We start from the raw sequence: 144179 nt of genomic DNA, 5'->3' as shown, positions 1-144179 counted from the left end.
AAAGTGGCAGCATTTATAGGTGGTAAAAGGATAAAATGGATGTATATGATGTTAACATGTTAATTGTTGTATTTATGGTGGAAAGTGACTTATAGGGTGCAAAGTGACTCTAATATGGTGAAAAGTGACTTACATAGATGATTAGAACCAAAATGTGGAACAAAATTAACTTGTATGAAAGTGGAACTAAGAGGTGGTTAAAAGGATGTCAAATTGGATGTATAACATGTTAACATGTAATTATAGAAATAGATTGTGGAAAGTGACTCATATAAGGTGCAAAATGACTCTAATATGGTGAAAAGTGACTTACATGGTTAATTAGAACCAAAATGTGGACCAAAATTAACTTGTATGAATGTGGCACTAAGAGGTGGTAAAAGATTTCTAATTGCATGTACATGATGTTAACATGTTAATTGTACCAATATATGATGGCAAGTGACTCTTATAAGGTTCAAAGTGACTCTAATATGGTGAGAAGTCACTTACATGATTAATAAGAGCCAAAATGTGGCCCAAAATTAACTTGTAGGAAAGGGGTACCAAGAGGTGGTTAAAGGATGTCTAATTGCATGTACATGATGTTAACATGTTAATTGTATCTATATGGTGAAAGTGACTCTTATAGGGTGCAAAGTGACCCTAATATGGTGAAAAGTGACTACATGGTTGATTAGAGACAAAATGTGGAACAAAATTAACTTGTATGAAAGTGACATTAATTGTAATATCCCATATATTTTCAAATATTATTATATTATTTGGAATTGTTTATGTGATTTTATGTAAATTTTTGGTGAATTATCTGAAAAGTAGAATAGATATTGAATGTTATATGTGACATTATTTGAATATTTGAATTTTTATATGTCCAGAATAAATATAGATAATTGTGGTATTTTTCTGGTAATTTTTGGAGTGTTATATGATTTTATAATGATTTATGAATTATTAATTATTTTCAGAATAATTATAAAATTATTTTATAAAGCCGGAATCTTCCAAACTTCAACCGTTTTGCGTTTTTACAACCCGAAACTCTTCCGAAAACTCCTTCCTAACCTAATCTGGTAATTCCGGACATTTTCCGTGTTTGACTTTTTCGATCCGGATTACGGTTTGACCCGTGCGCGGCCCGGCGCAATATTTTCGATACGATAGTTATTTCGGTAATCAATAAAACCCGTAATCTCGAAAGACGGGATATTTTACGTTATGTTCGTATATGGTGTTTTATAAAAAGCCCGGTTTTGATAATTATCCAATTTTGGTATTGAATCGGATCGTTATTGCAGTTACTTAGCGGCTAAGCAACTAATTTAATGATCCAAAATGATCCAAAACGATCCAGAACGATCCAATATTCCATATATATAAATAGCCTATTTTTTTATTTCGTTTATTCCGTTTCATTTGCAACCAGTTAAAACACCGTAAATACAGAGAAAAACCCGAGAAAACCAATACGTTCCCGAGAATCAAACACACGAACGAAGGCGTTATCGAACTCCGATTCGGGCGTGCAGCATATCAAAACGAAGCTCTCGAAATCTTCTAGCTGAATCAATCATCAGTTTCCTTCCAGAAATCACAGTAATTTTCTTATTTAATTATTTATATTCGAATTATTTGATAATTAAATTATGAATTTTTGTTCTTGATGTTGTTGATGTGATTTGATGCTTCCATGTTGAAGAGCATGTTTTTCTGGTCAATTTGGTATTATATGTCAAAAATAGAGTTCAATATCATATAGAAATTAAGGTTTTAATTTCTGAAAATTTCTTGAATATGTGTTCTTGGTGTTCTTGGAGAATTCCAAGAATCAAAGTCAATTTTGAAGGTGTTATTGAACACCAAATCACAAGTATGAATAACCAAAATGAATCACAGATGATTCTCTATCATTTATATCATCAAATCGTTCTAACAGTTGTTAAATTTGAAAATCGGTTTTAGGGTTCATGATTCGAAATTGGGGTTTTGAATTCTGATGATTGTTTGATTGTTTTGATGTTATAAGTAGTTTTATATGATGAATTCTAGTCGAATTATGTACAAAATTGTAGTGTTTGAATTCGGGAATGATACAGTCGAGTTTTGCCGGAAAACTCGAAGAAACCACCGGCGTTAATGGTGGTTTCCGCCGGAGTTGTCGATCTTTGGATCGTTTGTGAAGATGATTCTTATGTTTGTGTTGCTGATACGACTGTGAATCATTTCTGTATTGAAAAGAATTGCAAAATCGGGACACAGAAGGGTGAACGGCGTTCGCCGGAACCCGGAAGACTCGCCGGAATCTGCGGATTTCCGGCTTGTTCTTGGGTTTCTTGACGACCCGGTTCGACCCGTTTTTAACCCAATTTCCGACCCGATTTCAATCCATTTTTCCCCAAACCAATTTCCATAAGTCTGTTTCTGTAATTTTCTGTTTTAAAATAATTCAAAAATCCTATTTTAATTTCTGAAAATTTATTTTTATTTTGAAATTCATTAATTTAATTCTGAAAATTTATTTTAATTCAAAAATAAATCAAATTATTTAGTTAATTAATTTTAGTGATAATTAATTATTTAATTAGTCAATTAATTTAAATATTAGTTGGTTAATTAATTTAATTAGTTATTAATTAATTTTAATTGATTATTTAATTAGATTTAATTATTTAAAATTGATTTAAAAATTCTGAAAAATAGTTTCGAGCTTTAAAATATTATTTTAAATTATTTTCCAAACTCGATAATTTTTACAAAATTATTTTGAGTGTTCGAGCCTTATTATTTAATTATTAAATGATTCGGAGACCCGTTTTATTCCGAAAAATGTTCAAAAATTCATAATAAATCAACCGTTTGTCCGTTTAATACGAAACGAACGCGTACAGATTCAGAAAAATATTGCGCTTTTAATAAAAATACTTTTGAGACCTAATTTCTTTTGTATTGCAATGTCATTTGATTTGTGTATCAGTTTAAGTCGGTATTTGTCGGTAGATGCTAATAATGACCTAAATTTTATTCTGAACGCACTGAGATGTATCTCTTAATGATTGACTTATGTTATGAAATATGTGAGTACGTGTTATAAATACCATGATTACGTGATACGTGATATACATGTTGTCTGTTACAGTTTTAAAATGCCATGCTAGTTATAAACGATCGGGTAGATGTCAAGACGTATAGTTACGTCGATTGAGTTTAGTTCTGTCAATTAAGATAGTCCTTTTGTTTATAGAATCAAGTAGCAAGGAGTGCATCAAGTGTTAGACGAAGATAGTAGCCATCAGTTAGAAGCAGAGTTAAAGTAAAAGGTTATTGAGCATATCAGGCAAGTACATTAACCTCACTTATCCTTCAAGTGACGTTTATTTCGATTCATATTATGCAAGTATCCCTGACTTCACTTATTGTTCAAGTGACGTTTATTTTGAATTATATTATGCAAGTACCTATATCTTCATTTATCATTCAATCGATATTGACTCTGAACTTTATTCTTTCAATTTCTCTACTATTCTAAGTTCAGAATAGTTAAATATTTTTACATTTCGCTATAACTTACTCTATACAGTGAAGCTTTGAATTGAGACTAGCGAATAACTAATTGTTCTGGTTATTTCGCCATTGGTTGTTGAGAAAACTCCGGACCATGAGAAATGGGGAGTTATGTGGTTAAGGATGTCATTTGATTCGACTCCTTTGACGGAAAATGGTTTTATGGGTTGGATGGTTGCGTAAGAGGCCGTGGCGGCGGTCCAGTGTGAGCTATGTGTTATACAGGATATAACACCTTGCTAGGCCAATATGTGCCTTGGGTACCTTTTGTTTAGTTGGATATGCTTCGGCATACCGGTGTTGCTCCGCGGCTGATCACCGGCGGCAACACACCGTCGTTCGAGGATTCCAATCCCAAAACATAATATATTGCAAATGTTGTTTATTATCAAATTTATATCAGTTTTGATACTGCTCAATTATTGTAGTTGGTTTTGTTCATCAGATATACTGTTGTTATTCCAAATCATAAGCTATTTACTACTTGCTGAGCATTTCTTTCGCTCATACTTGTTTCTTATCTTGATTCTTTCAGCTAGGCCAGAGCAAGCTTAAGTTCCAGTTGACCAGGTATGTGTTTGTAAATAGTTGGTGTGTTTCCAGGTAGACTGTTTGGGACTTGGATAGTCTAGAGGTTTGTAATAAAATTTGAATAATTGTAAAACTAATTAGACTATGGTTTGTAATAACACTTGATTTGTAGTAGTGCCTGTTCCATACTATAACCTGTGATCGATCCAGTGCAGGTAAAGGGGTCGTATTTATTTATTATTCCGCTGTGATTATTTTATTTTAGTTTATTGGCGAGTGACCCCCAAATCTAGACCCCGGGTTTGGAGGGCGTCACAGGTTGGTATCAGAGCTACAGGTTATGGTCACTGAAACAGGCGTAGGATTGTCATAGATGAGTCATAGGAAGATCACATAAGATAGGCGCGTGTATTTAGCTTTTATAGGATTAAATTTAGGATATTGGGCTGGGTTATAGTTAAGTTGTTAGGTTTCCTGTTTTGCGTTTAGCTTTAGGCCTTGTGTCATTGCCCTGTTATTTTGTTGGTTTAGTTAAGATTTTAAGTAAGGATTTAAAGGTTTGGATAATTCGGAGTAAATTTTCTTTATGTTATTATTCTCGAGATAATAAGCAGGATTATGTGATAATCATGTCGCTTGTGTTAATATGGTAGCAAGTTTATGATATTTTGAGAAGAGATAGTGTTTGCGAACTTTAATATGCTAAGGAATTGCTACATATTTGACACAATGCTTGACAGATATTATATATTGCTTGTTTCTTACCAGAATAATGGCAAAGAGAAGGAATAATTCAGGAGAGGGTAGTACCGAGAGCCGTACAGATCCAGCGATTATCCAGATGTTGGGACTGATGCAGCAGCAGATTACATCTTACGCAGCAGCAACAGCAGCAGCGAGCAGCACCATCTGTAGTGACTTTTAAGCAGTTTCAAGCAGTGAAGCCACCTGAGTTCAAGGGAAGTGCTGATCCTGTGGAAGCCAATGCATGGCTCAAGGAAATGGAAAAGGCTTTTGAATTGGTCGGAGCAGGAACTGAGCAGAAGACCAAGTTTGCAAGCTACTTTTTGAAGGGTGAGGCGAACTATTGGTGGGAATCCACGCGAGCATTGGAAGGAGGTGAGTTTATAACTTGGGAGAGATTCACAGAGTTGTTCCTGGAGAAATATTTCCCGAGGTATATGAAGAATCAAATGGAGATTAAGTTCTTGAATCTGACCCAGGGTGATCTTACGTGGCTGAGTACGAGGCTAAGTTTACTGAGTTAGCAAGGTTCGTGCCAGACCAGGTTGATACAGATGAAAAGAAAGCCAGAAGATTTGAACAGGGATTGAAGTTTTGGATTCAGAACAGAGTGGCCATGTTTGAGTTGACTTCATATGTGGCAATGGTTCAGAAGGCAATGGTGATTGAGAGTAGGAGTGATATGTCTCAGAAAGGAAATGATGGGAAGAAAAGGAAAATGGAAACCTCAGAGGGAGGTCAGCAGTCAAGTAATTTTCAGGGCCATTTCAACAAAAGGCCAGGATTTCAGGGTAATAGGAATGTGGGATTCAAGAGACCACAATCAGGAAATGGAGGACAAGGCAACCGTTTTCAGAATTCAAATCAACAGAGACCCAATCGTCCACCTGCATCAGAGTGCAAATTTTGTGGTAGAAGGCATTTTGGGATTTGTAAGGCTAATGTGTTGTGTTATAAGTGCAATCAGAAGGGACACTATGCTAATGAGTGTCGAAGTCAGCTACAGCTCAGAGATCAGGGACAGTGTGCTTTAAATGTGGAAAGATGGGGCATATTGCCAGGGACTGCCAGACAATTGAACCAACTGCTAATGTGCCAAGGATTGAAGGACCACCAACAAAGGACCAGCCAAAGGCTAGGACATTCAATATGACTATGAAGGATGCTGTTCAGAGTTCAGACGTGGTGGCAGGTACGCTTCCAGTCAACTCCATAGATGCTAAAGTTTTATTTGATTCTGGAGCTACAAGATCATTTATTTCTCAAAGTTTTGTCGATAAACTGCATTGTGAAGTTAATTGTTAGAACAAGCATTAATGATAGAGTTAGCTAATAAGGATCAAGTTTCCGTCGACCGAGTGTGCCCGAAGTGCGATATTAAGATAGGAGGACATCATTTCTATGCCGACTTAATACCTTTTAAGTTGGGAGAATTTGATGTTATTTTAGGAATGGATTGGTTTGTCCGAAAATAACGCCAGATTGATTGTAAGAATAGGAAAGTGAGACTTCAGCCTTGGATAATAAGAGAAGGTGATAGTCCGAGGAAATAAGCAAGAGAAGAAGGTCTTAACGATCGCTCCAGTGAACTAAGTTATTGCGTCAGAATTGCGAAGCATATTTGGCCCATGTGATAGACACCAGCAAGGAAGTTCCAGCACTAGAAGCGATTCCAGTTGTCAACGAATTTTCAGATGTTTTCCAGACGATCTACCAGGATTACCTCCCGACAGAGAAATTGAGTTTGCAATTGATCTAGCACCCGGAACAGAACCAGTTTCTAAAGCTCCGTACCGGATGGCACCAGTGGAAATGAAAGAATTGGCAACTCAGCTGCAAGATCTTTTAGAGAAAGGAGTGATAAGACCCAGTGTATCCCCATGGGGCGCACCAGTACTGTTTGTCAAAGAAGAAGGACGGAAGTATGCGATTGTGTAGCGACTATCGAGAACTGAATAAGCTAACCATTAAGAACAAGTATCCGTTACCAAGGATCGATGATTTGTTTGACCAATTGAGAGGCGCTGTATGGTTTTCTAAGATTGATTTTAAGATCCGGATATCATCAGCTAAGATCAAGCCTGAAGACATTCCGAAGACCGCATTTAGAACCAGATATGGGCATTATGAGTTTCTAGTGATGGCAATTTGGATTAACCAACGCACCAGCAGCTTTCATGGATCTAATGAATCGAGTATTTAAGAAGTATTTGGATAAATTCGTGATCGTGTTTATAGACGACATTTGATCTATTCCAAAACAGAAGAGAGCATGTAGAGCAGTTTGAGGATAGTTCTGGAGATACTGCGACAATGAGAAGTTATACGCAAAGTTTTCCAAGTGTGAATTTTGGTTAAAAGAAGTACGATTTCTTGGGCACGTGATTAGCAATAAAGGAGTGGAAGTGGATCCAGCAAAGATTGAAGCCATAATCAACTGGGAGAGGCCAAAAACACCAACGGAAGTAAGAAGTTTCATGGGATTGGCAGGTTACTACAGAAGATTTGTGCAAGATTTTGCAAAGATAGCTACGCCATTGACAAAGCTCACCAGGAAGAATCAGAAATTTGAATGGGATGAGAAATGCGAAGAAAGTTTCCAGGAATTAAAGAATAGATTAGTATCTTCTCCAGTGCTAGTCTTGCCAGATGATCAAGGAAATTTTGTAATTTATAGTGACGCATCGTACAAAGGACTTGGGATGTGTTTTGATGCAGCATGACAAGGTGATAGCCTACGCTTCAAGACAATTTGAAACCACATGAAGAAAAGTATCCAACGCATGATCTGGAATTGGCAGCTATAGTATTTGCATTGAAGATTTGGAGGCATTATCTTTATGGGGAAAAGTGCGAGATCTACACGGACCACAAGAGTTTGAAGTATATCTTTACCCAGAAGGAATTGAACATGAGGCAGAGGAGATGGCTAGAACTAATCAAGGATTACGACTGTACTATTAACTATCATCCAGGCAAAGCAAATGTGGTGGCCGACGCTCTGAGCAGAAAAGAAAGGTTAAACATGATAATTTCATCAGAAGAATTGATCAGGGAATTTGAGAAGCTGGAAATAGAGGTTAGTATTCCAAGTATGTCTACAGAGGTGTTGTGTGCAATGTCTTTTTCAACCAGAATTATTAGAGAAAATAAGAAGATGTCAGGAAGAAGTGATGAGCCATGAACGAGACAGTTTGACAGGAGAAGAAATAGGGAGTCAAAAGGATGATAAAGGGATATTAAGATTTTCTTCCAGAATATGGATACCCAATGTAGCCGAGCTGAAAGATGAAATTCTTCGAGACGCTCACAACTCTAGATATTCAATTCATCCCGGGAGTACGAAGATGTATAGAGACTTAAGAGAAAACTTTTGGTGGCCAAGCATGAAAAAGGAAATTGCAGAATGGGTAAGTAAGTGTTACACTTGCCAGCGAGTCAAAGCGGAACATCAAAGGCCCAGTGGACTGATACAACCATTGGACATTCCAGAATGGAAATGGGAGCATATAGCGATGGATTTCGTAGTTGGATTACCAAGGACCAGGGCGAATCATGATGCTATTTGGGTTATTATCGACAGATTGACGAAGTCGGCGCATTTTCTTCCTATCAACGAGAGATTCTCAATGGATAAATTGGTACGGCTATATCTTAAAGAAATTGTGACAAGACACGGAGTTCCAGTATCCATAGTTTCAGACCGAGATCCTCGATTTAACTCAAGATTTTGGAGAAGTTTTCAAGATTGTCTCGGAACGAAGCTGAACATGAGTACCGCGTATCATCCGCAGACAGACGGTCAAAGTGAAAGAACGATTCAGACTATTGAAGATATGCTAAGGGTATGTGCACTAGATTTTGAAGGTAGTTGGGACGAGCATTTGCCATTAGTTGAATTCTCCTACAACAACAGCTATCATGCCAGTATTGGAATGCCACCTTACGAAGCTTTGTACGGTAGAAGATGCAGATCTCCAATATGTTGGGAAGAAGTTGGTGAAAGAAAGATTTTGGGTCCAGAATTGATCCAACAGACGAAGGAGAAAATAGAACTCATTCGAAAAGACTAACAGCAGCTCAAGATCGTCAACGCAAATATGCTGATCCTACCAGAAAAGATATGGAATTTGAAGTTGGTGAAGCAGTGCTATTAAAGGTCTCACCTTGGAAAGGTTATCAAGATTTGGGAAGAAAGGAAAGCTGAGTCCGCGTTATGTTGGCCCTTTGAGATTTTGAAGCGTGTGGAAAGGTTGCTTACGAGTTAGCGTTACCCCCTCACATGCAGCATATTCACAACGTGTTCCACGTGTCAATGTTGAAGCATTATTTGCCTGATTCGAACCATGTGATAGAATACGAGCCAATCGAGATCCAACCAGATTTATCTTTTGTAGAGCAACCAGTGCAGATTTTAGATAAGAAAGAAAGAGTACTTAGGAATAAGTCTGTATCTTTAGTGCGAGTCTTGTGGAGGAATCCCAAGGTTGAAGAGTCGACTTGGGAGTTGGAAAGCGAAATGCAATCCAAGTATCCTCATTTGTTTTCCTAGGCTGATTCTGAGGACAGAATCCTGTTAAGGGGGGTAGATTGTAATATCCCATATATTTTCAAATATTATTATTATTATTTGGAATTGTTTATGTGATTTTATGTAAATTTTTGGTGAATTATCTGAAAAGTAGAATAGATATCTGAATGTTATATGTGACATTATTTGAATATTTGAATTTTTATATGTCCAGAAATAAAATATAGATAATTGTGGTATTTTTCTGGTAATTTTTGGAGTGTTATATGATTTTATAAGGATTTATGAATTATTAATTATTTTCAGAATAATTATAAAATTATTTTATAAAGCCGGGAATCTTCCAACTTCAACCGTTTTTGCGTTTTACAACCCGAAACTCTTCCGAAAACTCCTTCCTAACCTAATCTGGTAATTCCGGACATTTTCCGTGTTTTGACTTTTTCGATCCGGATTACGGTTTGACCCGTGCGCGGCCCGACGCAATATTTTCGATACGATAGTTATTTCGGTAATCAATAAAAACCCGTATTTTCGAGAGACGGGATATTTTTATATTATTCTCGTATATATATTTTATAAAAAGCTCGGTTTTGATAATTATCCAATTTTGGTATTGAATCGGATCGTTATTGCAGTTACTTAGCGGCTAAGCAACTAATTTAATGATCCAAAATGATCCAAAACGATCCAGAACGATCCAATATTCCATATATATAAATAGCCTATTTTTTTTATTTCGTTTATTCCGTTTATTCATTTGCAACCAGTTAAAACACCGTAAATACAGAGAAAAACCCGAGAAAACCAATACGTTCCCGAGAATCAAACACACGAACGAAGGCGTTATCGAACTCCGATTCGGGCGTGCAGCATATCAAAACGAAGCTCTCGAAATCTTCTAGCTGAATCAATCATCAGTTTCCTTCCAGAAATCACAGTAATTTTCTTATTTAATTATTTATATTCGAATTATTTGATAATTAAATTATGAATTTTGTTCTTGATGTTGTTGATGTGATTTGATGCTTCCATGTTGAAGAGCATGTTTTTCTGGTCAATTTGGTATATTATATGTCAAAAATAGAGTTCATATCATATAGAAATTAAGGTTTTAATTTCTGAAAATTTCTTGAATATGTGTTCTTGGTGTTCTTGGAGAATTCCAAGAATCAAAGTCAATTTTGAAGGTGTTATTGAACACCAAATCACAAGTATGAATAACCAAAATGAATCACAGATGATTCTCTATCATTTTATATCATCAAATCGTTCTAACAGTTGTTAAATTTGAAAATCGGTTTTAGGGTTCATGATTCGAAATTGGGGTTTTGAATTCTGATGATTGTTTGATTGTTTTGATGTTATAAGTAGTTTTATATGATGAATTCTAGTCGAATTATGTACAAAATTGTAGTGTTTGAATTCGGGAATGATACAGTCGAGTTTTGCCGGAAAACTCGAAGAAACCACCGGCGTTAATGGTGGTTTCCGCCGGAGTTGTCGATCTTTGGATCGTTTGTGAAGATGATTCTTATGTTTGTGTTGCTGATACGACTGTGAATCATTTCTGTATTGAAAAGAATTGCAAAATCGGGACACAGAAGGGTGAACGGCGTTCGCCGGAACCCGGAAGACTCGCCGGAATCTGCGGATTTCCGGCTTGTTCTTGGGTTCTTGACGACCCGGTTCGACCCGTTTTTAACCCAATTTCCGACCCGATTTCAATCCATTTTTCCCCAAACCAATTTCCATAAGTCTGTTTCTGTAATTTTCTGTTTTAAAATAATTCAAAAATCCTATTTTAATTTCTGAAAATTTATTTTTATTTTGAAATTCATTAATTTAATTCTGAAAATTTATTTTAATTCAAAAATAAATCAAAATTATTTAGTTAATTAATTTTAGTTGATAATTAATTATTTAATTAGTCAATTAATTTAAATATTAGTTTGGTTAATTAATTTAATTAGTTATTAATTAATTTTAATTGATTATTTAATTAGATTTAATTATTTAAAATTGATTTAAAAATTCTGAAAAATAGTTTCGAGCTTTAAAATATTATTTTAAATTATTTTCCAAACTCGATAATTTTTACAAAATTATTTTTGAGTGTTCGAGCCTTATTATTTAATTATTAAATGATTCGGAGACCCGTTTTATTCCGAAAAATGTTCAAAAATTCATAATAAATCAACCGTTTGTCCGTTTAATACGAAACGAACGCGTACAGATTCAGAAAAATATTGCGCTTTTAATAAAAATACTTTTGAGACCTAATTTCTTTTGTATTGCAATGTCATTTGATTTGTGTATCAGTTTAAGTCGGTATTTGGTCGGTAGATGCTAATAATGACCTAAATTTTATTCTGAACGCACTGAGATGTATCTCTTAATGATCTGACTTATGTATTATATGAAATATGTGAGTACGTGTTATACGAATACCATGATTACGTGATACGTGATATACATGTTGTCTGTTACAGTTTTAAAATGCCATGCTAGTTATAAACGATCGGGTAGATGTCAAGACGTATAGTTACGTCGATTGAGTTTAGTTCTGTCAATTAAGATAGTCCTTTTGTTTATAGAATCAAGTAGCAAGGAGTGCAATCAAGTGTTAGACGAAGATAGTAGCCATCAGTTAGAAGCAGAGTTAAAGTAAAAGGTTATTGAGCATATCAGGCAAGTACATTAACCTCACTTATCCTTCAAGTGACGTTATTTCGATTCATATTATGCAAGTATCCCTGACTTCACTTATTGTTCAAGTGACGTTTATTTGAATTATATTATGCAAGTACCTATATCTTCATTTATCATTCAATCGATATTGACTCTGAACTTTATTCTTTCAATTTCTCTACTATTCTAAGTTCAGAATAGTTAAATATTTTTACATTTCGCTATAACTTACTCTATACAGTGAAGCTTTGAATTGAGACTAGTGAATAACTAATTGTTCTGGTTATTTCGCCATTGGTTGTTGAGAAAACTCCGGACCATGAGAAATGGGGAGTTATGTGGTTAAGGATGTCATTTGATTCGACTCCTTTGACGGAAAATGGTTTTATGGGTTGGATGGTTGCGTAAGAGGCCGTGGCGGCGGTCCAGTGTGAGCTATGTGTTATACAGGATATAACACCTTGCTAGGCCGATATGTGCCTTGGGTACCTTTTGTTTAGTTGGATATGCTTCGGCATACCGGTGTTGCTCCGCGGCTGATCACCGGCGGCAACACACCGTCGTTCGAGGATTCCAATCCCAAAACATAATATATTGCAAATGTTGTTTATTATCAAATTTATATCAGTTTTGATACTGCTCAATTATTGTAGTTGGTTTTGTTCATCAGATATACTGTTGTTATTCCAAATCATATATTATTTACTGCTTGCTGAGCATTTCTTTCGCTCATACTTGTTTCTTATCTTGATTCTTTCAGCTAGGCCAGAGCAAGTTTAAGTTCCAAGTTTGACCAGAAGTCGAGTGCTTGTAAATAGTGGTGTGTATTCCAGGTAGACTGTTTTGGGATGCTTGGATAGTATAGAGGTTTGTAATAAAATTTGAATAATCTGTAAAACTAATTAGACTCATGGTTTGTAATAACAGTTGGTTTGTATTAGTGCCTGTTCCATACTATAACCTGTGATCGATCCAGTGCAGGTAAAGGGGTCGTATTTATTTTATTATTCCGCTGTGATTATTTTATTTTAGTTTATTGGCGAGTGACCCCCAAATCTAGACCCCGGGTTTGGAGGGCGTCACACTCTACATCTACAGTTGATATGGAAATTGACTTTTATTTCTTGCTAAACCAAGAAACTAATCTACCTCCAAGAAATTGGCAGCTTCCAATCTAGCAACTGGTGCAAATGTTTCATCATAATCAATTCCCTCCTATTGAGAATATCCTTTTGCAACCAGCCTTGCTTTATTTCTTGTAATTATGCCATCACTATCGGTTTTGTTTCTGAACACCCATTTTGTACCAACAACTTATCTGTTGTTTGGTCTTGGTACTAGGGTCCATACTTTATTTATTTCAAATTCATTTAACTCTTCCTGCATTGCTTGCACCCTAATCAACATCTCGAAGAGTTTCTTCCACTTTCTTTGGTTCAGCCTGAGAAAGGAAAGAATGATAGAGACATTCATTTGATGTTGTTGTTCTAGTTTTAATACCTGCTTCAGGATCTCCAATAATCAAGTGAGGTGTATGTGCTTTAGTCCATTTCCTTGCAGATGGAAGGTGATCTCTAGAACTGGATGCTCCCCCATGATCCATGCTATCTCCATCAATATTTTCTGATGCTCCCCCTGAAATTATGCTCTCTGAGTTGGATTCTTCAGAATTTGAGTTTCCAGAATAATCAAAACTTGGCCCATCAGAACTTGATGAATCAGAATTTGAGTTTCCTGAATTATCAGAACTTGGCCCATCAGAACTTAATGAATCAGAACTTGAAGAGCCTGTTCTAGGTTCTTATGCTTCTTGAGATGTGGTTGGATCTTCAATATGCTCCCCCTACACAAGTGCATTTTCCTTTGGCGTAGTCACCACAGTTTCAATAACATCAGAGTTTAACACATCAGAGTTTGTAGCATCAGGATTTAGACTATCAGAATTTACATAATCAGAATTTTAAACTTCATTGACAAATCTCAGCTGATCATGATCATTAAAATATTCAAGTCCAGTAATCTTTTATCATCAAAAGAGACATTGATAGATTCCATGACAACCCTTGTTCTTAAATTGTAGACTCTGAAGGCTTTTGTGGAAAGTGGATATCCAACAAAAATTCCTTCATCAGCTTTTAGATCAAATTTGGATAGCTGTTCAGGATGAGTCTTAAGAACAAAACACTTGCATCCAAATACATGAAAGTACTTCAGATTTGGCTTCTTTTTCTTCACCATCTCATATGGTGTCTTTCCATGCTTGTTGATAAGTGTTACATTCTGAGTAAAACAAGCAGTCTACACAGCTTCAGCCCAAAAGTAGGTTGGTAACTTTGCTTCATCAAGCATAGTTCTTGCAGCTTCAATAAGAGTTCTATTCTTTCTTTCAACAACTCCATTTTGTTGTGGAGTTCCAGGAGAAGAGAATTCCTGCTTTATTCCATGGTCTTTGCAGAACTCTTCCATAATCATATTCTTGAACTCAGTGCCATTATCACTTCTTATGATTTTCATAGAGTCTTTGACCAATTTATCCAGTTGTTTGACATGATCAATCAATATAGATGCAGTTTCACTTTTTGTGTGCGAGAAATACACCCATGTGTATCTGGTAAACTCATCTACTATTACCATAGCATATTTCTTCTTTGCAATAGACATGACATTCACCAGACCAAATAGATCAACATGTAGTAGGTGATAAGGCTCAAGAATAGAAGATTCAGTCTTGCTCTTGAATGAAGATTTTCTTTGTTTTGCCTTTTGACATGACTCACAAAGGCCATCAGGAGCAAATACTGATTTTGGCAGTCCTCTCATAAGATCATTCTTGACTAGTTCATTTATATTTTTAAAATTTAAATGAGAGAGTTTCTTGTGCCAATCCCAGCTTTCTTCAATTGATGCTCTGCTTAACAGACAGATTGCAGAACCATCAGAACTTGTTAAAAGCTTGGCTTCATAAATGTTACCATGCCTGTATCCCTTTAGAACAACTTTGCCTGTAGATTTACTTACAACTTCACAGTGTTCTTCAAAGAAATCCACATGACAACCTCTATCACAGATTTGACTAACACTTAGCAAATTATGTTTAAGTCTTGAGACTAGAGCTACTTTTTCAATGATGACATTCCCAAGATTGATATTGCCATATCCCAGAGTTTTTCCCATGTTGCCATCTCCATAAAGACCCTCCTAGGTCAGCCTTCTCCACAAAGTCTGATAGCAGGGCTTTATTTCCAGTCATATGTCCTGAACATCCACTGTCCAGAACTTGGATGTTTTTCCTGTTGCCCTGCAATCACAAAGACCACTAATGATTAGTTTAAAGACCTAGACTTGCTTGGATCCTTTGGCCTTATTAAGTTTGTTAACATTTACAGTGGATTTAACATCAAAGTTTATGTTAACATTTTTCTTATCAGAATTTACAGTATCAGATTTTGCATCAGAACTTACACTAGAAGGAATAATGCTAACTTTCTTTAAATAAGGTTTTATTTGATAATAATCATAGTACAAACTATGATATTCCTTACAAGTATAAATGGAATGACATAAACTACCACAATGAAAACAAGGATTTTATGGTTTAAAACTAACAGACTGACTCTTAACTCCTGATTTAGGAGGTAAAAAGTTGATATCCCTATTCTTCCTGCAAAAAGAAGCAAGATGATTAGAGTTTCCACAGTTATAGCATTTCTTTCTAGGAGCATTAGGAACAGGGTTATAATTATTTCTTTTATTCGCACCTTCATTTCCATTCCTATTTTTCCTAGGTGGGTTGACCTTGTTTACATTCTTAATCTCTTTCAGCTTATACTTAAGCTGCTTCTTTGTCATTAAGCCTATGTTAACTTCAGCTGTTTTATCTTGTTTTAATTTATTAGAAGTTGACTCTGCCTTAACTTCTGTCTCAATATCTTTCATCTTTTCAGAATCAGACTTTACAGTTTTAGCTACAAACTTAACAAGATTTACCTTTGGCTTATTAGTCTGTTTAACAATAATTGGCTTAATTAGTTCAGTTCCTATTTCACTTTTATCATCTCCATAACCTAAGCCCTCTTTCCAGTTTCCACTACTTAGCAAATTCTGAGTTATTCTGCCAGAGTTAGTTCAAGTCCTGATAATCTTTCTTTCCTTTTCTAACTCAGTTTTTAGAGATTGATTCAATTTTAACACTTCATCTCTAATATAAAAAGCATCATCTCTTTCTTTCTGAGTTTGATGGAACATAACTAACTCTTTTTCTAAATAATCATTCCTTTTCTGAAAGGCCAAATTTTCGAAAGTTAACCTATCACATGTTAAAGTATGATCTCTATAGCTAATGAATATGGTTTTAAGATAAGATCTCAACTTAGTCATATCATCAGTTTGAAAAGCATAAGTTGTTTGAGGTACCTTTAACTCAGCAGCATCAGAACTGCTATCAGCATTTGCCATCAAGGCATAGTTCACCTCATCTTCAGAATCTGAAGTGTCTATCCAGTTTTTCTTCTTTGTGACAAGTGCCTTGCCTTTGTCACCTTTTCCTTTCTTGCAATCAGGATATATGTGTCCTTTCTAACCATAATTGTAGAATTTAACATTTGAGTAATCTCCTCTGTCAGACTTTCCTGCTTTGCCTTCAGATTTTTTGAATCCCTTCTTAACAGAACTTCCACTTTTCCCGGAAAACTTCTTTCCCCTTCTGAATTTCCTATAGGCTATCTTTGTGATACCCTTCACCATAAGAGCACACAATTTTATCATCTCTTCATCAGCATCCACCTCAGATAGACTTTCAGTTTCTGAATCCTCATCATTATCAGAACTTGATGACTCAGTATCAGACTTTATAATGAGAGCCTTTCCTTTGCCTTTCTTTGAGACAGACACTTTGGGGGATTCCTCCTCAGCCTTAAGAGCAACTGTTCTTGACTTTCTTCCATGCCTCTTGCTTTTTTGTTCCATCTCAAGTTCATGAGTTTTAAGCATACCATAAATTTCATCAAGAGTAGTTTCATCAAGAGCATAGTTGTCTCTTATAGAAGTTGCCTTCAAATCCCAACTTTCAGGAAGAGCTAAAAGGAATTTAAGATTAGAATCTTCAAGATCATATTCCTTATCCACCAGTGACAGATCATTCAAGAATTTGAAAAATCTGTCATATAAATCAGTTAATGACTCATCAGGTTTTGAGTCAAAGTTTTCATACTCTTGAGTGAGTATAGTCCTCATCTTCTTCTTAATTGCATCAGTTCCCTGGCATCTTGTCTCCAAGGCATACCATATCTCCTTTGCAGTCTTGCAGTTAATTACCCTGTTTGACATGACATTATCAATGGCACTATACAGCAAATGCCTTACCTTTGCATCCTTGGCAATAGATGAGATATCTTCAGCTATATATTCACTTTTCTCCTTTGGCACAGTCTTTGCTGGCTGATCTGCAACTACAATAGAGAGCTTGGTTGGCTTATGTGGTCCTTCATTAATTCTGTCAAGGTATTCTGGATTTGTAGCTTCCAGAAACATAGTCATCCTCACCATCCATATGGAATACTCAGAAGGTCTCAGTATGGGAACCCTAATAGTCTCATATCGACTATGGATTTGAGTCTTTGGAGTTTTTTCAGTTTTGGTGGGCTTGGTTGGAGTTTGTTCTTCTTCAGACATGATTATTTTGGATCTTTACTGTATATGTGTTAACAAATTGGCTCTGATACCACTTGTTAGGTCACACACAATGTAGAAGGGGGTTGAATATAGTGTATACTACAATCAAATCGAATTAAGAACACAAGTATGAAATACAGAATAATCTTATTAATAAAACAGTATTACAATGGAACCGTTCTCTCTCAGTGATGAACAAATATCACGAGAGCTGCTAGGGTTATAATGAATAATATTCTCGATTACAATAACACATCTAGTGTAAACCCTATGATGTGTTTATATACCACACAGTTACAAGATAATCTTCTAATTGATATCGAATATAAGTCTGCATCCTAAAATATATCAATTAGTTATCTTTTCCTCCAGGTCTTCTATTCTTCATAGAATTCTTCTCCATGCATATCTCTTCTTGTGTTTGTCTTAATCTTCTTTCCTTCAATCAGCCGCCTTCCTTATCTGAAAGTCTTTTTAAGTCCTGATATTATCTCCTGATGAATATCTTCTGATATCTTAAGTTCTGATAACTTAAGTTCTGATATCTTAAGTTCTGACTTCAGTATAAGTACTGATTTCCAGTTAAGTCCTGATTTGTTCTGTTAGTCAAGATCTGAAAACTAAACCCAAATCATTATTAGACATGACATCACAAATATATCTAAGATTTTTTCCTGATCATTTTAGTATATTATATGTTGAATTTGGAGTTCAATAACATATAGAAAATTGAGATTGATTTTCGGATTAATAAAATTAGGGTTTTTAGAACTTTGAATGTTCTTAATTGATTTTAGGAACTTTTAAATTAGTTAACCTGGGTTTGATTGAGTTATAACGGTAGATAGATCATTTTAAAACAATTCGATTCATATATAAAGTTTGTGTATTGGAAGCCCGAATCGTGTGGCCGGATTTCGACCTTTTTGCCGGCGTTAATGGAAATTTAGCCAGAATTTGGGATTTCGGGGAAGGTTGTTGGTGATTACGGCTGAAACGGGGTGTCTGGGAAGCCGTGAATGTTTTGAGGTCAAATCACGGGTTGAACGGGGTGTTTGAACCCCGACCGGCACTCACCGGAGTCCATCAAGGTCACCGGATTCTGGGATTAAACCCAGATTATGTCCGGTGTTCTTGAGGACCCAGATGGTTCTTGGGAAACCCAGTTTTGACCCGCTAATAACCCGATTTTAATCCGAAAATTCCCAATTCTCAATTTCATAAACTGTTTCTGCAATTCTTTTTTAGAATTAATTCAAAATCTTTTATTTTAGTTCCTAAAATTATTTTAATTCCAAATTTAATTTGGTTAATTATTTAATAATTAACCGAATTATTTTTAAATTCCAAAAATTACTTTCTTTTATTATTTCTAAAAATCCAGATTTGTTTTATTTATTCATAATTTATTTTAATTGATTATTTATGAATTTAATTAATTGATTAATTCATTTAACCTATTAATTTTATTTATAAATAGTTAAATAAAGTATATTTATTTATAATTAAGCCAAATAATTCCAAACAATTATTTTTGAGCTTTTAAAAAATATATTTAATTATTTAAAAATCCATTAATATTATTATTAATTTATTCATTCTTATTTTATTCATAATAAATAGACCATTCGTCCCTTTATACAAAACGAACGCTATCTAGACTCGGAAAAATATTCCACTTTCATTAAAAATACTTTCGAGACCCAAATCCTTTTATCCTTTTATTTCGAAAGGTTGCTTGTTTTGCAAGGTAATTCTCAGTCGCCTATTTACCAAAATGACGTATTCTGACCCGATTTCAATTCTAAAAGTACTGAGTCGACTGTTTTGACGAAACGAGTTATGTGTGAAATGAATTATCTGAAACGTGAGTTATGTGTTTACGTGCTATGTGAATTACATGTGTATGTGAGTCAGAATTCTTGTGTTTGACTGCTTTAATTATGTGCGGGTTATCGTATGGGTAGACGATAGGGTTTTGACGCGTAGTTCGTCGAGTAATTATCATGCAGATGATTAAAATATTATTTTTAATTATAGATTTGGATCGGTAGAAACGATCGGGACCAACTGGCATGGATTAAGAGTACAGTAGAGCAGTAATGCATATCTGGCTTCTAGAAATCGCAGGAGCAACATATCAGTGAAATGTTGGAATAAAAGATGGTGATGCCCTGAGATGTAAGAATGAGAAATTGTATTACTGTGAGTGTGCTTAACTACTAAAAATCAAAGGCAAGTTTTTTTTGCTATTCTAATTCCAGAATAGTTCAGTATTTTACATATCAAACTGCTTATGATTATGCAAGTATTCTTCTATATTCCCACTTCAGAATAGATAACCGTTTTACTTGTCGCTGAAGTAAATGATTCTTTTTATGCAAGTACTCATCTGCTATTCTATATCCAGAATGGTTAAGTATTTTTACTTATCTAATTATCGGATTTATAAAAGTTTATACTTTGAGAAAAAAAATGATTTTGTTGCGAGTATTCCAATTCAAGTGAATGGGGGAATAAAATTATTTAGGAAGTTGATTGATTCGACTCCTTTTCAATAAAAAGGTTTTAGGATTGGATCGTTACTGGTTACAGTGTAAGTGATCGAGACATCGGTATTGATATCTAATTTGATATGACATCAAAATGAGTATTGATATCAAAACTGAGATTTTTGGACTAGTGTAAGTTCTATTGTATAAAGCTTTATATATATATATTAGTTGAGTTATTATGTTTGGTCCTAGTATACTTCTTTTCGAAGTTATACTAGCGGGTTAAGTTTTGAGTTTGGGAATTATTGAAAAGAGTTTTAAAAGAAAGAGAAAAAATTATTTGTGGAAATTTGTGTATCTTGTTTTTAGAACTATAACCCGAAAAGATCTTGGTGTAGTGTTGGGGTCGCAAATGTTATATTTCAACTGTTGGAATTTATTTATTGATTTAACAGGTTAATTTTAATTAAGGTTTCATCGTGACGACCAAATCCTCTGTTGGCTAGAAAGATTTTGATCGCTTCAAGTCATGCAACAAGAGCAAATATCTCATCAAAATCTATTCCTTCTTATTGAGAATAGCCCTTAGCAACCAATCTAGCTTTGTTCCTGACAACTATGCCATTTTCATCCATCTTATTTTTGAATACCCATTTGGTGTCAATAGGATTTTTGCGTTTAGGCTTGGGTACCAGTTTCCAAACTTATTCCTTTCAAATTGGTTTATCTCCTCCTGCATAGCTAACACCCAATCAGGATCCAACAAAGCTTCTTATACCTTTTTAGGTTCTTCCTGAGACAGAAAACTGTTGTAGAGACATTCTTCTTGAGTTGATTTCCTTATTTGTACTCTTGAAGATCCATCACCAATAATTAGTTCAAATGGGAGATCTCTAGTCCATTTTCTTTGTAGAGGTAGATTAGCTCTAGATGAAGAGGCCTCAAAGTTGTCTTGATGTGTGGCTGAGTTTTGATTAAAAAACCCCCCTAGGTTTGTGGATCTTTGACTTGAAGTTGGGGTCCTTACTGTATGTGATCTAAATTGACTTTCAACTCCTATTGATGGCTCAATGAATGTTGAATTTTGTCTTTCAACGGATGATGCAGCTGGTCTTTCAACGGATGATGCACCTTGTCTTTCGAAGGATGATGAGTTATGCACTTTATTTGTTGTTGATTTTTCTGCAATCTCCATAGAAATTATTTTTTGATCACTATCATCATCACTTTCATCACAATACATCTCAACATTGTAAAATTTGAGGCTTTCATGGAAACCTCCATCTTTCAGTCCTTCAATATTCTTATCATCAAACACAACATGTACAGATTCCATAATAATGTTGGTTCTAAGATTGTAGACCCTATATGCTTTTCCCACAGCATATCCAACAAATATCCCTTCATCGGCTTTGGCATCAAACTTTCCATGTTGCTCAGTTTGATTCCTTAGAATATAGCATTTGCATCCAAAGACATGTAGAAAGTTAAGTGTTGGTTTCATGTTCTTGAATAATTGATAGGGAGTCATGCATTTTGCTTGATTGACCAAAGAAATATTCTAAGTGTAGCATGCAGTATTTACAGCTTCAGCCCAAAAGTAAGTTGGTAACTTTGATTCTTCTAGCACTGTCCTTACAGCTTCAATAAGAGATTTTTTCTTCCTTTCCATCACTCCATTTAGTTGTGGAGTCCTTGCTGCTGAAAATTCATGCATGATCCCATTTTCTTCATAAAACAACCTCATAACAGAATTTTTGAACTCAGTTCCATTGTCACTCCTGATTCTTCTAACTTTGAGATCAGGATGATTGTTGACTTATCTTATATGATTGATAATAATTTCACTAGCTTTATCTTTAGTTTTTAGAAAATATGTCCAAGTAAACTTTGAGAAATGATCAATAATCACTAGGCAATATCTTTTCTTTGAGACTGACAACACATTGACTGGTCCAAACAAATCCATATGCAGAAGTTGTAGATGTTATTCAATTGTAGATTCAAGATTCTTCTTGAATGATGCCTTGATATGCTTTCCCTTTTGACAGGTATCACACAGTCCATCCTTTGAGAACTCAACTTGAGGAATGCCTCTAACAAGATCTTTCTTGACTAATTCATTCATAGTCTTGAAGTTCAGATGGGACATCTTCTTGTGCCATAGACAACTTTCATCTTGACTTGCTTTGCTGAAAAGACAAGTAATAGAATTTGCACTTGATGAGTTGAAGTCAGCTAAATACACATTTCCTTTTCACACTTCAGTAAGAACCACTTTATTGTTCTTCTTGTTTATAACAACACAGGCTTCAGAATTTAATATTACTGAGTTTCCCTTATCACATAGCTGGCTGACACTCCAGAGATTGTTCTTGAGTCCATCCACAAGAGCAACTTCTTCAATGATGACATTGTCTTTTGATATCAAGCCATATCCCACACTATACACTTTGTTGTCATCTCCAAAAGTAATACTAGGGCCAGCTCTCTCCTTAAACTCAGTGAGCAGGATATAATCTCTAGTCATGTGCCTTGAGCAACCATTATCCAGATATCAGATATTCTTTCTGTTTCCCTGCACACAACAAAATTAAATGAAAAGACAATGATCCACACTATACATTTACCCTTCTTTTTAGGTTTCTTAAGCTTTTCCTCATTTAACTTAGGTGACTGAAATTCAACCTTAGTCATTAGAGTAGGGATTTAAAAACCATTCATCACAGCAGAGTTATCATGCACAGGCTGGTTAGCATAAAATGGCATACTTTGTGCAAACATGTTATTTCAGTAAGGCATGCTAAATGGCATTTGAGGCATATTAAATGCAGTATTGTAGGGATTTTGTGCAAATGGCATATTAGCAAATTCTGAATTCAGATTATGTGCATGTATAAAAAGCATGACATTCAAAGGAAATGTAGGCATGTTGGGAAATGAGGGAGGTGCAGACATGGATGCAGGAAAAACAGATTTATAATTAAAGACAAGTGATTAACACTACCACACTTAACACAGATTTTTCTAGGAGCATATTTGTCAGGTGTGTAGTTGTTGTTTGTTAATCCCACTTTTCTATTCCTATTGTTTTTCCTTTTTGAGTCTGCTTTAACCTCAATTTTCTCCAATATATCATTCAATTCCTTAATTGACAGATGTCCTACATTAGCTCTCTTATTTTCCTTGACTTGACTTGTTTCTCCTGTAACAAATTTCTTGGAAACTGATCCATATTTTTCATTTAATTTAGCTAACTTGATTTTGTTAACTGGATTTCTTTCACTCGCGGATGTGGTTCTGTCTTTCGACGGATAAATCTTTTTCTCGTTCGACGGATAATCTTCATTATCCGTTGAATCCACATCCGTTGAAAGTCCTTTTACCAAACTATGATCCAGTTTCTCTAAACTCTTTTTCCAGGCTTCCTCACATAATGACTCTATACCTTGAACTTTAATAATTTGAGTATGGACATCTCTAGATGATTTCCAAGCCTTAATTACCTCATGTTCTCGTTCAAGTTGTTTTCTTAAAATCTCCTCTTTCTTTTAGTATTCAGTCAGTTCTTCCTTAGCAATTCTACACTCTAATTTCAGTTTCTCAAACTCAATAAATTGAGTTTGTAACACAACATTTCTCTCACTTAAAAACATATTATTATCTTTAATTCTTGTGATCTCTTTGGTGAGTGATTAAAAGTGTAACCCACAAATGATATAACTTTATGGACATGTGATTTATAGCATCATTACACTCATCTTTATAAAAAGTGCTAGGTTAGTGGTGATTACCTGACTGCTTCAAGAACTGACTTCTACTTCATCTGATTTGGCCATCAGGGCTAGGTTGACATAGTTGGTTTCTTCATCTTCATCTATCCCATCAGCAGCCCAATCATTTTCCTAAGACAAGAAAGCCATTTCCTTTTGTTTGAGCAGTTCGAAGTACTTCTTTTTTAGAATCCACAGGCTCAAACTTCTTTTTCTCAGAATCAGGCTTTCTGCATTCACTGGAAAAATGACCACTCAAGACACATTTGAAACATTTGAATTTAGATTTATCCACCATGTTTTTATTTGGCTTGGTTACTCCAAAATTCTTTTTGAATTTGAGCTTGGCAAACCTTCTTGACAGGAAGGCTAGATGTTCATCTATATCTTCCATTTCATCTTGACTAAGATGATCTTTATGCTCAGCTACTAGCCCCGTTCCTTTGCCTTCACACACCCTAGAGTTTGGTGTAGATTCCACAGCTTCAACCTTCATCTCTTTCCCTCTCTCTTGCTCAGCTACCAGTGCTACAGATCCTCCCTTCTTCCTTCCTTTCTCTATTTGCTCATCTTGTTCTAACTTAAGTTCATAAGTTTTTAGAAGAGTTATTTTCACTTTGTATCCCTTCGATTTTTGCATAATGCGGATTGGGTCAAGAACTTTAATTATATGCAATATACATCACTTAGGTTTCTATACTCTTACACTAACCACTCTTTAGCCAATTTTCTGTTAATTTTGACCGTTAAGTTTCAGTTGACTCGGGGTAAAACGGAAAAAATTACATATAAAATATTTAAATAAAACATTAATAAATTTAAAATATTGGAAAAATAGTAAAAAATATAATTATTTAAAAAAAAATTAAATCAAGTGTTAAACCGATTTAAGCCTTTTTTAAAATAATAATAATATATTTTTAGTTTTTTGATTTAATTATTTCATCTTTAAAATATTCAAGTTAAATAATATGTTTTGATATATTTAAATTTATTACGCATATTATAAAAAATTTATATAGATACTCGCACCATAAAAAATAACTATATTTTTTACAAATTATTTTGTAGGTTTTTCGAATTTTTAATATATTTTTTAAATATTTTATACTTAATATCTCCATTTTACCCCTAGTCAAACGTTACTTAATGGTCAAAATTAACAAAAATCGGCCGAAGGATGGTCATTATAAGGGTATTAAAACCTAAGGGATGCATATTGCATATAATTAAAGTTCTTGACTCAAGGTGAAAATAACTCTTTTTAGAATCCCATACATTCTCTCTAAGGTGAACTCCTTGTAATCTTGTGAATTTCTGAGAGAGATAGTCATAGGCTTCCATTCCTTTGGTATAGATCTACGGAACTTCAGGTTTGAATCTTTTGTCCGATAGACCCTTCCATCCAGTTTCAATGCATTCGGTAGTTTTTGAAATCTACTAAATATGTCACTTAAGGATTCACTGTATTCATAATGAAAGTGCTCATACTGCTGGATTAAAAGTTGCATCTTGTTTTCCCTCACTTTTTCAGTTCCATCACATATGATTTGATTCGTATCCCAAATTTTCTTAGCAGTTTTTTAATTGATGACATTGTCAAACATATATCTATCAAGACCATTTAATAAAATATTAATAGACTTTTTATCTTTATGTACTTGCTCAATGTCTTCATATGTCCATTCTGCTTGTGGCTTTCGAACAGTTTGCTCATTTCCTACAGCACCATAAGCATCTGTAGCAGCTCTTCGAGGAATATGAGGGTCGTTCTCAATGCAATCGACATACCTTTCATCTTGAGAGAGAAGATGCAGGTGCATTTTCACCTTCTAATGGTGATAATTGTCTTTATCCAAGAACAAGATCTTTAATCTAAAATCCTTCATGCCCATGTTGTTAGTTGCTTTAATCTTTAAACTCTTAGTATGTCAAGAGCTTGCTCTGATACCAATTGTTATTCCCAAAGAATTTAACATCTAGAATTACAGAAGGGGGGTTGAATATAATTCTTGATTTCATTTTGATTTTAAGAACTTCTCACAAATATAAATATATCAGTGTTTGAATATGCAAAAGTGCGGAATGAAATATAGATGATTAAAACACAAAGTAATTAAACATAAGGATTAAGAACTTTCTGGTGGATTGAACTTACCCATCATATATAATATTGATGAGAACTCTGTGATGCAAAAATGCACACAGCTGCTTAAAAGTATGATACACTTATAATAGAGTAATTCTTAACGGATACAGCTTTTTCTATTTCTCAGTTCTTGCTTGCATTGCTTTCAACTTGCTACTCTTGGTTTATATATGACCAAGTTACATGATAAAAGATAAACTAATAAGACAAAAGTGTCTTAGTCTAATTACATGCTGCTCAATTTCTCCATCCAACATCTTTGTATTTCTTCAAGTTAGCAAGGAAGTGGAAATGTTTCTTTGTTCTCTAAAACCTGTTAATAGGCTGCCACATTCCATTTGCATACAAACAACCCATTTGACTGTCAAGTCACTATCAACTGCTTTTTGAATTTGATCATCCGTTGAAACTCTGTTATATCATCCATTGAGACGTTGTTGGATCATCCGTTGAGAGTCTGGTTGATCATCCAGTTGAAACCTTGTGGAACATCCGTTGAGAATATCTTCATAGCAGTTAACTCTATTTCACTTATGCAAGATTACAAGGCATCTAATATTTATAATTAGCAAACCTATTTTTCATATCAATTCAGTAGTCAACATGACTTAGGATATCTTACAACTTCTAGTTCTCTAAGGCATTACAATATGCAGGAATGTGCTACTAAAACTTATTTAAACATAAGTTACTCTTTCAACGGATGATAGAGTACATTATTCGTTGAAAACTACAATCATACTTAATCAAATCTACTAAGGTGTTTTTGTAGCATATCATCAAGTCTACAATATATTTCTAACATAATGCATGACGTATTTTTATTTGTGGACCTATATTAATACATGTGAGATCTGATGTTACGTGTCTATTTGAGAATTTTTGACTGATATTACCAATAGACCGGTGTTAACAATATTAATGACAAAATGATATTATCCGTCAACGCTGACCTTTTTTTTCCTAATGCAAGTTAGGCTCCATCTATCTATTATTATATATATAATAGACCAACTTGGGAGTTTGTGAGATATTTTATTCATGTTAAAATTACTATTTTGCCCCCATATTTTTTTAGCTAATGATATTGTATTTAATTCGTATGTACTGATTATATCTAATTTATGTACATGTATTAATTAGTCATTATTACATATAATCATTACAATTTCATTATTTGCATTAACAATTTAGTACTTTATACTAATTTTACATTTATCTCATTATAATTTTAACACCAATTGATAATATAATGTTTGAAATTTATAATTTTGAGGGATAAATTCATTACATTGATTATATTCACGGAAAACAATGTTATTAAAGTTGGTAGACTTGAGCATAGAAAATATAAAATAATTTTTAATTGTAGAGGTAATGGAGATTATTATAGGAATATCGGTCGACCAAAACTAAACATAAATAGAGACGGGCTGGAGTTTTTGTAAATCGCAAATTGATTATGACAACGATTGTTAATCGTAGGGTGAAGGAATTTATCAATAAATTTAGAACGAATACACACATGAATCAATATGAAGAGTCATTTATAAAATAATTTACAGGATTTGTGAGACATTTTATACATGTTAAAATTACTTTATTACCCTATATTATTATATATTAATTTCATTTTATTTAATGCGTATGTATTAATTGAATTATCGGCGATTTGACAGCAAAAGCAATAAAAAAATTCAATGTATAATATTATTTCCAACGCCGCAGGATATGACTGATTAACTAATGTTGCAAAGTTTAACGTCGGCTCAGTAGAACCATATAAACCGACACCCAGAACTCCCATTAAGAGAAAATCGGAACCCCAGAATACACATGCAAATCATTATAAAGAGTAATTTATAAAATAATCAGAATTTGTGTATCCTGAAAAGTAAATAATAAAACAGATAATATGCATGCATGTAATAATATATATACATATAATTTGTCTGTCATTCTTCATTTTGAATTATTATATTTAGAATTTAAACAAAAATAAACTCATGTCAATGTAATAAATATCAAAATTTCATGTTTAAAAGAAGAATTAAATAAAGGGGATCATTAATATTATAAAATATTATTATGTCAAGATATTGATCATACAACTAATTTAACACTAACTCATTTATCGTAAATATGCAGATATATCTAATATTTTAGAAAAAATAATAATTATTATAGAATTTGCCTTGTAACTAGTTGGGTTATTTTTTCTTGATATGCTCTCAACAATGATCTAATTTGGTAAAATTCAATTTATATCTTTTACTCTCTCTGTCCCATTGGGTTATTTACATTGGGGGGCGGGAAATCAGCACGTATTTTAAGACTTCTGTAAAACATGGTTCCTTAAATAATTTTAAATATTTTTTTCTTTTGAATAAAAATATAATGCTTAAACTTTTATACAGAAAAAGAAAATTTAAAAAATAAATTATAAAACTATATTTTATTTTATAGTAGCATGCGTGGAGAAAGTAACTAATGAAATTGGGTTTATTCTTTAAAGCCAAAAAAATCACCCCTCGAGTAAACTTAAGATTTAGTGGCAGAGTGAAGAAGATGCGGAAATTTATAATGATCAAGGTATGTTACTACGCAGTTCAAAAGATTACTCAGGTCATCAATAATCTTTTCACAAAAACTTAAAATGATTTTCCGTAGCGATTGGGAGATTGAGAAAGCCTAAGAATCTTTCCACAAAAACTGCTTCCATGAAAAACAGATAACTTCGATCTCCTTAATGCGCATTCATGTAATCTACTTGATTAAATAATGCCTGCATTTAGAAATAATAATAACAATAATGCTATTTGCAATGTGCATAATGGTGGTGTTTGGGAGCACTCTCCCGCTAACTTAAATGGGGTTAAATGGACTTTTTAGAATACTGAAACTATTGGGGCAAAAAATGAAAATGACATTTTCACTTCACAAATAGCATTAAGTTGAATGTTGAATGTTGGGGGTTAGTTACATTCAAGTTTCATCATTTTCCATTTGGATCATTTGTAATTATATTATCTTTAATTTATCTTTCTTTTAAATTTTCGAGAGTATTATATATTCACAATTTTATTTCGAGAATGAATGCTGTTTTTATAGACTAATTATATTAAACATTCAACATATTATATATTTCATAATTATTTAATGTTAATATTAATAAAATTTTATTTATATCTAATAATTTATTTAAAATATACAAATTAAGAGTAATTAATACCTAGTATTTAGGTTTGGGAAATTGAATTTTTGTAGATGATTAACGGGGAATTAATCTCTAGAATCGAGGATTTTCGGATACAAAGGTCATCCATTAATCAATTACCTATTATTTACAAACCATATCAAATTGTTATATTAAATTTTTTAATATTTTTTAAAAAATTATAATTTATAAGTTATGATCTACCACGTTATCAACTTATAAGTAAATTATACATGTAATTATCCAAACACATAAATAACCTATAAGTTAATATGTTCATATACACTTTTTAACTTTAAGCCATAAGTTACATTTTTTATGGAACCCAAACAGGCCCAATGTCTTGCGTACAATTTACATATATTCTTGTTCATTTGTCAACTATTTTAGAGGAAATAGAATGAAAAATAAAAAAAAATCTCAAAAAAAAAAATTTGTCCAATAATATGTGAGAAATATATGATGTGATGTTTTCGAAGGAATGAGTTTAACTCGGGTGTTTATGATGTAATTGAATTCAACAGTTGTAATAGAATGTGTTACGCCCAGATTCTGTCGGGTGGAATTACAGGCTTCGACCTCCGTGAAACTGCCTTCGGCTATGACCTGAAAGAGAAGAGAATGCGAGGGATTGTCCCTCCGATTCACCTCCGGTGTGAGAATAAGAATCTGGTTGTAAAGTGGGTAAAGAAATACAAGAAAGTGGAGTGTTTGAGAGAATGAGTGTATATTTTTATTCCTTACTTTCTAAGGGGTTTTATACCCAATTTACCATTAATGCTCGTTCGTTACTCATTATTGATGAGTAGGAGTGAAAAGGGGGCATTATGCATCTCCTATTTCAATGGTTGGGAGGAAATATGGGTTTTTGCCTATGGCACTCTGTGGGCCTTCGGCCCTTGGGCCTGGTGGTCCTTCGGCCCAGTAGCATAACTGTCATATGGGCCTCGATCTTCGTTCATACATGTGGAAAGTTTGTGGAAACTTGTTGGTGCATTAATGTGATAGTTGTTGGCATGTCGTTTCATGGCTCAATCTCAGCCATTGAATCTCAACCATTTCAATCTGGGACGTCCATTTCAAAGCCCCCCAAACGTCGCCCCTTTTGGCACCTAAACTCATTTTTGGGCACCTATATAAGAGTCACAATGTATTTCATTTTGCTTTTATCATTTTTCGGTATCCAAACACAAATAACAGTAATTCTTGTCGAGTTCTCGAATCACGGATAGCAACAACTCCACATTACCAAATCATCCCATCTCAGTCAAAGAACACTTTAAATCAGTAAGTCTCTTTTTCCAGTTTTGTGCGTTTTGCACTTCCATGCAAGTTTAACAGTGTTGTTGTTTTTGCATGTAAGTCCAGAGGCTCTTTCCTGGGCTTTGTACGTGTTTTGGTTTATGGGATGTTTGCTGGGTAGTTAATAGGAGTTTTTTGGGTTTTTGTTTGTTTTAGGGGCGCCCAACGGGTTTAAAGATGGCATACGAGGTGTTCTTCAGTCAATAACTCTCTTCGAGGGGTTCTTGGCTGTAGAACATCCTTCGGGAGCCGACCCAGGGTGTAGATATTTGTTCTGGAGTTTAAAGATAGAAGGAGAAGGGTCTCTGGGGGCAAGAACTTCCTTCAGAAAACTTGTCTATTAGAAGATCCTTCGGGAGCTGACTCTAGGCCTTTCTTTGTTCGCTCGGTTCTAGGACATGTACTTGGTCCTTCGTCCTTTTTATTTTTCTTTGTGGTTTAATCCGAGTACATAGACTAATATCTCTCTGTTTCCAAATACAGGGACATGGACCGAGCGAATCCTCTGGCTGGAACTTGGGACCCGAGGTCGAACAGTTTGGCCGGGACATCTTCTATCCGTCCAGAGAGGATGGGGCAAGATCTCTACGGTTCCACGGTGAAATACCCGACGGCGAACAACCGATCGGAGTTGTCGAAGGAGCGGGTAGGTCAGATGTACTCTAACTTCTTCGTTCCCCGAGGCTTCTTCTGGGTTTATGCTGCCAAGGAGAATGGACGAATTTATGATACCCTGCCGAAAGGTTACGGAGACTGCGTAGTCGGGGTTTCGGAGGCGGCGTTCAAATACGACTTCAGAGTACCGGCGCTGAAGATTCTGAGGCATCTCTTCAGCCAGATAGGGATTGCCTTAGGACAGATGGACCTCAACGGGTTTATCCACATCAACTTTTTCCAGAATAGGTGCCATCACGCCGGAATTACTCCCTGCACTCGGCTATTCTGGTATCACTATGATTTCCGGAAGAATCCGAAGAGCCCGGGTTTCTACACCATCACTTGTCGGGCTGGCCGAGCGGACTGGATGGCCACCAACTCTAGCAACAAGACCACACATACTCACTGGTGCTTCATGAATGGGCCTAAGCTGGCCGAGATGTCAGTCTGGAGTGATGTGAATGCTTTGTTGCTCCTCATGCGAAATTTGACGGATGAGGAGAAGGACAATTATGCGGCTTTGGTTGATATCCGCGTGAGCAAGCTTGGTCCCGAAGAATTTCGGGATAGAGACTGGCTCCCGAGTTTGTGGGGTGGGGGTAACAAACTCTTCCTTCATCTGTTTCCTTTCCCTTGTAGTTTTATACTTTTATCAGTTGTATGGTTGCTTTTCTTCATTCATTCTTCATCTTATTGCTTCTGTCTCTCTTATTTACTTGGTATACTGTAGACTGACTTTTCTCTTGTCTATCAATTTTCAGTGACTTTAAGAGAGGCCCTGATTGAGAGAAAAAAGGCCAGGGCGGCCGAGAAGAGGGCTGCAGAGGAGGCAACGAGGGAGAAGGCTGCTATGAAGAAAGCTACTTCGAACCCCTATGAGGAGACGAAGGAGAGGAACATATCTGAGAGGGTTTCACCGCTTCGCCGGGTCCCGACTGTTTCAGAGGGCGGCGAGGGGGATGAGTTGGAGTTTATGGGGGAAGGAGCCCCTCACAAAAGGAACCGAAGCCATGATGGGGTCGTTCAGACATACCTCCCTGGGTGGGACGTTCTAACATCCGACCACACTGTTTAATAGACTAGGCAGTCAACAAAGGAGGTGGCCTCAGACCTATGTCACAGCCTTCATCTCTCTGACGATCTTCCTGCCTTTACATCGGCATCTCCGACCGAATCTTGTAGTGAGCTTTTGTCCTTTCTATCCCTGGTACGTAGTTAATTTGCATTTATTCATCTTTATCTTTCTGTCGGTTTCTCTTCTTTCATTTGACACTTTTGCCTTGTGTATTTTTTGCAGGCTACTCCTATGGCTGCGACCGTGGAGGACAAAGTTAGGGACATAGAGACTCGGATGGCCGAGGTGAGGGAGCTGGAGAGGAGGGCCACGACTGGCCGAGGTGGAACTCGAAAGGGTGAAGACCCAGAACGAGGCGCTGGACGGTTAGGCCATGGTGTTGAAGGGTGACAAGACAAGGATGGAAGGGGACCTTAACAGGGCGAATAGGAGGATCGCTCACTGAAATGTTCAGCGGAAGAAGTCCCAAAAGGAGCTTCGGAAGATGAAGAAGCAGCTGGACAGGATGGAGGAGTGCTGCTTCCAGTTTGGCACTGATTATGTCCTGGAGAAGGCTCATGGCCTTAACTGGGATTATAAGCAGTTGCTGGACGATAGCCTGGAGGATCCCATCGGCTGGCCGGTGGATTGAAGCCCCTCATGTCTCCTCCAGTGAAGACAAAGAGCTCTCGAATGAAGACCTTCAGTCTTAGGTTTTCAGTCCCGAGGTGTTTGATATGACTGAAGATGATCTTGTGGCGAAGTTTGCTGTTGGTGTTTCCATGGTCATACCCAACTCTTGCAGCTGCTTCGTTCGTTCATCTTTTTTAAATATAAATTTGTTTTTTTGTAATCGATACTCCTTCCTTCGAGCTTTTGTAATTTAACTAGCCTTCGGGCTTTTATATTTTAATGCATCTTTCATCTTTCGTCAATATTTTTTTATTGCATCAGTAAATTTCTGCATTTTATTACATCTTCAGCTTAATCTTTCGCCTTAGTGAATTTAATAGCAATTTTTTGCCTAATCTTTTTCCTTAATAGCAATTTTATTGCATCTTTGGCTTAATCTTTTCTCTCAGCAATTTTAAGGATTTTTACTCATGGCCTTGCTAGTTCTTATGTCCTTTTTCGGCTCCAAGTGTCAAAGGCTGAGGTCTAACTTCGAAGAGAACCTCGGGTTGTTGACACTACGAAGGGCTTCTGTTGTGCGAAGGAACAAGGATGGTGGTCGTCTTCGGATTGCCCCTTGACCAGCGCTCCTTCGTTCAACATTGGTGCTTGTAAAAAGTAGCTGATATATTAAGCCAAGAAGAGGAAGGGTTGGTCTTCTTTGGTATCGCCACTAGACAAGACCTTCATCGCTCTTTAGATATAACAAATATATGCATGATTTGAGGATGAAGGGTTCTGTCTTCTTTGGGATCACCCCTAGAGAGGGTTTCCTTCGGTCTTCTTTAACATCATTTTTATGAACTATAAAGGAAGGACGAAGGAGAAAGTCTTATCTTAGGATTGCCCCTAAAGATTCTTCATTCGTCCTTACCATGTGTTCATTGTAAATTTGATAATAGTTGTGGAAGGAAGGATGTTTGATTTTCATGAGATTACCCCTAGATTTTTATCCATTCATCCTTTTTCTCATAAGCAAACCAACTTGTTGGCCGAAGGGTTTATCTTCTTCGGGATCGCCCCTAGATAATATTACTTCGGCCACTCAGTTTGTATTTAATAAAAGAAATATGTGACAAAGAAGTGCATTTTCATTCATTATTAAATTTTTACACTTTTCACATGGAACTCAAAGAGAAGTACAAATTGACTTTAAAGGAAATTTCTTACTGATAAAATTTCCAAAAACGACTAACGTGCCATGTGTTTTCGATTGCTTTGTCGGTTAGTGTTTCTAGTTTGTATGTTCCTGGATGGACAACTTCGATCATCTTGTACGGTCCTTCCCATTCGGCTGGAGCTTCCCTTGTTTTGCTGGCATGGAAGCAGCCAGCTCTCTTAGGACTATGTCTCCTACTCTGAATGACCTCTTCTTGATGCCGGAGTCATAGTGTTGGGCTTTCTGTAGAAAATATTTCATGTTCCTTTGGTGGGCAGCCTCTCTTTCTTCTTCCAATAAGTCCATGTTCGCCAATAGTCCGAAGTTATTAATTTCCACGTTGTAGACCTCAGTTCGGTACGACTTCAAGCCTACTTTGACTAGAATTAGGGCTTCTATCCCGTAAGCCATCCTGAAAGGAGTTTCCCCTGTTGAAGACCTAGGGGTTGTTCGGTAAGCCCACAAGATCCAAAGGAGCTCTTCAGACCACCTTCCTTTAGCTTCGCCCAGGCTCTTCTTTATTCCTTGAAAGATTATTTTTTTTTTCGCTTCCATTGCCCCATTCCCTTGTGGGTGGGCGACTGAGCTGAATCTCTGTTCGATCCGGAAGTGGTGCAGAAACTTTCAAAACTTGTTCCCGACAAATTGAGTTCCATTATCAGAGATGCAGATCTTTGGAATCCCAAATCGGAGGATAATCTTCTCCAGGAAGAACTTCTTAGCTGCTTCCTCGGTTATAGCTGATAATGGTCAGGCTTCGACGTATTTGGTCATGTAGTCGATGACAATTATGCAGTATTTTGCTTGTTTTGTGCTTGTTGGGAGAATTACAATTATGTCAACAGCCCACATGGCAAACGTAATATGGATGAGAACTGAAGTCATTTCTTCAGGGGGTTGCTTCGGAACCGTGGTGAACAACTGACATTGTACACACTTCTTGGCATATTCACTGACATCACCTTTCAAAGTGGGCCAAAAGAACCCTTGACAAAGGATTTTAAATGCGAGTGAACGACCAGCCAAATGTTCTCCGTACATTCCATCGTGTACTGCTTCAAGAGCTTGATGTTGTTCTTCGGTATTTAAGCATCTGAGGAGGGGGTGGCTGACAGACCGGTGATACATTCTTCCATTAATGATAGTCTAGCTCGATGCCCGGTATTTTACATTTAGTGCTTCCTTTCTGTCTGGAGGTAGGATACCTTTCTCTAGAAAGTTTCTTAATGGGGTCATCCAATCGGCCCCTTGGTGAATTTTCATACATTCCTTCTTCTCTATCGAAGATGTCTTGGCTTCGGTGAGGTAGATAGAACCAGTTAGGCTCTGAGTCTCAGCTGAAGTTATCCTGGAGAGGGCATCTGCCCGTCCATTGTTCTCCCTGCCAATTTGACTTAGTTCAAAAGTTTCAAAAGAAAAGGAAACATCTTTTACCTTGGAGGCATAAGCTTTCGTCCGAGGATCCCTTTGGTCGTATTCTCCTGAGAAGTGCTTTACCACCAACATAGAATCGCTGAAGGCCCTCAGGTGCTTCGCCTCAAAGATTCGGGCCAACTCCATTCCTGCAAGGAGTGCTTCGTACTCTGCTTTATTATTTATCAGACGAAAGTCAAATCTTATAGCCTGGCATATCTCGAACCCTTCGGGGCTGAAAAGTGTTAAGCCGGCCCCACATTTTTTCCCAGCGACCGATCCGTCTACAAAGAGTTTCCATTTCCCGGGGGTCCGAATAAGTTGTTCATTCGGGTTGAGAACCTACGACCCCAAAAATGTGCATTTGACCACAAAGTCAGTCGAGGTTTGGGCCTTAATCACCATTTTGGGGACATATTCAAGATCGAACTCCCCAAGTTTGATGGACCAGGCTACCACTCTTCCCGAAGCTTCGGGCCTTTTCAAAATATTCTTTAAAGGTTGACAGGTGACAACTTAAATCGTTCGGCTTTGGAAGTTGTGTCGCAATTTTTGGGAGGCCACAACCAACCTATATGCGAATTTTTCGGCGTTGGGGTATCTCGTTTCTACATTCTTTAGGACATGAGACACATAGAACACTGGGTGTTGATTAACTTCATGATTTTTCATAAGGACCGCCCCTAGCATTCTGTCAGACACAACCAGGTAAAGCTGAAGCATTTCCTTCGGATCAGGCCTCATTAAGAGTGGTGCCTTAGTGAGGTATTCTTTCACTTCTTCGAATACATTTTGACATTCAGGCCCCTACTCAAAATTCTTTCACTTCTTCGAATACCTTTTGACATTCGAATACCTTGTGACTTTACAATCATCTCGTCCACATATGCTTCTATATTCCGACTGATCTGTTCCTTAAATACTTTGTTCACCATTCGTTGGAATGTGGCACCAGCGTTTTTTAGTCTGAAAGGCATCTTAATATAGGCATTGGACCCTTTCAAAGTTATGAACGCTGTTTTGGGAACATCCTTATCATTCATGGCAATTTGATGATAGCCAGAAAAAGCATTTAAAAAACTAAGTACCTGGTAGCCAGCCGTTGCGTCTATCAATTGATCGATGTTGGGCATGGGGTAGTGTTCCTTTGGGCATGCCTTATTAAGGTCCGTGTAGTTCACATACATCCTCTACTTCCCGTTTGATTTTTTGACGACCACCACGTTGGCTAACCAGTTTGGGTATTCAATTTCCTTAGTGAACTTGGCCTCTAACAGTTTTTCTACTTCGTCCTCTATTACCTTCTGTCGTTCGACTACAAAAGTTCTCTTCTTCTGCTTTACTGGTTTGGCCTCGGGCCGTACGTTCAAGCAGTGCTTAACCGTCTTGGGATCTAAACCAGGCATGTCTTTCGGCCCCCAGGCGAACACATCATGGTATTGTCGAATTACATCGATCACCTTTTCCTTCATATCTGATTCCATATTTTTCCCAATCCAAACCATTTTTCCCAAATGGCCTGCATACAGCTCTACCTCTTCGGTTTTCGCTGCTGGTTTGGCGACCGGACTTGAAAGATCTGCCCAAAACTTTTCCAACTCAATATTCAGTGTTTCTCTGCTTCCAATGAGCTCTACTTCGGCTCTTTTTCTCTTCCCGGTTTCATTCGGTTTCTCATAGTCTTGGTCTTTCTCCAGGTCTTCCAGCATTATAATTCGGGTAGTTTTTTGATCACCTCTCATTTCTCCAACCCCTTTCTCAGTTGGAAACTTGAGCTTGAGGTGAGGTATAGACTCCACTGCTTCGAAGGTTAACAGGAATGGTCTTCCGAAAATGGCATTGTATGGGCTCTAAATCCGAACCACGTAGAACTTCACAGGGGTTTCCACGGTGTATGGTAACTTACCCAGCAGGACGGGAAGAGTGATGGTACCCTCAAACTGTATGGGGTGTCCTCCGAAGGCGTAAAGAGGGGCTGCGTTACAGGGCTCCAACTGCTCTCCATCCAGGTTCATCTTGCAGTAGGTCTTGGGGAACAGTATGTTGGCTAAACTTCCAATGTCCACCATCACCTTCCAAATTTTGTTCTGACCAATTATAGGATTAATGATAAGAGGGTCTTCATGTAGGCGAATGACGTCCTCATAATTCTCAGTGCTGAAAGTCATGGGTATGTGTGTTAGGGATTTGGACATAAAAATGTAACGGAAAAATAAAATTTTCGAATCCCTACCGCAGGATCTATGTATAATGAATGGATAATTACGGAAAATAGATGTTTTACCTTAACAAGCTTTACGTTAATGGAAAGATGGAGGTCTTGAATGATCACCATGTAACCCGTCGCTGTAACTATCTACGCCTTGAAGGTATCCACACGAATGATCGCCCGGAGGATGGGTGTGTACTAGCACATTCTTGAGGCCGCCTTCTTGCTCTCTCCATCTCTCTTCAAGCTGCTAGGGTTTATGTTTCATCAAATAAAATGTGTAACCCTAATTCTATTAGAAAGAGATATTATATAGGCAAGAGTTAATGGGCCTCCAACCCTAAACTGAATTTTAGAGTTATTATTATTATTATTAAATTCGAAATTCTAATTATTGTATTATTAAGTCTCACTTAATCATCCAATAACTTAATTTCAGATTTAATATTAAATTTGAATTTCCTATTTATTTAATTAATTAAGTCACACTTAATTAATAACAGATAATTTGAATTACTTATATTTAATTTAAATTAAATAATCCTCCAATCATTCTTTGTGCGACCCTTTAGGTTATTATTACGTTGGCAACAATTTTAAATCTAATTTAATATCATAAACAATGAGCGGCATCTAGTAATACATCATTGTTACCCAAGTAATAATAATTAAATCGATGATCAATTAAATATTTCGTGAATAATGTACAATGTAACATAATCCCTTTAGCCTTATATTATAGATCAAACTCGAGGCATGCATTGTGTCATTCTCTGTTAACGTTCAATCCTTTTTTCCTTGATCAATGAGTAAACTATTAAACAAATCAGTATTTGAGCACGGCCATGCATTTTATAGTCTTACTCAATCAAGAGGTCAATAATATCACTCCTTTAATAAAGGAGGGTTAAATCCCATCTAGAGCATTCATATTTCTCATACGATTCATAATATACCCAATGTCTACTTTTATTATTACCCAGTCAAGGATAACTTTCAATAGTATCAAAGTATAATAATTCTCGTATAGAAATATAATGATTTCAGGTCAAAGGACCAATACATTATTATCACTGTGAGATTAACTTATGACACTATAAACATGTAGTATCTCACAACGGGTCAATCCAGCACCATGTATTTAATACATGTGCCTGTGTTTTGACTTTAGTATCACCATACCTATGATCAATGAGATGTGATCATCAACCAACAAACACAATAGTCTCAATGTATTTATTATCGTCCCTTAACAATAATACTTGACTAGGGACCTTTATGAATATCAATACTATTCTCAAAATCTCATTTCTAAGTCACGTACTTAGAGATATAGATTTACATATCATATTCCAAGGACATTTATTATTCTAACATCTTATCGCAAAAAATAAAGATATAATAAATTACTAAAGAATAATCCATATAATCATAATTAATAATCCAAATGTTTCATAATATAAACATAATAGTGTTGTCTCTAGGGCACAAACACTAACAATGTGGGGCTTCTCTTGGCTGAAATGATAGAGAATGTATACTTGACGGGCATATTTTTTCTTTGTTGTCTTTCTATCCTTGTCTAGGATGCTGCCCCCATATATGGTTTTTACTTCGCCCCTTATCCTGTCTCTTCGCTCCAGCTCTTCGGCTTCCGCCTCTCCTTGGTTATCCTTCGGTCCCAGTCTATCCATCAGATCTCAGACGAACTGGTTAAGTTCGCCTTCTTTGATCATTCGCCCAATCAGTTTTTTGAGATGGTAGCATCCATCTGTATTATGTCCTTTGTCCCTGTGGTGGTCACAGTATTTGTCGGGGTTCTTCTTATGATTTGGGACCTTCATCTTGGCAGGTCGAATGAACCCCGGCTTAGCCCTTGATCTCATGTAGAATCTTGGAGGTCGGCGCATTCAAAGGGGTGAATACGGCCGAATCTCTATCTCGACGTCGTTCGGCCCCACGATCCGTCTCCTTTCTCTCTTTCTTTCTTCCATCGCTTCGGTCAGATGCAGATCTTGAGCTTTCGTATTTGTCATCTCGCTTGGATCAGTTATCCCTTCGGGATTCCTTATATCCCCCGATACTTTCCATTTTTCGGATGATATGTTCTCGCCCCTCACATATATATCATTTAGGGACTTGGGGGGAAATCGTAAATAGAGGAGCGAAGCTTTTTACCTTTGTAGGGGTCTAGCCCCGCCGTTAAGAAGCCCATTGCTTTGACCTTGTCCGGATTAGTGACCATTCCAGCTTTCTCCTTAAACCAATCCAAATAATCCCCCAACTCTTCATTCGCCCTCTATCTACAGTGGACCAGGGCTTCAATATCCTTCTTCTTCCGACATAAGTGCAAGTAGTACTTCAGGAACTTCCTTTTCAACTGTTCATCTGATCCGATGGACCTGGGTTTAGGGACTTATACCACAGCGAGGCAGATCCCTTCAAATAGGTCTTGAACATTTTACAGAACATTATATCATTATGCCCCATTCCAATCATCAACAACTCATATTTTTCGCAATGGTCCTCGGGATCTCCCTTTCCGTTAAACTCCCTCATCTTGGGGAATTGCCTCTCCTCGCCGGGCGGGGGTCGATATTGTTCGATTTGTTCTGTCACGATCGGCTCTCGGTCGACTCTCCTGTCACCGAACATGGCCTTTTCTAGGCGAGTGATCCTGATTCGGGATCCATCGGGCTCTTTATCCTGAATCAGATGAAAAGGGTTGCTTCATCCTCTTCCTTCGAGGATGCGAATCAGAGTCAGACTCATCTTCTTCGTCATGCACCCTACGGTCCTTCCTGTGCTTAGTCATTCTTTCTGGCTCATCGGCCTGCAGCGCCTCACGCAATGCTTTTTTTTGCAACTCAATTTCCTCTCTCCGGAGTTGTAAGGCTTTCAGTCGTAACACATCTGCCTCTCTTCGCTTCGCGCGGGCCTCCGCCTCCTTCTCTGCTTGGTCATCTTTGGCCTTGCCCTTCTCCGAAGCTACCTTTTCCACTCGGATCTTTAGGAGCAAGGCTTCTTCCTCAGGGGTTAACTTGATGACTCCATCGGCATCCACCAGGGAGGACGCTTGCCCTGCATCATGTGGAGGGAACCCTGGTGGTGGCGAGTGCTCATGAATGTTTGTCATTGTCTCGATATATCGTCCTGTGATTCTCGTATTTCCCACAGACGACGTCAAATGTTACGCCCTGATTCCATCGGGTGGAAGAACAGGCTTCGGCCTCCGTGAAACTACCTTCGGCTATGACCAGAAAGAGAAGAGAATGCGAGGGGTTGTCCCCCGGATTCACATCCGGTGTGAGAATAAGAATCTGGTTGTAAAGTGGGTAAAGAAATACAAGAAAGTGGAGTGTTGGAGAGAATGAGTGTATATGTTTATTCCTTACTTTCCAAGGGGTTTTATACCCAATTTAACATTAATGTTCGTCCGTTACTCATCACTGATGAGGAGGAGTGAAAAGGGGACGTTATGCCTCTTCTATTTCCAATGGTTGGGAAAAGAGAGGGGCATTTGCTTGTGGCAGTCCGTGGGTGGTCCTTCAGCCCAGTAGCATAACTTTCAGATGGGACTTCAGTTCGGTGGGTTTTATTGCGGCCATAGGCAACGGAATGGAATGAATATATGAATGTTTCATTCCATTCTTTTGTCCTAGGTGAACAACCTGAATTTTTAATCCGGCCGAATGGTCATCTAACAGTAGATTTATCTGTTCTCTGTGTGAGGAAGCATAGCTTATTTGACAAGGCTTCCAAATCTAGCCCTATGGACAACGACAACTGTTACGATCTGAACTAATCTTATTCTTATAACACCAACATGTGATTAGTATCTTGGAAAGTCTGTCATGTCATAGTCATTATCAATATGTGATTAGGCTCTAATCCTTAGCGGCATCGACCAGCTGAGGCGGGGCAATTATCTCAAATCTGCCATTCGGCAAAAAGCACTACTTATAATTAAAAAAAAAACATTAAACTGGCATCATCTCTTTCTTGGCTAAATGACCTGAAACATATCAATCAAGTATGTTTTACGATTCTCAGCTTTTCTTGTTGCTAAATATAATAAAAAAATGGCCAGTGGTCACTAACATCTCTTAAAATGCTTCGCCAGAATGATGGCAACAATAAGAATTTGGAAGACCGGGAACGACAAAAGCATCTTTCCCGGCAACAAGATATAAATTATTCTCCTTGTACGGCTGGCTGGATACTATTACTAAGGCAGGTAACTGTTACGCAACTATATTCTTTTATGGAAATGGAAAACAAAAAACGAACATTAGTATTATCTCTAACATAATAAAACAAAAAAAAAACGTATTCTCTGTTCAATTTGTTAAGATTGAGATGATATAGGCACATGATTATTGATCCTTATATTGTTTAGTGTTTGTCTTTACTAGGCTACAACAAGCTCACAAGTCATTTGGTAGTCTATAAATAAAAAAATTAAAAATGCATAAACATTAACCTTCCCTCCAACTAAATTTTATCAGGTATGAATTCCAATTAGTAAACTGGTCTTCTCGATTTACTTTGTGATTATGATGTATGGATTGTGTGTTTGCGCGCGCGCGGGGTCTTTCAATTAATAAATGTGTGTTAATTTATTGTAGTCGGTAATTTATTTATGTGTATATGAGTAGTGAATAATACTAGTTAAATTTAGTGGCAGAGTGAAGATGTGGAAGCTTAAAGTTGCACAAGGGGAAAGCCCATGGCTTCGGACTCTAAACAATCACTCAGGCCGCCAAATTTGGGAGTTTGATCCCAAACTTGGATCTCCTGAAGAACTTGCTGAGATTGAGAAAGTTCGAGAATCTTTTCGTCATAATCGCTCAACCAAAAAACACAGTTCTGATCTCCTCATGCGCCTTCAGGTTGATTTAGCATTTCTATATTTAACTAAGTCTCTGCTTCACAAAAATTAATGAAGTTTCCTTGTGCATTTGATTAATGTTTATATACCAAACTATACCATCATTCAGTAAAATTTTCTGATAGTCCTATCTATTTTTATCTCCATTGACATAGAGCTGTTTCAGAAAATTTATGCGTCTCCCGCCGTCAAGATAAACATAATTCTCAGACTTGTTTATGTTTTTATCATTATAAATTTTAATTTTAATATATTGATGGCATGATTCGAATCTTATAGCTCTTAAAAATTACTAATTTTTTTTTTATATTTTAATAATTCTCAGACTTGCTTATACTTATATATTAGTATATAACTCGTGCGATGCACGGTTATTTTTATCATTATAAATTTTAATTTTAATATGTTGCTGACATGATTTGAATCTTATATCTCTTAAAATTACTAATTTTTTTTTATATTTTAGTATGTTACTACCACGATTCGAACCTTATATCTCTTAAATAAAATTAATTTTTAAGAATAAATCTAAAGGTTCTTATCGAATTGATCTGACGACTCTGAATTGGGTGATCAATAACCAATAACCACCAACGACCAAATTTTTAATGTTTGGTCTTTAATATAACTAGCATAAATCCGTGCGATGCACGGGTTTCCACTACTATTTTAAATTTTTATTTATCAAGTTATATTATATTTTTAAAATATTTATATAAATATATAATGATTATAAATTTATAATAAAAATAATAGAATAACATGTGGTCGTAATTTAGTAGAATAAATAGACTATTTCTACTAGTTTAACAATTTATGTTAAACTAGAATAAATAGACTATTTCTACTAGTTTAACAATTTAGTAGTTTAGCAGATATGTAACACTATTATTTATATCTTTTAATAATAGGATAAGTTGTATTCGTAGTTTAGTAGGATAAATATACTATATTTAGTAGTAGTTTAATAATTTAGTAGTTTATTAGATATATAACACTATTGGTCTATTTTTGTAATAATCAAAATTAGGGAATTATCGTTTAATCAAACCTTTGAACCAAATTATCTTCAAATATATCATAATTCGAAAGTAAATCCAATCCGAAACCGAACTGGTTATCCAAATTGCCAGGTCTAAGGTCTAATTGTAATCATACTTTATCATCATCAACCAACGTTTATCACTCATTTTCTGTAGATAGGAAGAATTAAACTTGGGTAAAATATTAAATGAACCTAATACTTTAAAAATTCAAGACTGATCTAAAACATGCATATAATTGCACTCCTGAAAGACACAGAGTGACTACTAATGTAGGCCTTTAAGCTCATTATATGCACCCATAATATTACTTTTATGTACATAATAATATTATGAATGCATGCTTGTAGGCCTTGACGTGGCTATAGTATTCTGATTCACACCACTTTCGTCTTATTTGCAGTTTGCAAATGAGAATAAAAATAGATTAGTTTTACCCCGAGTCGAGGTAAAGGATACAGAAGATATATCAGAAGATAAAGTAACAGCAACATTAAGAAGAGCTTTGAGTTTTCATTCAACTCTCCAGGCTCATGACGGACACTGGGCAGGCGATAACAGCGGTCCTATGTTTTTTATGCCTGGTCTTGTAAGTTTAAATTCGCTGCCAACTCTTCTTGTCGTTCTTAACTACCTTCTTACACCAGATGATATAATTTCGAAATTCAGTACATCTATATTGTTCAGTTAGTTTTGATGATATGCAGCAATATTTAGTAGTTGCTAATCAATCAGGTTATAACTCTATCAATAACTGGGGCACTGAATGCAATCCTATCAAAAGAACATAAACGTGAGATTTGTCGGTATCTCTACAATCATCAGGCAAGTACACTTGTATGATGAAATTAGACATGTCTATTAATGTTTTACGAGGTAGTTGATATTGTTTGTGTCTAGATGTAATGCTTTTGGCTCCTACTTACCTTATCTCTTTTATTTGAAAAAAGATTTACGATATTATTAGTATTCCTTAATTTCAGAACAGTGATGGTGGCTGGGGTTTACACATTGAAGGTCCAAATACTATGTTTGGTTCTGTTTTGAGCTATGTCAGTTTGAGGCTGCTTGGTGAAGGAGCTAATGACGGGCAAGGGGCAATGGAAAAAGGGCGTCAATGGATTCTGGATCACGGTGGTGCCACTTCAGTCTCATCATGGGGGAAATTATGGCTCTCAGTTGAGCATTACCACTAAATGTTATAGGCTGATTTGCCTTATTTTTCTGCAGCACATATTTTATTTGCTTATATTTTGAGTCATGGTGACAGATTCTGGGTGTCTTTGATTGGTCCGGAAATAATCCTCTGCAACCAGAGATATGGATGCTACCTTATAAACTACCAGCTCACCCAGGTGAATAAAAAAAATAAAATTTGCTTAGTTTATTTTTGGTTTTTTAGCACATAGATCATATGTTCACTTTTCTCTAGAAGAAGTGAAATCTGCTCAAAATTATAATAGAACCTAGAACCCGTTATTTACTATAACAATACAGCCTTGAATTTTGATCTATTGTTTCTATGTCTAGGTCATTGAACATTTTAACAACACTTCTGTAGGCACCTATCTGGCATGAATTTTGATCTATTGCTTTCTTAATTCCATCAAGTATTTTTATGAACTGAATCGCTTTCTTATTTTCAAATAAAAATTTTAAAAGCTACTTATCTAAAGTTGTTTTGTAATTGTTATAAGCTTTAACAAAGAACAATATAACACTTTCCTTTGCAATTAAAGAAACCTCCTTTTGCCCCTGTTCTGCAGGAAGAATGTGGTGCCACTGTCGGATGGTTCTTCTGCCGATGTCATATTTATATGGGAGGAGGTTTGTTGGTCCAATCTCATCAACAGTGTTAGCTTTGAGAAAAGAGATTTTTAATGTCCCTTACCATGAAATAGATTGGAATCAAGCACGCAACTTATGCGCAAAGGTCAGAAAATTCTACTTGAATTCTAGTGTGGCCACCGTAAGTTACTAATATAACCAGGCGCAGTTTCATGTTGCAATTAGCCATGTTACCAGGTTTGCTAATATTTACCATATTAAAAATCAAACCCCTTCAGAAAAACATAATTTATCTGTGCCAGCAGATACTGTTTCACTTTCAGATGAAGATCATAGCTAGGGAGCAGCAATTTTTCCATCTCATTGTACGAATTTGAACTCTTAAGTGACTGCAACAGTTGTATAATTACTTTATTGTTATTTAAGAACATTAGAGAACTAGAATAATAAACGATGGTAATTGAGTAGAACTAGTAGGAGAGAAAAAGAAACTCATAGTGTAATATAGTATAATTTAACGTCAATTAAGTGAGTCATGTTGTACAATCTGCGAATAACTAAGTTATAACAACAATCGTGTTCGTGTGTGTGATTAACAGAGTGGTGTAAACAAACAATGAACGAAACAAAATTAAATAAGGAGACAAGAACGGAAAAAATTAAATAACAGAGTGGTGTTCTCGTTCACCTTTTACTCATTTTGAGAGTATAAATATGCGCCGGAATCCTCTCGGAGAGGAGAAGACGTTCCAATAAATATATATCACTAACACATACTATGTCTCGCTCATATACAGGCTCAAAATGATTCACATCTTAGTCTAAAATACAAAGTTTTTCCAACAAGTCATACTGTTAGAAAGAAATTACAACAAAGCAGAGAAGATACGACTGAGATACAATAAGAGATTCTAGAATTAATACTGAAAGTTAAGGTCGGCTCTGGTCTGCTTATTTCCAGCAAGGTTGGAACATAACTATCTACAAACAGACTTGAGTGGATAAAAATAGTAGTGTATTTCTGCAGGAAGATCTGTTCTATCCACGCCCTTTTATACAGGACATACTTTGGGGAACTCTGCATAAGGTCGTGGAACCATTATTAACACGTTGGCCTGGAAAAAAGTTAAGAGAGAAGTCTCTTCGCACTGTTATGGATCACATACATTATGAGGATGAGAATACTCGGTATATCTGTATAGGGCCTGTTAACAAGGTCAGTTTACTGGTCTTACTTTCCAGAATTTGATAGTCTGTGACAAGTTTGTAATATGAATTTCTAGACTATGTTTGTTACTTGTGACCTCAGCATTAGCTTTTAGCAAAATATGAATACAATGCATAGTTGGTGCTTCAACCTAGTACCTAGTCTCTAAAGTTCTTCTAAAACTATATGTTGTTACCCAGGTGTTAAACATGCTATGCTGTTGGGTTGAAGATCCAAATTCAGAGGCTTTCAGATTACATCTCCCACGACTCTATGATTATCTATGGCTTGCTGAGGATGGCATGAAAATGCAGGTTTTAACCTTGGCTTTTACTTTACATCTCCCACGACTCAATGATTATCTATGACTTTTACCGACTTTAAGCAAGGATTATTTGTTAAGAGTGACAGAATAGATTTTTTGCCATTTGCATCTTAATGTCAGGACACGTGAATCGAACATCTGAATTCATCTAAAAGAGGAAGTTTATATCAAATGTTTGTTTAAGAGGGGAACTGAATAGATGATACCTACCTCGGTAGTGTTTTTAACAACTAACCTACTTTAATTATTAGTTTTTCCAAAAATCTTTTAAATTTGATAACTTAAAATAATAAATATTTTAAATGTTCCATTCCAAATTCAAAAACTGAAACAAAAGCATAATTTATCTCTTTTTTCCTATTTTTTCTTTAGTGAAAGTTTATGTACTTGAGCCTCAAGGAGCCCCAGATAGCGACTAGACAATAGTACAATACAACTGAAGCTAACATATGTTTAGATTTGCCAAGTCGTTAAAGATATAGTGGCGGACTGGTGGTGCTCCAACTTTCAGAGTGCACATAACTAACTAACCTTGTTCGTAGATTCATATCGTTCTGTCGAATAGCTTTAGGCATGTCTACTGTCTTTTTGCAGAGTTATAATGGAAGTCAATTATGGGATACTTCTTTTGCTGTTCAAGCATTTATATCGACTGGACTTACCGAAGAATATGGTTCAACTCTCAGAAAAGCACACATGTATATAAAGAACTCACAGGTGAATTTATTTCTAGACTTCCGACAATTTCACAATATAATACTTTTTGAGTTATTTACATACAAGATATCCCACGTTTAAATTACCTTTGACGTGTCTGTTATGGTCTTCAGGGTGATCTGCCCTGGTTATTTACATGCGAAATATCCACGTTTAAAAACCTTTGACCTGTCTGTTATTGTCTTCAAGGTGGTTGATGACTGCCCTGGTGACCTTAACTTCTGGTATCGTCATATTTCTAAAGGCGCTTGGCCTTTCTCCACTGCAGATCAAGGATGGTCTCTTGCAGATTGCACTGCTGAAGGATTGAAGGTGGTCACCAGTTAAATAGTTATCCTTATATAGTTACATTAGCATAGTTATGACACTACTCATTCAAAATAAACACTACATAGTCTCATTGACAATAATTAGCTAGTTTCCTGAAGCAAGGTTAAATTCGACCGACAGGTATCTCCAGTTTGGCTTTAGGAGTATAACATAGATTAGTAGTGTAGATATGCTTCTTTTTGTAAATAACAAAATTTATCTCTCAGGCTGCGCTTCTACTATCAAAATTGACACCAGAGCTTGTTGGTGAACCACTAGATGCCGGGCGGCTGTACGATGCTGTCAATGTTCTTCTTTCTCTACAGGTGATTAGAGTTCAAACTTACTGGATAATAATCTTACTTATCACATATTAAAGGCTCTATGTAAGCTTTGTTTGGTAATTTATAATAATAAAATAAGTATTGCATCATCTTTCTTTGTTCATGGTCACTTCACGACACATGCCAAATCTGTTGAGTACGGATACTAAAAACATTCATTCAGGGAAAAATAATTAAGAATATCAGGCTAGCCATTCTGGAAAACCAAACTTTGCTAATTATTATACCTATTATCAGAGACGCTATTTTGACTATGTGCTATTTCTCAAAGAAAGTATCTGCACATTTTTTTCTTGCATTGTAAGGGTTCAGCAACTTGTGAACATAATGTTATTATGTTTTCAATTAGTTCACTGTCTACTGAGAGTTTATCTTCTAAGTGTCATTGTCTTAAAACTTTTGCTAACTCCTCATTTTTGTTTAAATATTTTTAATAAACTTTCTGATTAGTGAATTGATTGCTATATATATGCAGAACAGTGGTGGTGGCTATGGAACATATGAACTCATGAGATCTTATAGTTGGATGGAGGTATATCATTATCATTTGCATGGTTTCTGTGTTATCGATACTAAATATTTTACCTCAGTGAGTTAGTATCCGTGTCAGATGGAGAATCCCACACGGATTTGCACCTTCAAAATATAATTTGATTAATAAACATGCATTGGTGCCAAAAAAAAAATTCAATACCAAGCTGGACAGTTGAGCACTTTCAGCCAAGTCTGCATATCGTAGGACGGTCTTCAGATATTCCTCGTGTACTTTAATGTCATGTAGAACTCAGTTGCAACATATTAGGATTACCTAATCTACGAGACCTTTATATAGTCTTATATTAAAATTTTAGTAGACGATCACAAATGTGTGTTTTTTATGTTTTAGGGAATGTTAACTAAAACATCAATAGAAGTTTGAGAACTTTAGAAATATAGTAAGAACATGAAATTTTATTACAGTCAACATAAAATTTATAATATATGTTTGGATTTATATAAAATGTTAATATAAATTAAATACCGAAAATACCTTTATATATATAGGCAAATACTCAAATACAAACTAATATTAAAATATAAATTACAAATCAATAACAACCACATATTTAATCATTCTCTCTCTCCCCATATGCACTATGTATTCATGTATATACTTTCTCCTTGTTTTTAATTTTACTTTTCAAGTTAATCGGTTAATTTTTTTAAAAAATAACTTCACCGTATTTTTCTCCATCTCCCACTCATAATTTGCATAACATATTTGCTATATTTTGGCGATAAATCAGTATATAAGTTTACTTGAATCAGTATGCTCACATCAGTACTATTCCATGCACCGACATATTTTAGTGATTCTCGTAGACATAATTAGTAATTTATCACCAAAATATATTAAATATGATATTAATATTGATTGTTGGAGGATGTAGAAAAATATAATGAAGTTAGATTTTAAAAAAGGTTCATCAATTGACTGGAAAAATTCAATTAAAAATGGAAGGAATTAGGTGAAGTTGTGTGTGGGAGGATATATTTAAATTGAGTGTGGTGCAGTTTGTAGTTTATATTTTAAATTAGTTTATATTGGAGTAAGACTCTCTATATATATTCTAACACCCCTCAAACTCACTGCAACAATTAACATTGAGAGTTTGTCAGCAAGAAACGAAATCGCGAAATAGAGTCAGCCTTTGTAAAAATATCAGTAATATGAAGTGAAGAGGGAACAAAAGGCAATGAGATGGAGCCTTGCAGCAGATGATGGCAAATAAGATTGCAAATTAGATGACAATCAATCTCAATATGTTTATTGCGCTCATGAAATACCGAATTACGTGCAATATGAATTGCACTCTTATCATCACAATATAACAGAGTAGAACTAGGAAGGGTAACACCCAAATCTGTAAGTAAATGACGTAACCAAACAATCTCTTAAGTAGTGGAAGCTATGACCCGATACTCAACTTCTGAAAATAATCTCGAAACAACATCTTGTTCTTATTCTTCCATGAAATAAGAGCATCGCCAAGAAAAATAAAAAATTGTTATCGATTTACGATCCTCGAGATTACCAGCCCAATCAACATCACTATAAGCACGCAACTCTAAAGATGAGTTAAAAGGAAATAGAAGACTCTTAAACTGTGTCCCATGAAGATATCTGAGGATACGAATAAATACAGCTCAATATACGGTAGTAAGAAAAGTGACAAATTGACCAACAATATGAACAACATGTGCAATATCCGGACGAGTAATAGTGAGATAAGCAAGACTACCAACAATCTTGCGATATAAAGCAGGATCTGCTAGGGGAAGATCATCAGATAGAGAATATCTAACATTCATCTCTAAAGAAGTTTTCACAGTCTTGTTATCAGTAAGACGTGCACGGTCAAACAAATCAGTAATGTACTTAGATTGACACAAAAGATACCCCTTTGATGAGCTAGCAACTTCAATTCCCAAAAAGTATTTTAGAAAACCCAAATCTTTCATAGAAAAACAAAGAGCCAACTCATGTTTCAATGACTCAATAATATCACAATCATCGCCAGTAATAATTATATCATCAACATATTAAGACAATAAGATACGACTACCACTCGTAGATTGTACAAAAAAAGCATAATCATGATTACTAGGACGAAAACTAAGTGAATAAAGTATAGTAGAAAACTTCTCAAACCAACAATAAGATGATTGACGAAGACTATAAACAGATTTATGAAGTCTATAGACATAACCTGGTTGATGTGGAAGACCGGGAAGAGGTGTCTACACACTTCCTCGTGAAGATCATCATATAAGAATGCATTCTTAACATCCATCTGACATATTTTTCACTTGCAAGTAGAAGCCACTGCAATCTAAGTACGAACAGTCGTCATATTTGCAACAGGCACAAAAGTCACTTTAAAGTCCAAGTCATACTCTTGAGAGTAACCTTTAGAAACAAGTCGAGCCTTATAACGCTTAACAAATCTATCTGATTTTGTCTTAATTTTATGTACCCAACGACAACCAATTGCATGTTTTTCTGGCGGTAATGGAACTAAATCCCATAATGAGTTTGATGTAAATCAGTAAGTTCCTCGGCCATAGCATTCTGCCATAGAGGATCATGAACAGCCTTTCTATATGATGGAGGCTAAGAAAAATGGTGAACAGAAGTAATGAATGAAGCAACGAATGGAGAATAAAATAAATAAGTAAAATCAGGTAGTTGGGTGGACTAACGTATACAAGTAGACTGCCTAACTGACGAAATTTTGGTAGACGATTGAGTGATAGGAGAATTCAAAATATCTTGTGATGATTGACTGGTTGTGGAATCAGGTGGTGATGTTGGAGTCTGAGATGTAGATGTAGAAGTCGGTGGAGATGTGGGAGTTTGAGATGTAGATGTCTCCGGAACTTAAGTATTAAAATTTGTGGTTGAAACATCCTCAATGTTCGTGTCAAAAGTATCAATACGAATAAGCCATTCCTGTGTCATATGATGTGAACTAGCAGGAACAGAGAAAAACGAAATATACTCCAAAAAGTAAACATGCCGAGAAATATATAATTTTCTAGTAATTGGGTCAAAACAACGATATCCTTTCTGGGTAATACCGTAGCCCAAAAATACACATAAAGAAGACTTAACAAACAATTTACTATGCTCAACTTGAGGTTTGAGAATAAAGTAGGTACAACCAAAGAAACGCAAAGAAACATAATCAGGCACTTCATCATATAATTTCTCAAAAGGAGACAAACCAGAATTTTAAGCAGTTGGAATTCAGTTAATCAGATAAATAGCAATAAGAAATGTTTCACCCCAAAATATACTTGGAATATCAGCCGACAAAAAAATGAGTGAGTTATTTTAACAAGATGACAATGTTTTCTTTCAGCAACACCGGTCCGTTGAGGAGTGTCTGTACATGAGGTTTGATGTATAGTCCCATCAGAAGCAAGCAAGCGACAAAAAGAGTTGGAGCTGTATTCACATCCCAAATCACAATGAAAATATTTAATCACAGCTTTATATTGAGTTTCTATATGAGCTCTAAATTTTTTAAAAATATCCAAAAAAAACAGACATACGTTTCATAAGATAAATACACGTATAACCAGTGAAATTTTTAATAAACGAAACATAATATCTAGATCCTTCTTTTGTGGGTAAAATAAAAAATTTCGCTAATTTATAACTGCTACAATCAGAAATATCATGAGCTTTTAGTTATTCCAAGGCTCCTGTTGAAACTAAAAACTGTTAACGAGATTGAGAAACATGACTTAAACGAGCATGCCATAGGTAGAATTCAGAAGATAAATCACTCAAACGAAAAGAGGATAAATAAATACTAGGAGTTCCCACTACAAATACATTGAGTTCATCCAAAACATAAAGTCCTCCCTGCATATGACCTTTCCCAATTATCTTTTGAGATCTCGGATCCATAACACAACAAGTAGTAGAAGAAAAAGAAACCAAGTAACCAGATTCACATAATTGACTAACCGAAACAAGATTTAACTTGAGATCCGGAATATAACAAATATCAAAGAGAGACACCGTTAGAGTAACTACAGACCAACACCTCGTAACGGCATAAGAATGACATCAGCTGTCATGTTGGATAAACATGAATCATCAGAAAAAGAAACGAAACATGATCAATGAGGAGACATATGATGAGATGCACCTGAATCCATAATCCATAAAGATTGATATTTACTTGAAGTACCATGTTGAAAAAAGACCTGTTGACAATGAGACATATATGTCAAGATATTGCTGAAACTAAACTTAAATCAAATAAAAAACAAAATCGAATCCAAATTCAACACCAAATTCAAACTGTAGCCAAATTTAATTGCCAAACTATATCAAATCCTATCAAAAAACCAAACTCAAAATCAAATCCAAACTCAAAATAACCAATTTCAATCCAAAATCAAATCCAAAACTAATATCAAATCTCAAAAAGATAAACCAATTACTACAAATGTAACATCCCGATAACCGAGTACTACAAAAACCAATCAATCAAATAACCCAAATTAAAAGATCAACAACGATTGAAAGAATGAACTAAAAGTAAATCATAAACTGTTGGAACCTTAAAAAAATTAATTTCTGGAACTCCAAATATGATCTCCATCGTTCAAAATTTAGATACTAATGCAGAGAATATGTGGCTAAAATTTCAGTATGATTTAAAGGTTGAAACTTCGGGAATCGCAAAAAGAAGTTGGCTGATCTAGGCAGAAAATTTCTTGCGGATTTTAAAGAATTTTTTTTTTTGCAACATAACTCTATCTATTTAACGATTCGACTAAACTTCCACGATCATCCCTAATTTTGATATTCAAATCACTCGAAACCTATCACTAATACCATGTTAATTTTAGAGATATAATGCGAATATAAAGCTTTATTACAATCAACATAAAATTTATAATACATATCTAGACTTATATAGATAGTCAATATAAGCTAAATACCGAAAATATTCTAATCTCTACTATATATATTAAATAGACGAAACATTAAAAGTTTGGTAGTCGGTTGGTCGGTCGGTACTTGCTAAAATTACTTAAATACTCCTATTAATTAATATAATAAACTAATTAATAAAATTGAAGTCGATTTCTACTTTTTTTATTAATTTAATTAATATAATAAATACATATATAACAATTGTTTGGCTATACAAAATTTTCCTCCGACGCTAACGCTGCCTCAATCACCTGATCACACTGCCTCAATCACCTGATCAATTCTCTTAGTTCTCCTGTTCTCCGAGTTCATCACTAATTGACATGGTTAATAAAGAACCAAATTAAAAAGCATGTAACTTGAAGGAGAATAAAGCCAGGTAATATATAAGGATCTCATACCCTAGCTTCAGTTGGGACCTAATTATGAATTCTATAAAAATATTTGAACTACAAGATTCCAGAACTAGAATGAAGGAATTTGTGTCAATTGTATACTAAACATATAAACATATATTGTCTTTTACACAATTATCTATAAATTTGTTTTGTCGACAATGAAAAAAAGTTTTTCTATTTTAACTATTAAAAATTAAAATTGAATTTAAAGGTGATGGGTATTCGATACAAATTAGGGATTTTTTTTATCTGCAATACATTATGCATATAATAATTACATATGTGAACTAACTTTCTTTTCCAAGACTACCTAATCAAACAGTAATAATCCTAGAAAGTAAATTTATGGTAATGGTTAATTCAGTTAACGAGATTTTCTAATTACTTTCAACCTCTCAATAAAAATTATTCCCTGCATCTCATTTTAATTGTCAAATTTCCTTTTATAAAAGTCAAATTGACCAATTTTTGACCAAAATTTAAATAATATTCTTATATTATTTTAAAAAACTAAAAGTTATATATTAAAGTAGAACAGTGATGTAATTTTTTTTATTTTGTTTAATTATAAAATATTAATAAATTTCGGTCAAAATTTAGTCAAATTGATTAGGTCAAAGTCAATTTGACTTGGTTTTTTTTATCATAATCATGGCCAAAGCTATAATATGTAAAATAAAAAATTTATGTCCCATACACTTGCATTTATTTAGATTTTAGAAATTTTCTAATATATTATAAAAGTTGACACACTAAAAATTTTGGTTTTCAATAATTTTTTAATAATATGAACAATTTAAATAACTAGCCCATTTTCTTTTTCATTAAAATATAAATTACCTTTTTTCAACTAAAACATCGTTACTTTTTATATTTCTCTTGACTAAAACACTTTATTCATCAAAGTAATATATATTATATTATATTATAATAGATGAACATTAAAAACTTGGTTGGTCGGACGACCAATTCTAATTCTAACTGATTTTGGAATCAACTTACTCTACTAATTTAAATATTAATTCATATTTAAATCTATATTATTTGAATTGATATTTATTTAAGTCAATTTTTTTTAACAATTTTAAATTCTAATTAATATTAAGATCTATATTATTTTAATTAATATTAAGTCAACTTACTATCCTAATATAATTTTAACTAAATTAAATCCTAAAATATTCTTTATTATAACAACCCAGTTAATTAATATTTAATAAACTATAAAATCTATACTATCTATACTATATTATGATGGACGAAACATAAAAAATTTGGTAGTCGGTTAGTCGGTCATTCTAATTATATTTAATATTAAAGTCAACTTCCACTATCAATTTAGATTCTTATTCGTATCGAACTTTATATTATTTTAATCGATGTTCAAGTTAATTTTTTTTACCAATTTAAATTCTAATTCAAATTAAGGTATATATTAATATATCTCGAATTAAGAAAAAATTATAAATATTACTGATTCGACTAAAAAATATACTATTGAACGGGGTTGAAACTGAATAACATAAACAATTCATCCAGGCTAAAAAATATTATATAATTGTTTCAAACTAAAATAAAATCAAAATAAAAATAAAATTTGATGAAGTAAATTAAGAAAATCATATATATTATTAATCTGAGTTAAAATAAATTATACGGGCTTAAAAAATTATATCAAACTAAAAATATTTAGTTGAATTTGGTCGATGTAACATGTTTTAGGTTAAAATACAATAATGTAAACTATTATTGATCCGCGATAAAATAAAATTAATATAAGACGAAGCATAATATGTATCATCTAAACTAAAATTTAACTTTTAATCAATAAAACTATATTGTTCGATCAGTTATATAATATTTTATAAATATCTCTAATTAAAAATAATAAACATATACAAATATTAATATATTAATCATAAAATCACATTATGTAAAAGTTTAAACGAACAAATTCAAGAATTCAACAAAAATAATTTTTTTACATAAAATAAATTAATAAAATTATACAAAGCCCGTGCACGGGGTTTTAAGTTAGTACAATATATATATAGGGGAATGATCAAATACAAACTAAAATTAAAATAGAATAGAAACTAGGAACTAATACAAGACATTAGATCTACCTAATCTAATAGTCCCCCTAAATCACCCCATCAAAAGCTTTTCCCCTCCGTTTTTAATTTAATTTTTCCCGTCAAATCGTAAGTTTTTTTTTTAAATCTAATTTCACTATATTTTTCTACATTGCATACCATATGTGTTATATTTCGAATTAGTTTTCTTAAAAAAATATTTGGTTTCTAGTTTTTATTCTAAATTGGTTTCTATTGGAGTAGCCTCCTATATATATATATATATATATATATATATATTAACATTAACATGTTAAACAGATTTTATGAGATTCACTACAAAAAAAACGGCTAAATACAACCGCCCAAAAAACGGTTGTATTTAGTTAAATACAACCGGATCCGGTTGTATTTAATACAACCGTTTTTTGGCCTGGTAGTAAATGCTCGAGTCATATTTAGTAGACCAGTTGTATTTAGTATAGGAGCGGCTAAATACGACCACTTAAATTCGACCGAAAGCGGTCAAATTTGTTTTTCACCTAAAATTTGAAAATCCCGCCCAAAAAATTGAATTTTTGAAAAAATTTAAAAAGTCCGCCTAAACTATAAATTCGACTGTATACTGTTGAAAACATTGTTCTAAATTCGACCGAATGCGGTCGAATTAACGAGCACCAGATTTAAAAAAAAATCTCACCGGAAAATTTTCAGATTCCGGTGAGCTTCAATCACCGCCATCGTTCATTTACTATTTTCTTTTCAGTGGCTTCTTCTTCACCTCAGTAACTCAAACTTAAATTCCTCTCCATTTCCTCCTTTTTCACTCCATCCACCACCATCTCATTCGGTGACACTTCATTCCCAATTTCCCCCCAAACCACATCCCCCTTAACTTCCTTAACTAAACCCACTATACATCATCCCAAACAACCTATGCCCCTCCTTAACTTCACCCTTCCTCCTATACACCCCACACTTTCCATACGCAGCCAACATCGTATTATTAAACTGAACATCCAAAATCCATCCCACATTTCACCACTCTCGAATGCATCACCTTCGTCGTCCTCAAATCCCCACAATTCCCACACGCATCCAAAATCTTCACAAACAAAAACTCATCCAGAACAACACCCTACTCCATCATCTCACAAAAAAGCTCCAAAACTTCACCCCACCTTTTCTCCCTCGAAACCCTACCAATCATAGCAGGCCAAGTAAACAAATCACTCTCACGCAATTCATCAAATACCTTGCGTGCATCATCAATAAACCCACAATTTACAAACATACCAACCAATTTAGTCTCAATAAACGGATCGACATCACCCAACAAACGCAAACACCCATAAAGCTTACGACCCAACTCAATTGAATTACAACTTCCTGGGTGCCTACAGATGGTACATAGAAGAAATGTTGGTTTGTAGTAATAAACATTTTCCATTTGTGTGTATAATTATTCGTGTATGTGTTTGTTGTGATTTGATGAGGATGAAGAAGGCGTTTGAAGGGTTTGAGAAAAGATGGAGAGCGGGGGAGAGTGGACGGCGGCAACAGGGGAGGTTAGGGCCGTAGGGTTTTAAGTTAGAAAAATATGGTTTTTTAGTTTATTTATAAAATATAATACTCACCGTTGGATTATCTTTTGATACTTAAATTTGGTACGTTGGATCTACATCACGCGGATTGCTGACGTGTCAAGCTAAATACGACCGCAATCTGAATTTAGGAGTGTTAATTTATAAATTCAGTTCATATATTGCGTTTTTTTGTTATGAAAATTAAAATACGGATAAATTTTATAAAAAGTATTGTAATATTAAATTTTTTCTTAAAATATTTTAATTTTATAATTCATTTTAACAACTCATTATTATAATAAAATAATTGAAATTATAATTTTTATCAATTTTATGATAAATTCAATTAAAAGAATGTGCGGTGAAATTTAGAATTATGTTTAATTATACTTTATTTGTTAAAATAAATGATATCTAATGACTAATACTTTTATCTTTTCAAAAAAAAATTATCATATCACTAAAATATCAAGATTTATACATTTTAGTGAATATATTAGAAGTACTGGTCAAACTATTCTTTGACTATTAAAAAGGCAAACCAAATAAATTAATGAATGATCCAACCGTACGGATGTCAAAATCAATATACTTTAGTGATATGACAAAATTTTTAGAAATAAATAAATATATATGGTTTGGTTTTTTACAGTCAACTAGTAATTTGACTCGTACTTCTAACTAGTGTTTAATCCCATATTGATGATTCATAATTTTTAAAAATATTAATGAATGATCCAACCGTACGGATGTCAAGATCTGTATAATTTAGTCATATGACAAAAAATTTAGAAAAAAATAAATATATTTGGTTTGCCTTTTTAATAGTCAAAGAGTAGTTTGACCAGTACTTCTAACTAGTGTTTAATCTCATCTTGATGTTTCGATATTTTTAAAAATATTAATGAATGATCCAACCGTACGGATGTCAAAATCAATATACTTTAGTGATATGACAAATTTTTTTGAAAAAAATAAATATATTTGGTTTGCTTTTTTAACAGTCAACTAGTAATTTGACCCGTACTTCTAACTAGTGTTTAATCCCATATTGATGATTCGATATTTTTAAAAATATTAATGAATGATCCAACCGTACGGATGTCAAGATCTGTATATTTTAGTCATATGACAAAAATTTTAGAAAAAAATAAATATATTTGGTTTGCCTTTTTAATAGTCAAAGAGTAGTTTGACCAGTACTTTTAACTAGTGTTTAATCTCGTATTAATGTTTCGATATTTTTAAAAATATTAATGAATGATCCAACCGTACGGATGTCAAGATCAGTATATTTTAGTGATATGACAAAAATTTTAGAAATAAATAAATATATTTGGTTTGGTTTTTTACAGTCAACTAGTAATTTGACCCCTACTTCTAACGAGTATTTAATCCCATATTGATGATTCATAATTTAATAAAACTATTAATGAATGATCCAACCGTACGGATGTCAAGATCTGTATAATTTAGTCATATGACAAAAAATTTAGAAAAAAATAAATATATTTGGTTTGCCTTTTTAATAGTCAAAGAGTAGTTTGACCCGTACTTCTAACTAGTGTTTAATCTCATATTGATGTTTCGATATTTTTAAAAATATTAATGAATGATCCAACCGTACGGATGTCAAAATCAATATACTTTAGTGATATGACAAATTTGTTTGAAAAAAATAAATATATTTGGTTTGCTTTTTTAACAGTCAACTAGTAATTTGACCTGTACTTCTAACTAGTGTTTAATCCCATATTGATGATTCGATATTTTTAAAATTATTAATGAATGATCCAACCGTACGGATGTCAAGATCTGTATATTTTAGTCATAAGACAAAAATTTTAGAAAAAATTAAATATATTTGGTTTGCCTTTTTAATAGTCAAAGAGTAGTTTGACTAGTACTTCTGACTAGTGTTTAATCTCATATTGATGTTTCGATATTTTTAAAAATATTAATGAATGATTCAACCATACGGATGTCAAGATCAGTATATTTTAGTGATATGAAAAAATGTTTTGAAAAAAATAAATATATCTGGTTTGCTTTTTTAACAGTCAACTAGTAATTTGACCAGTACTTCTAACTAGTGTTTAATCCCATATTGATGATTCGTAATTTTTAAAAATATTAATGAATGATCCAACCGTATAGATGTCAAGATCTAGTATATTTCAGTGATATGACAAAAAATTTAGAAAACAATAAATATATTTGGTTTGCCTTTTTAATAGTCAGAGAGTAGTTTGACGAGTACTCCTAACTAGTGTTTAATCTCATATTAATGTTTCGATATTTTTAAAAATATTAATGAATGATCCAATCGTACGGATGTCAAGATCAGTATATTTTAGTGATATGACAAAAATTTTAGAAAAAAGTAAAAATATTTGATTTGCTTTTTTAACAGTCAACTAGTAATTTGACCCGTACTTCTAACTAGTGTTTAATGTCATATTGATGATTTGTAATTTTTAAAAATATTAATGAATGATCCAACCGTACGGATGTCAAGATCTGTATAGTTTAGTCATATGACAAAAATTTTAGAAAAAAATAAATATATTTGGTTTGTCTTTTTAATAGTCAAAGAGTAGTTTGACCAGTACTTTTAACTAGTGTTTAATCTCATATTAATGTTTCGATATTTTTAAAAATATTAATGAATGATCCAACCGTACGGATGTCAAGATCAGTATATTTTAGTGATATGACAAATTTTTTTGAAAAAAATAAATATATTTGGTTTGTTTTTTTAACAATCAACTAGTAATTTGACCCGTACTTCTAACTAGTGTTTAATCCCAATATTGATGATTCAATATTTTTAAAAATATGAATGAATGATCCAACCATACGGATGTCAAGATCTGTATATTTTAGTGGTATGACAAATATTTTAGAAAAAAATAAATATATTTGGTTTGCCTTTTTAATAGTCAAAGAGTAGTTTGACCGGTACTTCTAACTAGTGTTTAATCTCATATTGATGTTTCGATATTTTTAAAAATATTAATGAATGATCCAACCGTACGGATGTCAAGATTAGTATATTTTAGTGATATGATAAAATATTTTGAAAAAAATAAATATATTTAATTTGCTTTTTTAACAGTCAACTAGTAATTTGTTTAATTTGCTTTTTTAACAGTCAACTAGTAATTTGACCCGTACTTTTAAGTAGTGTTTAATCCCATATTGATGATTCGATATTTTTAAAAATATTAATGAATGACCCTACCGTACGGATGTCAAGATCAGTATATTTTAGTGATATGACAAATTTTTTGAAAAAAAAAATATATTTGGTTTGCTTTTTTAAGATTCAACTAGTAATTTGACCCGTAATTCTAACTAGTGTTTAATCCCATATTGATGAATCGATATTTTTAAAAATATTAATGAATGATCCAACCGTACAGATGTCAAGAACTGTATATTTTAGTGATATGACAAAAATTTTAGAAAAAAATAAATATATTTGGTTTGCCTTTTTAATAGTTAAAGAGTAGTTTGACCAGTAATTTTCCGCCCTTTTTAAAAATAATTTGACCGAAATCGGTTAAATTTAGTACAAAATTCGTTGGCGGGAAAATCCCTCCATTTTTTGGCAAGGCTAAATTCGACCGAATGCGGTTGAATTTAGGAGCACGGCTAAAGTCAACCATGTGGGGTTGCATATAAATATGGTTGTATTTATTCGGTTGTAATTAGTAAGGCTAAATTCAACTGAATGCGGTTGAATTTAGGAGCACGTCTAAAACTCAACCGTATACGGTTGTATAAAAATACGGTTGTATGTATTCGGTTGTAACTAATACTAAATTCGACCGCGTAAATACGATCGAATGCGGTTGTATTTAGCCGCGTCCTTAATTTCAACCGAAAACGGTTGAATTTGATGTCGGTTGTATTTGTGCGGTTGTATTTAGTCTTGTTTTCTTGTAGTGATTTGCAGGTTCCTTAATGAGCAATAGAATCTCCTTATTGTGGGTTTAATGTTGAATGGATATTTCTTCTCTGTTGTTCAACATTGTTGTGTTTGCCAAAGTTATAAAAGTTAAGATTTAAATTTAACATTGTACTTCCATTAATCTGAATTCTGAACTTTTATTTTTCATTTGTCAGCTAATTAACCCTTCTGAGTTATTTGGCGACAACTCCGTTGACTACCCGTAAGATTCGGAACTAGAAAATTATTTATAAGAAAGATTTCATCAAAATTAATACTTATTTATTTTTATTATACTTTTTTATTTTTATTTTTAATTGCAAAGTGCCTTCGCTATGCAGTTATCTTGAATGTACATCAGTGGCAATAGAAGCTTTGTCGACGTTCATGAAATTATATCCCGGGCACCGTCAAGAAGAAATTAAGCTTTGTATAGAAAAGGCTGCTTCATTCATTGAAAAAAAACAAGAATCGGATGGCTCATGGTTTTTCCGCACTTCTTACATTTTGGCCTTCTGCACTTAACATTATCTATAGGCTATATTTTATGCTTGTGTAAGTCCTTCTTTTAAATTCGCTAATTTCATTTATTTCCCTACTAGGTATGGTTCTTGGGCAGTCTGCTTTACCTATGGCACATGGTTCGGTATAAAAGGATTAATAGCTGCAGGTAGGAGCTTCGCTAGTTGCTCTAGCATTCGCAAGGCTTGTGATTTTCTGTTGTCTAAGCAAGTTGCTTCTGGTGGTTGGGGAGAGAGTTACCTTTCCATTTTGAACAAGGTCAAGTATATTAAGTTACACGTTCCTTTGCTACATATCTGAACAATGTCAAGTTGATACTGTATCTAGTCCATCTTTGCTGCTGTTTTTCCAGGAGTGAAGACACAAGCGTGTTCATAAACAGAAATCATTCACATATTAATACAAGAACATACTAAACAGATACACATGCACGCAGCCTAAATTCTCCAAGATTGAGCATAATAAATGTTGTGATATTATTTTGCTTTTGAACTTCGAATAGGGCTTATTTCTCTTTTATTATTCCCTCGTCTGAAATATTACATTTACTTTTGTTGTTGCAGGTGTATACAAATCTTGAGGACAACCGCTCTCACGTAACGAGTACTGGATGGGCTATGCTGGCACTCATAGATGCTGGACAGGTAAATATCAAACTCATTGTACTTGTTAAATTTCAATGCTAAAAAGATTTTTACGAGGACTGGGACCATCAGAAATAGTGAATTATTCTAATTCATGTTATCATTAGTATTGATCATACATATCTCCTGAAAGGATCCGTAGACAAGAAGTTTGTGTAAAGTGTTTTTAACATTCTTTATTGTGTTGGATAAAGATTATGGGTATGCGTAGCCCATGGGGCTTGTGCACACTTGCATTTACATCATCATATATATTAGCATATTACGCTCTTTCGTAGTTTATTTAATTTACACTGCACTGCATTTGGTGGCACACCTATTTTGTCTTGGACAAGACTTGAAACCTGACTGATGGTGCTTAGTATTAAGTTTTTAGTGCATTGTTGTTATATAATTTCACTACGTTAGAAAAACTCGGGTTTTCTTTTTATCAGGCGGAAAGAGACGCTAATCCATTGCACCGTGCAGCAAAATTTATGATTAATTCTCAAATGGATGATGGAGATTTTCCACAAGAGGTCTTATCTTGTCTCCGCTTTCCACTTCTTTGTTTGGCCTCTTACAGGATGATGTAGAACTTTTAATTTAACAGTTACCCAACTGCAAATAGATGTGCTAACACTCTTTTTCATTGTTTGGAATATTCAGCTCATGGGAGTGCTTAACAAGAATTGCATGATCACCTATGCAGCGTACAGAAACATATTCCCTATATGGGCTCTTGGAGAATACAGATGTCGGGTTCTTCGGGGTTGTTAATGAGTTATATTGATGCCTTGTGTAATTATTTTTGTTAATATCTGAAGACAAACTATTATGTTATCTGGTCATGTGTCTTAATGGTGCTCCATGCAGGAGTTATTATGGATTTGTTTCTTCAATTCAATAAAATGTAACTAAAAGTCGATTGGAATTTGAATAAGAAATTCGTTCATGTACCATTTTCATCTCTCCAAGATGTGGAAAGTTGGTTAACTAGCGCTACAAGAAACACAATTAACTTTTTATCCCCAATTCTGTATTAAATGGCCCAAAGTCATTTTCTACCGATAAAAAATAATAGAAAACGATTTTTCTAATGTGTCTCCAAGAGAACACAATAAGCACTAACTCTCATGAGTTTGAAGCATTTTGATTGGTCCTCTAATCATAAATATTGATGGACCCCCTGCATTTATAACAACTCCACCAATTAAAATGCACCAAACTCATGGGAGTTGATGCTTATTGTGTGTTTTTGGGCACACATTAGAAAGACGAATAGAAAATGCTAAGTGAAAAATGTTGGGAAACAAAAATTACCACCACTACTAGAAAATTGGACTAAAAGTGACCGGTTAAAAGTGACCGTCACGAAAAATGACCGTTAGTGGTCAAATATAAAGTCAACTCGCCAAGCCCTTTGACCAAAAAATATTTGTGACCGGACAGTTTCGACCGTAGTTAGAAATGACCGTCAATGGTCGCAAAGTAGAAATAAAGATGACCGATTTTTGTCACTTTTAATGAATGACCGTCACCAGTCACTTCAGTACAAGTGACCTTGTGCAGTCATTTTTGTTGAAACCACCGTTTTTGGTCATATGTAGATTTAAAATTTTGTTAAAATATATATTAATTATATTTTAAAATTATGAAAAATTATAGAAATGTTTAAAGTAAATTCATTATTTTTTTCTTAAACTAAATTTAGACACTATAATTTATTAGAATTTAGATTTTATTCAAAATGCTAATTTTTTTATCAGTATAGTAATATGGAAAAATGTGATAAATATTAAAAAAAAAGTTTTAAAGTTAATCAAATTATTGTTCGACCCGAATTGACATGTGGAATTATTAATAAATATAGTCGGAAGTATGAAGGATGTCTTAGAGACTTAATTTATCTTAGTTTCATCATCAAATATTCTGTAAGTTGTAAACTAAATTTAAATTTTGTACATATATTATCTTGGTATCACAAAAATTATGTATAGTATTATAAATATGTGCATTTAATTGATCATTGAAGAAATTCTCAAAGTAATAATATAACATGTCAAATATTATAAGGTTTAGAGGTTTGATTTACGGGTTAACACTTGTGAGTTACTAAAAATGAAATTTAGACCATCCTAACGTATGGATCTAGAATTTACAAAATCTAAGAAACACGTACAATAATTAGAAAGATATACTAACTCATGACATCTCTATTGCCAAACATATAAATTGAAATTTATATTAAAAGCGACTGCATCCGGTCAAATTGAACAACTTAATGACCAAATATCGTTTTCAGTCATTTTTACAAGACTAAACAACTGGACATGGTCGGTACTAGTTAGTAGAAGCAGCTGAATTTGGTCATATTTTCTGACCAAGCGACCAAATTTAGTCACATATTTCAGTCATTCTTGATGGTATGGTCTGAACTACTGAATGCAGTCACTAATAATTAGATATTATGTTAGTATCATAAAAATTATATATAGTATTATAAATATAATGTTAGATATATTTGTGATGTCATGTCTAATATGATTTGTGTTTAGTTTTCAGATCTTACTTAACATGACAAATCAGTACTTAACTGTAAATTAAGTACTTATACTGAAGTCGGGACTTAAGATATCAGAACTTAAGTTATTAGAACTTAAGTTATCATGAGATATTTATCAGGAGATAATATCAGGACTTAAGGAGGCTTTCAGATAAGGAAGGCGACTGATTGAAATGAAAGAAGATCAAGACAAACATAAGAACAGTTCTTTGTAACAGAGTTTAATGTGTTGAATAAAATCTGTGTTTTGTTACTTGAGTTCTTATATTCGATTTGATTGTAGTAAATACTGTATTCAACCCCCTTATACAGTGTGTGTGACCTAACATATAAACAAGTAATTGATTATTATAGAAATTATCAAAGTAATAATATAACATGTCAAATATTATACCATTCAGGGTTTGGAGTTGAGTAGTTCAATTTAAGGGTTAACACTTCTGAGTTACTAAATTGAAATTTAGACCATCCAAATGTACTGATCTAAAATTTACAAAACTAAGAAATATATACAATAATTAGAAAGATATACAAACTCATAACATCTATATGTCAAATAAATTAATTGAAATTTATATTTAAAGCGACTACATTTGGTCAATTTTAACGATATAAATGACCAAATATTGTGTTTAGTCATTTTTAAGGGAAAAAACAACCGGATATATCACAACAGATATTAGTAGAATCGACTGAATTTGGTCACACCTGTTACACAAGTGACCAAATATGGTCATATTTGTTGCACGTGGATATCTAAAGCGACGAAAGTCGGTAATTTTGTTGGCACGTATTTCATAAAAACGACCATATTTTGTCACATATACTTGCCACGTGGACAGTTATAAGCGACCATTTTCGGTCGCTGTGTACACCAGATTAAAACCTAAAAACCTACTGCTTCTTTTTTTCTATTGGCCTCCTTTTCTTTATTGCTCTCCTCCACCATTTTTCTTCCTCCAAGCAACTGATGTGCAACTTCTATCAAGGTAATAACTCTTTTTTATCATATATTTTTGTGTTAATTGTTTATTATTCCTTAATATGTCTTAATATCATTTGGGGTAGTGAAATTGCATTTACGAAATCAATGTGATTATTTGTTGTTGTTGTTGTAAGTATAATTACGAAATTGGTGTGCTTGGTGACATTTGGATCACTTTTGATATGCATATTAGTCAATTACTTAGCTCACTTTTCATGTTTATTCAACAAATATATGTCCATGAATGTGAAATTAGAATTGTTAATTTACGAAATGAGTATGATGATTCGTTATTGTAAATATCATTGTATTATTATTGTACTTGGTAGCGTTTAACTCGATCGTAATGTGTATTTGTTAATAGTTTGAAAATGAACTCAATTATTTTGAAATTTTAATATAGGATTATAATTGCATAATATGCATGTTTTTTAGATGGCACCTGATCGAAGTTGGATGCAACATTGGCTTGATGAAAGGAATAATGTATCGGATGAATACAAAGCCGGTGTAAAAGAATTCATTGATTTTGCTATCAAGAAAAAAGATTCAAAAGGTAACATAAGATGTCCATGTAATGAGTGTGGAAACCTATTCTTTTTTCAACCAAACACGGAGACCTATCATTTGTATCGATTCGGTATTATAGAATCGTATACAACATGGGATTTGCATGAGGAAAGAAATAGGCCGCGGGTCCAAGCTAGGCCGAGTTCTAGTCATACTGGTTATAGAGATGATGATATGTATGATGCCCACGAAATGCTTAGAGACTTTAGAGAGGCACATGCAGATTTTGAGAATATAGAGGAAGAACCGAATGCAACGGCACGCAAATTTTATGAGATGGTAGACAATGCTTCTGAACAACTTTATCTAAACAATGCCAATATTACAACATTATCATTTTTAAACAAGTTATTGCACTTCAAGAGCAGACATGGTTGTAGTAATAAGGGATTTGATGAGTTGCTTGGACTCATTGGGCCGGTATTGCCTAATGACCACAAACTACCTTCAACGTACTACGATGTCAAAAAGATGACAAGTGCATTGAATATGTGATATGAAAAGATTGATGCTTGTGAGAATGACTGCATGCTATTTTACAAGGAAAATAGCAAAAAGACACATTATGACATATGCAATACAAGCCGATACAAGGTACAGAAAGATCCAAAGAAAAAGAAGATCCCACGAAAGATCCTATAGTACTTTCCTCTTAAGGTTACAACATTTGTTTATGGCTAAGAAGACTGCAGAATATATAAGGTGGCACCACGACAGAGTTGTAGTTGAAGGGGAATTATCTCATCCAGCAGATAGAGATGAATGGAAGCAATTTGATCGTAGATTTCCTGATTTTGCAAGAGAGATGCGGAATGTTAGACTTGGCCTCTCTTCTGACGAATTTGATCCATTTCGTGATCCACACACGAGAGGTTATACGGTGTGGCCTGTGATAGTTGTTGTTTACAATCTTCCACCATCCATGTGCACAAAAGCTCCATTTATGTTTATGCCTCTTCTTATTCCTGGGCCTACTGACCCGACAAAAGATCTTCATGTCTATCTCCGACCATTGATTGATGAATTGAAAATTTTGTGGAGAACAGGGGTAGAAACATATGATAGGTTATCATGTACAAACTTTATGATGAAGGCAGCTTTGATGTGGACAATTAGTGATTTCCGCGCACTTGGCATGCTTAGTGGATGGTCAACTAAAGGTAAATTGGCATGTCATGTATGTGTTGGAGATGTGAAAGGAATACAACTTAAGCATGGTGGTAAACCTAGTTTCTATGGCACTGCTAGATATTTCTTGGAACCAAATGATCCGTTGAGAAGGAGTACTAAGTTTGGGAGTAGAGAGACACGTTCAGTCACAACTCGACATTCAGGATTAATGGCAAGGGCTGTTTGTGAGGATATACAGTTTCCTCCCCCTGGAAAAATGAGTTGGAGAAAGCCTAGAGACTATGGTGTGACACATAATTGGACTCATCGCTCTCCTTTTTTCGAGCTACCATATTGGCAGACACCCAATCTTTGCCACAACATTGATGTCATGCACACGAAGAAAAATATCTTTGATAACATTTTTTACATAATGTTAGGTGATAAAAATAAGACCAAAGATAAAGACAAAGCAAGAGAAGATTGTAAAGAATTAGGTCTACATCGTGATTTATGGATACAAGATGATGGCACAAAGCCAAATGCGTCATATGTGCTTACAATAGAACAAGTTCACAAGTTGTTCAAGTGGATTGAAGAATTGAAACTTCCAGATGGGTATGTTTCAAATATATCAAGGTGTGTAAATTTTGAAAAACACACTGTTCAAGGAATGAAATCATATGATTGTCATATCTTTATGCAAAAATTATTGCCTATTGTTTGTCGTGACTTTCTACCGAAGCATGTGTGTGATGTTCTTACTGAGTTGTCCAACTTCTTTCAAGATTTGTGTGCATCAAATTTGAAATACACTGATTTGGAGAAAATGGAGAAGAACATAGTAAAGATTTTGTCCAAAATTGAAACCATATACATTCCTGGTTTTTTTGATCCAATGGAACATTTGCCCGTGCATTTGGCTACTGAGTGTAAGTTAGATGGCCCGACAAATTTTAGATGGATGTATTTTGTTGAAAGATACTTGCATGGTCTAAACATGAAAGTTAAAAATAAAGCTCGGCCGGAGGGTTCAATGGCCAGACGCTATATTGAGGAGGAAAGTGTACACTTTTGCTCTTTGTATTTTGAAGAAAAGTTTGAAACAGTGCATAACAAGTTGTGCCGTAATAAGGCCCCAAAAAAATTTTGTGATCCCAATTTGTTAGAAGTTTATAGATATCCGACAAAACCTCAGCTGCATACGGGACATAGATTTTTGGGTGATGAAGAAAAAAGGCTTGCTAAGTATTACGTACTCATTAATTCACCAGAAGTTGCCATATATTTGAGGTATGGTTTTTGTAGTCATTATTAGTCATATTTATGGTTCCAAAATTGTTACTTGTATTTGATTACTTAAGACCACCTTTTTTATCTGTTTAATTATTTTTGTTGTAATTTTAGTGAATTTCACAAGCTAGTTTGCAAGCATCATCCGGAATTCAATGATGCTGAAAAAGAAATGTATCAAAAAGAAAGATTCACAAATTGGATGGAAAGAAGGGTACCTCTCAATATACATTTATATATATAAATTCAGATTATTAGTGCACATCAAATTAACATTCTTATTTTATTTTTTGGTACTCATATATTTATTTATATGTTTAAATTTATCTATCATTTGATCAGGTAACAAATAATAGATGGGTCATTAATCCTAAGTTCAAGGATTTAATTAGAGGTCCAATGGCGAATATGGAAACTTATAAAGGGTGTCTTTGTAATGGCTACAAGTTTGATTGTGGAAATATCAATGAACGCACTTCACAAAATTCGGGCGTGGTTGTGATAGGTAAATAATATAATGAATTCAAAAGTCTAAAGTTCATTAATTGCACCTTAAAAATTGTATCTAAGTTTTGCTTACATATAAACATTTTTAGGATCTTCTTACAAAGAGAGCTATGGAAATAGACGGAAGACTACTTGAAGTTCTCAAGTTACACTACCATAATGGCCATGATGTTATCTTATTTAAATGCCATTGGTTTGATCACACAATAGCACATCAAAATGGATGGAAATAGAATTACTACTGTGGATGTTAGATCAAGACTAAATGCCGAAGATTTTTTCATATTAGCTAGCCAAGCCCATCAAGTATGTTATATACCAAGTATTATAAATGCAAAATCACCATGGTACACTGTGCTTACAACAAAGAGTCGACAAATAGATGAAAATGTGGCAAAAAATGCTAATGATCCATCTAGTGACGCCGCTTTTCAAAATGATGTATCAAATGTTTCATCATCACATGTGGATACCGTAGTTATTAATGATCCTTCCAACTATTTCATTGATTTGAGAAATTATGAAAATGATTTCAGTATAGAGGATCATGATGAAGATCAAAATAACAATGAAGACATGACTGTTGATGAGCGAAGTGATAGTGACGATTAATTTCAATATGTAGTATTTTTTTATAAATTATTGTATCAAATTTGGAACTATTGTTTAATTATGAATTAAATTTCAATTTCTATGTGAATTGTGGTTGTTATGTCTTGTAAATAGATAATGAGTGGATGAATTGTGGATATATAAATGTTGTTTGAGTTTTGGAAAGAAAATTCAGTGCAGAGAGCAGTTCCAGTAGCTACTGGACTTATACCAGTGATTTGTTAAAAATGACCGGAGCTGGTCAGATATCGAAATGACCGGAGCTGGTCGAATTTTGACTTTTATAAATACTAAAAAATATTTTATTTTTATTTTCATTCTTATTATTCTACTTCAGTTATATCTTCCCTCTTATAAGCGAACAACGATACACATAGCGGCGACTAGAGTTTCAAGCGACAAACACTAATGTCTACGAACTCCAACCCGAGACCAGCTAAAAAGGTATCGATTGCAACTTACAGACTGATTATCAACTAAAACACTGATAATCGATTTTGTTTTTGATTTCGATTTTAGTTTTGGGTTTAATTGACTTTGATTGCAAACACTGATGTCTTCTATGTCACCAACGCACACATACAGAATTATATAATCGATTTTGTTGGTCTTCTTCTTCGTCTTCATTTGTTATAGATTTTATTCATTTTATTTTTGATATTTTGATAACTGCTCTCTCTCCCCCCTCTCTCTCTTTATATATATATACATAAAGATATTTTATACAGATGTTTTTATTTTTGATATTTTTGATTTGATTTCATTTTATTTTACATATAATTTTGATATTTTCTGTTAGTGGTCTTTATATGTTAAAATTTGCTAAAATTAATTTTTTCTAGATGAAATCTAACATGTTTTGTTTACTTTTCTTCCCAGATTTTGTTGCCAAGTCGATTGTATGGGGCTAGTTTTGACAGAGGAGGTGGGGGCATGGGTCAAACGAAAGCTAAGGGTCAGGTAATAGGAGATGGGAGAAGGGACATAGATATTGGTGGAAGAGGCAGAGAGGATGGTGGAAGGGACAGACAGTATGGTGGAAGGTCCAGCGATACAGTAATACGAGATGGTGGAAGGGGCAGAGGGGATGGTGGAAGGCCCAAGAATACAGTAATATGGGATTTTGGAAGGGGCAAGGGGGATGGTGAAAAGGGGAAGGTTAATGTCATAGGAAATAGAGTTAGGGATAGAGTAGATGATGGGAGGGGCAGATTTTATGTAGGCAGGGGTAGAGTAAATGTTGATGATAGCGATAGCGATAGCGATAGTGATAACGATAGCGATTATGAATGTGAGGGTGAGGGACTTGATGAGAGTGAGAAAGAAATTGAGGGTGAGGAAGAGATTGAAGGTGAGGACAATATGGAGGGTGAGGAAGATACTGAGGGTGGAGATGATATGGAATGTGATCAGGAGACTACTAATGGGAGAGCTACAAGAAGTGTGAGCTATGGTGATTACAAAAAACCACCAATGAAGGGAGAGCCTAAACTTGGAGTGGTGCAATTTGTCGATGACAAAACGTATAACCTATGTTCCTTTTTTTATAAATGTATTACCTATATCTTTACGATAACTTAACATTCATTTATTTATTTTTTGTAGGATCAAATAACCTAGGTACAAAAGGACCCTAAAAGGTATACTTAGAGCAGAATGGACATATGAGATAACCTTTGAAAAAGGACGAGCACGTGAGGCCTTTCTTAACAGATGTGTTAAAAAGTTCAAGGTATGAATACTGATAAGATCATTTTCTCTCCTTAATTTGGGGTTTTACTTTACAGTGTCAGTGAATCATATTATTTATTTTTGGGATATCCTGTTAATATTATTTTTCAAAGAAATTTGGGATGTTAGACGATGCTTAACAAGTTGAATGTTACAATATTGAATTTATTTCTGGAAATAATGTTAGTAAGGGAATGCGTCTAATAACCTTGATTTTCCAGTAACGGAATTCTTGGTCTTTTCTAGTTATGGTTATCTATTTATTATTGTTTCTCTTGTTCTTCAGACTTACTATTACTATCTAGAAGGCTACACAAAGCAAGAGGCAAATTATGTGGTTAGAGAACATTTGAGAACAAATATGAAGCTGAATATATTTACAATGAAGAAGAATTCTAATAAGGAGATGGGAAAAGATCGTAAGGAGGGGAGGCCAGCAGATCGAAAATTGTTCAAGCCCCATTTCCTAGAAGAGGATGCATGGTTTGGTTGCTGTGATTACTGGGAAACAGGAGTTCATAAGAACATGTCAAAGACCAACACAGAGAATTGCAAGCATTTAACATTGTCGCACGCCAGTGGTGCAAAACCATTTGAAGAACGACGTCTTGTAAGTTTCTTTATACTCATAGCATATTAATGTCTTGAAAACTAAATAAATATATTTATCATAAATGGTATATGATTTAACTTGTAAGATTTTTTCACTGCACTGTTTCACTTGTTTACAGGCCAAGGAGAAAGAAACAGGGGAGCTTATGTCTGAATTGGAACTGTTTAATATTGTTTACACAAAGAAGCATGCAGAACTTTTGGAACTTCAGGTTTGTGTAACATAAAATCAATAATGTTAAAATTTCTCTTCATATTCTAGCCACATACATGTTAATTTTTATGATTGTAAATTTTTTATGCGATTACTTAGTGTGTTAATCATTCATAGACATCTCAATCCTCAGTCGATCCTCTTTCTTTAGCTGACGTGATCTGATCACATAATATAGTACTCCAGTAAGACAATAGAAATGAACAAGGCACTAGGGACTATTCCTGTAAGTGAAAAACAATTAAACAAGTCAAAATTAGCTTTTAAACATGTCTTTCAGCAGCAGCCGATGTTCAAAAGTCCATAGAAGGGCAGACAATCTGTAAAAGGAGAAACATTAAAACCTTATAAGCTCCTTTCCAGGTCGAATTGTTACCTTTTGGCTTTGATAACACTGACTTGATTGATTCACGAAGACCTATAAAATTTTAACAGTATGTGTAATTAGTATGATCAAACACTCTTTCAGGACTAGAGGCCAAAGGTCTCTTCTATTTGTTCTACCGTAAATAGACTCATAGACATTATTAATCTTTGACTGTAATAATTTAAACTACCTACAGATGGAGGCGCTGGTATAGGGAAACATATAGTACTAATGTCATTTAGAGTTATTAATCTGACCTGTATCAACATAGCTGTGGTAAAGTCCCAACTATGGCATTTGCAGGCCTGTTGAGTCCAAACTATAACCTATGAATAGTCACCTACCTTTTACAAAATATTTTAACTTATCAACCACAATGAAAAAACTGATATAAAATAGAATATAAATCAATCAATTTCAAAGTATTAATACCAATTAAACCTGGGGGAATATGGATTTGGACCGGGTTTGGTTCATTAATATGGATTTGGACTGGTTTAGGAACCAAAACCATATCTTAACCATATTAAGTAAAATATAGTTTTAATTTGATTTTTTTATATGATTATGGATTTAAATGTAGATAACGAAATATATATCAAATTTTTACAAAAATAAAAGAATGTATTCTAAGTGAGATTTTTCCTAATTTTTTGACCTCAACTTCTGAAATATAAATTACACAATTACGCCATTCCTGGTAACTTTAGAAATATAGGATAGTAAAAAATGACAAACCAAATGAATTCAATTAAATTGCGTAATTTTAGTAAATTCTGAAGTGACAAAAGAAAAAAGAAGTGTCAAAATAAGTATACTGCTATCAAAATATAAGTGTACAATAATACTTAGGTATGCCAATTTTAGAAATGGTAAGTTAAAAACCTCTTCATCATACGTGTAAATCTACTTACATTCTACTTACATCTGCAACTGTAATACACACAGTTAGATAGCCACGAGTTGACTCGGGACATGCTGGATTTAAAACATAAGTAGATGTTTGCAACTTGTTTAAATGACATGCCCTTTCAACTTGTTTAAATTGGTGAATTACAAATTTAAACCGCTTTATTAATTTATTTACTTGTTCATTTATATGAATACAGTTATGCAAATGTATCAGATGATAAAGACTTACTCTATAAGTTATACGTCTTTGACTCTAACCGTGTTCGCGTAATACTAGATTATGTTTGTAATAATTAAAAGCTCGTGACTCTGATTATGTTACTGGATTCTCTCTTTGATACAACTTAGTAGTCACCCTGTTTTCCTGTTGGACTATAATTTTTTAATTTGACCTTCTAAAACTTGCACAATTATAAACTTAAGTATCCAAAGGTATTGAACCTAGTTGTTGAACCCAGAGAGAGGGCTGTTTTTTACATGCCACATTTTGTGTATAAAATGAACAAACTGTAAATGTGCCAACAATCAATGTATTAATGCAAATTGCGAAAACTTCAAATCAAGTTTATACACAATAAATTTCATGGCCTAATTCCTCTATTACAGTTTTGTCCAATACATTCTTGATTCTTCTTATTTATTATATTTTACCCAAGTGACAAATCATATTTTGCAGGCTTCATATCATTTCTTGTATATTATAAAATTTATTTGTTTCCTTATGACTTGCATATTGTAGGAGGCTATGGAGCGTGCTACACAGGAAATGGCTGCACAATATGATCCAGATGAGCCACCTCCGTCTCCGTCTACCCGTAGAAAAAGAAATATTTTAGTCACAATTGAAAGCTCGTATTCCAAAAAAGGGAAGGATATGGATGTACCCATACTATTCAAGAGCTTCTTGGACCCGAGGAGGCAGCCAAAAAGACCAGCTTATCCACTCCAGCCCGCATTCCAGAGCCAGCATACGAAATGATGGGGAGGGCACTGAATGAGGTAACTGATATGGTACAATCCATGGACGGGATATATGAGGTCCCACGAGCCCGCCTAGAAGAGGAGTTGCAAAAATTAGCTGATGATGCTTATCCAAACAAAAACGACCCTTCACAACTGGTCTTATGGAATCAATATTTCAAGATTTCTAAAACTCTGACTGTTTCTCTATTTCAAAGATCGAAAAAAGCTATAGTCGAGGTAATTTTTTAAGCTCTTTGACTTTAAGGAAACAATTATTAATATGTTGCATGTTATACTTGTGTCTGCTTTTGCTAAGATCACACTCATCATCTTAATGCACATTATAGTGACCAGGGCCATCTCCGTTTAAGCTTGCTTATATTTTATACTAGATAGTTTTTATTCACTGTAAGGAGTAGGGACTGATATGTAGTTTTTGGATATAATTTTTTTGAACACTGTTTTAATTTACTTTTTGTTTGTGTTCGTTGTACTTGTTTTTTTATCTTTTTTATTTTAATCATATTATTTTCCTGGATGGTTATGTTGTGCTCCTAATCCTTTAGTTTGTAATATTTGATTAAAATAGGAGGAAGTCCTTAGTTTTGTTCATTACTAATTATCAAATTATATAGGGATATGATGTTAGTCTTTTTATTTCCCAGTGTTTTGGATTTAGCAGAAAAGATGTGTAGTATGTGTGTAGTGTGCTCTAACTAATTCTTTCTTTCTTTTTTCTTATTTTCGTGAAAAAAGCTGCTGACTAATTTACACTAACATTTTCTTTGCGAACCGTGGACCCTGCTTTCCTTTGATTCTTTGTATTGTTTGGTTTGTTTGGTTTATAAAGATGATATATACAATGTGCTATATGTATATCAGGAATTTTGAATGGCTTTTGGAACTATTTTAACTAATCTTTGGTCTGTGCAAGGTAATTAATTAATTACTTGGTCGGGTTTTAGTCCTAATGGTATCACCTGATTCCCAATTGCACGTAATGGTGTCGTATATTTCTATTATTAGTATATTCTTAGAGTAATATATTATGGTAATTAATAGTTTAAATCATAGATTATACATAGCACCAGTCATAAGCTAAGATTATATTGATATGCTAAGAGTCGAATATATGTTTAAATGTTTTTATGAGTCACAAGTCATAAGCATATATGTGTCTACCCAACGTTTGATAAATCAGGAATGGGACAATATCGGCAGATGATTAACATAAATTCGAGAATTAATCGAAATAAAAAATAGAATGTATTGTAATATTAAATTATATTATTATGATTGTATTAGTTATTTAGTAACTTATATAAATTTATTAACCCTATAAAACTACTCCTGGGTTATTACTAGCCAGTTAATGATAAATAGAAATGGTAAAAAAAATTAATTTGATATATTATCAGGAATAAATTCATAACGGTGCTTAAATATCCCTCCTGGCTCCCTCTCACCCTTACATTTGACCGCAATGTTTTAAAAAATTTCGAATTAATTGAGTATAATCTCCGTCACTAGTTCTGTTTTCATGAGTTAGCTTAGACCTGGAAGCATCTAAACTAAATAAACGATATAATAAATATTAACAAACTTACCTTGCTAGAAGGCCCCATAAGTCTGGTTTAACTTTTTTGTTGGTTCATATTATCATATACAGGATCAGCGCGATGATGACCAGATTAATGACCATGCTGATAGGAGAAAATGAAAATGGAAACGGTGGAAATGATGAAAGAAATGTGAATGAACCATATAGCGATCAAGAGGGTAGCTACAACGACGTTCCACTAAGCCCATCGTAGTTATTTCGTTCTAATTATGTCTTGGAACTTGTACTTTGTCTCTCTTTTTGTGGATTTGTAGTAATTCTTTTGGAGTTTCCTGCAGAATGTTCTCCACCTACTATCTAATCTAAGTAACATTTTTAGTACTTCTATCAAGGATTTACGTGGCCTTGTATTACTTTCATCAATGGAATTATGTGGCTTTTATAGTATTTTCCCAAGAATTCTAATCGAAACTATCTACTCTTTAATGTATATTTTTACTTATATTTGCAAATACTTTAAATTCAGGGTAATTTTAAAATATGTGACTGATTTTGGGTAATTATGAAATATGGTATCATTAAGCCTGAATATGAACTATTCAGGGTAATTATGAAATATGTGACTGATTTTGGTAGTAAAAAATTGTCAATTTAACAAGTATTGCAACCATGTTTGGTCACATATAACAAATATTTATGACAGCAAATAGTCATTCTAACATATCTTTTTTGACTGCAGATGGTCGAATTACGTTCTAAACAAGTGACCGAGATCGGTCAACATCTAATGCGAAGGAAGGTAGTCAATTATGTTTTGTGACTGAAACCAGGTCATTCACAGTTATGACTGAAATTCGTCACTTTGGTTCCTTAAGCGGGAAATGAAAATTTAAACTGAAATTTTTGGTTCCTTAAGGGGGGAATGAAAAATTCAAACTATCTGAAATTTCAAAATTTTTGAAAAATATAATGTGACTGCAATTGGTCATAATAGGACTTCACAGAAATGACCGTATTTGGTCATTTGTTTCTCCTAGTTTCGACCGCATGTCTATTTTCGACGACCTTAAAAGTGACCGTGGGGTTTCGGTCACTAATACCATATTTGTGACCGAAATTAGGCAGTCATTTTTATCAGTTTTTCTTATAGTGCACGGTCAATTTGAGCCCTACAGGTTAACGTGAATAGTCACAACGTAATTATGCATATGCCAACATGGAGGGGTAACATGAAGTGAGACTTATCTACGTCAGATGCCTCATTGTTGTCTTCGCTATTTTCACCAGCTTCAACATCAATATTCTCAATATTCTCTCTCGCATTCTCTTCAACCATTGCACTCGACAATGCAATTTTCCCGATCATTTTCATCATTGTAGTCCGTTATACTCTTCCTCATCAACAACCTATAATTTAATTAATAAGAGCTCAAAGAATTGACGATGGACAAACAAAATACTGTTGAAATTAAAAAGATCTTATGCTTGTTAGAAAAACTTACATGTTTGTACTTTTCAAACAAGTTAATCATAATATTTTTAAAAAATGCACAATTTCCTTCGATATTAATTGTGAGAATTGAACTCTACAAGTAATGTAACGACTGGGAATTTTCACGAATTAATTATGCGAGTAAAGTGTAATTATGTGAATTATGTGTTATTATGTGAGAATGATTGTGAAGCGTAGTTGAAAACGCTCAGCGTTGGGCCGTCAGTCAGGACGCGACCCGTTACACGAAGAATGAATATTAGTAAAATGGAAAATTTTATGTTTAAGTATATTTCATTATGATACGTGATATGTGAATCTATGTTAAGGTGCATAATTATGTGATTATATGCTTGTATGATATTATTTGGAATTTTAGGAAATAAGAAGTGTATTAATTGCTATTTATATAGGTTATAAATGCATTTTAATTCTTTAAGAAAAATAGTTTTTAAAATTATTTTTATTTATAAATTTTGAATTTGATTTTGTTAAATTCCTAAAATTCTAAGCTATTTTATGATGTCACTCTTGTAATTTATAGATTTATGGTTTTATTTATAAAATGTATTCTTTGAAATTAATTAGATTAATAATTATGTGATTACCAAGTTGCCTTTACATGCATTTCCACTCACAATATAAGAGAAGGGTAGTTGTGTCATTAACCACCCCACTATTTCATTTCAACTTAACCAAATTACCATATCATCCCTGCATGTATTTTGTGCTAGTAGTGAGAGAATGGTAGGTTGATAATTTTACAATTCCACTAATATAAGCACATGGGAGAATCAAACAAAAGGCTTGTCATTTCTACCACCACTTCGTTCACATCATTTTTCATCTCTCCCCTCATCTTCTTCTCTCTCGGCTCTATCTCCCTCTCTTCTTCTCTCTCTCACCGAGCTCTCTGTCTCTCTCTCTCTCTCTCTCTCCTACATGCAACACCAAAATCTACTTAGAATTTAAAGATCTTGCCATTGATCTTCATTATTTTCAATCCCCTATTCATATATTATTTGCATGAAAGTGTTTAAGGAAGTTTTTGCATCAACATCTCTTGGTTATATCTAAGAAAATATAATTTCTTAGTGTATGACCTTAAGAGAGAGTATAGTACATAAGTTATGTGATTTTCTTGGTTTGTTTTGGAGAGAGGTTCGACTTTTGCTATTAAAAAGGTGGGTTTTGATTTTGATTCAAAGTTTACGAAGGGTTTTGGTTCAAAGATTTGGTTTTTGTTCGAATAAATGAGATTTGCAAAAGGGTTTTAATGTTCGATTGGTTTTGATGATATATTTATAAACCTTTGTTTTTGAGTTGTTTTCCTTGCATGCATGTAAAGTCCTAAGTGTAATCAAGTTATATTTTGTTTGGTTTGGAAAGAAGATGGGTTAAATGATTAGATCATGAGTTTAATTAAGTTGGATTTGTGATTTAGAGTATTGCATGTTGAGTTGATTGATTGCATGTCGATTCTACAAGTTGTTTTGTTGATTAATTGGGTTATTGTTTAATTTGGAAATATAATTTGGTTTATATTAGATATGTGAGTGTATAAGTATGAATAAGTTAAGTTTTGATTATTTAAAGCATGGATTTCATTCGGTTTTCAAAGGAATAAATGATTGGATTTATGCATGTTAAGATTTTGTTCAAAAATAATATTTTGGTTCCGTTTTTGGTTTAAAAGAAATCATTTCAAGAAGTGTTCTTGTTTGGAATGGATTAAAATAGGTTTAAGTTGTAAATGGAACCTTGCATGTCGATATTTGATAAATTGTTTGTGTTTTATTGAAAAATTCGAATGGTATATGGTACTAAAAAGGGTTGATTCAAGTTGTTTGGTCAATTTGAGTTTAGAGTCTAATTATTTGGTTTGTGTAAGATTGATTTGGTGTTTAAAAGATGTTTGGTTAGTTGCATGTCAAGTTAAGTGGTTGCATGTTGATTTCTTGGCTTGGTACCATTTATTTTGGTTCGAATTTGAAAGTTAAAAATGAAGGACTAGTTGTTTGGTTGTCAAGTTATTTAGATCGTGATTGTTTTGTTAAGATAAAGATTTAAGTATACAAGTATATACCCGCTATGTGTTATATGAGTACTCTATGATTATGCTTGAAAATACGAGTTAAGTATATAAGTATATACTACTAAGTGCTATGTGAATATTATGTGATTATACTCGTGTATATAAGTTAAGCTTTAATGCGAGTTGGGATAATCGTTAGACGTTCAGGGAACGTCGAGTGAGAATAAGTATCTAATTAGGGATTATGTTTTGGATTGTAGATTCATATAGCGGAGGCATTCAGGATTGTATATTCAAATAGTGGAGGCATTCAGGCTAGAAAAGGGAAAGGAAACTTAGGTGGCAATAATTCAGCTTTAGTAGTTCAGTTTCAATTTCTGTAAAGTAGGAAAGCGATTTAAGGCAAGTAACTTTGCCTTCTCTTATGAATTGATATTGTTAATGCCATGATAAAGTAGTGATCCTTTTTAATACTTGTGATAAACCTGTTATTGATTTATGAGAAACCCTAATATTGATTCTTGTGATAACTTGTTATTGGATCATGTTCGTCCCGTTTATAACAATTTGATTGATTCATACCCTCTTTCCTTTGTCACCCTATGATCTCGTAAATCCTAATAGAACCTTTATGAATTTCCTTGCGAAATATTTTGATTAACCTGAACTCTTCATTAACTTGAATACCTTTGCCTTGTTGATTAATTCCCTTGTATAACTCGAACTTGATTACTAGTATTGCTTCAATAACTCCCTATATTGACCATTGCTTATAATTTGAATTCCTTGAACTACCTTTGTTTGATAACTATCCTTTATTTACATATCCAAACTTTGTAAGTAGATGTACGCCATGTACTACACTTGATATCAGACACTCCTACCTTTGTTGATTATCGTTATAACTCTTTTTCAATACTTTCTTCCTTATTTGTTGAATCATTTGTACTCATCCTTGATGATCCCGCTTGTGAGAAGATAATTCAATTTCTGATAGGAGTCCCATAACTCCAATCCCCGACTGATAATTTAAATCCTATTATTTAGATACCTTGTAATTTCTCCATGGCATCAGTTTTATAAAAGATAAATGCCTCTTTAACAAAATAATGTTTTCTTGATTTAGTGGATTGGACTCAGACGCAAGTCCATTTCACACCAATTGATAGGCTTAAATGTTGCCTAGGGATCCCATTATATTTGAGAACCCAGCGAGGTTCGGGATTACTTCGCGGCTGATCACCGGTTGTAATCCGTAGCATCCTAAAATGAGGTTTTTGAAGTTGTTTTAATTATAAATGTTTATAACATGATGCCATGATGCCATATATCTTGTCCATGATGCTATTCTGCCTTTATGATATGATTCTCCTGCTATTGAGTTGCGATGAATGTCGGCTCTCACCCTATCTTAATCCTTGATTCTTGAAAGCCCAAACCTTTCTTTATAACTGATAGGGATAAATAAATCCTGATTGTGTAAATTAAATATTATATTAATTATACATGATTTGGGCTGCTAGGCCCAATAAGAAGATGTATGACATTCAGACCAAAAAGGTTAACACATTGATCAGGCCTGATGGACCAGATCAGGCCTGATGGAACGAAGAAGGCCCAAAAACCCTGAATATTAATTAATTTTGTAATTAATTAATAAGGAAAAAACCATCTATTGAGAAGAGTCCCAATAAGGACATAAATCCTTGCAGATTAGCCTCTAAGGGACCTAGAAGGATAAGGAATCAGTTTCCTACTATTTAGGACTCCATAGTCCATTCTAATTCTGAGGCTTGGTTACCAAGTCTCCTATACCAAGTCCAATTCAAGGACCACCAACATCTATATAAGGGGTCTCACCCCACAAATAAGAACTACGTTTTTTGACTTGATCATTGGCAATCAGCATGGTACGTATGCATCTTGTTAAGGCAGATTGAGTCACGAAACACAAGAGCAGTCAAATTGAGCCTCGAAGCTCACATTCCTTAGTAATAAATACAGCAATTATATATCTTAGTTTTTAATCCATAACATTTGGTGCCGTCTGCGGGAAGGCACAACAACAACCAGGGCGAGAACACGGAGAACAATTAGAGCTCTTGAGGAAGGAACACCATCGGGACAACTCAAGTGATTTCGTCAACCGTGGAGGTACCTCCTCATTCAATTTATGCAGTCACCCAAGAAGAAGCCCAGATAGGGGTAACTGAACCTCAGCCACAAGGGACGATTCCCTCGACCATTCAAGGTACAAATCCCCAAGTTCAACAACTACATGCACCTATGAATTCTGGACCCATTGGGTACAAATATTCAACTGTTGTGACTACTAACCCCCCTTATGGGATGCCCCTTTACCCCGAGGTTGGAGGAAGTGGACATGCTGGACGGAGTGAAGCACGAGGGCAATCGCCCCCTACATACGAGGTTTGGCTCCTATCCCTGAGGATCAGGAATTTTCTGGCCCTTACACTGAGAGAGACTCCAAATCTTCGGATATTGAAGTAGCCCCAAGAAGGAGACGTGCTGGCAAAGAGCCGATGGCTGATGGTAGCCAACATCCTAGGAGCACCCAAGGGACGAATCCCCAAGAAGTGCAGGAAAGGATCAGGGCTCACGAGGCTGAGATTCAAAGGCAGAAGCGCGACTTGGAGGCGCACCAGACCACCAGACCCCCTCTACCTCCTAGGGGGAGAAATCCTCCACCTATCATAGACCTGGATGGTCCGATACGGAGAAGGGCTGTTGTCCCAAGTGCTAATCCAAGCAATCTTCTTCTCCTTGGAGATCCTGATGATCCTACCCCACCCTTCACTGAAGAAATAATGAATGCCCATATCTCAAGAAAGTTCAAGATGCCAACTATCAAAGATTATAATGGCACGGGAGATCCCGCTAATCATGTTAGGACATTCTCTAATGCAACTATTGCAGCCCGTGAATGATGCTATTAAGTGTCGGGCTTTTCCTCAAACCCTGTCGGGTATGGCTCAAAGGTGGTATGGTCGTTTGCCCCCAAAATCTATTGGGTCGTTCAGAGAATAAAGTCAGGCTTTTATTAAACAGTTCATCAGTGGGAGAGTGCATGAGAAAAGCTCAGCATCCCTTATGAGCATTGTGTAGGGAGCGAAGGAATCCTTGAGAGACTACCTGAATCGTTTCACAAAGTAAGTGTTAAAAGTCCTTGGCCAAACGCCCCCATGAAAGCATGTTGCAGCTCCAAGATAGGGCAGGGAAGTATGTCAAGGTTGAAGAGAGTATGAGAAAAACAGTCGTGAGCAATGAGCCCGTTGGAGGCAAGATGCGGAAGACCGATCTGGAATACATCTCTAAGGACAAGTATCCTAGAATTGAGTAAAATCCTGACTCAACTCCCAAGAGAGGAGGACTTGGACAAAAATTTACCGAGTATGCTAAGCTGAATGCTCCGAGGAGGTAAATTCTAATGAAAATCGAGAAAGATCGAGATATTCGCTGGCCTAAGCCCTTGAAGGCCGACCCTGCCAAGTTAGATAAAAGCAAGTATTGTAGATTTCACAAGGATGTTGGCCATGACACCGATGAGTGTAGGCAACTGAAAGATGAGATTGAATTCCTTATTAGAAAAGGGAGGTTGAACAAGTACACTGGAGATGGAGGGGATAGGAATAACAATGGAAGAAAGAACTTTGAAGATCATAGGAGGGACCAAGATGATCAGGGGCGGAATCCCCAGCCTAGGGGACCGGTGATAAATACAATCTTCGGAGGACCACGACCCCGAGGGCCTGTGATAAACACAATTTTTGGAGGACCAACTGCTTCTGGGTTATCCAAGAACTCCAGGAAAGCGTATGCCCGAGAAGTTATGCATATTGTTGGGGAAGCCCCAAAGAGGGCCAGGACAGGTTTAACAATGTCTTTTGATGATTCTGATCTGAAGGGTGTGAAATTTCCCCATGACGACCCTTTGGTTATAACCTCGATAATAGGGAACGGCTGTTGGATTTTAATCGCAGCGGAGGCATGGTAAAACACTTTTACACATACAAAATCCAAATAAAAGCATATAAATCGTGGTAAAAACGTAGGGATCGATTACTAACCTTTACTAGCGATCCAAAAGCAACGATCGGAGATCCTTAGCAGCTGCTCCTCAAACGTGAAGCATTCCACCGGTATCCACCAAGAAAACGACGTTAAAGAGGAGGAGGAGGTGGAGAGAATTCGGTTTTCTAAAACTTTTGGGTTAGAATGAAAATAGGGTTTATAATAGTATATTTATAGGCAAAATTTTCAGCTGAAATTTTCCCATAAATATTATTATTATTATCCCATTTATTATTCTCATTAATAATTAAAACACCTTTTAATCATTAATCCTTTTTCTAAACACTTTAGAAATAATTCTCTCTCTTGATTTAATTTCCAAAAATTAAATCCTTTAAATAATAATATTAAGAACTTTTTTTAATTAATTTATAATCAATTAAATCTCATTTAATCAATTATTAAATTTGCCAATTAATTATTTATTTCATAAATAAATAATTATTAGCCATTATTAATTAATTCCTCCACCATTAAATCATTCTCTTTTTATGGTGTGACCCTGTAGGTTCAATATTAAGCCGGTAGTAGAAATAAATAATGATAAAACTATTTTATCATTATTTATATAAATTCTCTAATTTATTAAATATGATTAATTAATTAATCACATTTATTCTACATCGTGAGGGATACTTCTCAGCATATCGCGACTATTCGGATAATATGAATTTACTACTTAGAATACCAAGAACCTATTCAGTGAATAGTTACCGTACAATAAACTCCTTCTACCCTACAATGTCCCGATTAAATACAAGGCATGGATCTCGTGTCAAGCCTATCTAATTTAATCACTTGCTTAGCATTTACTATGCGTAGTTCTATGCAAATTAGAAACTCCTTTCTAATTTCATTTACTCTGGCCAGAGATTCCTGAACTAGCATAAGTGGATCAGCCTTGAACATTCGCTTCCTTCACTGGAAGGGGTAGATCCTCTATTGATCATACACTATCTTCGTGTACAAATTCCTATACCCAGTAGAGCCCTAATAATTGTCCCTGGAGATTAAGAACTAAACCAAAGCATAGTTCAGTGTACACAAGATGACTATGATGACCTCAAGTCTAAGAATACTTGTACAACTATCACTATGTGAACAACGGCTGACACATGAGTGAACTCCATCAGTTGTTCAGCCGTGCGAGTCATGTTCAGTGAACTTATTCTATAATAAGTACCTACATACTAGCTATAGTGTCACCACACAAATGTCTATGAGAACAGACATCCTTCATAATGAAGCAAGCATAGTATGTACCGATCTTTGCGGATTATCAATTACCAGTTAGTAATCCTATGATTAGGAACTATTTAAGTTTAGAGTTATCATCTTTTAGGTCTCACTATTATGATCTCATCATAATCCATAAAAAGCTTTACTCTAAGCTATGGTATATCTTATTTAAACACTTAAATAGATAGAGCCCGTAATAAAAACAAAACAAGTCTTTTATTAATATCAATGAAATCAAAACAGATTACACAGGAAGTTATTCCTAAATCCTAATACATGATTGGACTTAGGACATATTCCTTTCAATCTCCCACTTGTACTAAAGCCAATCACTTTGGTATCTAATACCCATCTTGTCTTTATGACGATCAAAGTGACTTTCATAAAGTAGCTTTGTGAGTGGGTCTGCTATGTTGTTATGTGTGTCAACTCTAATTCAATACAATATAAGAAATGTTACCGCGCTCCCACTAACCCTTTTGTAGACGCATGGTTCATCTACGTTTTTGATAAAATCAAACTCTTTGATTGTCTCATCAAAACGAATGTTCCATCTTTCGAGAAGCTTGCTTTAAACCACATATGGTTCGCAGCAGCTTACCCACTAGGTTTTCTTTTCTCTTGGAAAGAAAACCATCTGGATATTTGCCAGATCTCATAGTCGTAGTAAGCGGCAATCGCAAGCAAAATCCGAACTGATTTTAACAGGGCTACAGGTAAAAGGTTTCATCAAAGTCAAACCATTGCCTTTGTTTGAATCCTTTTGCCACAAGCCTGGCCTTATAGGTCTCCACCTGGCCATCTGCTATAATCTATCTTTTGTATACCGTATACATAGATTCCATTCTGGATTTCATGGCACTATGCCATTTCTCTGAGTCAACACTACTCATAGCCTCATTATAGGTCACAAGGTCGTCATCATCAATGATCGACAACTCATTGTCATTCTCAATGACAAGGCCATATTACCTCTCAGGTTGGCGAGACACTCTCCCTGACCTATGAATGGGCTGTTCCATAAAAGGTTGTTCAGTCAGAACAGGTGTTTCCACTTGATCCGTAGCAGTTTGTGCTTCTTGAACTTCATCAAGTTCAATTTTGCTCCCACTGTTTCCTTCAAGGATAAACTCCTTTTCCAAGAAGGTAGCATGTCTGGAGACAAACACCCGATGATCGATGTAAAAGTAATACCCTAAAGTCTCTTTAGGATAACCCACAAAACTATATTTTACGGATCGATATTCCAGCTTATCTGGGTCAACTTACTTGACATAAGCTGGACATCCCCAAATCTTAACGTGTTTAAGACTCGGTTTCCTTTCTTTCCATATCTCATACGGAGTTTGAGGAACAGATTTGGAAGGCACCTTATTCAGTAAGTATGCTGAGGTTTCCAAGGAATACTGGAAGATTCTCATAGCTCATCATGGACCGAACTATGTCTAACAAAGTTCGATTTCTCCTTTCAGATACCAATCTAGAGGAGTCCACTGGGAGACTATACCATTTAATTTGAGATAATCTAGAAACACTCCTTTAAAGTATTCACCACCTCGATCTGATCGAAGAGTTATAATACTATGTTTGGTTGTTTCTCCACTTCATACTTATACTCTTTGAACTTTTCAAAGGCTTCAGACTTGTGTTTCATCAAACACATATCCGAATCTAGATCTATTATCCATGAAAGTAATGAAGTATGAAAATCCACCCATGGCTTGCTTAGACATTGGTCCACATACATCTGTGTGTACCATTCCTAGCAAATTTGTAGTCCTTTTTCCATGTCTACTAAATGGAGACTGCAGTGCCACAATAAAGTGAGATTTTCATCATCCCTTTTCTTTTATTAGTTTGTTCAATCTGAAGTAAATTATGTCACATATATACAGACCATTATTTAAAGCACCACGTCCATAAAGAATATTATCTCTAAGAATAGAACATTCATTATTCTCAATAATAAATGAAAATCCAGCCAAGTCTAACATGGGAATAATATTCCTCACAATCGAGGGAACAAAATAACAATTATTTAAAACAATAGTCTTGCCCGTAGGCATATGTAAATGAAATGATTCCACATCTACAGCAGCAACTCTTGCTCCATTTCCCATCAGTAGAATCACCTCCTCTTCCTCAAGAGTCCTACTTCTCCTTAGTCCTCGCAACGAATTGCAAATATGAGAACCACAGGCGGTATCTAATACCCAAGTAGAAATTTGGCTTAATGACATATTCACTTCTATCATGAACATACCTGAATCAGAAGCGACAGTCTCACTACCCTTCTTCTTCTTCAATTCCGCAAGGTAAACCTTGCAGTTCCTCTTCCAGTGCCCCACCTTGTTACAGTGAAAGCAAACAACTTTGCTCTTGGGGTCTTCAGCTTTTGGTGGAACCAGCGTTTTCTCACCTACTTTCTTCTTCTTGGAAGGGTTCCTCTTCCTTTTCTTAGGATTAGAACCTTCACCAATTAGAAGAACAGAACTCTTCTTAGGGGGAAAATTCGATTCCGCAGTCTTCAACATGTTGTGGAGTTCAGGCAGGCTGACATCCAACTTATTCATGTGAAAGTTCACAACAAACTGCGAGAACGAACTCGGAAGCGATTGCAAGACCAAGTCTTGGCTCAGCTCCCCATCCATGGCAAAACCAAGTTGTCCAAGACGTTCAATCAAATTGATCATCTTTAGTACATGGTCATTCACAGATGATCCCTCAGACATCCTACAACCGAACAGCTCCTTCGATATCTCATATCGAGCTGTCCTCCCTGCCACATCATACAACTCTTGTAGATGCATGAGGATAGTGTGAGCATCCATATGCTCATGTTGCTTCTGTAGCTCAATGTTAATGGAAGCTAGCATGATGCATTGAGCAACATTTGCATCATCTATCCACCTACGATACACAACATGTTCATCATTATGTGCATCACTAGCAGGTTCAGTAGGCTTAGGTGAGTCAATCACGTATTTCAGCTTCTCAATCCTGAGAACAATTCTCAAGTTTCGAAGCCAGTCATCATAATTAGGACCAGTCAATTTGTGAGCATCCAGTATGCTCCTGAGTGATAGTGCAGAAGATATAATGTATATTGTAAATCTGTAAATGATAAACACATAACAACACTTAGCAAATATTCGATTTCATTTTAAAACACTATATGAATCGGGTCTTTATTCATAAGTGGCTCCCACTAGTTTATCTAATTTATTCAACCCCCTACGTGAAAAATTAAGCAATCATAATGCTAGTGGGAATAGGGATCCTACATTCCATTACACAACCCCGGCTGTGGCACGAAACGCCATGTAATGTTCAATAGGCAGACAACTCTTGTCAATTACATCTAATGTTATTCCCTAATCAAACTTTAGCCTCTTGAATAATTGAGTCACGGCTGTGGCACGGCAAACTCAATATTCTAAGTCAAGTCTAACCCAACATTCCGTATAATTGAATCAGTCCCCAAAGGCCCACGGCTGTGGCACGTAACGACCTTTAGATTCTTATTCAATGTACACATCTCTATGTAATAGACAAGTATTTCTTATTTTGAAATCAAAGCCCTCGGCTGTGGCACGAAACGACAATGATTTAAAAATAAGAACTACTTTCTATCATGTTGGAAGGCTATGACCGACACAAGCCCGTTGTGTCATTGGCCAATTACTACTTGATATTATTTAATTTTAGAGGGATTATATTACAGTTACAATCATAATCATATTATAAAGAGATTCTTCCTTTTAAATTAAATATTTCAAATCAATAATCAATAATCAGATGATTCCCAGATCGGGTGGAGCATTGTCAAGAGGCGTCACTTAATAACCCTTTCTTACAGATAGAAATCTGTTGTTGACAGAATCATCCTTTCTCTCATATCAAAAATTCATATTCAATTACGTGTTTCATAAACACAAGAATCTTATGATTGTATTCATAATATTATTATTAAGGTTATGAAACACTTTCACTATACTAGGTTGTCTAATAAACGCCTTATGTTCATTTAAGTTCACCTAAATCTATCATCGCATGATAAACTAAGCATATATCACATATATAAACATGAATAAACATCAAGGTAGGCATGTTATATCATCTAGCATATTAGTCTAAGCAATATACATCTCTATGTATCACATGAAGCACTTAAAAGCAATTCAAACGATCAAAAACAGCTTTAAAACACTTCTGTTAGCTATAAACAGTTCGAAACAATTTCATAAAATATCATATAATATACCATTAGAAGCGTCTCGAAAATACGAATCCAACAGCACCAAAATTGCCCAAATCTGAGCTAGCACGCGCCCTCACGCGCCGAAACAAGGTCCCCCACGCGCGGCCACGCGCACACGCGCTATCAGGCGCGTGTCAGAACTCCGCCCACGCGCGCCCACGCGCTTACGTGCCCACGCGCTTCACGCGCCCACGCGCTTCACGCGCCCACGCGCTTCACGCGCCCAGAACCCTACGCTGACGTCAGCATCGCGTGTCTTCCACGCGCCGCGCGTGGCACGCCAGCGCGTGAGCCCCACGCGCGCGTGGTCGACGCGCGGTCCTTCGTTCTACTGTGAGTCGCCGCTTTTTTTTTTCTTTCTTGGTCACCGTGCCACCGTACTGTACTCTGTGCCTGTCTTTTCTCCGTGCAGAACAACACATACAGACAAGGAACTAGCAGCAGATACAAACATATATATATATATATACTATATATACATATATTTACTTATTTAATTACGAATTTTAATTACAAGAACTTCAAAAATTCATAATAAAAAATCTATACATCATAAAATTATGAAAAAAGTACCCAGACGATCTACAACACTTGTAGAACCCAGATCAACATTCAAAATTATTCTGAGAAACGATTTCTCATCAGACAAAATTAATCCATGATATAACTTGTAAAAATCATAATTAATTCATACAAGCACATAAAATTCTGAAATTTTTACCACAGATCTATACACATACAACCTATGCTCTGATACCATTGTTGGATTTTAATCGCAGCGGAGGCATGGTAAAACACTTTTACACATACAAAATCCAAATAAAAGCATATAAATCGTGGTAAAAACGTAGGGATCGATTACTAACCTTTAATAGCGATCCAAAAGCAACGATCGGAGATCCTTAGCAGCTGCTCCTCAAACGTGAAGCACTCCACCGGTATCCACCAAGAAAACGACGTTAAGGAGGAGGAGGAGGTGGAGAGAATTCGGTTTTCTAAAACTTTTGGGTTAGAATGAAAATAGGATTTATAATAGTATATTTATAGGCAAAATTTTCAGCTGAAATTTTCCCATAAATATTATTATTATTATCCCATTTATTATTCTCATTAATAATTAAAACACCTTTTTATCATTAATCCTTTTTCTAAACACTTTAGAAATAATTCTCTCTCTTGATTTAATTTCCAAAAATTAAATCCTTTAAATAATAATATTAAGAACTTTTCTTAATTAATTTATAATCAATTAAATCTCATTTAATCAATTATTAAATTTGCCAATTAATTATTTATTTCATAAATAAATAATTATTAGCCATTATTAATCAATTCCTCCACCATTAAATCATTCTCTTTTTATGGTGTAACCCTGTAGGTTCAATATTAAGCCGGTAGTAGAAATAAATAATAATAAAACTATTTTATCATTATTTATATAAATTCTCTAATTTATTAAATATGATTAATTAATTAATCACATTTATTCTACATCGTGAGGGATACTTCTCAGCATATCGCGACTATCCGGATAATATGAATTCACTGCTTAGAATACCAAGAACCTATTCAGTGAATAGTTACCGTACAATAAACTCCTTCTACCCTACAATGTCCCGATTAAATACAAGGCATGGATCTCGTGTCAAGCCTATCTAATTCAATCACTTGCTTAGCATTTACTATGCGTAATTCTATGCAAATTAGAAACTCCTTTCTAATTTCATTTACTCTGGCCAGAGATTCCTGAACTAGCATAAGTGGATCAGCCTTGAACATTCGCTTCCTTCACTGGAAGGGGTAGATCCTCTATTGATCATACACTATCTTCGTGTACAAATTCCTATACCCAGTAGAGCCCTAATAATTGTCCCTGGAGACTAAGAACTAAACCAAAGCATAGTTTAGTGTACACAAGATGACTATGATGACCTCAAGTCTAAGGATACTTGTACAACTATCACTATGTGAACAACTGCTGACACGTGAGTGAACTCCATCAGTTGTTCAGCTGTGCGAGTCATGTTCAGTGAACTTATTCTATAATAAGCACCTACATACTAGCTATAGTGTCACCACACAAATGTCTATGAGAACAGACATCCTTCATAATGAAGCAAACATAGTATGTACCGATCTTTGCGGATTATCAATTACCAGTTAGTAATCCTATGATCAGGAACTATTTAAGTTTAGAGTTATCATCTTTTAGGTCTCACTATTATGATCTCATCATAATCCATAAAAAGCTTTACTCTAAACTATGGTATATCTTATTTAAACACTTAAATAGATAGAGCCCGTAATAAAAACAAAACAAGTCTTTTATTAATATCAATGAAATCAAAACAGATTACACAGGAAGTTATTCCTAAATCCTAATACATGATTGGACTTAGGACATATTCCTTTCAACAGCCCAGTGAGAAGGGTCCTTGTGGATAATGGTGCTTCAGTGGATATCTTGCTCCATGACACCTTTTTGAGGATGGGATATAATGACTCCCAATTGAGCCCAACCGACATGCCATTAAATGGATTTGCGAGAGTGGAGTGCCCCGTAGAAGGGATAATCAAGTTGCCAACAACCATAGGACATGAACCAAGGCAAGCAACTCAGATGTTGGACTTCGTGGTGGTGAAGGCTAGTTGGACTTACAACGCTATCATGGGAAGAACAGGGATACACGCCTTCAAGGCAGTCCCTTCTTCCTACCATTCAGTTATGAAGTTTACCACCCGGGATGGGATCGGAGAAGAGAGAGGAGATCAGAAAATGGCTAGAAGATGTTATGTGGCCTCTTTGAGGGCAGATGGAGTTGGGGGGGGGGCAGGTTCTTCCTATTGAAGATCTGGATATCCGAGAGAATGATGAGAAAAGAGGAAAGTCAACAGAAGACTTAATTTCATTTCATTTAGCCCCCGAAGATCCTGAGAAGGTGACCTTTATTGGAGCCACGCTCGTGGAGCCCCTTAGAGGGAAGTTGGTGAAATTTTTGCAAGAAAATAGTGACGTATTTGCATGGTCAGCAACTGATATGTCTGGCATAGACCTGGAACTGATTACTCACAAGCTGAATGTGGACCCAAATTGAAAGACAGTGAAACAAAAGAAAAGAAGTTTTGCTCCAGAAAGGCAAGAAGCTATAAAACAGGAAGTGGAGAAGCTCTTAGAGGCTGGTTTCATTGAGGAGATTCAATTTCTGGAGTTGTTAGCAAACCCTGTAATGGTGAAGAAGGCCAATGGAAAATGGAGGATGTGTGTGGACTTCACTGATCTAAATGATGCCTGTCTTAAGGACTGTTTCCCGTTACCAAGGATCGATACTTTGATAGATGCCACTGCTGGGCATGAGATGCTGAGCTTCATGAATGGATTTAGTGGATATAATCAGATCAAGATGCATAAGGATGACATTCCAAAGGTATCATTCATCACTGACTTTGATGTTTATTGTTATCTTGTTATGGCATTTGATCTCAAGAATGCAGGAGCCGCCTATCAAATGTTGGTAAATAAAATTTTTAAGGATCTTATTGGCAAGACTATGGAAGTCTATGTTGATGATATGTTAGTCAAGAGTCTAGTAAAGACTGATCATATAACCCATTTGAGAGAAGCTTTCGAGGTCCCGAGGTACCACAAGATGATGTTAAATCCTACGAAGTGTGCTTTCGGAGTAGGATCTGGAAATTTTTTGGAATTGATGGTCTCCAAGAGAGGGATCGAGGCCAACCCCGATAAAATAAAGGCAATCCTGGACATGGAGCCACCAAAAACTGTCAAAGATGTTCAGAAGCTCACAGGAAGGGTTGCTGCGCTGGGACGATTCATCTCCAAGTCAGGAGACAAGTGCCTGTCATTCTTCAAGTCCTTAAAGAAGGTCAAAGATTTTCAATGGGGTGAGGAAAGCCAGAAGGCATTCGAGGAATTAAAGAAATATATGGCCCATGCCCCGTTGTTTGCCAAGCCATCTTTGAATGAAGTCTGATACTTGTACTTGGTCGTTTCAGAGAGTGCCTTGAGCGTTGTGTTGGTTAAGAAGGAACTGAAAATCCAGAAACCCGTATACTATGTCAGCAAGATTCTGCATGGAGCTGAGTTGAATTATTCAACCACTGAGAAGTTTGCTTTAGCTCTGGTAATGGCTTCAAGAAAACTCCGTCCTTATTTTCAGGCTCATCAAATTGAGGTTCTAACAAATCAACCCTTGAGAAATATAATCCTTAAGCAGGAAGATACCATACCTCAGGACAAGGAAGTTGATAAGGGGACAAAGAAAAGGATGATAAGGAGAAAGAATATTGGGTTCTCTATTTTGATGGAGCATCAAAAACAAATTCAAGTGGGGTAGGTTTGGTTTTACAAAGCCCTGATGGGTTCTTGATTGAGTATGCCATGAAGTTTGACTTCCCAACCACAAACAATGAGGCAGAATATGAAGCTCTGATAGCTGGTCTTGGCTTAGCGGGGACACTTAGAGTCAAGAACTTAAAAGTCTATTGAGACTCGAAGCTGGTCATATCCCAGGTGAAGGGAGAGTTTGAGGCAATGGATGATACGATGGCTAAGTATGTCTGCCTAGTAAGGGCCGTAATGACCCAATTCGATGAATGCCATGTTGAGCATATTCCAAGGGAGGAAAATGTTAAGGCAGATGCATTATCAAAGTTTACTTCATCTGAGATAGAGGAAAGTTCAGGAAGTGTGTACTTCCACGTCCTGAAGACACGAATCATTGATGTTTAGCTTGTAGCTCCTATAGGTCTAGGGACATCGTGGATAGATCCCATTAAGACTCATATTCAAACTGGTTAGTTGTCGAACGATGCTACTGAAGCACAAAAATTGGCTGTTCGAGCACTAAGATACTCTTTGATAGATGGAATTCTGTATAAAAGATCTTTCGTGGTTCCCTACTTAAGGTGTCTCAGGCCCGATAAGGCACGCTTGGCTCTTGAAGAAGTACATGAAGGCATATGTGGGCAACATTTGGGGGGCAGGGCCTTAGCTCATAAGATAACCCGTTTAGGCTTCTATTGGCCAGAAATGATGGTTCATGCCAAAGAATATGTGAAAAAGTGTGACCACTGTCAGAAGCACGCACCAGTCGTTAGACAACCCCCCGAGATGCTGACCTCCATCAACTCGCCCATCCCCTTTGCTATGTGGGGAATGGCTATACTGGGGCCTTTCCCCATGGCCATGACACAAAGGAAGTTCCTGATTGTAGCCACTGATTATTTTACTAAGTGGATTGAAGCCAAGCCTTTGGCGAAAATCACAACTAAGAAAGTTGCACAATTCCTGTGGGAAAATATCATGTGCTGGTATGGAATTCCTCGCATCCTAGTCACTGACAATGGAACACAGTTCAACAATGAGGGATTCAAGAAGTATTGTGAGGATTATGAAATTGAGTTGCGATTCACCTCTATGGCTCACCCGCAAGCCAATGGGCAAGCGGAAGTGGCGAATCAAATAATCTTGGATGGACTAAAGAAGAGGATCGAGAAGTCAAGGAATAACTGGGTGGATGAAATACTCCCAATACTATGGGCCTATAGGACTACCTGTAGAGTCACGACTGGAGCAACACTCTTCATGTTAGCATATGGTGCAGAAGCAGTTGTTCCTATAGAGATATCACATTCCTCCCCCAGGATTCAAGCTTTCAATGCTGAGGAAAATGAAGGGCAAAGGTTAGCCCTGGATCTAATTGATAAAGTACGAGATGAGGCACATGCGAAGATAGTGGAATATCAGAAAAAAGCTTCGTTCTACTATAACCTAAGGGTTAAAGAAAGGTTCTTCAAACAAGGCGACTTAGTCTTGAGGAAAGTGGAAGCTTCCGATGTAGGACAGAAAGGGAAACTTGCACCAAATTGGGAAGGGCCATACAAAGTCAAGAGCGTTCAGGGTAGAGGAACCTACAACCTGGAGACTATGGATGGTTTTGAAGTCCCGAGAACTTGGCATGCCCAAAACCTAAAGGTTTACTATGTGTAGAACAATTAAAGTACGATTCTCACTTGTCAGAGTGACAAGTAGGTTTAAAAGCACCTTGAAGCTTTGCTTGCTTAGGATTTTTTATATAGAAGATATGTTTAGATTTTATCAGGGTTGAACCCATTTCATGTAAGGTATCAAGAATACCAAGTTATAATAAAAAGCGTTTGACTTAATCTTAGCCTATTAGATTGATGCATTGTGAAGGATAAAACCAAGTTACAAACTTGAGTTTGAAAACTCAGAAAAATACGATGATACTAGGACAATACAACTGAAAATAATAAAAGTCAATTACAAAGTTCAACATTGTCTAAGAAAGAAGAAATATATAAAACTTAGGCCTTGGAAGGCTCAGACTCTTCGGAACCACTATCCGAAGTCTCCTCGGGCGTCTCTTTAGTCGGTCCCTCGGAAGTCTCTTCGGAAGTCCCCGCAGAGGTTCCCTCGGAATTATCCTCGGATGCTTTGGATACCACAGGAGACGCTGGCTTAGGGGATGCTGGTTTTATAGACTCTTTTACCCCGGCCTTCTTTATAACGGGCTCAGGCTCCTCCTCAGAAGAAGATTCCTCCTCTTCAGAGCTGGATTCAAGCTCCTTCCTTTTTTGGCCTTGGCCTTGACTTCCCGATGGGCCATCCTTAATCAGATCGGCAAGCTTATCTGCAACGCCCCAAAGTGTTGGGACTTTCACAGGGCAGGGGAAAGAAGATTGTTCAAGAACCTCAGGAAATTCTTCCTGGATAGCCTCCACAGCAGCGTCCCAGCCTTCCTTGTAGCTGACTGGATGTAGGAGGGCATCATGCTCCACCATTAAATCCTTGAATTCCTTAGTATCCATCCAGCCATCAAAAGCTTTGTCTTTTTGAGCCTTGAAGATAACATTCTCAGCCCGGGCCGTTTCAAGGCCAGAAGTTGATGAGGCGAGTTGGGCTTCAAGAGCCTCTATCCTCTTGTTGGCCTCCTCCAGCTTCTTGTTTGCATCCTCTATGCCAACTTTCCAAGCCTTGGCTTGGTGAATCGCCCCTTGAAAATGGACGTTCGCCTACAAGAGACAAAGCAAAAGTGAGAAATGAGAAAAATTACGGTAAAATACTATGAATGCCAAAATAAAAAGACGTACCGTCGCCAAAGCCTGAGCTCCGAAAAGCTCGTTAGCCTTCAAGTCCTGTTGAAGGACAAGGTCATGATAGTCAACCGGGGAAATGAATGCATAGACCATTCCTTGGCAAGCGTTGTGTTGCCAACAATCGAATCCTTGCCCCAGATTCCCCAAGCGCGTTGAAAGAAAGCCCCTGGTTTTTGTTTAGTATGTAAAGGTTGGCTGGGGCCTTCCTCGCCTGGTTCCTTCGCCTGGAGTAGGAACTCCGAGAAATGATCCCCGAGGCGCGGGTCTTTGAAGGCCTTCCCAGCACGTTTCATCCTGGTTGTCTCCAGGTCTTTAATCCTTGTAGACTCCTCAATCTTCTCAGCCACTGCAATAAATAAGATAAGTGAGTTGAGAAATTAGAAAAGTAAAAGATGGAAGAAACGAAGACAACTAGAGAAGGAAGGAAACATACTCTTTCTAGGAACGGGAGAAAGGCCACGTTCTACAAGAACGGTCTCCCTGATGAGATCCCAGGAGTGGGAAGTCCCATTATCTTGAGTAAGGAGGTTGAAAGCTCTGGTCTCCTCCTCAGACAAAACTATATCATTAGGACTCCCATATACAGCTAGCCCAAAAGACGAACGAAAGAGGGTGCCCCAATCGCCGCCCTCCCAAAGAATGTACAAAAAATCTTTCTTCCACCCCAAATTATTGTCGGGGATGGACTTCATATTCACTATGTGAGGAACGGTTGGGCGCTGGTTCAAAGAAACCCACCCCGGATTCTTGTCGGGACTATTCTTGAACTGAAAAATCTTTCTAAAAACGGCAACCGAAGTAGGGACGTTGTGCTTGGCGCATTGCGACAAGTAGCACATAATCAACATCCAAGAGTTTGGAGGGAGTTGGCAAGGGCTGATTCCCACATCAGCTAGCAAAACCGGGACAAATGGGTGAAAGGGGAGTCTGATACTTGCCCTTAGAGTGTCCCTGTAGGCACATAGTGCGTCCTTCCTCCATTGACAGGCCCTATCGACCGGACCCGCAAGAACTAGCTTGAAAGGTTCCTTAATTTGGAAGCAAGCACTCAACTTGTCCAGCTCCTTCAGATCCCGCAAGACACTGATGTGGTCGTGCACGTCTAAATATGCATCAGACGGGTACTCATCCCCTCGGGTGTTGATCATATCAATCAAGAAAGTGTACCTTGATCGAATGGGGAATTCATTGGACTTTATGGCCACGTTCATCTTAGCCAAACGAGTCATTTTCTTATCAGCCATTTGAAAAAAGGGGCACATAAGAAGACAACTTTAAACTCAAATTATGCAAAAACAAGCATAAGAAGAAAAAAGGGAAAAGTGTTTACCTGAAGTAATGCTGCTAAAAGAGGCTGGCTTGCTAAATGGAGTCTTTGGGGCTCAAAGAACTCCGACCTACAGTTATTTCTCTAAGATCCTTAATAGAAGAAAAGAGAAGGAAAAGTTAGAAATGAGAAAGTGAGGAGCAATAGACTCTACTCACTCCTTTATATAGGAGAAAAAGTGAAGTTGAAGGGACAAAAAGCCCAGTAAGATTAAAAGCCAAAAAAGAAAGCCCAGAAATGGAACATTCCAGAATATTCCAAGGAATTCCAAAGGAAATAAATAAAAATTCCCGATAATTATAAATAAGGTGTTTTAACATATTAAAGTCCAGATTAATATGGAAGAGGCCCAATAGAAGGCCCAAATCCAATTAGGATTTGGAAAAATAGAAGGTCCCAAATCCAATTAGGATTTGGAAAAATAGAGGCCCAAATCCAATTAGGATTTAGAAGAATATAGGCCCAAGACAGGCCCAAATCAAAGCCCTAAAGAGAGAAGGCCCAAACAAGGCCCAATCCAAATTGAATTAGGAAGAAGCCCAATACAGATCAGGATTGAGGTCGAATTCCAGGTCGTGAATTCTATTCGAATTCTTTCGAACAGGTGCCCAAAAATTATGAGTAAAAAGACCAGGATTGAGGTCGAATTCCAGGTCGTGAATTCTATTCGAATTCTTTCGAACAGGTGCCCAAAAATTATGAGTAAAAAAGACCAGGATTGAGGTCGAATTCCAGGTCGTGAATTCTATTCGAATTCTTTCGAACGGACACCCGAAAATTACGGGTAAAAAAGATCAGGATTGAGGTCGAAAACCAGGATCAGGATTGAGGTCGAATTCCTGAATCAAGCACAATATTTTTTGAGAATAAGCACAGAAATCTTGACTAAAATCCAGGTCGAAGGTTCGACTAGGATCTTGGTCGAAATCCTGGTCGTGAATCCTAGTCGAAACCTTACGACCAGGAAGCAAATAAGCTCATAAATCTCGACTAAAATCCAGGTCGAAGGTTCGACTAGGATCCTGGTCGAAATCCAGGTCGTGAATCATAGTCGAAACCTTACGACCAGGAAACAAATAAGCTCAGAAATCTCGACTAAAATCTAGGTCGAAGGTTCGACCAGGATCCTGGTCAAAATCCAGGTCGTGAATCTTAGTCAAAACCTTATGACCAAGAAGCAAAGAAAGACACAAATTTCGACCAAAATCCAGGTCGAAGATTCGACTAGGATCCTGGTCGAAATCCAGGTAGTGGATCCTAGTCGAAATCCTTCGACTAGGATTGAAAGGCTGGCCCAAATTTCGACTAGGATCCAGGTCGAAATTTCGACTAGGATCCTGGTCGAAAAGGGGCTGAAATTTAAAAATATCTGTGAAAAATTGCAGAAAATTTGGAAAAATCTCGAAAATAAAGGGAAAATTCCTGAAAATACCAGAAAATTCCTAAAAATAGGGAAAAGGTAAGAAAATAAAAAGGAATTTTTTAAACGACCCTGAAGCCGCGTACAAGGCGAATCGTTGTAAATGTGTAGGTCGCTCCACACTTTACGCAAAACGATACCCTGTAAGGGAATGAATGAACTTAACTTTTGCGAAATCTTATACGATTTCCCAAAAGTTGGGGGGCAAATGATATGGATAAATAAATCCTGATTGTGTAAATTAAATATTATATTAATTATACATGATTTGGGCTGCTAGGCCCAATAAGAAGATGTATGACATTCAGACCAAAAAGGTTAACACATTGATCATGCCTGATGGACCAGATCAGGCCTGATGGACCAGATCAGGCCTGATGGAACAAAGAAGGCTCAAAAACCCTGAATATTAATTAATTTCGTAATTAATTAATAAGGGAAAAATCAGCTATTGAGAAGAGTCCCAATAAGGACATAAATCCTTGCAGATTAGCCTTTAAGGGACCTAGAAGGATAAGGAATCAGTTTCCTACTATTTAGGACTCCAAAGTCCATTCTAATTCTGAGGCTTGGCTACCAAGTCTCCTATACCAAGTCCAATTCAAGGACCACCAACATCTATATAAGGGGTCTCACCCCACAAATAAGAACTACGTTTTTTGACTTGATCCTTGGTAATCAACAGGGTACATCGACATCTTGTTAAGGCAGATTGAGTCACAAAGCACAAGAGCAGTCAAATCGAGCCTCGAAGCTCACATTCCTTAGTAATAAATACAACAATTATATATCTTAGTTTTTAATCCATAACAATAACCTTGTATAGCCAAAGATAGAAATCTTCCACCTAGAGATTTAAAAGTAGAATGCCTCAGAGTTTGCTATTGTTACTATTATTGCTTTATAGTACTGCTATGTAGTTACTTGCTGAGCTTTTGGCTGATATATATTTGCTTTGATCTAACCATGGCAGTTAAGAAAGAAGATGGCCATACTTAGGCGTTCAGCTCGCATGAGCAGTTCCTGGCAGTCCCTACCGTGTCGTAGGTTTCTAGATGCCAGAGCTGGTAGCAGTGTGTGAGAGCAAGCGTTGTAGTTGGAAGGATTCTTTAAGTTGGTTCAGATACAGTGGGTTATCTGTCGATTCCACTTCGAAATCGAATAAATTTGAATTCATTAATATTTTGGGTTGTAATATATTATGTTGGTTGGTAGTTGTAATCTTGTCTCAAACTTCATCCTGTTTGGATCATGTTATTGTTTAATCGGGGTTTTGTATATCTGTTGATATTATTAGTTTAATTGTGTGTGAGTCCTCATTTCCAAACCCCGAGATTTAGGTCGTCACAAGTAAGATCTCCAAGACTCAATGACACCTCAATTAAGCTCACCATTTCTTTATCATTGATCTCCCTCTGAAAAGCATCTAGATTATTTTACAAATCGGGCATTACCTTTAAAAGCTTGCCATCCTTTCTAGCATTTAATTGATCTTTACTCCTCTTTTTATCATCTACAACCGTGTTACAATCTTTTCAAACATGTTTGTTAGGTCCAGAGTTCAATTACCAGAGGGGGTGAATGTGATTTAATCAATTTTATCAAACTTTAAGCAACAGAATCAAAACTAAAATGACTAAACATAATATTCGGGGTTAAATTCTTGCATTAAGAAAGATAACCACGAGGGTTTGCTTACAACTCCAAATACAAAAGATTCGAAGCAACAAATATGTAAAAACCGATATTATAAGCTATTAATCTTGGGATCTTTTTATCATTCAAACAAGCTAGAGATCTTATAAAATAACCTATCAAAATATAGATCTAAAACTTGTGAATGTAGATTTGTAAGTCTTTATGGTGTGAGTAAATTTTGCCAACACTTCTTCTTGTAAAAACCTTAAAAGAGTCAAACTAGCTCTCACAAAAAGAAATCTGCAGAGTTTCTTTACTGTATTGTTTGAGAAGACTACTTGTTCCTTTAATAGTATGATGGATATATAGTGATGTGACTTGATTGAGAAGATAGGGACATGTGGCTCACTTTAGTCCATTCATTTGACCTGTAAATCCTCTAAATCGACCAATAAGAGCTACTAATTGACCAAGAAATGATGTAGGAGCTACAAGTCGACTTCATATTCCTCTCTTTATCTTGGAAATCGAACAAGGGTTCCTTTGAAGCTACAGACCGATAATCCATTAGTTGTATTATCTAGAAATTGACCATAGGGACAGCAACAAAGCTACAAGTCGACCAATTATTTTGAATTTTGCTATAAATCAACCTAGGGTACCACTTGGAGCTCCTAGTTGACAGTGAAGTGAACTTAATGCTAGTAATTGACCAATGGTAAGAGAGAGAGAGAGGCTTGATGGTGACTTGACACTACCTAGGTACCTACAAATCGGCCATACACTTCATGGGAAGCTATAAATCAACCAAGGACTCTTCCAAGGCTACAAATCGACCTATTGAAAGTTGCAATTAGTGTCTGTTGTTAGGGAAAAAACACGCACTAATATTCACGCAAGTATACGCGTTCGCAAGTAGTATAAGATATAAATCAGATTCGTTCCCACAGAGACTGGTTTAGGTTAAGTTCAATTTATGCACCTATGCAACAACGTATGATTATCGCTCAATGCTAAGATAAATAACAAATTGGGTTTTTATTAAACTAAGAGATTATACTAAATAACATTAACTAAGAGAATTGAGGTTGAATTACTATATATGACAAACATGGGATCCTAACTTCATTACTACTTCATTCAATAGCCTTTTCGTTCTTAACCTTAGCATGTGATCGTGATGACACTAAGCAGATAACACGAAACTGATAAACGCCAACTTTCATTGCACGAGTACCATTCTACCAGACATCCACAAAAGAGATAGAAGCTGAATAGCACCAATTATATTGAGACCCTATATGTCTATAGAATTTGACAACATAACGGTTTAAGAATAAGTTATCCATAATGATTATATAGGGCAAGTAAAATGGTTAGAGTTACCTACGAATCATGCATACACATACATGAACCTATGCTAGCATGGCAAGTTCTAAACCTCTATATTCACTTTCGCTTAAATAGAGATTAACACGCTATCTTATATGTTAGCTACGTACATAAGACGAATAAGCACAACCAATACTAGGATATCAATCAATCACCACACACCAAGATATCAAAACAAATTAATTATTGAAATCCATAAGTAAATCCGCTAGAATCCCATGATAATGATTAGCCCATAATTGAACTCATCGTCACCATGGGTTCCAATTAAAGCATGGTATAAAACAAGGTCTTAATAAACTGAGTAATTATTAAAGTACGAATAAACGAGATCTAGGTTCACCAAGAACGAAAACGAGCAGCCAAAGTTACAACTAATTCAAAGAATCACAAGTTGAAAACAAGATCTTCTTTTTCGGAGTTGTTCTATGCTTCTAGGTCTTCTCCTTGGTATCCCAATCTTCCCGGATGATGAAAACCTTTTTTTAAGTATATATACGCCCCTAGTGGACCTGGACCCTTAAAATCGTCAAATTCCACTCAAAAAAGGCTTTTTCAGCGAAATCAGCGACCAACCGCGCCTTGGGCGGGCGCTCAGCTCTCCGGGCGGGCGCTCAGCTCTCCTGGGCAGCCGCTCAGCTCTCCTGGGCGGGCGCTCAGCTCCTGTCTGGAAAAATTTCTGATTAATCTTGTTTTGACCATAACTTGAGTTCTACTCGTCAGAATTAGGCGATTCAACTGCCCACACGAAGCTATTGAGATTATATACAACTTGATAATGGCCTTGGCTTCCAAATCTGATCACCTTTTATCATATTTCCTTCAAAAGCTATTTTCTCCATATAACTTATACCTGAAATGCAATAACACAAAAATACATCAAAATACCAATAACTTGAGTCCAAAACACCAATTTAAGCTTGTAATAAAGCATTCCAAGTGGATATAAAATCCACTTATCACACCCCCAAACTTGAATCGATGCTTGTCCTCAAGCATAAACAGACTCAACACTACAAAACAAACCTAATGCATGAATGCAACTACGTGAATGCAACTAAATGATAATGCAATCGATTCCCTCAGAATAACCATAACCAAATGAATAAACCAATATATCTAAGAATGCAATGACTTTAAACAGAGCTCGCATAAATCCCACAAACCAACTCACAAACCAGAAACGTGCGTGTGTGGAATGCTTAATAGATATCTCTCAATACTAGATCAATAACCATAACTTATCTATCATCGAAACAATCAAAAGTTTATAAACAGAATAGACAATAAACGCATTATGACTCACAACACCTCCTTTCTACTAGAGTTATACAAGGATTCACACTATTATTGAACACATAATAAAGATGCTTATTTGACCGTGCAATGAATGAGGTCCCAAAAGACTTATGCAATAATACCCATATAGCGAGCGTTAGGTTAGCGGATCCCAGACTATAAAAGCCTTAGGCCACTAGGCACAAAGTCCCCTAGAACTTAATAACTTGAGTATTAAAGAGCTCACTCTTGATCAATTATGCATAAACACATAATTTTTTCTTTCTTTTTTTTTCATTTTTTTCAACAATTTCTGAATGAGTGTGTTTCGCTCCATCTCATTCAACCCTAAACTACTCATAAAAATATGAGCTGGCTACTAGCCATTTGACGCCTAGCCGTACAACAACTAGCAATGAAATCCAAGTTTTTCTTCAGATAAAAAAAATCAGTGTTTTTACGTCATTACGAGAATATCAAAAATTCTAAATATAACCAAGTGATTAAATCTCAACAACAAACAAGTATGAACATGATCTAGATAAAAAACAACCCTATAAGACTTGTGAAAATATTTGTTTCTGGCATGCAAATCAATTCATTAAGACTTAAACATCCCTCTATTTGTCATCACCACACTCAAATCAACATCAACATATCAAATATCATAGTCCATCTAAGGGATCATGCTAAATATGCATGCAACTGCAACTATATGAAATCACATAAAAATAAACAAATATGTTCTAAATGAATAAATCATGCAAAAATATGAATGAACTGCAACTAAACATGCAATATGAATCTATATGAATCTATATAGACACACACTACTAATCCTTACATTATCACCTCCAAACTTAAAATTTTCAATGTCCTCATTAAAGGTAATAATCAAGATTTCAGGCATACCTAATTAGTGGGAGAGTCACCCTCGTTGGGTAGAGGATCAGGTGGCCAATCAACCTCTCCACCAGTGTACTCAGACAACAGTACCGAAAGTGTGTGTCAAATCTTCAGCAAAATATCGATGGATGACATGCATGGCCTCCATACGCCTAGTCAATCTTCTATACTGGGAATCACCAATACCAGTCCTATCAACTGCCTGTGGCACATGAAAAGAACCCTCTAAAGGAATGAGAGGATCCGTTCGGCCATCCTCTATATCATCAAGAATATATCTCAACCCCCTGTCAGGGGGTGCCCCTAAGAATGCATAACTCAAGTGATCTGGTAGAGGGTTGAGCTCAAGTGTGGGAGCTTCTTGAATAAATGGTTTAAAACGCTCCTGAGAAATTTTCAGCTCTACTATCCCAAGAGAATCGAATGGAAAATCCAACTTCCTCTTCCACGGAGGTGCATTCAAAACCTGCAGTTGCTCTTCTCCTTCCTTGTCATCATTAACTGATTTCCCCATTAAGGATCTCTCTAAGGTCTCTGACTTTGGCAATTTCTCAAGCTCTGAATTTACTACAGAGTCGACCCAATCTACTTTAAAGCACTCCTCTTTAGCTGTGGGTAACTTTATTTCCTTGAACACATTAAAAGTGACCTTTTGATCGTGAACCTTCATCGTAAGCTCTCCTTTTTGCACATCGATCATAGTTTCATCCTGTAGCCAAGAATGGTCTTCCCAAGATAATGGGAATCTTCTTATCTTCCTCGAAATCAAGAATTACAAAGTCAGCAGGGAAGAAGAGTGTATCCACCTGGAACAAAACATCCTCCACTATACCTCGTGGATAAGCGATGGAACGATCAGCTAGTTGCAATGACAAGTACGTTGGTTTCAGATCAGGCAGACCAAGCTTCTTGAAGATAGATAAGGGCATCGGATTGATGCTAGCTCCTAAATCACATAAACACTTGTCGAACGACAAGTTTCCGATGCTACAAAGAATAGTAAAGCTTCAAGGATCTTTAAGCTTTGGAGGCAACTTCTATTGCAGCACATCACTGCATTCCTCCGTTAGAGCAACGGTCTCTAAGTCATCGAGCTTTACTTTCCGAGAGAGAATACCTTTCATAAACCTCACATAGCTAGGCATCTGTTCAAAAGCTTCAGTGAAAGGTATGTTGATATGAAGTTTCTTGAACACCTCCAAAAACTTATCAAACTGCTTATCCAACTTTTTCTTCTGCAGCCTCTTTGGAAAAGGAGGTGGAGGATAGATCTGTTTCTCCCCTGTATTACCCTCAGGAGGAGTGTGTTCCATGGTAGTCTTCCTTGGTTCCACCTCTGCTTCCTTCTGCACTTCTTCTTCAGCAACAACTACATTTTCTGAAATTTGAGACTTTTCAGGCTCTTCGTCTTGCTGAATTTGGGGGCTTACAACCTTTCCAGACCTCAAGGTGATGGCGTTCACCTGTTTTTTCATTCATAGATAGACACGCACCATGAGTTTGTTGTTGAAAACCAGGAGGGTTGAATAGCTTATTTCCAAACTGCTGGAATGGCTGTTGCATAGCATTCTGATTGTTGTTCCAGCTGAAGTTAGGATGATTCCAGTTGTCAGGCTGATAAGTGGCAGGAACTGGCTGCTGCGATCTCTGAAAATTGCTCACAAATTGAGCTGAGTCAATAGATATAGCACATTGCTCCGTCACATGCGGACCTGCACATAGCTCACAAACACTAATTATCTGTTTAACACCATAGTTAGCAGAGAATCGATCTTCATTGATAACGCCTTTAGTTGAGCAGTGATAGTCGTAGCTGTATCCACTTCAAGAACTCCTGCTACCTTGCCCTGTGGACATCTCTGGGTTGGATACTGATATTCATTAACAACCATCAGTTCAATTAGATCATAAGCTTCCTTATAGCTCTTTGCCCATAATGCTCCACCTGCTGCTGCATCGAGCATGGGTCTGTACTGTGCTCCCAACCCATTGTAAAAACAATTGATGATCATCCAATCAGGCATTCCATGATGAGGAAACTTCCTAAGAATCTCCTTGTAGCACTCCCAAGCTTCATATAAAGATTCTCCTGATTGCTGCGCAAATTGAGTAAGAGCATTCCTGATTGCAGCTGTCTTCGCCATAGGGAAGAATTTAGTAAGAAACTTCTAAGCAAGATCTTCCTAAGTAGTAATCGAACCAGCTGGTAGAGAGTATAACCGGATCTTAGCCTTGTCTCTCAAAGAGAATGGGAACAGTCTCAGCTTCACAGCATCTTCAGAAACACCATTGAACTTAAAGGTGTCACAAATCTCAATAAAATCCCTAATGTGCATATTTGGATCTTCAATTGGAGAACCCCCAAACTGGATTGAATTCTACACCCATTGAATTATGCCAGGCTTGATCTCAAAGGTATTAGCTGTGATAGCTGGCCGGACAATGCTAGATTGAATGTCATTGATCTTGGGTTAAGAAAAATCCATCAAGGCTCTCGATTGTGATGCTGGATCTCCCATTGTAATGAGTACCTGAAACACAAATAAATAAACCGTGAAAGTAAAAGAATCCGAGTCAGTGAACTTTAACGACCACCGATGACAAGCACATAAACTAAAAATTAACACCGAGTCCCCTGGCAGCGGCGCGAAAATCTTGTTAGGGCGAAAACACGCGCTAATATTCACGCAAGTATACGCGTTCGCAAGTAGTATAAGATATAAATCAGATTCGTTCCCAAAGAGACTGGTTTAGGTTAAGTTCAATTTATGCACCTATGCAACAATGTATGATTATCGCTCAATGCTAAGATAAATAACAAATTGGGTTTTTATTAAACTAAGAGATTATAGTAAATAACATTAACTAAGAGAATTGAGGTTGAATTACTATATATGACAAACATGGGATCCTAACTTCATTACTACTTCATTCCATAGCCTTTTCATTCTTAACCTTAGCATGTGATGGTGATGACACTAATCAGATAACACGAAACTGATAAATGCCAACTTTCGTTGCACGAATACCATTCTACCATACATCCACAAAAGAGATAGAAGGTGAACAGGCACCAATTATATTGAGACCCTATATGTCTATAGAAATTGACAACATAACGGTTTAAGCACAAGTTATCCATAATGATTACATAGGGCAAGTAAAACGGTTAGAGTTACCTACGAATCATGTATATACATACATGAACCTATGCTAGCATGGCAAGTTCTAAACCTCTATATTCACTGTCGCTTCAATAGAGATTAACACGCTATCTTATATGTTAGCTACGCACATAAAACGAATAAGCACAACAAATACTAGGATATCAATCAATCACCACACACCAAGATATCAAAACAAATTAATTATTGAAATCCATAAGTAAATCCGCTAGAATCCCATGATAACGATTAACCCATAATTGAACTCATCGTCACCATGGGTTCCAATGAAAGCATGGTATAAAACAAGGTCTTAATAAACTGAATAATAATTAAAGGACGAATAAACGAGATCTAGGTTCAACAAGAACGAAAATGAGCATCCAAAGTTACAACTAATTAAAAGAATCACAAGTTAAAAACAAGATCTTCTTTTTCAGAGTTGTTCTGTGTTTCTAGGTCTTCTACTTGGTATCCCAATCTTCTCGGATGATGAAAACCCTTTTTTTTAAGTATATATAAGCCCCTAGTGGACCTGGACCCTTAAAATCGTCAAATTCCACTCAAAAGGCTTTTTCAGCGAAATCAGCGACCAGCCGCACCTTGGGCGGCCGCTCAGCTGTCCGGGCGGACGCTCAGCTCCTGTTTGGAAAAATTTCTGATGATTCATGTTTTGGCCATAACTTGAGTTTTACTCGTCAGAATTAGGCGATTCAACTGCCCACGTGAAGCTTATGAGATTAGATACAACTTGACAATGGCCTTGGCTTCCAAATATGATCACTTTTTATCATATTTCCTTTAAAATCTTTTTTCTTTATATAACTGATACCTGAAATGCAATAACACAAAAACACATCAAAATACCAACAACTTGAGTCCAAAACACCATTTTAAGCTTGTAATAAAGTATTCCAAGTGGATATAAAATCTACTTATCATCTATTTCATAGACGAACAGTTCCGCTCTCAGGCCTTCATATCATAACTATACAATCAACTGTTATGTCTTCTATAATATCCACTCAGCTTCACTTATAATCCTTCAGGTTTTCACACTAACCCTAATAACTGCTTCGAATAAGTTCAACCTTATTCCACCGTTGCCTGAACATATAATGAATTTCATACGGACTAGTGTTGATGTCTTCTTCATTGCATCTACCAAGATCATTATGTAGATACTAAATCATCATTCTGAACTAATTCTAGTGGAATATAGATTATTTGCAATTTCTCGTTCGATGATGAGTTCTCTAAAACAGTATTGTTGAGATAAACATTCTGCTTCAATCGTGCTCAACAATCTCCCCATATTTGACTGTTACATTTGGTAGTCAAATAATAATGGGGAAGCAACCGTTTGGAGGATAACTTAACTAACTTCAAAAATAAATCTTTAATAAGCTTTCAACATTTAGCACTGGACTTGTAAATAATTTCATCTTATACCTTTTGCATATTCTATAAACCTTTAGGTTTATCAGAGAACAAGTTCTCCACTCCCTTATGTAAAGTTGTAGATGGAGATGTCTTTCAAATACTGTCTTCAATCTTCAGATCTTCCCATAGAGCACAAAAATACATTTTAGAAACCAGAACCAATAATCTCTCCCCTTAAGATGAAGAACCTCCCCTTAGTATAATAAAGGTGAAATCTCTTCTTCTTAGTATAAGAAAGATCTGTTTTTCTAATCATCTATAAACTACCCCCTTATTTGAGTAATCCTTCAAAATGTATCAGAGTAGAGGGATATGACCAAATAAACAAGTTAAGAGATTATAGTTGGTAACCATTTCCTCATAGTGCAAGTGTGTGATTTCTGTTTAGTGATCTCACAATTTGTTACACTTCACTCCACACTCAAGCGTTTGTCACTCAGTCTCACAGTGTGTCACTCACCCAAAACTCTAAACATCCAAGTGTTCCTGCAAAAAAATCATTTTTATAGAAAAGTTGCCTTCCACCATCAAGAATGGAAACTCTCAGTCAAGAGATTCAGAAATGTTCCTTCTAAGAGTGAAAATTAAGATTATTTTAAGTGGTAGAATTCGTGATACCGCTCAACTTCTATCAAGAAGTATACCTTATAAAATTATCAGATAATATCTGAGTCTTCATTTACAAGTTATAATTTTGACTAAAGATAAAATCAATCCAGATTTGAATTTTGGAAAGATGATCAATGATCAATGATATGCCAAAAGGGATCAGAGATTTCTTCTGAAGTTTATGAAGACTTATCAGAGATAATGATCCAGAACGTGAATGCAAATTCAAAATCAGAGATATTGAACTGAGGAATAATCCAAGAATCTTACCTTTGTCAGAGATTATGAACTATGAAATAACTCATAGGTTCAAAACCTTAATCTATTCAAAGATCATAATGTAAGGCTTTAAAGGCCGGTATCTAAGGATTAAAATTCAACTATTGTTAGTGACCTTAATATGGTTTAACAACAAATGATGTGTCAATACCTTCCTTGTGCGTGAATCTCACATGTGCATGGGAAATATTTAGATAAAGGGGGTAGTGACTCTCATTCAGATGCCCTGGACGACAGGCGAGTTTTAATAGATTATATTTTGTTAAAAGAATTCACTTAGTAACATTTTATATGACTTTTCAGCTCTACATTCTTTGAGAGAATACAGATGGGTTTACAGTTGCCTTGAGGTTTAGATACTCCGCTACTTTGTGAGAGGAATAGTTGTAGGGTTGACATTTCCTTCCTGATGTGGTACTGCTTGGAACTATCTCTGTTATTCCCGAACAATCTAAATACAGAATTATAGAAGGGGGGGGGGAGGTTGAATGGAATTCTGGTTTCTTTTGGAAATTTAAAAATTTCTTATGAATATATATATAACAGTGTTTGAATAAGCTAGTTGCGGAAAAGACATATTCAAGTATTCAAACACAAAGTAGATAAAGAAGGCTATTTAAAAACTTTCTGGTGGATTGATTTTTCCACAAGATATATATATATATATATAAATGTAGAAGATCTTTGTGATGCAAACATACACAGCTGCTTACAAGAGTTCTTACAAACTGAACTTGAGAGTTATAAAGGTACAACTTACAAATGCTCTCTAGTTCTTGATTGTCTTGATTAATTAATTAACTCTTTGCTACACTTGGTTTATATATCACCAAGATACATGTGTCACAACATAAAACATACATCTATTATCTAGGTCTAATCACATGTTTCTTCATTTCTCTGTCCCATGCAATCCAGATAGATATAGTATCTTTGAACGTCCCTATTTTGCATGAAAATGGAAACGCTTCTTGGTCTTCATGATCCTGATTATAGGCTGCCATACTCCATTTGTATACAATCAACCCATGTGACTGTCAAGTTGCTTTCAACTGCTATTCAGATCTAATGTTATTTGAGACTTCATCATTATCCGTTGATGAGGATCAAGGAATGAATATGTTAATTTGGATTTGGTTATGTGTACTTGTGGTGATGCTCAATTGGAGAGGATGCAAACATGGGTTATGAAGCTTACCTGGACAACAAGGAATAAAGGAGCGATGCATGAAATTGGACAAGTAGCTGATTATTATATAAATATTAATTCAAATTTTGCTGGCAAGTTTTTACCTTTCACTTGAAAGGGTTTTTCTTGTTTTAAGCACTTAGGATTTTATTTTCCTATTTGGATTTGGTTTTTGTCTTTTTTCTAATCGGATTTGGTTTTTAAATTTGTTTCCTGGAAGGATTCAGATATTGGCTAATTCAAGCTTATATTGAATTTCTTTTGGAATCCTATTTGGTTTAGGTTATTGTCTAAGCCTATAAATACCCTTCTCATGTAATCTTTTAAGGGAGACAATGGATGATATAAAACTTTTGTTTTGAGATAAACTATGAGTAGTTTTTCTTTCCTCTAAACTTCAATTACTGGATTGTTTTGAATGTTAGATTCAAATTACTTAGTTTCTGGATTGATCTAAGCAATTTGAGATTCAAAGTTCACGTTTCCATTTCTGATAACAAATTGATGTGGATCTCTCCACAAAGAAACAAAAAATAAGAAAAAAGAAAAGGGATAAGAGAAGAAGAGGATATTTCAAAAGAACACGATCAATCCAGAAACGTGAACTTTGAATCTCAAATTGCTTAGATCAATCCAGAAACTAAGTAATTCGAATCTAACCTTCAAAACAATCCAGTAATTGAAGTTTAGAGGAAAGAAAAACTACTCATAGTTTATCTCAAAACAAAAGTTTTATATCATCCATTGTCTCCCTTAAAAGATTACATGAGAAGGGTATTTATAGGCTTAGACAATAACCTAAACCAAATAGGATTCCAAAAGAAATTCAATATAAGCTTGAATTAGCCAATATCTGAATCCTTCCAGGAAACAAATTTAAAAACCAAATCCGAATAGAAAAAAGACAAAAACCAAATCCAAATAGGAAAATAAAATCCTAAGTGCTTAAAACAAGAAAAACCCTTTCAAGTGAAAGGTAAAAACTTGCAAGCAAAATTTGAATTAATAATTATATAATAATCAGCTACTTGTCCAACTTCATGCATCACTCCTTTATTCCTTGTTGTCTAAGTAAGCTTCATAACCCATGTTTGCATCCTCTCCAATTTAGCATCACCACAAGTACACATAACCAAATCCAAATTAACATATTCATTCCTTGATCCTTATCATTCTCCTCTCCTTTGAAGAAAACTCGTCCTCGAGTTCTAAAGTATTTAAGAATAACCACATAACGAGGTGATTTCTCGTAGAACTTGAAAGCCTTAAATTTCAATTCCATCAGCAATATCTTTGGAAGTAAACTCGAAAGAATAAGATAGTTTGATGAGATAGGTGAATTCAACAAGTTCTCTACCCCCAGAAAATCATTGTGTTCCACTAGGATAATGTTGTTTCCCTTGTACACAACCTCTTTAGTTTTGAACTTCTCCTTTAGTATCTCTTGTCCTTCAACAATGTCGTCATGCACAAATTTAGGAGATGCATCTATCTGATTTTTTTCAACAACCAAAACTTTCTCAACAACCGACTTTCTTTTTCAAGGCTTCTCTATCATAGCTTCTTTTCTAACTGGTTCATCCTTTTCATCGAAACTTGATGTAGTCAGTACACGTAAGACCTTGTGATCAACAACATGATCCGCAACATTCTCCACACCGACACGGTCTTCTTCTTTAGTTTCTTCTAAAAGAGTGAACTCGTGAAGGAAAGACTTCAATTTCTCGTCTTTTTGAAAAGATTCAAATTCCAATGCAAGATTGTATACATCATTAAATGAGATATATGGACTTGATTTAACCTTTCGATAAATAGGCAAATTCAATCCACGGATAAATCTTCCAATTTTCATTGTTTCTGTCTCCTCCAAGTCACAAATAAGGCGCAATCTATAAAATTCAGAAGTATACTCAGAAACACTCATAGTACCTTGAGAGAGGGATGTCATCTTCATTATACATTCGAATTTATAATGCAAAGGAATATATTTTGCACGGAGTTTTTTCTTCAGGGATGTCCAAGTCATAATCTTTTCTTTTCCAGATGTAACTCTTTTTGTGTTTAGATTATCAAACCACAAGCCTGCTTTCTTTGTAAGTTTAAGCACTGCAATCTTGAATATTCTCATCTCAGTCCAACCTGTATAAACAGAAATCTTGTCGACTTGTGTAACCCATTCAACAAAATCATCTATGCTAACCAAACCTATAAAGTAACCAAGCTCTATACCAGGATCATAGACTTCATCACTATCTTTCACCTTAACTAAATTTTATCCAATTCATCAAACCTCAATTTCGTTGAATTAGCAAGCTTTTGAGTACGTTTATCAATCTCATCCAATTTTCCAAGTAATTTTCTGAGCAATTCATTTGTAGCCATAAGAAAAATCTGATTTTTTTATGAATAGTACCCGTGAACAATGTCGATGAACAGTGCCCGTGAACAGTACTCATGAACAGTGCCTATGAACAGTATTCAGGAACAGTATCCGTGAACAGTAACTCGTGAATAGTAATTTTTTTTGAAATCTAGATCTCCCAACAATTAAGAAATTGGAGAAAACACTTTGGCTCTTGATACCAAATTGATGTGGATCTCTCCACAAAGAAACAAAAAATAAGAAAAAAGAAAAGGGATAAGAGAAGAAAATGATATTTCAAAAGAACACGATCAATCCTGAAACGTGAACTTTGAATCTCAAATTGCTTAGATCAATCCAGAAACTAAGTAATTCGAATCTAACCTTCAAAACAATCCAGTAATTGAAGTTTAGAGGAAAGAAAAACTACTCATACTTTATCTCAAAACAAAAGTTTTATATCATCCATTGTCTCCCTTAAAAGATTACATGAGAAGGTTATTTATAGGCTTAGACAATAACCCAAACCCAATAGGATTCCAAGAGAAATTCAATATCAGCTTGAATTAGCCAATATCTGAATCCTTCCAGGAAACAAATTTAAAAACCAAATCCGAATAGAAAAAAGACAAAAACCAAATCCAAATAGGAAAATAAAATCCTAAGTGCTTAAAACAAGAAAAACCCTTTCAAGTGAAAGGTAAAAACTTGCAAGCAAAATTTGAATTAATAATTATATAATAATCAACTACTTGTCCAACTTCATGCATCGCTCCTTTATTCCTTGTTGTCCAAGTAAGCTTCATAACCCATATTTGCATCCTCTCCAATTGAGAATCACCACAAGTACACATAACCAAATCCTCATATTAATGATGAGGATCAAGGAATGAATATGTTAATTTGGATTTGGTTATGTGTACTTGTGGTGATGCTCAATTGGAGAGGATGCAAACATGGGTTATGAAGCTTACTTGGACAACAAGGAATAAAGGAGCGATGCATGAAGTTGGACAAGTAGCTGATTATTATATAATTATTAATTTAAATTTTGCTTACAGGTTTTTATCTTTCACTTGAAAGGATTTTTCTTGTTTTAAGCACTTAGGATTTTGTTTTCCTGTTTGGATTTGGTTTTGTCTTTTTTCTATTTGGATTTGGTTTTTAAATTTGTTTCCTGGAAGGATTCAGATATTGGCTAATTCAAGATGATATTGAATTTCTCTTAGGAATCCTATTGGGTTTGGGTTATTGTCTAAGCCTATAAATACCCTTCTCATGTAATCTTTTAAGGGAGACAATTGATGATATAAAACTTTTGTTTTGAGATAAACTGTGAGTAGTTTTTCTTTCCTCTAAACTTCAATTACTGGATTGTTTTGAAGGTTAGATTCGAATTACTTAGTTTCTGGATTGATCTAAGCAATTTGAGATTCAAAGTTCACGTTTCTGGATTGATCGTGTTCTTTTGAAATATCCTCTTCTTCTCTTATCCCTTTTCTTTTTTTGTTTTTCCTTTCTTTGTGGTGTGATCCACATCATCCGTTGAGTCTGTTATGAATCATCCGTTAAAGATGCCTTGAGTCATCCGTTGAGAGCTTTGCAGATTATCCATTGATAGTGTTTCCTTAGCAATTTATACTCTTTCACTAATGCAGAATTGTAATGCATTATCTATTTATAATTACCAAACCTATTCTGCATATCTTTCTAGTAGTCAACATGACTTGGAATTTCTAACAACTTCTAAACTTCTAAGATATTGTAGTATACAAGAATGTGCTACAGACTTATTTAAACATAAGATACTCCATCACTTTGATGGTTATAAATCATTTAACTTATCTCTTAAAGTGTTTTGTTGAGTTATCATCAAGCCTATAACATATTCCTAACAATCTCCCCCAATTTATGTTTAATAGAATTATAGACATAAATTCAGGTTAACTTGATGATAACAAAACACTATATTAAAAATAAGACAGTAAGCAGTAGATAAGTTACAAAATGCTTCAAATAAAATTTGAATAAAGAAAGTTGAGTATGGTTACATGTCAGTTCAAGATGCTCCTTTAGCCTGAGCTGATCATTTCTTCTTCCTTGAAACTCTGGACCTCTTCCCCAGCTTTTTGTTATTCTCCTCAATTTGATGTTGAAGTTGTCTATGTAATTCAACTTCATTACCATCTTTGGGATCCAGCATATCCTTCATTTTTCTGAGAGTTTCAATGCTAGATATTTGCAGCTAGTCATCAAGTCTGAAAAATCTCTTGACTCCCCTTTCATCTCTAAACTCCATCATCCAGTAAGGTCTCAAATGAACTGTATCTACAATATGTGGAATAATTAAAACTCTAGGCAGTGCATTTGGATCTTCCCAACTTTGTCTAATTTGGTTGATCTTGTTAAGAACTTCAATTTTGGCTATTTTTGTGAAACCAAAGTCCTTCTTCATAACAGTGAACACCTTCATTAGAACAATGTGGCTTTCACTGAGGATTCTGTATAGGGGCCAAATGATCTTGTTGCCTCCCTTGTATCTAAACACTAATCTTTCTGGTAGCTTGGTGTTAGCAACAATTCCCCTTACTTCATCAAGCTCATCCAGGTAGAGATTAAGGTCTGAGATTTCCTTGATGTCATATATGAACAATTGATAATCTTTTTTGACTTTGGGTTTGGGCTTAGAGATCACTTTGTGTTAAGGAGGATTTGACTTGACTCCCATAATTTTCCCCTTTCTTTTGTTCCTCTTTTTGGTGGGCACTAGAAGGTTCAAATCAGGTAAAGATAGACTGTCCCAATCTATGGGTTCATCCTTTGGTATGATAGGCTCACCATGAAAGTTGATGCCTGGATGAACCTGTTAGTGTTTGTGCCCTAGAGACAACACTATTATGTTTATATTATGAAACATTTGGATTATTAATTATGATTATATGGATTATTCTTTAGTAATTTATTATATCTTTATTTTCTCTGATAAGATGTTAGATTAATAAATGTCCTTGGAATATGATATGTAAATCTATATCTCTAAGTACGTGACTTAGAAATGAGATTATGAGAATAGTATTGATATTCCTAAAGGTCCCTAGTCAAGTATTATTGTTAAGGGACGATAATAAATACAGTGATACTAGTGTGTTTGTTGGCTGATGATCACATCTCATTGATCATAGGTATGGTGATACTAAAGTCAAAACACAGGCACATGTATTAAATACATGGTGCTGGATTGACCCGTTGTGAGATACTACATGTTTATAGTATCATAAGTTAATCTCACAGTGATAATGATGTATTAGTCCTTTGACCTAAAATCATTATATTTCTATACGAGAATTAATATACTTTGATACTATTGAAAGTTATCCTTGACCGGGTAATAATAAAAGTAGACATTGGGTACATTATGAATTGGATGAGAATTATGAATGATCTAGATGGGATTTAGCGCTCCTTTATTAAAGGAGTGATATTATTGGCCTTTTGATTGTGTAAGACTATAAAATGCATGGTTGTGCTCAAATACTGATTTGTTTAATAGTTTACTCATTAATCAAGGAAAGAAGGATTGGACGTTAACAGAGGATGACACAATGCATGCCTCGAGTTTGATCTATAATATAAGGCTAAAGGGATTATATTACATTGTACATTATTCACGAAAGGTTTAATTGATCACCGATTTATTATTATTACTTGGGTAACAATGATGTATTACTAGATGCCGCTCATTATTTATAATTTTAAATTAGATTTAAAATTGTTGCCAACGTAATAATAACCTAAAGGGTCGCACAAAGAATGATTGGAGGATTATTTAATTTAAATTCGAATTTATATTAAATGTAAGTAATTTGAATTATTTTTTATGAATTAAGTATGACTTAATTAATTAAATAAATAGGAAATTCGAATTTAATATTAAATCTTAAATTAATTTATTGGATGATTAAGTGAGACTTAATAATACAATAATTAGAATTTTGAATTTTGAATTTAATAATAATAATAATAAGTCTAAAATTCAGTTTAGGGTTGGAGGCCCATTAACTCTTGCCTATATAATATCTCTTTCTAATAGAATTACGGTTACACGTTTTATTTGATAAAACATAAACCCTAGCAGCTTGAAGAGAGATAGAGAGGGCAAGAAGGTGGCCTCAAGAACGTGCTAGTACACACCCATCCTCTGGGCGATCATTCGTGTGGATACCTGGAAGGCGTAGATCGTTCCAGCGACGGGCTACATGGTGATCATTCAAGACCTCCATCTTTCCATTAACGTAAAGCTTCTTAAGGTAAAACATCTATTCTCCGTAATTATCCGTTCATTATACATAGATCCTGCGGTAGGGATTTAAAAATTTTATTTTTCCGTTGCATTTTTATGCTCGAATCCCTAACAGAACCTTGACTTCAATAGGTTCCTCAGTGTACACAGTTGGTTGACTTGTAGTTGTAGATTGAGCTTGATCAATTTCCCTTTCAGTAGGGCTAGCTGAACTTTTTGCATTGGCCTTCCTTCGAATCCCTTTTGCCCACTCTTGTATTGCTTTCTCCTTCTTTGGATCATCAGCTAAAGTTTTCTCAGATATATTTGAAGTAGCAGGCATCTCCAATTTCCTTTTTCCTCCTTTAGTGGCTTGCTTCAATCTTCTTTTCTGAGCTTCAAGTCTTCTATTTTACTCATCTTTAGGGTATCCAAACTGAGGGTATCCAAACAACACACAAATCATCTTTCCATGTTTGTAGATTCTTGCTATTCTTTTTGTTAAATTGGCATCCTCGATGGTCTTGAAGCTTTTTATTGAAGCACCCATCAGTTTTTCTTCATCTGGCCTAGGAGGAGAATAATTAACCAACATTGGATGCTTTGCTGACGTTATGACATTTTCTTATTTGGGTTTCAGCACCACAAAATTGTTGAACTCATTCTTCACAGAGGGCTCACCCTTATCTCCTTTTCCTAGCTACATGTCTTTTATGGCAATTGGTCTCAACTAAGTGAAATGTTTCACTGATTGAGCTTGATTAGTAGTTGAGCCAAAAACCTTCTCAATTCAATCATCAATCTTCTTTATTTGCTCTTTTAAAGGGAGCTCAGCTGCTGCTAAATTGATCAGATCAATACTGCCCATAACTTGTGGGCTTAAAGATAGTGATAGTTGGTACTATCACTTTGCTGACTTCAATATTCACATCCTTCCCCCCTTCACATCCTTCTCCACCTTACTGAGTTGGACAATTTCATTATTCTCCCCTTTTTTGTTATCATCAAGTGAAGTAAGGTTGGAAGTTTGAGAAATCACCACCTACTGTAGTAATTGAGTTTGAGCTGCTTGGTTTGAAAGTATCTAGGTCACTGTTTCTCAGTAGCTGTCATTCTAGAACCCAAGGCCTCAACCTTCCTATTGAGATCATTGTTCTTTCTGAGTTTCTGGTGAATATCCCTTATTGTTGACTCAGGGAGCTTGACCGCTATGTTATCATTGATGTCTTTCTTGTCTATATCAATGGCTTGTTTGAGCTCATCCACATATTGATTCTGTTTAAGAGTCTGAATTTTGTGTAGTTGTAGAGATTCAATATGGGCTTCTAGAAGACTTATGGTACTAGCCTTGGTGGTGGCTTCAATTACTCATTGAGTCTGAGAAATAATCTTGAACATTGTGGAGTTGAAATGGTCATAAATGCACTCTTTGGTTAGCATCCAGGCTGGAGTACTAGTAAAGGAACTAGGACTTGCAGCTACCCCTAAGTCCATGCTAGCTTCATCAGTATCTTCCCCATTTGACTCATCACCAAAAGAGTCACCAGAATCATACTTAAAATTATCCCCATCTATAGGTGGAAGGGATTTGATTACATCCTTTGCTCTTAGAATTGAAGCTGTAGTCACTATACAATATATGGTCTATTGCAACACCAAAAAAGTGTATTAAAAGACCATAAATGTGTTACAATAGAGGTTTTTGCAACATTTTTGCTAAAATTTAGCGTTGCATTTGTTGCCGTTGCAATAGACACCTATAACAACATTTGTTGTACTTATTGCAACATTTTAATGTATCACAATAACCTGCTTTATTGTAACACTTTGTCCAGTTTTAGTTACATTTTATGGTGTTACAATAAACTATTGCAACATATTTCTGTAATACTTTTTAGTTTAATGTGTTACAAAAGTCCATTTATTGCAACATTTTTATGTAACACTTTTTCCGTATTTACATACTTTATGTTTTTAGCAACATTTATTTGCAACACTTTGTATTAGTCTAAGTTGTTATATCCTATTTGAAATGTCAATAACCATCCCAGAATCACATAAACCGGATTTTACATATACTAAATCTGCAGATGGCGAATCCAACAAAAAATACATATTAATTTACACCAAGTACCCTTGCTCTATACTGGGACTTTCAACACTATTAGTTGAAGAACTAAGCAATAGTAAAATACTTGATAGTGTGGCTTCCATGTAAACTTAATCAACTAGTATCTTTAACCATTCACTATCTCAAACACAACCATAGATGGAAATTTCAAGTAATTCAAAACACTGAGTTGTTTATCGATGCATTTTAACGCAGTTGAAGCTAGATCTTGATGCCACCATTTCACTTAATGACATCTTCTTTGGCCCAAGGTCTGGTCTTTCCAATCAAATTCTTGTATATGTCGATGATCAGGGATGCATGCACTGGTAGGATTTACACATAGCAGGAGAAGTGATACTATGGAAATATGGGTCTTCCCCGGAACCTGATGAAGATGTCACAAACCCGCGGGATTTTGATCTTGGCTTGAATGTGTCAATTTCAACATTTTTGGGGCTCTCATCAAAGAAAGTATATTTAGTATCAAAAGAAGTTGAAGACGTTTTGCTATGAAATTCATTTCTCTTCTCCAGCCTTTCCAGATATACATAATAATTATTGACAAGAACTTGTTACTATTTAGCATAATATATATAAGAGAGCATGCCACTTTTATTTGAATATAAGAGCCCTCTGAAATCTTGCAGTAAAATGTCAATTTGGAATCTCTGTAAGGGATATTTCACTGCTTTTTTGTTTGGGTAACCTCTGCGAGAATGTTTGTCAAGTTCCTGTAGATATCACAAATTCATGATGGTTCTAAAATAATCAATAATATAGCTAAAACCCTTAATCTATTATAGATTTCAAAGTTCCTGTAGGGTAAGCCGACACATTACTACGAATTTCGAAGTTCGCAATGTAACTTATTTACTGCTCACTCTTATGATTTGAAAATATTATATAGTTAAAAAAATCTATTAATAGCAAATCTGTGCAAACATAGCACTGGGAGGTGACTGTGGAAATAATGAAAATCAAGGGAAATCTGAAAAATACAAAATCTATTAATAGACAAGTAAAAATAATTTGAATTGTTCTACAGTCACAAAAATAAATTTCCAGAACTACAAGAAGGACCACAAGTAGTAAAGCAGTTTATGATACTCCCCCTTTATCTATAATAGTTGGTCACAAGACTCACAACTCATAAAGTATAATTAATGTCGATGATAAGAAATAGCTGATTCACATAGATTCAATGTGTATTATGTAACATTGGCATTAGTCATAACCCCATTTAAGTAAAGAATATGTAGCATTGTGTAAACTGCAAAAATAAGATGTTAAAAAATAATTACTAGACATGTGATGCAGTGCATACGTTATTAGCAATACAGGTAACCATCTACTATTATAGATATTCTTACGGTTACCATTCAATCTGATTTGAACAACTATGTCAAGTTAATATGCTGCTAATAATCCCATCAAAAGGCCCAAGGCTGTATTCTTTCCAACTTTGAAGCTTAATTTGGGTGTCCCTCCTCTCACGACCAAGAATCCTATTATTAAGCAAAAAAAACTGCCTCTGCTAGTGATCCATAATTAAAGATATACATATTTACAAGTTCTTTCCTTAAGGAAGACAATATGTGAAGGAATGCTTCTTCAGCATCCTACATAGCAAATCTAAACAAGTTAAACCAACAATCTGTAGTCCATTAAACTAAATCCAAATATTGAATTATTTATCATGAGAGAAACTTCACCTGCTGGTTGGTCAAATTGAAATCATATTTATAGTAGTTGACTGTCATCATCAGTTTCCGAGGACTCAAGTCCTCGGTTTCATGTCGCGGAGTACACAAGTCTGCGACAAAGGAAAAAGAAGGCAAGGTTATACTATTGGAAATCATGTCCAAAGAAGAGCCAGTTGGAGATTAAAAGGTACATGTGGACTCAGCTCAGATTAAAGATAATCTTTGATCGGTGTGAACTTAAAACACATGGGCCTGTAAAGATGCAGTTCAACACAATTCACAATAAAGGTATATTACTATGCCAATTACAGTAAGTTAGACATGCCAACTGGTCTATGTATATAGCTTTTTCCTTAATAATTTTTTATAGATCAAGTTCTCGTATTTCTCTGAGCATGAAAGCACGCAAATGATAGGTCCTAATCCTAATCAACATCAAAGAACTGACTAAATTAAAGTCAACTAAGCGGGAATCGGATAACTAAGATGCATTACCAAACTGTGAAGAACAAACAAAGAATCCTGTTATCATTGTAAAGCAAGTAGCAGTTTGTCAACATGTTTAAGCTATAGCTGATTTGTGCATTGTCAGGCTATTTGTAAATTTCATCCGGACATGTTCTTTATCCCTATTTTAAGATGAGTCGATGTAAATTTCCTCATAACCCCTCCCCAAACAAACCTCTCAGTACATTGAATGCAATATATGTACTTAAAAATTTGTACCACATTTACCTGGATGAGCAGATTTTGTGGCCAACTCGAGTGGTGTTTCTTTCTGTATTATTAGAAATTATCAAAAAAGTCAGGGAGCTGGACATAGATAAACAGTACAATAAAACAAATTATTATGTAAATTAGAATCTTATTTAAAATTAGAAGATTTAAACCCGTAATGTTCTTACATTCATCAAGCACTAATTTCGGAAACCTAATTCAATTTTCTAAATATATACATACATACAAGCAACGAAAATAAGCAAAAATAAGCTAGGATAAATGAAAATGAACATCGATTCACAAACATACAAACAACCAAAACAAGGAAAATGAGCTAGAATAATTGAAAATGAACCTAAAATCAGATGAAGTAGGAGTGAGAGGATTCATATTCTTATCAACAACCTCCCGTTCATCGAACTCCTTCCCTGACCTCTCTTTCTGCTTTCCTACAATCATTATTCATTTAACTTCAATAAAACAAATCCAATTTCACAACTCCAACACACACAAACATGAAAAACAATAAAAAGTTACCTAAAACAGAAGTATCATTGGGCATAATTGACTTATCACGAGGCTTCGACTAGCACCCTGTATTGTAATTGTCACAAGAGACCCATATTGTACAGGTATTCAAACAGCTGATAACGGGAACAAAACACAGACATGGATATGTGTTTTCTTACATTAAAATTATACCACATTAAAACGCCATAATGAAGTATATAATGCAAAATTAAAATTACCTACACAAGAACACAAAATATAAAACTAACACAAAGAACAGAGTACTTTGTCCCTAAATATTTTTACATATTTTTAAAAGTATAAGCATTAAAAACTGGAAAGAATGCCAAATAAACAAATTAACACATAATTCAACTGATTAATACAAAATTAAAAACAATTCACACAAATATAACACAAAATCCTACTAATTCAACACCTAGTACCAGACCTTTAATCGAGAAAAATTATGAACATATATAGTCCAACATATAATCAAAAAAATTCACATGTATATATACATACACACACATATATTTATATATACATTTATTCATATATATTCAAAAAAAGATGGATATTTTACCTCTAATTGAAGCTTTAATTGAATCTTTACTTTTATCTTCGCTCAAACCAGTTTTGGGATTTGGGGTTTTGTTGGAATCAACTTTTGGGATTGAAGATAGATGAGTGAGAGAGATGATTGAGTGAGATAACTGAGAGATGGCTGAGAAAGAGATGGTCGAGAAAAAGAGAGGAAGAGATGAGCGGCAGAGGGAGGTATGATAGAGAGATGATTTTGTGTTTTTGTTAAATAAAATTGTATTCTGTGTAATAAAATATTTCGTGCCCGCCCATTGAAATACTTCAATTCCCGCTTACAAATTTCGGTCAACTGAACAAAAGCGTAATGTGTACTGTAACACTTTTCTTAAAGTATTGCAGCTATTTTAAAATGTTAAAACGATCCTTTCGCTTGCAACACTTTCACATTATATGTAACACTTTTCAAAATTATTGCAATAAACTAGTAACTTCCGTATTTATAGCAACACTTTATGCAACACAAATATATCTTGGCCTTGCAATAGGCCATATATGGTGTAGTGAGTATGTACCAGATTGAGAATCCTCTCTACTTCCTCATTTCCCTGAGCAGCCAAAGTCTGGTAGGCTGTAACAGGATGAGTAAATGTCTCAGCATCTAATGAAATAAAATCTATGACATCTTGGTATTCTTGCTATTATAGTCTTTTCCTTTCTATCTCATTGACACTCATTGACGCACTTGCAATGGCTTCCACCCTTATTGCTCCAGTACCCGCCTTTCTCTCATATTCTCTCTCTCTCTCTCTCTCTCTCTCTCTCTCTCTCTCTCTCTCTCTCTCTCTCTCTCTCTCTCTCTCTCTCTCTCTCTCTCTCTCTCTCTCTCTTTTCATCAAGGGCTCCCCTTGGCTCACCACCCTCACCTTCACCATCTAAGGCGGGACTCCTCTCACTCACTTTTATCACGCTGGAAGAAATAACATGCATATGTTCACTCTTTTCCTCTCCTTTTGCGTGGGAGCAACCCAGCCTCTCACTCATATCACTCCCTTCCCTAAATCATAAGAGTGATTGAACAACTACTAAATCATCTGCACTTGTTACAATTTTAGATATTTCAGGAGGTTCAGAGACTATCAATGGATGAGTGATATCGGTCAAAGTAGTAGTTGTGAGTATCAACGGATGACTGCTGTTAGGATTATCCATTGAAGGACAATCACTGATCAACGGATGAGGAATATCTATCGAAGAAGTAGAAATAATAGAGATAGGAGTTGAAATGATTGTCAAATCTGTGGAGATTGATTTTAAATTTAGGTGCACAAATTCTTCAACAGTTTGAGAAAGGATGGTCAACCGAGCCAACAAATCATCAATAAGATGATGCTCAGTTGCACTAGATTTTGGCTCCTCCATTAATGTAAGAGATGGAGAATCAGGAAATGATGTGTGTATCATATCCACATCCAGAGAAATAGTTAGATAGTTTTGTGTATATGTTGTTTCGATAATGAGAGATTTTGGTCGTGACTCCATATTTGTTGGAGACACATTAATCTGAATTTGAGATGGTGCAGTAACTAAGTCTTGGACTTTAGTTGGCACTGTGTGTGCACCATGGGACTCCCCCATTGGTTTTGATTTCTTTTTTCTAATATAAGTTTGGGTTTTGTCTGTGTCCCTTCCCCTTTTGGCATGTGCTCTTGATTGAGAGCTTGTTTCAATAGTTACATCCTTTTAAGAGGATGCAACTAGTAATGAGTTAATTTCATTATTAAGCATTATAGTCTTTTCGGAGACTGTATTGTGGCTGGTTTGGGTCATACATACCTCACCCTCCTTATCCTTAGGGCTTCTTTGATGTTTACCTCTTCCCTCACCTATCTGACTACCCTGAACACTCCCCTCAATTGAAGTAGTAGTTGTTACAACTGCTTTCTTATGAGAGACAACATAGGTTGGCTTCTTAGGCTTGCATTTAGATTTTGGTTTTGTGGCTTGGGTAGGCATCTGTTTGGTCACTGTCACAAATGTCATTGCCATAGTTGAAATTGAAAAAGTAATGGGTGGAGAAGAGATTGGAGCAGAAGTAGTTACCTCAGTTACCTGTTGTGCCTCAAAGAGTGGAAGTTAGTTGAGAGACACTCCATTGTTGAGGTTTTTCCTGCTCAAATATGCAAGCACTCTCTTTTCTTGAACCCAATAATCAAGCTTGTTGTTTGGGTTCTCAATTACAAGGTTCTCATAAACAAAGTTAGCCAGGATCATAAAGAATCTAGCATAATATATGTTCTTTGACCTTTTCTTAATATATCCTAATTTATACCCTAATTCCATCATGACAGAGTTACTAAAGTTAAAGTACTTATCATTCAAAAGCATATATAGCATGTTAACCATGGAATAAGTAACTGAATCAAAGTTGCTAATTTTTCCAAGAAAATACTTTGATAAAAGAATCACAGAGAAAGCTCCATTCTTTTTGAAGGCCCATTCTCCTAACCTCACCTAACTTAGTGGGAATGAGAGAATAACCCATAGATATAAGCATGATACTCACATTTGTGTGTGTGTGGAACATTAGTGTTATTTTCGAGCAAATGAAAGCATGCTTGTAATTCATCATAATTAATACAGTAATCATTACCTTTCAGAGAAAAAACAATGGTTTTGCCATTGGAGTTGTACATTGTCGTGGTCCAGATTTGCTGTAATAACTCGAATTTTTGAGACCTTGTAAAACGTTTAATGAATAGTAACCCTGATGGACAGGAAAAACTTTTGAGCCCACACTATGTAGTGCATGAGAAAATGAGTTTCAGAGTTGATATTTCGATTACACGTACCAAATGAGTGTATTTAAACGCTATTAGTTTTCGAAGAAAACGAACTTTGAAAAACGACCGTATTTATGACTCACCGAGGATTATGGGAATCACAATATAACTACAAGATTAAAACCCTACGGATTTATATTCAGGTATGATAATTCAAAATATAAGGAATAAATACTAAAGGAATTACGTCGCGAATCATTTACGAGTAAGTAACATTTAAGCAACCGAGCGAACGTGTAAACGATTAAATAAACGTAACGCACTAAATAAACCATGGTAGTAAAGTAACCAAGGTTACTTTATCAAATAATAAGCTAACCATTGGATGATCAAGCTAGCTAGCAAAATAGTGTGCTAAGGAAGCTAACCCATGTAGTTAGCTTGTAACCTAGCAAGCTATTTGGATTTTGTCCCCAAGATTTTCAACAAGAATAAACCTAGGATTCAACCTAGGAGAATAAAAATCAAGTGGAAGATATCACACCCCATTCCCTAGAAGCAACCAAGAGAAGCAACCAAGATAAGCAAGCATAAGTACCCCCCCTTCACATTGCTTCCATTCGGCCTCTTGAAGAATAAAGAAGAAATCCAAAATCAAAACTCAAGTTCTAGCCATGGTAAAATCATCCCATTAATTCCAAAGCTTCCTAGAAATTAAACTAAGGTAAGAAAATTCTTTCATCTCTTTTTATCAAGGTTTGATGGGTGAATAGTAACCTCTCTTTGGTTTCTTAATTTCACTAGTGAATAGTATGAATAGTAACCTCTCTTTGGTTTCTTGATTTCAATGGTGGTTTTAGGTTCCAAAAATCATACGAAGCACTTCCAAGACTCCACCATCCTCAAGAACACATATCAAGCTTTCAAGAAAGATAACAATCTTTGGCCCAACTTTATTTAAGATTCATTTTTAGATTCATTTAGTATGTGGTAGTAAACCTAGTTTAAGAAGTGGTATTGTTGAAATCTTGATATTTAAGTTAAGTAGAATTAAGGTTGATTGTTGTTACCTCAATAACATGATATTCTTGAGAGGAGTTTGTGTGTTGATGATTAAATGATGATTGTTGGTGGTTGTGTTAAGAGTTAGGGCACAAACGAAACCCCGATCGTAAACGTAACTCTGTTAAAACCAACAAATCGTAACTTTAAGTTTCTGCAGAAAGTCCCGAAGTTGTAAACTGTAGTTTCTTGAAAACTAACCCTTGATTATTATATAAAATGTTATAAGGATCGTTTAGGTGCTTGAATCGCTTGATTCCAATTTACGGATCAAAAGTTATGGTCGTTTTACTAAAAGTGATTTTACGCGACAAAAACTGCTAAGAATTACGAACTTTGAAAATATAAAGGATCGACTTAAAAGTGTTCATAAATCATGAAATTTTTACAGAGAGTAGTATATTGAGTTTCCTAACTGCAATAAAAATTCAATTGGAAATAATGATTTCTTAATTTTATAAAAATATCGGAGCCGAGACCGCGCGATTAGAAACCGTAGAATCCATAAGCGGAGACGACGGCGATAATGAGAATGAACCTAAGATACTTAAAAAAATAAAATGACCATAATGTGAATAATTACTTAAAGGAATAATAAGGGTATTATAAGTTGAGAGGGTGCATAATAAGTAGCACATGAGTGCGAGTCACCATAAATTAGAACGGGACCTAGCGAAATGAATTGTGTTTATGGTTATAGATTTCCGAGCGGAACCTAGAGCATCCTCCACCTCGAGATACCCAGGCAAGTTTGTGAACCCAACTCCATTTTACTGTTGTGTTGTGAAATGATTGTTTTACTATCATTGCATAAATACCATGCTTGTCATGATACGTAGTTGTTGAATTTTCGCATAATGTAGCGATGTTGTACGATAAGTATATATCGTGAAATGTTTATTCCGCTATAAGCGTGACATATTATATAAGACCGAGAATCGGTCGGGATTTAAGATAAAAGAAGGTTATAAGTCCATAGTAGTACATTTTAAAGGGACTCAACGTCCACTTACGAGACATTAAAAATACCTTCGAACTTTTATTAAAACGATTTTCTAACGATCATATTCCCTCAACTATATTTTATTGTTCGAATAATAAATATTATGTACCTATTCTTTTATCATGGGAGTAGTATACCCCAACAATTATTTATTTCAAACCTGATTAATCATTAAAGATTATTAACTGCGTAGACATAAACTAGTTGAGGAAGATTATTTTAAATATTCTTTTAGAGAGTAAACTCATTAGAGGTTTAATTATTTATCAAATATCATTTAATTATTTATTAATTATTAAAGGGTTATTATTGATTTAAAAATCATAGAACCGGATTTAAACTACTTTCTGATTTCGAAGATCATTCGAATAATTTCAGATCATCGGAGAATATTATCCCGACTTATTTAATATTTTGAATATAGTTTCAAGGAGAAACTTTTTCCCCTTATTTAATTATATGTTGACAACTGTCAACTCACATCCCTAGTACTTCCTCCGAAATCTTCGGAGGTACATATATATATATAAGGTAAAGCTATGCCTATCAATAAACAAAACGCTTGGGGGAAACTTCGATGTGGTTCGAGTTCTCAAGATATGATAGGGTTTCTTAAAGGACAAGGGAGGGGTAGGATCCAATTACTTCGTGTATTGGATAGACTACTGGTACCTTAGGAGACGGTACAATATGTACCTAAGGACCTGCGAAGTGTGTGTATACCCGAAATGAGGACACATAGCCCAGTATGCGGCAAGGGTGATAACCGGGATACGAAGGTGTCGTCGTTCTACTAGTAGAAAAGGTTACTTTTATCGCAGTACGACTGATCATCAGTATGCGATAGCTCCAACGAATGTCCTAATTCTTCCAATTGGAATTGTGATGCAATACCATAACCCAAGCCTAGGTGCTGGGATTACTATTAAGGTATTCGCAGGATATTAAAATCCCTTAAAAGAATTGTTTTCATAAGAAGGTGTGTATCACCAAGGAAAACTATTTTCCAATAAAACATAATTATCATATATGATGTTTTACATAAGTTATCATACAGTCATTTTCATAATGAACATTATTATGCTGGGCATTATAGCTCACACTTGTTTTCTTAAATTGACACAACACAACAGTGAATCAAAATGCCTTCCATGAGAACCACAGCCAGGAAATGGGTAGGAAATGGCCAGCTGTTCTGTAGATTGTTTGGTGCTGTACCACAGGTAGTCCGAATAAGCTGGATTAGCTTTCAGTTGTTTTTAGTTCAACTTATTTATAAGTATGACTTATGTAATGTAATAAACAAGAAACGTATATTTGGCCGGAGGTGGTAAGACTAAATCACTTTTGGGTTGTAATAATTATCACTTGATGGTTGAAAATTACTGTAGTTATGAATGGTTCGTTTCCAAGACAATAATCTGTAAGTGTGTGTGTGTGATAAGTGTGGGGTCGTGAAGCGTGAGTATTTATATATTGTAGTGTGAATGGTGTGGTTGTAATAGTTTAGATGGCGTGACCTCCGAGATTCCTGACCCTGGATTTTGGGGTGCCACAGAAATGGTATCAGAGCCTTAGGTTATCAAATCTTGGAAACGATAGGACATAAAATACGTAGACATAGGAATAATAAAATAATCAATTCGAACTCAACTCGAGTTCATCGTCGGGCTACACGGGTAGTCTTGACAGTTTTACCCTCAAGGGAATTCCGACTCTAAGTTAGTAACACCTTGCCTATTGTGTCAGGTACCAGTGGAGCCTAGGAGGGAGATTGACCATGTTGATGATGTCATGGTTCCTGAGCGTGCCCCTACTCCCGATCCAGAGAGCCCACCTATTGATGATTCAGATGATGACCCTACTGAGGATGTCCTAGAGGAGGAGGCTGACCTTCCTGTCCCCATAGCTAATGGAGATGACTCAGGGAGTTGGCATAGGCTGGAGGGATGTAGAGATGTACCCTCACCCGACTATTCACTCTCCTACACCACCCCTAGGGATTCAGAACCCTATGCCCTATACTGATGATGATGAGGAGTAGGGGATACATGCACGGATCCACGAGGTTTATGACATACCCTCTAGCGACCCAGATTCACATCTACCACCACCGGCGACCATACATGTAGCTATACACGACTGGATAGTGGCTCAGCTTAACTGCTGGGATCACTGCGGAATCTGCTCGCATTGTGGAGTTACGCCAGACACTGACAACTGAGAGAGCTACCCAACTAGGATACCCAGGGGATTTCAGAGCTTCTTCCCCAGCCATAGCCCGCAGAGAGATCGATGGGATCGAACTCCGTACCAGAGTTCAGATGAGGATGACAGCGATTGGAGGATACATCCCGGTAGTTGATACAGAGCTGATGTTGGCAGGAGCGATGAGGAGGGTGCGTGACCTCACGCGCAGTGATAGTGACTGAGGGACTAGTGACTAGATATGGACCTTGAAGAAGGCTGGGTGACTTGTCACCAATTTTGATAGGATAGCTAGTAGTAGATAGCGTTCCTAGTCCTTGAGGGTACACGACTTATGTATTTTCATTTCAGTATTCAGGTTAGGTAATAATGTATTGTAATCAGGCATGTATGAACTCAGCTAGTTATTTCATCCCCCAGATATAAGTGGGAGACCTCATGAAATATATATCTAAGCAGTTATTAAGAAATTAATGTCCATAATATTGTACTTTATAAAAACATACTAGATAATAAATGACATGCTTACATATGAATAAAATAATCCAACTGTCATAATTACAACTATGTTGACCAATTTTCATTATCAGAACAATGCCACCCCGTAGAAGAGGAACCAGGGCACAGCCCGCAGAATCTGTTAACCAACAACGGAATGAACATGACCCTGTAGTAAATGAAGACAGTGAGGAGGACTTAGACTATAATGAATATGATGAGGAAGAATATATAGAAGAAGAGGCTGAGGATACCCATCAGGGAGGAAACCCCATGAATGAATTTATGGAGCTGCTAAGAGCAAATTTGAACCAACAGCCTATTCCACCACAGCCACATGCTGCCCAACAGACTGCAGCTATTGCCTTTAGGGCCTTCAAATCTCTCAAACCCCCAGAGTTTCTAGGATCTGCCGACCCCGTGGAAGCACGGGCCTGGCTCAAAAAGATAGAAAAGTCCTTCAAGCTACTAAGTGTTGAGGAACGACATAAGACCATTTTCGCAGTCTTACATGCTGAAAGGAGAAGCTAACTACTGGTGGGAGTCCAAACAAAACCTAGAGACCGATGATGTGATCCCATGGGATAGATTTACCTGACTGTTCTTAGACAAGTATTTCCCTAGGTTCATGGAGACCCAGATGGAGATTAAGTTTCTGGAGTTGAAACAGGATAAGATGACTCTATCAAAATATGAGGCCAAATTTACTGAGTTGTCGAGATTTGTGCCTGAATTTGTGAATACCGAAGAGAAGAAAGCATGAAGGTTTCAGCTTGGTCTAAAATAATGGATCCAAAACCGAGTGGCAGTGTTAGAGCTGACAGACTATGCCACCTTAGTGTAAAAAGCCTCGATTGTTGAAGCTGGCAGTGAGCAGAGTGTGAAGGAAAAGGAAAATAGGAAAAGGAAGATAGGAAGCCAAGGAATAGGAACTGGGAACAGGAGCCTTCCAAGCAGGTTAGTCAGGGGAGCGGTTTCCCAACCTGCGCGAGTCCCCAGATTCAGAAAGACCCCAAACGAGAGTGTTGGCCAGGGCGGCGGACAATATAGGGCAACATTTTATAGCCAATGCCGTGCCTCAATACCAGAGTGCCAGACCTGTAAGAGAAGACACCTTGGGATATGCAACCAGGCAAGAGCCCCCTCTGAAATGTTACAGGTGCGACCAATCCGGACACCTTGCCAACAACTGTCCCCAATATAGTAAGACATGGTTCCAATATGGGAAAGTAGGACATATGAGGAAGGATTTCCTGATAATGAAGCCCCTAGTCTCAGGTATGAGCAGAGCTGCATCCAACCGACCCCCAACTGCTAGGACCTTCAACGTGAATGTTCAGGATGCTGTTCGAAATACTGATGTGATAGCAGGTACCCTTTTGTTAAATTCCGAACATGCAAATGTCCTATTTGACTTTGGAGCAACCAAATCTTTTATATCTCAAGATTTTGCTAAAAAGTTAAAACTTAATGCCATACCCTTACGTGAGATATTACAAGTGGAAATAGCAAACAAAGAAATAATTCATGTAAATCAAGTACACCCTAAGTGCAAGTTGAAATTAGAAGGGAAGGTCTTCGAGGTTGACCTAATCCCATTCGAGTTAGGAGAATTTGATGTAATCTTAGGAATGGATTGGTTATCCAGTAACGAAGCGCAAGTAGATTGTGAACAGAAGAGAGTAAAGATAAGAGTGCAGAATGAAAAAGAAGTAGTGTTTAAAGGTCAATGACAGAACCAGAAATTTCTAACCATGCTACAGGAAAAAAGATTGTTAAGGAAAGGTAACGAGGCCTATTTGGCTTATAGTGGTAGATACCAAAAAGGAAGTCCCTAATATACAGAACATACCCGTAGTAAACGAATTCGAGGATGTATTTCCAGAGAACTTACAAGGGTTGCCACCTGACCGAGAAATAGAGTTCACTATAGAATTAGCACCAGGAATGGCACCAGTATCTAAGGCCCCATATAGGCTAGCCTCAGTTGAGATGAAGGAACTAGCTTCTCAACTGCAAGAGTTATTAGAGTATGGAATGATAAGACCCAGTGTGTCACCATGGGGAGTGCCAGTACTGTTCGTAAAGAAAAAGGACGGCAGTATAAGATTATACATAGACTATCGAGAGCTGAATAAGATAACTATTAAGAATAGGTACCCTCTCCCCAGAATTGATGACCTATTCGACTAACTCAAGGGAGCTGTACTATTTTTCCAAAATAGATTTGAGAACAGGATATCACCAGTTGAAAATCAAACCGGAAGATATACCGAAGACTGCTTTTCACACTAGGTATGGGCACTATGAGTTCTTAGTCATGTCGTTTGGGTTAACCAATACACCCACAGCCTTTATGGATTTGATGAACAGAGTGTTCAAAAAGTACCTGGATATATGTGTGATAGTTTTTATAGATGATATTATGATCTACTCAAAGACAGAGCAAGAACATGCAGAACATTTGAGGATAGTCTTAGAAATCTTGAGGAATGAGAAATTATATGCCAAGTTCTCAAAGTGCGAGTTTTGGTTAAGAGAAGTTCAGTTTTTAGGATATGTAGTGAGTAGCAAAGGAGTTTTAGTTGACCCTTCCAAAATAGAGGCGATATCCAATTAGGAAAGACCAACTACCCCAACAGAGGTTAGGAGTTTTGTGGGTTTAGCAGGATATTACCGAAGGTTCGTGCAAGATTTTGCTAAGATAGCCGGTCCACTGACTAGACTTACCCGGAAGACAGAAAAGTTTTTATGGACAGAGAAATATGAGGAAAGTTTTCAAGAGATGAAAAGGAGGCTGTTGTCCGCACCAGTGCTCGCTCTTCCCGATGGAAAGGGAGAGTTTGTGATATACAACTGACGCATCGCTTAAAGGATTAGGATGTGTACTGATGCAGCACAGGCAAAGTTATATCGTATGCCTCTCGACAATTGAAGGAATATGAGAGCAGATACCCTACACATGATCTAGAATTAGTAGCCATAGTGTTTGCCCTAAACATTTGGAGACACTACCTGTACGGTGAGAAATGTGAGATCTACACTGACCATAAAAGCCTCAAATATATTTTCACTCAGAAGGAACTAAACATGAGATAGAGGAGATGGTTAGAGTGGATAAAAGACTATGACTGTGAAATTTTGTATCACCTGGGTAAAGCCAATATGGTGGCTGACGCCCTTAGTAGAAAGGAAAGACTCAAGATGATAATGACATCGGAGGAGTTAATTAAAGAATTTGAGAAGATGGAAATTGACGTGAGAATGACCGGTAAGAGAACGGAAGGATTATTTGAGATTAAGCCAGTGCCAGAGCTGACTGAAAAGATACGAGTATGTCAGGAAAAGAAGATGAGTGAAGAAAGAGGAACATTGACCGGTGAAGAAGTGAGATGAGAGAAGGACGACAAAGGGATCATGAGGTATGCATCCCGAATTTGGATTCCAAATGTGCAAGAGTTAAAGGATAAGCTGCTGCACGAAGGGCACAGCTCTAGATATTCAATCCACCCAGGAAGTACGAAAATGTACCGTGACCTTAAGGAATATTATTGGTGGCCTAACATGAAGAGAGAAGTAGCAGAGTGGGTCAGCAAGTGCTTGACATGCCAGAGAGTGAAGGCTGAACATCAGCGACCTAGTGGACTATTACGGCCCCTGGAAATTCCGAAATATAAATGGGAGTATATAGCCATGGATTTTGTGACAGGCTTATCAAGGACAAAGACCAATCACGATGCCATATGGGTTATCATAGATAGATTGACCAAGTCCGCACACTTCCTACCAATCAATGAAAGATACACGGTAGATAAGTTGGTGGATATTTACTTGAAGGAAATTGTAGTTAGACACGGCGTTCCGGTAGCCATAGTGTCAGATAAAGACCCAAGGTTTAATTCCCTATTTTGGAGAAGCTTCTAGGAATGCGTAGGCACCAGACTAAACATGAGTACCGCTTACCATCCCCAGACTGATGGACAAAGCGAAAGGACTATTCAGACCCTAGAAGATATGCTACGAGTATGCCATTAATTTCAAAGGAAATTGGGATGACCACTTACCCCTGATCGAATATGCTTACAACAATAACTATCACGCTAGCATAGGAATGCCCCCGTATGAAGCTCTTTACGGAAGAAGATGTCGCTCTCCCCTGTGTTGGGACGAAGTTGGAGAACACAAGTTATTAGGACAAGAGTTAGTCCAGCAGACCAGGGAAATGGTAGGACTCATCAGGAAAAGACTTGTAGCAGCCCATGACAGACAAAAGAAGTACGCCGACCAGACCAGGAAGGATAGGGAATATGAAGTAGGAGATTCGGTGCTATTGAAGGTATCCCCGTGGAAAGGAGTGATGAGATTTGGGAAGAAAGGGAAGCTGAGTCCAAGATTCATAGGACCCTTTGAAATTTTGAGGAGAATAGGACCTCTAGCTTACGAGCTCGCCTTGCCTCTTAATTTGCAACAAGTGCACAACGTGTTCCACGTGTCCATGTTAAGGAAGTACCATGCAGATGTACGACATGTAATAGAATATGAGCAGGTAGATTTACAACCAGACCTGACCTACATCGAGCAGCCAGTAAGGATAATGGACCAAAAAGAACAAGTGTTGAGGAACAAGATTGTGAAGCTGGTTAGGATCTTATGGAGAAATCAAAATGTCTAAGAGTCAACTTGGGAACTTGAAGATGCAATGAGGAATAGATATCCCCACTAATTTTCTAATTGATTACCGGGACAGAATCCTTGTTAGAGGGGAATCCTGTAATAACTCAAATTTTTGAGACCTTGTAAAATGTTTAATGAATAGTAACCTTGACGGACGGGAAAAAAATTTGAGCCCACACTATGTAGTACATGAGAAAATGAGTTTCGGAGTTGATATTTCGATTATACGTACCAAATCAGTGTATGTAAACGCTATTAGTTTTCGAAGAAAACGAACTTTGAAAAATAATCGTATTTATGACAATATAATTACAAGATTAAAACCCTACGGATTTATATTCAAGTATGATAATTCAAAATATAAGGAATAAATACGAAAGGAATTACGTCATGAATCATTTACGAGTAAGTATTACGAAAATATTTAAGCAACCGAGTGAACGCGTAAACGATTAAATAAACGTAACGCACTAACTAAACCATGGTAGGAAAGTAACATGGTTACTTTATAAAATAGTAAGCTAACCATAGGATGATCAAGCTAGCTAGCAAAATAGTGTGCTAAGGAAGCTAACCCTATGTAGTTAGCTTGTAACCTAGCAAGCTACTTGGATTTTGTCCCCAAGATTTGCAACAAGAATAAACCTAGAATTCAACATAGGAGAATAAAAATCAAGTGGAAGATATCACACCCCATATCCTAGAAGCAATCAAGAGAAGAAACCAAGAGAAGCCAGCATAAATACCCCCCCCTTCACATTGCTTCCATTCGGCCTCTTGAAGAAAAAGAAAGAAATCCAAAATCAAAACTCAAGTTCTAGCCATGGTAAAATCATCCCATTAATTCCTAAAGCTTCCTATCAATTAAACTAGGGTAAGAAAATTCTTTCATCTCTTTTTATCAAGGTTTGATAGGTGAAATAAAATCAAGAAAGTCACTAGTGAATAGTATAAATAGTAACCTCTCTTTGGTTTCTTGATTTCAATGGTGGTTCTAGGTTCCAAAAATCATACCAAGCACTTCCAAGCCTCCACCATCCTCAACAACACATCTCAAGATTTCAAGAAAGGTAAAAATCTTTGGCCCAACTTTATTTAAGATTCATTTTTAGATCGATTTAGTATGTGGTAGTAAACCTAGTTTAAGAAGTGGTATTGTTGAAATCTTGATGTTTAAGTTAAGTAGATTTAAGTTGATTGTTGTTTCCTCAAGAAAATAATATTCTTGAGAGGAGTTTGCGTGTTGATGAAGAAATGATGATTGTTGGTGGTTTTGTTAAGAGTTAGGGCGTAAACGAAACCCCGATCGTAAACGTAACTCCCTTAAAACCAACAAATCGTAACTTTAAGTTTCTGCAGAAAGTCCCGAAGTTGTAAACTGTATTTCCTTAAAATATAACCCTTCATTATGATAGAAAATTTTATAAGGATCGTTTAGGCGTTTGAATCGCTTGATTCCGATTTATGGATCAAAAGTTATGGTCGTTTTACTAAAAGTGATTTACGCGACAAAAACTTCTACGAATTACGAACTTTGAAAATATAAAGGATCAACTTAAATGTGTTCATAAATCATGAAATGTTTATAAAGAGTAATATATTGAGTTTCCTAACTTCCATAAAAATATCAAGTGGAAATAATGATTTATCAATTTTATAAAAATATCAGAGCCGAGACCGCGTGATTAGAAACCGTAGAATCCATAGGCGGAGCCGACGGCGATAATGAGAATGAACCTAAGATACTTAGAAAAATAAAGCGACCATAATGTGTATAATGACTTAAAGGAATAATAAGGGTAGTATAAGTTGAGAGGGTGCATAATAAGTAGCACATGAGTGCGAGTCTCCGTAAATTAGAATGGGACCTAACGAAATGAATTGTGTTTATGGTTATAGATTTCTGAGCGGAACTTAGAGCATCCTCCACCTTGAGATACCCAGGCAAATTTGTGAACCCAACTCCATTTTACTGTTGTGTTGTAAAAGGATTGTTTTACTATCATTGTATAAATACCATGCTTGCCATGATACGTAGTTGTTGAATTTTCGCATAATGTAGCGATGTTGTACGATGAGTATATATCGTGAAATGTTTATTCCGCTATAAGCGTGACATATAATATAAGACCGAGAGTCGGTCAGGATTTAAGATAAAAAAACCCGGGAATCATTCTGGTGATATTATAGGACGGTTATAAGTCCATAGTAGTACGTTTTAAAGGGACTCAACGTCCACTTACGAGATATTAAAAATACCTCAAACTTTTATTAAAACGATTTCCTAACGATCATATTCCCTTAACTATATTTTATTGTTCGAATAATAAATATTATGTACCAATTCTTTTATCATGGGAGTAGTATACCCCAACAATTATTTATTTCAAACCTGATTAATCATTAAAGATTATTAACTACGTAGACATAAACTAGTTGAGGAAGATTATTTTAAATATTCTTTTAGTGAGTAAACTCATTCGAGGTTTAATTATTTATCAAATATCATTTAATTATTTATTAATTATTAAAGGGTTATTATTGATTTAAAAATTATATAACCGAATTTAAACTACTTTCTGATTTCGAAGATCATTCGAATAATTTCAGATCGTCAGAGAATATTATCCCGACTTATTTAATATTTTGAATATAGTTTCAAGGAGAAACTTTTTCCCCTTATTTAATTATTTGTTGACAACGATCAACTCACATCCCTAGTACTTCCTCCGAAATCTTCGGAAGTACATATATATATATATAAGGTAAAGCTATGCCTATCAATAAGCAAAATGCTTGGGGGAAACTTCGATGTGGTTCGAGTTCTCAAGATATGATAGGGTTTCTTAAAGGACAAGGGAGGGGTAGGATCGAATTACTTCGTGTATTGGATAGACTACTGGTACCTTAGGAGACGGTACAATATGTACCTAAGGACCTGCGAAGTGTGTGTATACCCGAAATGAGGACACATAGCCCGTATGCGGCAAGGGTGATAACCGGGATACGAAGGTGTCGTCTTTCTACTAGTAGAAAAGGTTACTTTTATCACAGTACGACTGATCATCGTATGCGATAGCTCCAACGAATGTCCTAATTCTTCCAATTGGAATTGTGATGCAATACCATAACCCAAGCCTAGGTGCTGGGATTACTATTAAGGTATTCGCAGGATATTAAAATCCCTTAAAAGAATTGTTTTCATAAGAAGGTGTGTATCACCAAGGAAAACTATTTTCCAATAAAACATAATTATCATATATGATGTTTTACATAAGTTATCATACAGTCATTTTAATACTGAACATTATTATGCTGGGCATTATAGCTGACACTTGTTCTTTTAAATTGACACAACACAACAGTGAATCAAGATGCCTGCCATGAGAACCACAACCAGGAAACAGGTAAGAAATGGCCAGCTGTTCCGTAGATTGTTTGGTGTTGTACCATAGGTAGTCCGAATAAGCTGGATTAGTTTTCAGTTGTTTTTAGTTCGGCTTATTTATAAGTATGACTTATGTAAGGTAATAAACAAGAAACGTATATTTGGCCGGAGGTCTAGCCTTACTTAAAAGTTACTCCCCGGTAAGACTAAATCACTTTTGGGTTGTCATAATTATCACTTGATGGTTGAAATTACTCTAGTTATGAATGGTTTGTTTCCAAGACAATAACCTGTAAGTGTGTGTGTGTGATAAGTGTGGGGTCGTGAAGCGTGAGTATTTATATATTGTAGTGTGAATGGTGTGGTTGTAATAATTTAGATGGCGTGGCCTCCGAGATTCCTGACCCCGGATTTTGGGGCGCCACATTTGCTCCACAACTTCACAATAGATTACTGGAGAATCAAGCATAGCATAGCTTAGTTTGCAGTTGCGAATGAAGTCCATCATCTTGTGATAGTCCTCAGAAGCAACAATTTTCTTGTCCACCAGTGCCACGAAGTTGTTCTTCTCATAGACAAATCCAGACTGAGACATAATCTTGACTATGGGTGCCATTGTTTTGATTAGAAAGTTGTTACAGAGAAAAGGGGGGTTTATGGAGATGAAGAGAGTAAAAGTTGATGAATTATTTAGAGAGAGATAAAAGTGAAAGACAAAATAAATTGGGCTATTATAACAACTCTAAAAGAAAAGATGAATAAATACTTAAAAATAAAATAAAGTATCCGATGAGATTTGCCAAAAATAACCGTTTAAAAATAAACAGACTATAAAAATTCCAAAATTAATCCATCGACAGATACATACACGCTATAAGTAAAGTCGATAGTTAGGGTTTGGAATTAACGAATAAGATTGAATTAACTCAACGGATACATGATATGCCTTTATCCATCGAGAGATAAAGTACCCAAAAATATTTTGACTTTCAACGAATAACTCTTATCCATTGAATGTTATTAGTATTTACCTTTAGAATTCCTGATTTTGGTGTTAGGATCTGACAACTAACAAATCTTGATTTTTAACGTCAGGACCTGACCACTTGCAAATCCTGATGCCAATAGTCAGGGTCTGATAACTTACAAATCCTGATTTGTATCTTTAATAAAGTCAAACTTATTTCTTGCTGTATTACAAATTGCTTAGAAATCAAAACAACTTAGGAATAATTAAGAGTACCTAACTCACTTACCAACCTAGTGAAGGTGGACTCATCAAGTGGCTTGGTAAAGATGTCTACAAGTTGTTGCTCACTTGGAACGAAATGAAGTTCCACTATACCATTCATTACATACTCTCTGATGAAGTGGTACTTGATATCTATGTGCTTTGTCCTTGAATGTTGCACATAATTTTCAGTGATGGAAACGACACTTTTGTTGTCATAGAAAATTGGGATCTTGTCCACATGTAGACCATAATCCAATAGTTGATTCTTTATCCACAAAATCTGTGCATAATAGCTACCAGCAACAATATATTCAGCTTCAGCTGTAGAAGTGGAAACTGAGTTCTGTTTCTTACTGAACCAGGACACAAGCTTATTTCCTAGAAACTGACAGGTCCATGTAGTTCTTTTGCTGTGTATTTTACAACCTGCATAATCTACATCTGAATAACCATTTAGATTAAAACCAGAATCTTTAGGGTACCAAATGCCAAGTTTTAGTGTTCCTTTAAGATATCTGAAAATTCTCTTAATAGCTACTAAATGAGATTCTCTAGGATCAGCCTGAAATCTAGCACAAAGATAAGTAGCCAATATTATATATGTCCTACTGGCTGTTAAATATAAAATTGAGCCAACCATGCCTCTATAGCTTGAAATGTCCATAGACTTTTCAGTAGTGTTCAATTCAAGTTTATTGGCAGTGGTCATGGGAGTTTTTGTAGATGTTCTTATGTCATGAATATATTTTGGTTGACTAATGAATATTTCGTCACGAACTTGCTTAACTTGTGAACCAAGAAAGTAAGTTAGTTCTCCCACCATGCTCATTTCATACTTACATTGCATCAATTTGGCAAACTTTTTGCAAAGTTTCTCATCTGTAGAGCCAAATATAATATCATCTACATAAATCTGAACAAGTATACTAGAGCCATTAATATTTCTAAAGAAAAGAGTTTTGTCAACAGTAATCTTGTGAAATGATTTTCTAAAAGGAACTTTAACAAAGTGTCATACCAGGCTCTAGGTCCTTGCTTCAATCCATAAAGTACTTTCAAAAGATAGTAGACATATTCTGGAAAGTTGGGGTCTTTAAAAACTAGAAGCTGACTAACTTCGACTTCCTCCTTCAAATCTCCATTTAGAAATGCACTTTTGACATCCATTTGATAGACCTTGAAATTGGCATGGGCTACATAGGCTAGAAAGATTTTGATTGCTTCAAGTCTTGCAACATGAGCAAAAGTCTCATCAAAATCTATTCCTTCTTATTGACAGTAGCCCTTGGCAACCAATCTAGTTTTGTTCCTGACGACTATGTCATTTTCATCCATCTTGTTTCTGAATACCCATTTGGTAAAAATAGAATACTTGCCTTTAGGTTTGGGGACCAGCTTCCATACTATATTCCTTTTAAATTGGTTTAGCTCTTCCTGCATAGCTAAAATCCAATCAGGATCCAACAAAGCTTCTTGTACCTACTTCGGCTCTTCCTGAGACAGAAAGCTGTTGTATAAACATTCTTCTTGAGTTACTTTCCTTGTTTGCACTGTTGAAGATGCATCACCAATAATTAGTTCAAATGGGTGATCTATTTTCCATTTCCTTTATTGTGGTAAATTAGCTCCAGATGAAAAGGCCTCATTGTTGTCTTCATATGTGACTGAGTTTTGATTATAAGAAACTCCCCCTGAGTTTGTGGATCTTTTACTTGAAGTTGGGGTCCTTTCTGTGTGTGATCTAAACTACCTTTCAACTCTTATTGATAATTCAACAGATGTTGAGTTTTTCCTTTCAACGAATGATGCAATTTGTCTTTCAACGGATGATGCACCTTATCTTTCGATGGATGATGAGTTATGTGCTTCATTTGTTGTTGATTTTTCTGCAATCTCCTTAGAAATTATTTCTTGATCACTATCATCATCACTTTCATCACAATACATCTCAACATTGCCAAACACACCATGTATATATTCCATAACAATGTTGGTTCTTAGATTGTAGACGCTATATGATTTTCCAACAGCATATCCAACAAAGATACCTTCATCTACTTTGGCATCAAACTTTCCATATTGCTCGGTTTGATTCCTTAAAATATAACATTTGCATCCAAAGACATGAAGAAAGTTTAGTGTTGGCTTCCTATTCTTGAATAATTGATAAAGAGTCATGCATTTTGCTTGATTGACCAAAGAAATATTCTAAGTGTAGCATGCAGTATTTACAGCTTCTGCCCAAAAATAAGTTGGTAACTATGATTCTTCTAGCATAGTCCTTGAAGCTTCAATAAGAGATCGATTATTTTTTTTGACCACTCCATTTCGTTGTGGATTCCTTGTTTAAAACTCATACATGATCCCATTTTCTTCACAAAACAATCTCATTGCAGAATTTTTGAACTCAGTTCCATTGTCACTCCTGATTCTTCTTACTTTGAGATCGGGATGATTGTTGACTTGTCTTATATGATTGATAATGATTGCACTAGCTTCATCTTTAGATTTAATGAAATATGTCCAAGTGAACTTTGAGAAGTCATCCACAATCACTAGGCAATATCGTTTCTTTGAGATTGACAATATATTGACTGGAACAAATCCATGTGTAATAGTTACAGTGGTTCTTCAGTTGTAGATTCAAGCTTCTTTTTGAATGATGCCTTGATTTGCTTTCCTTTCTGACAAACATCACATAGTCCATCCTTTGAGAACTCAACTTTAGGAATTCCTCTGACAAAGTCTTTCCTGACTAATTCATTCATAGTCTTGAAGTTCAGATGGGACAATTTCTTATACCACAACCAATATTCATCTTGACTTGTTTTCCTGAAAAGACAAGTAATAGATACTACATTAGATGAGTTGAAGTCGCCTAGGTACACATGTAATATCCCATATTTTCAGAGGTTATTATTATTATTATTTGAAAGATTTTATGTGATTGTTGAATTTGGAGGAAATAAAATTATGGATATTTTATTCCTTTTTGATGAGTTCATGTCATTCAATGATTCCATATGTTAATTGTTAAATTGTATCGATCATTGTTAATTTCTGAATATATTTAATTAAATG

General features: G+C 35.5%; 5 protein-coding genes and 1 non-coding gene across 6 annotated transcripts; 4 read left to right on the top strand and 2 right to left on the bottom strand.

The window, feature by feature from the left end:
- Positions 1–34314: 34314 nt before the first annotated feature.
- Positions 34315–34761, bottom strand: LOC141714976 (uncharacterized). Its single transcript, XM_074518467.1, has one exon. It carries the CDS (start codon positions 34759–34761, stop codon positions 34315–34317), a length of 447 nt encoding a protein of 148 aa, XP_074374568.1.
- A 2048-nt stretch (positions 34762–36809) lies between these two features.
- Positions 36810–37787, bottom strand: LOC141714975 (uncharacterized). The gene is made up of 2 exons (XM_074518466.1): positions 37526–37787; positions 36810–37417 (listed from the first exon to the last, which is right to left on the bottom strand). Exons 1-2 carry the CDS (start codon positions 37785–37787, stop codon positions 36810–36812), a joined length of 870 nt encoding a protein of 289 aa, XP_074374567.1.
- Positions 37788–42228: 4441 nt separating this feature from the next.
- On the top strand, positions 42229–64014 carry LOC141713263 (cycloartenol Synthase-like). The gene is made up of 19 exons (XM_074516591.1): positions 42229–42336; positions 42510–42720; positions 44166–44351; positions 44498–44587; positions 44746–44940; positions 45033–45117; positions 45529–45695; positions 46578–46766; positions 46958–47071; positions 47677–47799; positions 47989–48111; positions 48336–48434; positions 48928–48984; positions 62143–62189; positions 62308–62451; positions 62569–62746; positions 63052–63132; positions 63567–63650; positions 63781–64014. The coding sequence occupies exons 2-19, from the start codon at positions 42523–42525 to the stop codon at positions 63889–63891; spliced, it is 2271 nt and encodes a 756-aa protein (XP_074372692.1). The 5' UTR covers positions 42229–42336; positions 42510–42522; the 3' UTR covers positions 63892–64014.
- Positions 64015–67905: 3891 nt separating this feature from the next.
- Positions 67906–70278, top strand: LOC141714974 (uncharacterized). The gene is made up of 4 exons (XM_074518465.1): positions 67906–69635; positions 69750–69849; positions 69978–70140; positions 70232–70278. Exons 1-4 carry the CDS (start codon positions 67906–67908, stop codon positions 70276–70278), a joined length of 2040 nt encoding a protein of 679 aa, XP_074374566.1.
- Positions 70279–71651: 1373 nt separating this feature from the next.
- Positions 71652–72477, top strand: LOC141711042 (uncharacterized). The gene is made up of 2 exons (XM_074513495.1): positions 71652–72277; positions 72360–72477. Exons 1-2 carry the CDS (start codon positions 71688–71690, stop codon positions 72367–72369), a joined length of 600 nt encoding a protein of 199 aa, XP_074369596.1. The 5' UTR covers positions 71652–71687; the 3' UTR covers positions 72370–72477.
- Positions 72478–107356: 34879 nt separating this feature from the next.
- On the top strand, positions 107357–107463 carry LOC141716337 (small nucleolar RNA R71). Its single transcript, XR_012573050.1, has one exon. It is a non-coding gene; the product is annotated as a small nucleolar RNA R71 (small nucleolar RNA).
- The last annotated feature ends 36716 nt before the right edge of the window (positions 107464–144179 follow it).

The sequence above is a fragment of the Apium graveolens genome, chromosome 3 (assembly GCF_009905375.1).
Source record: "Apium graveolens cultivar Ventura chromosome 3, ASM990537v1, whole genome shotgun sequence".
Classification (NCBI taxonomy): Eukaryota; Viridiplantae; Streptophyta; class Magnoliopsida; order Apiales; family Apiaceae; genus Apium; species Apium graveolens.
Note: the sequence above shows the minus strand (reverse complement) of the source record. Positions and strands in the feature narration are given on the sequence as shown.

What these genes read in the sequence shown, in the direction of transcription:
- LOC141714974 (XM_074518465.1), top strand. Translation starts at nt 67,906, where the DNA reads ATGGCTAAGAAGACTGCAGAATATATAAGGTGGCACCACGACAGAGTT. An exon ending in CAAATTGGATGGAAAGAAGG is followed by an intron (nt 69,850 to 69,977) that starts GTACCTCTCAAT and finishes TCATTTGATCAG; the next exon opens with GTAACAAATAATAGATGGGT. An exon ending in TTCGGGCGTGGTTGTGATAG is followed by an intron (nt 70,141 to 70,231) that starts GTAAATAATATA and finishes AAACATTTTTAG; the next exon opens with GATCTTCTTACAAAGAGAGC.
- LOC141711042 (XM_074513495.1), top strand. Translation starts at nt 71,688, where the DNA reads ATGGGTCAAACGAAAGCTAAGGGTCAGGTAATAGGAGATGGGAGAAGG.
- LOC141713263 (XM_074516591.1), top strand. Translation starts at nt 42,523, where the DNA reads ATGTGGAAGCTTAAAGTTGCACAAGGGGAAAGCCCATGGCTTCGGACT. An exon ending in ATGTTCTTCTTTCTCTACAG is followed by an intron (nt 48,435 to 48,927) that starts GTGATTAGAGTT and finishes ATATATATGCAG; the next exon opens with AACAGTGGTGGTGGCTATGG. An exon ending in GACAACTCCGTTGACTACCC is followed by an intron (nt 62,190 to 62,307) that starts GTAAGATTCGGA and finishes TTCGCTATGCAG; the next exon opens with TTATCTTGAATGTACATCAG.
- LOC141714975 (XM_074518466.1), bottom strand. Translation starts at nt 37,787, where the DNA reads ATGACTTTCAGCACTGAGAATTATGAGGACGTCATTCGCCTACATGAA. An exon ending in CACTCTTCCCGTCCTGCTGG is followed by an intron (nt 37,418 to 37,525) that starts GTAAGTTACCAT and finishes CCTTCGAAGCAG; the next exon opens with TGGAGTCTATACCTCACCTC.
- LOC141714976 (XM_074518467.1), bottom strand. Translation starts at nt 34,761, where the DNA reads ATGGAAGCGAAAAAAAAAATAATCTTTCAAGGAATAAAGAAGAGCCTG.